We start from the raw sequence: 143,425 nt of genomic DNA, 5'->3' as shown, positions 1-143,425 counted from the left end.
ACGTCCCAGCTATTGTCTTCATGGTATACTGAGGCTTAGGGGTTATTAAAATTCACCCTTTGGTTAAATGCGCTTTTTATTTAACATTTGTTATTTTTCTATAAAGTGCCAAGGTATTGTTTTGAATAATTCACTGCTCATCTACCTTGTAGTTTGCATGCTTTGTGCTCCTTCATAACACTCTGACAGAGAGTGAGAGAGAGATTAGTAAACATGACCCCAGAAGACCTCTGTAAGTGCCTGTCTAGCATAACTTATTGGCTTCACTTTCTCTGCTCTGAGGATCGTTAGCTGCTCTGGATGCTTTACACCCAAGTTTTGCTATTGCTTATCTTCACAAAGTTTACATCTCCCCACTTTTTATTCACGAATAAGAAACTCGGGCTCTGTCATTTAGAGCATGCTCCCAGAAACTCGCCCTATCCCCTGTAGAGGAAGAAAACAATGACCTCAGAGATTATATAACTTGAATTTACCTCGAAAAGCCCCATTATCATAATGTTGTTTCTGTAATTCCTCATAAGCATAAAAAACACTTCCAGTAAGAAACTGAATGTTGGACTGGTGTTCTAATCAGCAGTAATATTCTGCTCCTGCAGAAGAAGCAAGAAAACACACACGGAATGTTTTGTTCACTTGGAGGATTTCTTGTTGATCTCCACTGTATATTTGTACAAAAGATCTCAGGGGATTTCTCGTGTTACTTCCCTGAATACACAGTAACAGCATTGCACAGGGAAAGTGCTGGTAATAACAGTGTGCTCTTAAACAGCATATTCTTCTAGTACTCTGACTAGTGCAAAAATTGAAGGCGGCTCTGAAAGACAGGTGTTTTTTTCCCCTCTTTGCAATGGTTTTACAAATGAAATCACAATACTCCCTGAAATTACTAGTGCACTTGACTCCACAATCAATTTACTCCATTTTCAATATAGACTTTGACAAGAATGATTTGTTTATGCTGTCACATGAATCAGTCTCAGTAAATTAGACCTGTCAAAGTTACTTTTTCTGCACGATACAGTTTGCTTTATTTTTGACACCTGTGCAGTTGGGAGAGCTATTGTAAATAGTGTGAAAACTTGAGACTTGTAAGGTAAGCTATCCGCCTTTTGATCCCATTCCCCGTGTCAAGAACACATCTCAGCAGTCCACAGGAGTATTTTATTTTTTGCTTCTTTTGGAGTTGATAGCTAATAATAATAAAAATGTTATTTGACATTTGGATTTTGAATATAAATGCTTGTGGGCACCAACACAAATGCAGAAGTTGAACAAAGGCATCTGTGGGTGTATGCGTGTACCTGCGTGTTGCACTGCAGAACAGTAGAGATGTCATGTCACCACCAAAGTGTCTGTGTAGCATGCCAGTGTAGCAGCATTAGGTCCTTTTTTAACCACTTTGCTCCTTTTTATCTTTGCCTCTTAGCTAAAATCAAGGTCTAGATTGTATCCTGGGCTTCAGCTGGACCTCATACACAGCCTGGGCATCAGGGAGCCTCAGTAAAATCCTCTGTGAGGAGCGTCCCCTCCCTGGTTTGAGGTCTTGTTGCCTCACCTGTGTTCGCAGATTCCTCATGCAGCCTTACGAGGTGGATGGAGCTAGCAGCTCGGTCCTCAGCCTGATTCAGGGGTAATCCAGATCAAAATCTGAACCTTGACACTGGGCTGCACAGCATGCTTCAGGGTACTGAAGGAGAGTAATTGTAATGATAATTTCTTACGATAACAAAACACTATTTAAGCTGTTTATGGAAATTAGAGTTAGCTTGTGTTGTTCCAGTTACCATTAAGTAAAAAAGAAAAAGGTATAAAGAGTGGGTTGGCTGTTTTACGCTGAAGGGACAACAAAAGGACCTCACTATTTATCTGCATGACAAAATTGCATCAGCTTAACTTGCAGGTTTTGGTGCAAGATTCTGTCTGCGTGTCTTTTCCAGTGCCAGGAAAACTTTCAGTTTCATTAGACTGATGAAGGTAGTCACCTTGAGTTAAACCACAACGAACTCACTTTAAACCACTTTAAACCATAATAGAAATATTGCCACTCGCAGTCATGTAGCTCTATTGTTTTACATAACAGGCTTTGCTTAATCTGGAGCAGCCCTTTTATGTAGACAGGCCCTTAGTGCTCATTAAAGCAGTGGAGTCACATCTGCTTATGCCTGAATTTTGTCCTTAAAGAAATCTTCCAGATTGAGGGGAAAAACATAGAAATATTGAAGTAAACTGAAAAAATAAATTAACTGAGGTAAACTGAAATGAATAACTGCTACAGAAAAAAGAAAGCACAGTAGTGATGGTCAGGGTGATCTGCTGCTAATTGGTGACTTCAGCTCACTGTTTCCTAGCTCTGATTCTTCTTTTCAATCCACCTATTTTCAATTTGAATGTTCTGCTAGAAAGTAAAACACTCAGTGCTTAACAGACCTTCATGATGGAGTTCATTTGATCGAGGCAAGCCCAATTTATAGCTACTTCTCCCCAGAGCCTATTTACTTTGCTTGGATTATGATTTGCTGTTGTAATATTGGGATGTCAACAAAAGAAGCCAAAGACAAATGTTGTTGATTGATGGTACCCTATGTTTCTCCAAGAGGAGTGCTTTATCAACATCATAAAGGACCTTATCCTATCCAAAAACAGGGTGGTTTTTGTGGCCGTGACAAACAGGAAGTTTTTTTTTTTTTTTATCATTAACATTGTAAGCAGTTTTGTAATCAGACATATTTCTGTGTCTGATTCTGTGTCTGAGCAACTCCTGGTGCTTAATTTAATTGTATCTTTTTATTTCAAATCATGCCCTAAAAACAGAAAGTGAAGGGGGGATGTAAGATTTTAAAAGGAAAGTAATTTTTAGATCAACGGCAATGGGGGATGGGGCATTGGTCTTGCAGTTTTCCCTTTCCCTCCTGAGTCTGCAGTTTTGGTTAGTGAGTTGATTTTTTTCTTTTTAACTATTATTATTTTGAGAATAAAAATTTGAATTTTGTAGTCTTGTTCATTTCATAGGATTTAGCTGCAGAAATCTGTCTCCATAATTGGTAAACTGTCTTGCAAACCATAGCTTATGTAAGTAGTTTTTACTTATATGAATAATCTCATTTACCTCCTTGGGGCAGGAATACTTAAGTAGTCTTAAAGAATATTTAAAAGATGAGGCTTTTACTGCCAGTAGTTTTTAACTCATACCGTTCTGCCTCCTTTTCTGGCATTTAATTAAAAACTGCATGGGTCTGACCTCAGCACCAAGAGAGGTCGGAGCTCACCGGCTCGTACCGGCGGAAGCAGCGCTCACCGGTGCCGTCCGGCGGTTTGGAATAAGGGTCACCTGCGTCAGTTTAAGCTTTGCTGGATTAAGCCCTTCTTTCAGCGGGAGGACACAGCGTGCTGTTGGCGTTGCTGCCTGAGTAAATGACACGTGTCCCTGGGGAGGTCTGGCAGGCAGGGGACGGCACCCACAACAGCCAGGGACACCCCGTGCAGTCACCGGGCCTGCCTGGCCTGGGAGCCCCCCAGCAGCTCCCACCCGGCTGAGTTGTGCTGTAGGCACCAGCCCTGTTCCCAAATTGTCCTTTGGGTTTTCTCTGCAGCCCTCAGCCCTGGCAGTAACCTCCTGTTCGCCTGGGGCTGTTGCCCTGCTCTGCTCACCAGGCTCAAGCACCCCGCTCATGCTGGCATGCTGGCAGTGAGATCACTCAGGAAAACCATCAAGGTTTGTGTCTCACACCTTGAGGGAAATCCAAAGAAGAGGAATGTGTTAACAGCTTTTGTAGCAGCCGGTAACTTCCAAAAGGCTGCTTTGCCTAATAAGAGATTACTGTTCTCTTACCCCCAGAAAATGTAGCACTGGTTCTTCCCCTTATCTGGCTGTTGGCGCTCATGCTCCCTGTTTACAATTTAAAAAAAAAAAAAAAAATCCAAAAAACTGTTTGCACAGATTCTTGCTGCACGTCTCAGCTTGAGATCATGGCTCGGGCAGGGATCCCACTGTGCCTGACATTTCCCAGCACACCTGGCCTTGAAGAGCGGACAGGCCAGCGAGGGCTCCTGGCTGCGATCCGTGCCAGGATCGCCTCTCCTCCTCAGGCCACGCAGGGCCCTTCCTCCCCACTTGCTAATCCCACCCCACAGAAAGTGTTCCTCCTGCCTGGGACCCCCCGTTTCTTCCTGGGACTCCAGCCCCTGAGTGGCAGTGAGGGCTGAGGGAAGGTGTTTCCTGGCCTGTAACCCAGACCATGCACGCTTGTTACCTGTCAGCCACAGGCAACCCAAATAAATGGTCCCGTTGTCCGCCTTCAGCCCCGGGCAACGTGATGAGTGGGTCTAGCCTAATATATGTGCGCTCTAGGTCTGATCTTTCTGTTAGTTTATGACCACCTGCTTTCCTGCACTTGTGTCTGATTTATAAGGCACAATAATAGTGGGTGGAGGTACACTGCTCAGTAGGCCTCATGGAGCTGGCTTTGAGGAGCTGTAGCTGTGAAGTGATCGGCATTGTGCATGACGCTGATGGGATCCTTCCATAGGCACATCCACTGGGAGCAGATTCTGCTGTTGGTTGCCACCAGGCCCCAGTTTAGGGACTCACCGTGTGTCTAACAGGTGGCGGAGAGCAGGTTTGGGGCTGGGGTCTCAGCTGATACCAGTGCTTACACCCCACTGAAGCCACAGAGTCAAGAGTTGGGAGTCTGGCCCTTTGGGTTTCGTGTGGTGATCGAGCGTGAAAGCACTGATCACCTGCAGTGTGTACAGCTACTGCATTGTATGAGTGTCTGACTTTGCTCTCTTTTTTGATTCCTGCTGGTCATTTGCTGAGGGAATTCACCAATAGATCCGAGTCTTTTCCTAACCCTATTAGAAAATACACGTGTATTAGGAAAGATCACTATCCAGTCTTGTTGGCTGTGCTGTCAGGGTGTTGATGCCAAGAGAGGGAGAAATGTTCCTTCGTCACCGGTTCAGTGAAGTGCTAAGCCCTTCTTGTGAGGCTTTAGTGTCCTCCTGAAGGCCATGACAGCTGGGTATCTGGCAGGGTTAAGCCCAGAGTTATCCTTGGAGTATGAGTTTTGGAAGCCACAAGTTTGTGAGCGGCTGTAGCTGCCGTCGGGTGGCCCACGGAGAGAAGGGAAGAGTTTGGTAGGATCAGGGTAGTACAGAGAGGAATGAACACTCATGCTGGGATGGGATTTAAAGCTTCAAACCAATTAGATTTTTAATTGTTTTTTTTTTTTTTTTTCCTGTTTGTTAGCAGTTGTGATTAAGTACCCTAGGCCAATAGATAGCTAAGGCACCTCCCCACGTAGGGACACCGCATCCCTCCTGGTTTGGGAAATTTGTTATGAAAATGAGACCTGAAACATCTCTGAAATATCTACAGTGCACAAAGTCTGCACAAACCTGGAAAAAGAAGTGAGTTTGTTTACTGCTACAAATTTGGGGGCAATTTGAGAATGTTTATTTTCTAAACACATTTCCCTGTAATTTTGGAATGGTGACTTTTTTCCTTTACGAACAGCAGTCTCAATATCCCCTGCTTCACAAGTGTTTGATCTCACCACAGTTGATGTTTAGCCATGGTAACACTTAGGATCTTTTTTTTCATGCCTGTTGCTTTTCCGCCCCCTGAGACTGATTGATTTGGAAACTCTCCAAGTTCTCCCAGGAGCGGTATCACGTTCGCTCTGTCGACTCCACACCTGACCTGTTCTGGCGTCCTTTGATTGCTAAAACTAGCAAGGGCCCAGCCGTGATAAAGAAAGTAAGAAAATCTCGTAGCATGTTATCATGTGCAGTAAAGGCAGCGAACGGGGAGCAGTGTTTAAGTGGATCTATGACAGGCCGTGTTAAAAGCGAAGCTGCCAGTCAGGTTTCATTTTATATCAGATCATATTTAAGAAAGAGGAAAAAAAAAATGCAAGTAGGAATTTCTAGATCAGCTGTACCTACCTGTACACCGCTCTGTGGTTGCATCCGTCCACTTATACCCCTTTACCCATGCAGTGATAAAACCAACCCCTTTCCGTATTCACACTTTAAAACACACACTGCAGTTCAATCTGATATTTCATGTAATAATCAAAGCAATCCCCCTGCTAATAGCTACACACATTTGTGCGTCAGCTCTTTAAATACCTGACCTCTGGGAAATAGGCCCTGGGCTGGAGCAGGAGGTACTCAGGCTGAGCATACAATGAGTTTAAATGGAATAAGCTAATTTGTCACTGTTTTGTTATGATTGAATATATGTGTTTAGAATGAAATTTAATTTAAATCCAATTTGTAACATCTCTGTGGGTGGGACAAAGGAAAAAAAAAAAAAAACCCAAAGGATGTATTAACTGGATACTGTACTGTGAATGTAATGGGACTTCTGAGTTTAATGTTCAATTAAAAAGCCCTGCATGTTCTTATTACTGTTTACAGGGGTGGGTTTGGAGGAGATTTATGTTACCAAAAAAAAACTGTACAGCCCTTTTTTGTCACTGACTTGTGCACAGTCTTTACCTGGAGCAATTAAGCCATCTGTTACTCTTGAAGGTGAATTCAGTCTCCGAGGTTTCAGGAGATAAAAAGAACATTTTTATCTAGACATTTGCCTGAGCTGCCATGTGCTTTTTTTTTTTTACTTCAGAAAATGAAGATGAATTAGTACAACTGGCTGCTGCGGTTTGATAGGAACCAGAAGAAGCTAACTGGAATGAGCAAGCGGGAGCTTGCGGCGGCGGGGCCAGGCTGCCGGGCAGCCCTGCGGTCACACGCCCCTCTGCAGAGCCTGCCGTGGTCGGCTCCATCTCTTCTCCCCCAGCTCCTTGTACTGACTTAAAGTTAGCCAGGGAACGTGATGAGTGGTAGGAGGGAAAGCAGCTTTCTTCCTGCTGGGTGTTGCCTTTATTACTGGGCGCTTGGCTGGTGGGGTCCCAATTTCTAGTTAGGGTCCCAGCTGGTAAAAGTCAGGATTGCGCTGTGAGCTGCCATGAAATGACACTACTTTACACCAGACTTATTTTTTCAGAACTTGTTTTCCTCCTTTCTTTATTTGGGAAAAGTTTTCTAATGCTCAAGCAGGGTGTTTCAGAAGGCTTGGAGCACGACATGGGCTGACGCAGCTGGCAGGGAGGGAGGGACAGGCAGTCACCATTCTTTGTATTCAGATAAATATAGTATAAATAGTATGAATCAAATATTGAGTGTACTGGCAATAGTTAGTGCATATCATCCTTTCACTGTTTATTTAACGTTGAACGTCTGTACTGAATCTCTCTTCTATATAATTCCTGTTCTTAGAGAGATAAATATATACCTATAGCAGATCCTGCAAAGACAGATGTATTTATTACAGACCTTTCAAATACATACAAATAATCAAATATTGTGTTGCTTATACAATATGTTCTTTCATTTGCATGTTATTTACCTAATATTAAGTAAGGACTTATTACAAGCTCTCAAAACAGATACGTCCCTTACTGGGTAATTGATACTAATCTTGCAAACACATTAACAACACAGAGACAGTAACAGCTATCTTAGGAGCTGTTACAGTCCATCTTGTAAATCCTTGCTTAGTGTGTGGATTAGTTCACACTCCTTTGGAGATATCTGCAGTGTCGATCCTGATGCCAGGCACAGGGGCTGTCTGCAGGGATCCCTTCACCTCCAGATTTTGGAGTTTTTGAACGTGGCTCTGACACTACATTAGAAGAGCATATGCATGTGGATGAGAGATAGAGACATAAAATCCTTATCTGCAACTTCCAACTACTACACTGTTTTACATAGCATTTAGTTGGCATTAGCAAACCAAGCCTCTTTATTTCGTTTTCAGAAGTTTACTAAAAAAAAATCAGAACCCCCTTTTTAAAACTGTATTTACTAAAGAAAATGAGAAATCATTCAAGATGGTTTGTTTCTTGGAAAAAAAATAAGTTTCAAAATTCTGCAAGCATAATGCTTTCACTGAGATGTAAATATACTTTCAGGTTGTTACCTCCAGAAATTACTTCCATATAGGGAGTGCTAACCAAAACAATTTTAAACATGATTTTACTGTAATAAGATGCAGGACTGAGATGGTGCTGGAAGAGTGGTCATTTTGTATACATTTACTTGTGGCTTTTAGAATTACTTTTATGCATATATATTATGCTGGGACCAACCTTCTTTATCTTCCATCTGTGTATTTATGTTTGGCCATCCCCAAGAACTGTATTATCCTGCCTCTGAGTGGGAAGCGAGCAGCTTCTCCTACCAGCAGTGCCTACACTGGCTGTGCTACATCTCACTGAGCAAGTGGTGTTACCCGCTGTACGTGCCCGCATTAAACTTCCAAGGAAATTAGGAACAATTGTGTAGGTGCAGAGAGGAGTGTTTTGGGTACAGACCATGCCTACAGTTCTAATCCCAATTAACTAAGAAAACAATGTATTTTTTAAAAACAAAAGGTACCTGGGCAGAGTATTTTAATTATGAACTGAAATTAAATTGATTCTGTTCAGGTAATCAAATTATCTCAGAAGTAACCTAGGCCCACGTTGAAAGACATTTAGAAACCATAAGCACCTTCTGAAATACCGGGTTAGTTCAAACACTGCAATAAATATTTGTATTTATAGTCCTGCTTGGTTCGAAAGCTGGCTTATCACATACTTGCCGGGACAAGAAACAGACTCTTACTTTGATTGACTGCATCCAGCATCTTCTGGCATAGTGTCTCTTGAAATGAGCCTTCCTTCCATGTTCATACTCTTTATTTGCACTGTCAGATCAGTGTTTGTAGTAGAACAAAAGGAGATATGCTACAGATAGCCCAACTTTCATTATTCTGGCACCCAATGATGCAGGGGTGGATCAGTTCATCATGGGAGAGTTACTGTAATTGTCTCAGAGCTTCATTAGCTGTCAGTCCTCCCCTCTGTCTGGCATGTCAAAACCCAGAGACAAACTGCTAATTTCTTGTTGAAAGCAGGCAGTCTCTAGGGCTTGAAAAGATACATGAGCACCTTCCTTTCATGCTAACACACCTGACAAGTGCCGAGTGCTCTTACCTCTGGGAGAAATCTGAAATGAATTGGTGTTGTGGGTGCTCAGAGCTCTCAAGTGGCTCCATTAAGGACAGAGACCTCGGTGCTTCAGCTGGGCTGGGTTTTGGGGCAGTTGGGTATCTGTCTCTGGCTCTGCCACCTGCATCCTGCTTGACCCTGAGCAAGTCACTTACCCTGCCTGCTCTTCAGCTTCTTCAGCTCCAAATGGAGCCCACAGCTTTTTGTACCTAACAGGTCTGTGGTGATCAGTTCCTGAATACCGCTAATACGTTCAGGTTTTACAGTGATGGTTATTTTATAGAAAAATGTGATGGATAACGTTTGGACCTTTAAGCCATTTGTATTGAATTGCTCACTCCGTGTCTATCCGAACTCCACATCTGGATGAGATTTAGGTCCTACCCAGCCCACGGTCTTGCTTCCCTGAGACAGGAACTGTGTTGGAACACAGCCCTGATGTGCAGCGCGTGTGGGTGCAGCGTGGAGCACATCTGCCCTGCAGATGGAAGGTGAGGTCCGGTGCTGCACCTCCAAGGCATGCAGTTTGTCCTCTCCTGAAGGCTGGCTCTCTCAAGTAGGTTGGAGGCACCTTAGCAGCTTCGTCGTTTCAGGTTTTGGTGGGTCCGGAGCAGTCCTTGGGGTGATTCTCTGAAGGCTGCGGTGTTCTGCCTACACAGCTGGTGTCAGCAGCAACATGATAAGCAGCAGCTTGTGGCACCATCGCACCCGCCCACATGGGGATGACTAGAATGTGCAGTTGTCTTCCTTGTTTCCTAATCTGGTACAGGGTTTTGTAGCCCTTGGATCCTGCACAGTTCCCAGACAGGCATACGGATCTCACGCAGTGCTAGAAAGGAGAAAATCCTGAGAAATGCTACATCTAGAACCTGACCGGAGTTGCTAGTGAGCCTCAGCTCTCAGGATTCCATCGATGTATGATATATGCAGCCATTCTGCATTTAAAGTAGAGTTCTGATTGTTTGCTATGGAAGGCAATGGCCAAAAATGTTGTCTGAACATGGATATATTTATATGGTCTTTACAGTGATTGCCTTTTGCAGTTTTGGATCTGCTATTTTTAGCTCTCCCTCTCTCTGGCAGGACCTTTTGGCATCTTTGTGGAACAGGAGCAGGGTCCTGATTTAGCACAGCTCCATGACACTGACATTGTATAACTGACGGAAGGAAATAGCTCCCTTGGTATGTACTTTCACTGTGAGCAGCACAGGGATATTTGTTGCGATTCATTGAGGAGCAGAGGCTGTAAGAAGTTGCAAAGTACTGTAGCTTTCCGGGAGAGGACAAAGGTACAGAGGCTCCAAGGGAAACAGGCAACCTTTTTAATTCTCATAATGCTTGCTCTTCTTTGCTTCCAAGATGAGCAAAGCAGTAAATATCAGGCAAAGGATGTTGATTTGTATGCACAGCAATTGTTGGAATAAAAATCAGTTCAGACCCCAGTGACTCTTGCCAGCCCTTGTTACCGCCGTAGAGATGTGAATGCAGAGAAAGTAAATAATATTTGCAACACGACTTCAAATTCAAGCTACCCATCAGATTGTAAATCCAAGCAGACACTCTCCTTTCCAGAAGCCACTCTGGAGGGTGGAAAGTTTCCACGGGAGGGGCAAGGCAGCAGGGGAGCGGGACCTGTGGAACTGTGCTCGTGTGGGGAGCCGCATTATCAGCCCTGAGATGCTGCTGGCATCGTTTGTTCTGAAGTAACATGAAAACCTATTGCAGAGCAAAACAAAACGAGAACTGTGTACCGGAGTGTAGGTACCAGTCTGGGCATTAATAAAACAATAAATGAAATGAATAATTTATCGGTGGCTGTTTTTACTTTTTGGGGTTTTGTTTTTTTAAGCACTGGTAGAAGGATATTTCCATTCAGACTGAACTGGAGTGAAATTACTTCTACCACAGATAAAACAGTCAGACGAGTGGCATACTTTCCCCACAAAGCTAACTGCAATCCCAATTAACACTTCTCAAAACTGAATTTATTTTTTTCCCCCTACTTCCTAATGAGGTTTTTTCCTCCCTGCTGTCTTGATACAAAGCTTTATGCCGTATGAGTGTGTTCATATGGTGCTTGAGTGCGTTATCTGACCTTGATTGGTGTTTTGGGAGCCAGTTAAATAGATTACATAGAGGTTACCTTGACAACTGTCTTTGCTGATTTAGCAATGCAGTTCATTCTTGGGCACTAGACTCTCAGCAACTGTGGAATTCCACTGACTTCATATTAATCATTAACACAATGTTCTGGGGAGGCTCTGCCGAGCTAGCAATAAGGACTGTATTGAAATTATTTTTTTTACTGGGTAAATGTTATAGACCAAGATATGTTTACAGTATGAAATGTTGTTCGCAGTCATAAAATGAAAATATATGTTCCTGTTTATTTTTTCTCTCTCTTCTAGTTTCAACAATAATATTGGAATAATAAATCTCCTATCATGTCTGATGGGAAAAGATGGTCTTTTAAATGAAACTCTTTCCTTAACATTGATCTTACACCATACCTTCTTTCAGGTCGTGCTGTAACCTCGCAGGCATGACAGATAGTTAAATTCAGTGTGCAAAAGCTCAGGAGCCTGGAATGTGATCTCTATTAACTTCAGGGAGATTGCTTCTGATTTACATTACTGTTACGTATCGATCAGAATCTGGCCCTTCTCAAAAGATGTTTGAAGCAAAATCCACCCATTTCCTTTCTCAAGCTGCTGTTTACAATTTTTAACTTGTTTACAATGTACTTAAACATTAAAGACAGTATGTAGTCAGGACTTTGGGCTTTATCTTTAAGATTAGGCTTTTTACTTCTACCTACCAAGCTCGACCAGAATTGTACAGGAGGATGTCAGGATTCTGGGGCCGTATTTTGTAAAAGGCTGGAAACCTCGTGGAAATTAGAAGAAGTTTTTTATGAATTAAATATGAAAATGAATAATGTAGTCAGAGCAGGGGCCACCATATTACTTCTTCTGATATGAAATTCAGTATATCTCATAATGTCTTGTCCATCCTCCCAATTTTCCGTCTGCTGTGTTGTACTGCAAATCTAACCAGTTTTGGGGTTGTAAATGTGTCATACAACATGTCATGTCCTCAGTCAGTAAAGAACCTGGCTGTGCTTTATTTCACATGGGGAGGGTGACTATAAGGAATTTACGAGCAGGCACATTAACTAAATATTTTTTGTAGTGCTATTGCATAATTAAATACTTTTTTTATTATTTTGTTTTTAATTTAATTAGGTTTCAGGGTTAGTTCGTTACAAATAAGGCAGTCATTTGTACTTCCTGGAGTGGTTGTGTGATATTGCTTACAAACTCGGAAAGAAAGAATTAATTATGGTGTCTCCCACTCCTGTTCTTGAAGTTAGCATTTGCCCATTATGAGAAACATATCCTTTTAACTGAAGTCACACAGAAGAATAATTTCCCCCAGATTTCTTCCTTTTGCAGTTCTTTCAGTCCCCCCCAGCCTGGGGCAGATACAGGCCGCGTTTGCTGCCCAGGTGAGGCCTGTGCCCACACCACTGCGCCGGGCACAGCTCTGAGGTGATCACGGAGCCTGTGGCCACCACAGTGACCAAGGATTTTTCCTCAGATGTTTTCTGCAGAAAGCACAAGAAATAAGTTCTTTCAAGCAGTGGCTCGGAATGGGCCCAGCCTGGCCGTTCCCATGAGCCAGCTGTGGCCAGGAAGGCCTGTCACTTGCCCACACAAAGAGGCAGCTCTGTCTAAACAGATCACGGGTGTTTTGGAGGCAGGTATCTCCTATCATCCTGTGAGGGGCTCAGTGAGACATTATTACAGTTGCCTTTGTTGTATTGCTGCTGCTGCCTTGGCACACCGATAGCATCCGAGACACAACATGGGGTGTATCGGGGGAAGAGTCAGCAGGGACGGGGCTGAGTTACGGCACCTCAGGGCCAGTGCTCCCCAGTCCCCGCCAGCAGAGCTCTTCTGCATGCCAAACTTAGGACTTCTGAGCATAAAAATACACAGGTCTGCAGCTGGAGCCTAATTTTGGGTATGCCCCAAAGTATCTCTGATGCAGACTAGTTACATTTATTTTTGCTGGTACAAGTAAGATCAGGATGAGCCTGAAGTAGGCTGGTGTGGTTTGCTGGAAGGTTTTCAGAAGAATACCCAAATCCTTCACTGCAAGCCTGAGTGGAATTGCTTAAGGATTGCTCAACAAAAGGAGCAAAACTTTGTTACTAGAGATTTTAATCTGTCACTTTAAAAGACAGTGAATGTTTCCAATATATGCTCTAGGGTGTTTCACAATTGGCAGAGCTGATTTATTTTGGAGGTCTGTAACCCTGCAAGAATTCAAAAGTAACATGCTTGGGGCCTCTGATCTTAAGTTACAAGGGTACGTTTGATGGAGATTTCCTTGACACAGTTTCTCTTTTTCACTTTTAATATCTGGGTTTGAATATTGAGCACCCCGGTGCCCGGCTGCCAGCCACCTGATTCTGCAGAGTTGCAATCTCATTCCTTCTGGAGAAGGACATGGATTAGCCAAAGTGTAAACTGAGAGAGTTTTGTTGCTGGTGGTGTTTTTTTTTTTTTTTTTTTTTTTTTTTTTTTTTTTTTTTAATTGCAACTAGGGCAAAACATTTTTTTTTCTCCAAAGGAACCTACAAGTATGAAACACATCATTTCCATATATTCTAGGAGTCAAGTTTCCAACTATCTTTGACTGCTTTGAAAATCCAAGGCTCAAAAAAAGTCTTGTTTTAGAACAAGATGTATTGCAGACTAGTTTAGCCCTGTGTCATTTTTACACCCATGTGCTGATTCCTGCAGTCTGTGGCCTCTTGTTCAGGATCCAACCCATCATTCCCGTCTGTAGTTTATTTTTGTTCTACAGAAAAGTAACCCTCCACCACCCTGACACTGCAGGAAAAGCAGGGAGATAATTTTGTCTTTCATGAGGAGCTGTAAGTAGATATTTCCCTTACTTGCTTATGTGTGAATGTTGTGTGTGAATATGATAGCCCTATGTATTAATAATTACATTGCAGCATTTATAAGAAAAAAATGTTTTTTATAAATATCAAATTTCCACTGGTACCAATTTTAACAAAATAAACTTGATGCCAAGTATCTATGCCTATCAAAGCAGGTAGTCAAGATAAACATCCATGGTGACATCTGGGCTATATCTGTCCTTCGGCCATTCAACAACCAGAAGTTTCAAGTCAGTGCCCGTCTGGGCACAAGAACACTTTTCCAAGATAACTAGATACAGACCACTTCCAGAGATTAAGGAAGGTTATGGCTTTCCAATTTCTGCACAGTAACATTAAAAAAAAATCATAAATTTTCACAGATTTGGATATCATAAGAGCCATTGATAGAAATAAATTTTTACTAGCCCGTATAGGATTGTTGTTAGATTATGAAGAACCGAGCAGTGCAGTATGCTCTCACATTCTCACAGGTGGTCAAAATATCAGTGCTGAAGTTATGCAAAGAGTTAAATAAGGCATTTTGCATGCTGATGAAGCAAGTGGCTCCGGAACCTATTAATTCTTTTTCCAGACAATACTCCTGTGGTATAGGGGAAGGGGTTCCTGGTGGGCTTTGGATGGGAACAAAAGGCATGTTTAGATGTGGATGCTGAAGGCTGCTCTAACTTATGCTTGGAGACTGTCTAGCAATTAGGTTGGGATCAGGGGATTTCAAAAGTCACCTTTGCACCTCCCGTTTGGAGCTGCAGTGTGCATTTTTTCCCTTGTATCCCAGCTCACACTAGGGCAGGTGACTGCAGCAGTAATTCACTGTACTTTTTTTTTCCCACATACCCATGAATAAAAAACATTTTGTATTTTTTAGAGATTTATTCATTTGAGATAACTCCAGAAATTAGGATTTTTACAATATTTATCTGGGAGGAGACCCTTTGCAAGCCTTTGCTGTTATATATGTTTTTCTAAAGATCCTTAATGGAAGAAGGTAATTCCACCTGTGTGTCATCATTCAGCGTAAGGGTGAAGTTGTCAACAGATTGTGCGGGGAGATGAGCACTCAGCTTCCCTTCATATTAAAGTGAGATATATGTGTGTCTAATTCCTTACATGTCACCTGGAAGGTTTCCCCAGAGGATTCCCAAGTCATGCAATTAACGCTGCTGAATTCCCCAAGAGAGTCTACGCTTCTAATTTTCCAACCAGTCTAAGGTAGCCATTTCAGCTCCAGCTAGCGTCAGCATGAACAGCCAAGTAGAGGGAACCTGAGAACTTGTATATGAGTCTGTACAGCAAAGGCTTTGCTAAAGCAAGACAAAGCACTGGCTTAGAATAAAGAATGATAAGAATGATTCTGTCTTCTTTTTTTTCTTCTTCTTCTTTTTTTTTTTTTTTTCTTTTTTTCTTGGAGCTGAGGGGAAATAGGAAGAGTTGTCCTCTTAGGTCAAGGTTGGAGACTTTGTAATGCAAAACAACAAAGCTTGACTGTGATAATCTACAGAGCACCTGCCCTGAGGATAAACAAACAGCTCACTTTTTAGTGCTTTCAAGTATGCTATGTTGACTTTTATGAACAAAGTATTATTTTGAACCTCATAGAAAAGGAAAAATGGAAATCTTAAGAACAAACAGAATGATATTTTATTTCCTCTGACGGATTTTCTGTTTAACAGAAGCTGCAGCAGGCAAGTCAAATTGATCAGAATCAACCATGTCTTTAACCACATGGTTGGATCCAAGGCAGGAAGCTGCTCTCCCCTTTTTTTCTAGCTCATTCTTGTGCTTCATTTTGTCTTGGTGCCATCCTGGGCTGCTCTGCACCTTGCTGGTGGCAGAAGCTTGCGGCTCCCCACATGAAACAGGTCTGAGTTTACACCCTTACAGCCTTTGTGTCCCTCCTTTATAGATCCCAGGTTCTAGCCCATGAATTAGCTCTCTGCTGGCACTTTTTCTCAGTATATACCTGTTGTTGCTGAAAAAGCATTCACTGATCCTGTGGGCCCTGCCAACTTTTACAAACTGTAACTGTAATTTGGCCAAATACTTTATTTTTTCTGAGTTGACTAAAAGACTTGTGTGAGCAATCTGATTTTCTCATGCCTGGTTTCCCTGTAAGCAAGGTGATGCCCTAAAAGCTTAGCTAGTTGCTACTCTTTCATATCCTCTCCATGTACCCCAGAACCTCCCAGCATCTCCTATTCTTCACAGCCTAAATGATCCCATTTTTAGATTCTGTTCTTCTGAAGCCTTCTCCAAGCTAACAAAAGTTTCATAACAAGCACACCACACACATCTCACATGTTGCACGCTGATCATCCCACTGACATGCGTGCAGGGTGTTTTTCCCTCTTTTGGACTCGGTCTGCTGTTCAAATATGGTGTTGGTGAGACTCCCGGAGAAGTCCTCTACGATCTGTGCTCTGCGCATGATATATTCTCCAACCTCTGTGAAAATGTTTTTGGGGGTAGTCCTTCAAGGAAAGAGTTTCCCCTTTAAATCTGCAACTTTGGTCTCAGCACAAACACTGAGCAAATGTGCCTCTGATAACATGAGGTTTACTTCGGATGATGTTCTGGTACGTATCAAAATGCAGAGTAGCTGAGGGGGGAGAATGCATTGACAGGCTGAGCAGGGGACAATTAAGCAAGTACATATGTGGTTAAGCACAAATACTAGGCTGCATGTTGTTGAAACACAGGCAAAGTGAAAGGGAATGTAAATCTCAGAAGTTCCCATCAGCCTGAACAGCAACCAGAATCCAATGAGCGTGTCCTGTGAGTTCTTACCAGCTGCAGACAGGCCCTATCTTCATCGCCCTGGAAATCCCTTACAAAAGAGCTGTTTATTTCCATTGCCACACAGATTGGCCCATGTGATTATTTCAAGATTTATTTGATAATTCCAATAGGAACATCCATGTGCAAAGAGAACTTGTGTGTTTATGATTCTCCTCTGGATTCCATTTTCTCTAGATTCGAAGCCCCAGTTCCCACTTCATGAAGAATCCAAGTCTTCAGCTTCACTTCTGTTAGCACCAGGGAGAAATCTCAGACAAGACAGATGCCTAAAGCCACCAGAAGCCCTAAATTGAACACCTAAAATAGAAAGCTACAGAATTTATAAATATTTCTGCAAATCAACCTTTTACAACTACCCTCCGTCTGTAGCTTTGGTAGTTAGCATTGAAACCCAAGAATATTTCTGCAGAAGAGAAAGCTGACCAAGCAGCCCAAGAAATTCTGCAGAGCTCTGCAAATTGCAGGAGGCCTAGGGAAGGAAATCACTGCATGCCAAATTTTTTCCACTGATTTCTGTTGTTTCTCCTTATCATACGTTACACTAGCAATTTGTCGTGGAAGGCTGTATCTTCCCCATAGTTCTTACCTGCCTAATAGTCTGATTATGTTTTATGACTTCACATTCTCATTTCAACATAATTTACTCTTGACTTAGAAAATATGACTGTCTGCAGAGAAACATCCAGCCCTTTGTTCTCTTTCTTCACAAATTAGTTTAAAGAAGGATCGACCAGTACTGGCAAAAGCCTGTATTAGATCTGCTAAGATCTCTTCCTATTCAGATTTGATTTCTGTTGCTGGAGGCTACTCTTGATATTTATGTGGAATGAAATATTGTTCATCCCCTTCACACAGAGATGGTTGGTTCCATTCACTACTCCATGAGCCTCAGAGAGTGTTTACACAGTACGTATTCAAAGCGCGCCAGCTATTTCTTACCATCGTGTCACCTTCCTGGCTGTGGGCTGGGCCTCTCTTTTATCAGAGGGTGGCTGTTTACCTGGAGTTTCTATCTTTCTCTGTGCAATCATTTCCCAAATTGCCTAATTAAATATGATTATAAAGAGGAAGAAGTGGAGGAAAAAGAACTGCAGAATTCCCCTGCAATAAGTTCCTCCAGCTCTTCTTCCACAGACTCGCTCCTCTCTCCCTCATACCTGGTGTTTGGATACCAGCACATAACTCCTTACAAAACCCAGGGCTCCCCTCTCTGCTTTCCTGATGCCAGCATGTGGACATCACTGTGGAGCAAGTCCCTGTGGACGTTTTCCATGTATACATGATGTCAGAGTAAACCTCCAGTCATGGATTTCTCTCATCTTTTGTCTGTTCCCGAATCCCTTTCTTTCTGCTTTCACATCAATGATCTGGCAGGTAGTCAGGGGACATTTTTAAGCAGAAAGTTGCTGCCACCATAGTAATTTCTACTTCTGTGGGAGGTCTTTCCTGTTGAAACCTCTCTTAAGGTTGGTCTCTTCTACCAAGGCTCTGCCAAGAAAGTCAAGCTAGCAAAATCTAGACAAGCATGAAGTTCTGAGTCTAAAAAACTGCTCTGTTGCTGATGAGACTTCTCTAATTACCTAAGCCATCCCGCAAAAGATTTCCTTTGCTGCTAGAAGTTGTGCCAGCCCAGGTAATTTCCTTTCTAAGCTATTTTGGCAAAATGCTGCCCATGTAATGCTTTGCAGGCTAAATGGATCCCTACTGGGGGATTTTTTTTTGAACCAGGTGAATTCTCTCTATTGCCCCACTGTGAATTTCCACGGGAATCTAACTTGGGTCATAGCAAAGCCTTTGGTTTAGCCTGCAGCAGTGGGAAGATGAGAGGAGGAAGGCAAGAGGCATCTCTCCTGAACTTAAATCACAGTCAGGGCAGACAAAAATGGCCTAGCACATCTCAGGATGCCTAATCCAGCTAAGTAGCTCAGATATATATATCAGCCATCGCTCGAGTGTGTGAATGTTGACAGTAAGTAACCTTCCTCTGCTCTGCATTAAAGTCATCGTGGACAAGACGTATTGGGTATTTTCTTATGTTTTTGCAGCCCTTTGAAAATGTAGGGCCAGATGCACAGCTGCTTTAGATTAATGCCAATGCACCCATTTACACCAGCTGACAGCCCAGTCCGCAGCTCACTAAGTGCTATTTATTATTTTATTTTGTTTGCTAGAGTGACAATGGAAATGACATTGATACACAGGTCAATTCAATCCTGCTGACATAGCCTCGAGGGGGTTGGTTTGGTTTGGTGGTTGTTGTTTTGGTTTTTGTTGGTTTTGTTTTCCCTCCCCCAAGGGAATCTCCTTTACAGCTCTATTTTTTGTTAATGTTTATTTAATAAGATTGGCAGTCTCATAAGCTTGCTATTTTATATATCTCTCAATTTCCTTAGCTTTATTAATCATCACTGTACTTGAAGTTGCTAGCGTGAAAAATGCACTGTAAGAATAAATAATCATTATTATCAAAGTGCTTTCATAAAAATGATCTGTAGGATTAAATCCTTATTACAGCAGCATTATTAGTCATGATGATTATTATTATTACATATTAATTAGTAGTGCTGAGATATCACAACTTAACATGCACTTGCAGAGTTATCTTTACCAAAGTCAGTTAAATATGAAGGTTTAAAATTCTGATAGATTTAGTGGTTTAGGACAAGGGAATGGGATTACAGTTAACATCATTTATTCAGCTCAGTACTTGCAAAGAGCCGACGATGTGCTCAGTGCTGGGCACAGCAGAACTTGCTGTCTGAAATGCATACTTTAAGAAAGGGAAAGGAAATAGTTGTATTATGTCTTTTTCTCTTAATTCTCGAATCCAGGAGTTCCATGGTGTTTATTGCTCTGCCACTTCCCCTGTCTATTAAATTTTGTGTTTTGTGTTTTAATCTTTCTCTGCCTTGGTGAGTTGATGTGCATAAAGTACGTTACATTAATTAATCTGCATAAATCTTTTTGAACTACAGCTACTATGTAAGAATGAAGCGTTTTTACCACACCTGAGAAGAAGCTCTAGTTTACGTGGATTGCCACATTATATGGCTGTGTGTTTTTCATAGGTATGTTGGCTGTTTGGTTAACGTAACTGTGAAGTGACATGATGGGCAGACTGTACACAGCACGCTTCTCTTTTTTCTTTTATCTGAAGTGATACTATTACTCCTTCCCTTTGATGCAGTAACCTAGTCAAGCTTCAAGAGACTAAGGATGAGAAAAGACTGACAAATAAAATATTGTTATGGCAGGTGTCATGAGATGGTGCAGTTATATAAAATCTTCCAAGTTCTTCTTTTTTTAACCTTATTATGTGAGCAAACGTTCAGTCTTGGGAAGACATACTGTGCTTGTAAATTTTCTTTTGCAGGGTCCTGGATAGAGAAAGTCAAATCAACGACTCGTTTTGTTGTCTCAGCCTCTGGGTGGAGTCATTCTGGAGACAGGCACTCCCCCATGGACAGGCACTAGCACTTGGGTAAAATTCCTAAATGAAGCCATGGCCCTACTGCTGCCATCCCTCTTCCCGGACTAATTTTGCTTGTTACCTTCCCTGTTTATGTCATGTCTCAAATTTAGCATCTCAGGCTTTTAAGAGCAAAGAGTTAGATACAGAAATTGTAAAGACCTGAAGACCTAGGCACAAACTCTGCCTGCAAAGCCCACATCCGCTGGCATTCAGGCCCCTAAACCCTTGGCTCTGCAGGAGCCCGTGTCCTTGTGCTGGTCTAGCTTCCTGTCATTAGGGTGCCACGGGGAGCTGGATGTGCTAGGGACACAGTGGCTCTTCCTCTAAAAGCACCAGGCCCTTCCAGAGCTCAGTGGCACCGTGGGGTATGCAGGGAATGCAACAGCTCCTCGTCGGAGCAGGCTGAACTTCTTGCTTGGCTGCCCTACTTAAAATGGGTACTGGTGGAGCAACAGATTGGCATCTGATGTCAGCTAGAAAAAAGCTCCACACTTAAGTGATACGGTAGCAAAGCGATTTTTGTAAATCTCTGGAATTAATAACTACAGCTATTTGAGAAGAGAAACAGTATCATTCATACTGAAAAATATTCTCTTCCCTCCCACAGGGGAAGCCTGTGTAGGTGTGGAGCTGTAGTCTGGGAAATTAAAAAATGCAAATTAAAAAATGCAAATGTAAAAGAGAGGCATTGCTCGCTGCAGTGCTCTAAGGGTTTTCTTGAATAGCAGCAAATTAAAGAAATGCTATGTAATCAAAGTTTATATCAAGCCTATGAAAGAAAAGCACCATTATCTCTAAATATAGTGATAGTACTCTCTGCTCCTGATCTTTTACATTGTGTACACATTACCAGTAAATTACAAAGATACCGTACTATATTTTCAACAAGTCCTTGAAGAAAATGCACATTACCTTTTTATATGCCATTTTATTCTGTTGTACTAAAACATTATGATTAGGAAGGAAAGGGTAGTTGGCCTGCTTCTCTTTACAAGCCAGTTCTTCCGAATACCTTAGTTCTGTTTTCCTTCGCTGCTTGGTACGTATGTCTGAATATATTGGCAATTAGGAACAGAGATTGGCCTTCGTTACTGTTTTTGTCCCACTGTCTTCAGCTGACCTTCCAGATGACTACTTAAGGACTGGTATTGCTGTGTGCTGTAATGATTTCTCAAGTTCCACTAACTTCTGTCATTCTTGGTCATTCCTCTATGCCAGAAAACCCACTGGGGCCAGAGCTTTGTACGTGACTGTCTCTGGGGTCCTGTAGAGATCAGGTGGAAAACAAAATAGCAGCTGAAGTTTCATGGAGCCTTCTCTCCTCAAATGCTTCAGTGGGAGCTTGTGACCACAGCGAGCTGCAGAGCGTGGAGGCTGTGAAAAGCAGAGCAGAGAAAGAAAATGTAGATTTGTGTAAAAGCAAGACAGGCCTTGTGCAAATGCTTGTGATAACTGAATTCAGTTTCCTTTGGCTGAAGGTGTGTCTGCAGCCTGAGCATTATACAAAGTGCAGGTCTGTGGATTTGGCACACCGAGCAAATGAAGACTTCAGCAGAATCTCTAGGTACCTGAAAAAAGTAGGCCAAGCACGCCCAGGTAGATAACCAATGAATAAAATATTTTTTTAGACCCTGATTTTAATTAAAATAAAACATAACTACCCCGTCGTGACACCACTACAGTTTACAATTCTTTCTTCATTTATTTAAACAGCCAAAGCAGATAAATCAGCAGGTAGTGCTTGTGAAGTCTCCTAGACTTAGAGATGCAACTCAGGTAACCTTAACCGAACACATGGTTAATAAAACCAGAAGGAATAATTTTCCCCAAATACCTGTATGGATAAAAAATACTAAAGGGCTTTGAAAACAGCTCCTAACAATAGCTGTAAATAGTATGCGTTTTTAATTTAATCCTGTAATATAGGTTATGCCGCTTACCATTCTTGCTCACTGGAAAGTGGATTTTTGAATAAAATTGCAGCCTGGGTTGAGATGTCCTGCAGTGGAAGCACGGTGGTGTATCCAGCAGCTGTTATCACCACGATGCGGTGAGGTTGAGCAAAGATTCCTCTGCGGCATCATCCTGAGATGCCTTTTACATTTCAGCGACTGTCCCTTCCTCTTGGGCTGTCAGACTGGGGGGGGGGGGAACAAAAAACAGAACTGCATTTGGGGTGCAAAACACTCACTGTTAGGACAACAAAAATCACTTAAGATGTGACCTTTACTTCCTCTGAGTGACAGGGAGGTGAACTTCTCCAGTCCCAAATCGATTACTGTCATGGAGAGCCATCCTCACTGTTGTACTTTACTCACACGCTGCATCTTACCACCCTCTGCTAACTAGCCTAGCTCTGCTTCCTTAGGAGCAGAAAATAATTTAAAATAGATTTCCGTGATCAGTATTCCAAATTCTTCGTGGTACAACGCATGCAATGCAGGTCTACCTCTCCTTTGACATTTTAGTGCTAAATTGAGGTGGCCACTCAAATTTTACAGTCGTCAGTGTCTCTCTGTGGTGTGCATTTAGTAGCTTGAAACTCTTCCAAATTGTCTGCCTCTAGCTGCTTAGGAGAATCCATTACTCTTCAATGCAAATACCATCATAAAAGCTGCCATAGCACCAGGGGGCCTCAAAAGGTCTTTGTCCGATTCACCTAACATTATCAAAGTGCTTGTAACTGGACATCTGTGTTATATTCCGAACTTTAGTCTATTTTTAATGTAACTCACATCAGGAGAAGACGGGGTGAATTTTTCAAGGTCTTTAAAGAATCCGATACATCTTTTCTATTGGCTCTTCTCTTCTTTTCTCATAGGCTCCTGACTGCTAGAGTCAAGATTAGCTGCTTTGCACTCTTTAAAACCGCTAAAAAGTTACTGAAGTCATTTCCATCTCAATGGGGCAATCTAGGCAAAACTAGTCGAGGCGTCACACTAGTCATTTTCAAACCAACTAAATCCTACATTCCTGCCCCAACATCATTGCAATTAACCATCTCTTTCCTGTATTTTAGGGCCTTTTTGATTTGAGCAGTGCCTGGCTCACGTCTCTTCCTAAAAATGATGTGTTGAGGCACATCAGCAGGCACTGAAGCAAGCTTGGAGCTCCTATTTGGTGACAGGATTGAAGGACTTATGCCTCTAAAGCTATTAATCTTGTAACTTCCAAGCACAGAAATCAATAACGTTTTGGAAAGTCAAATTGCTTATAAAGGAACTGTGGGCAGTGTCAGTGCAGAGAAAAACATAATTACTGGAAAATACAGATAAATGTATTTATTTATTTGATAGGGGGTGGCATGTATCAGAAATGTGACAGACATCTCTAGCAAGAAATAAACAAGGAAATTCTTCATAAATAGCCAAGGAAGGGGGAAAACATATCTAAAACCAGAAGAAGCAGGGCTGTAAGAAATAATAAAATAATCAAATGCAAATAGTAAATAGAGCTGGACTACAGTGTGTAACCTTTTCCTTCAAATGTGGATTGAAATCTTTCCAAATATCAATTAATCCCTAATCTACCATGCATTTCTTAGTCGCTTCCTGTGCATTATTAATGGACTGGTCACCCTGAGATGAAGGTAGGAAGTAAAAGCAATTAAATTCCTCTCCCACCCCTGCAGATACAATTGACCTAGAGGATTCAGCTACAAGTAAAAATGAAAAAGCTCCGAGAAAGAATAAACATGCCCTTCTTGCCTGAGCCAGACTGTATCGTTTCAGAAGCAGCATGCAAGAGCAACAGCAAGCTCCCTTTATATAAAACATCAAATTCTGAGATCCAGGGCTGATCAAGGAAAAGAGCAGGTGCCCACTCTCTGCTGATTTTTCCTGGTGTTGTTCTGTAGCTGAATGAGTACTTTGAGCCAGGACTCCAGACACTGATTCTTTTTTCAGTGCAGCAAAGAAAACCCCATCTGTCTCCTGAGAGGTATTGATCCCGTTTGAATTCAAAGAAACAATTTTAACTTCGTGTTTTTGTGCAGGCTGATGGCCACAGAATTCAGCGAGGCTTCTGACTGTATAATGCGGTTACCTCCGGCCTGAGAGGGACACAGTCATCCTAGCCGGCAATTATCATACAGATCCGTCAGCGCGGGTAACAAGGGGAGCTCTGTGGCTGCTGTTTACACTCTAACAAGATGCATGTTTGTTTCCACAGTGCTGTAATGCCGAGGTGAAATTCGGTGCCTTTTGCCCTGCTCAGCATCGTTTGAGATAACATATGAAGATAAAAATAGGCATCTTCTCACATGGCCCCGCTTATCCTTCTGCTAAGGAGAAGTCTCTTTTCTACTTAGGAAAAGTAAAAGCTTAACAAAGATTAGGGTGCCAAACTCAGGGTGTACAAAGAACTGGCTGGTAAGGGAAGAAGGGAAGTGCTGACAGTGCCTAGATAATGGGGAAGAAAGGGGAAGGAGTGAGATGTGGTTTTACTGATGCAGAGGGGCAGTTCTGAGGTCTGTGAATGACCCATTCTCAGGTTGTACCCATCCTGTACATGACTGGAAGTGTTCTCTCAGTATTTGTTCTCTCACTGTTCCTTCCTTGGTCTCTGAAGACTGTAAAGCCTTCGGGAGGACACAAGCTCAGTGCAGTGGTAGGGAGAAGAGCAGGGTGGCATCAGGAGCAGTCTGGCAGAGACAGAACCGGTGGCACTGCAGAGAACCAGACCATAGGTTTTCTCAAACCATAATTTTTCCTGATGACGATAACAGCTTTAACAACGTCAGTATATGGTTCTCTGAACCTGTGCTGATCTCAGGTGAGTCCGTCACATGCAGTGCCTGCCCTTCTGGGTGATTCTTTGGTTTACCTTAGAAATGAGCAGCCAGCGGTTCTGCACCGTGGTGAATATTGCACAGGCGCAATTGCACCAGACCAGAGCCATCCTAGGGCTTCAGAGAGCTACTGGCTGTCCAGTCTGTCATATTATGCCTCTCATAACAGCTCATACCTACTAGAAAAAGCCATTTTGAGTGACCAACTTCATCATATCTTTTCCATTTTCTCATTTCATTTACATGTATGTTTTCCAAATACTTCAATCTGTGATGCAAAGGGCAAGTCTTTATGAACAAATTAGTTTCTGTGTAAAGACATCAATTACTTGGCCTCGTTTCATGGAACTTCATTAGGATTTTCAGAAAGCTCTTTTGGGACATCCAGCAGAGGTTGCGAATAAGGTACGCAGCTCGGGAACCAAACAGGGCTCTCCTTTACATGAAACCCAGGACGCAGGAGGAGAGCTCCAGGAACAGAAGCGAGAGCTGACTCACGCCCAGACGGTGAGCTGGGCTCACAGTGGAGCACAGTGCGGCACGGCTGGAATGGGAAACAGGAGGTGTTTGTTTCGCATTGTAATTAAGACTGGCATTGGAAACGTGGAGTACAGAAAGCCGGGCTAATAGCTCAGACTGAAGTGACCATAAAACCACAGGCAGGATGCAAATTGGTATTGTCGTAAAATACTCGAACAAAATGATATCAAGTACTAAAAACTATGCTTACATGGCAGCAAGACTAAAGTAAGACTGGAGAAAAGCCACAGAATATGAGCCTTGGTTGATTCTGTGCTTTTTAATGAGACCGTTGTGCCTGTTCTTTATAACAACATAAATTAAGGAGAGATCATCAACTTTAACTTTCCGTATGTTTGTCAGACTGAGTTTCTAAAGCAATTTTTTTGGTCTACTTATTTGAAAAGCACAAAAAAGATGGAGATTATATTCTAATCACTTGCCAAAATTCCTTTTTTTTTTTTTAAATCAAAGCTGTTTAATGTTCAAGAATCCTTTTTATGCATTAAAGCACTAAGCTTTACTCTTCTATAATTTAAAACTGATTTTATTAATATTAGCAAAAATGTCCTCACAGACAGACTGAACTCTTATGCTGTAACTCAAATCCCAGCTAATTATGGCTCAGCTGTAAAGTTATAAACCCTTGAAAAACAAGGTTTATAAGAGAAGTATTGACACAGTCTGAACTATAGCCATGTGAATGGAGCCACTGTAATATTGTTTGGAAATAGTGTTCTAAAAGGGAATCTTTTATGAAAAGAGATGCCAGCTGTTCACTTTGGAAACATTTATTTCATTGGCTCATGATAAAATTGGCTGTGGAAGATATTATTCTGAAACACAGCAACTTCTTAATTTCATTACAACCTGAAATCACTGAGAAAGACATGACTCCCAGGAGCTCTGAAAAAGGATTGTCATTGTTACTTATTTTGCTTTTGAAGTAATATACAAATTTTCTTAGAATAATTCAAGATGGATGTGTCCTCAGGAGGTCATCTGGTACCTCCTGCTCAAAGCAGGAGGAAAGACATGATATGCCATTTTTACTTCATTCTTGGGACAAAGAGTTTATTTTTATTACAGAAAAAAAAAAAAAAAAAAGAAAGAAAAAGAGAGAGGGGCTTCAGAAAGCTTGCATTTTAAATACAGTTTTGGCATTTAGCAGTCGTTTGCCAGGCAAGAGCCACTTGCTTTGGTCTGATGAGGCAGACTTCCAGAAGCATGGCAAGAACCACCTGCCAACCCCTGCCGTGCTACACAGTCCAGGATCCCACATGAATACGCGTTTCTAACCACAAGAAGCCAAAATCTTAAATTATAAGTTTAAGTTTAAAAAGAGGGAGAGAAACAGAGAGGAATAGGCCCTGTTGACTGGCTCGTGGTGATTCACTTTGTGGAGCCTCGCCTCTGAGTCAAAAGGTTGCTGGGTCTGGGAACGAGATCCGGAATCTGAGTGCTGGCAAGGGATGTGCCACAGCTGAAAATGCTGCTCTAGTGACATTGTCCCATGGAGTGCCCAGTGGGAAGCAGTTGTCTACCCTCAAAAGTAAGATCTGGGTTGAGTCTCATGTATGTCAAATGGAGCTTGTCCATCTCCCAGCATCCCCTTATACCATTATTAAAGAAGAGTGGAGTGTAACAACTCTGTATGCGTCCAGATATACCTGGTTGTGATAGCCTGAAGCTGTATCCTATATATCTTACCTTATCCTCTCTATATTTCATATCCTCTTATAGATTGTATTCTAATGGTGCAGTGTTCCAGGAGATGCAAGGAAGAAAGAACCTCTGTTTACCTGAGTTGTTCTCCTTTAACATACAGTGCAGAGCTAAGACACAGATCAGTGTGTGTCTGTCCCTTATTGCTGCCTCTTTTTGTCTTTGAGTAGTGCTGGATGAACTTCTGCTACTGGCCACTGCCTGCTGCTGTTATTGACTGCAATCTCGATCCCTTGCCATGTCATTGAACTTCCATCACCATTGGCTTCATTAGCAATTATTGTTTTGGTGGGGAAAAAAAATCCTACACCACATATTATGGGATGGCCTGAGGCCATTATGGAACTGAACGTTCCCATAAGGATAATCTAGGCACAATATATCAAAGTGCTGAGAAAATATCCTTTGTCTCAGGTCATGTAACCAATGTGGCTGTTAAATGTTTTAAAAGCAGTTATATAACTGGCATTTAAAATGTTTTATTGAAAACCCTTAATGCTACTGTAACTAAAATGACCTTTACCAGAGTAAAACACATTGCACCTTAAAATGGGATTTGATTAAAAATATCAAATGTTATAATGTGCTCATGGCTGTACATGCACCGTCCTGTCATTCCAACCACTGAAGCAGATGCACTAGCTTTGGCTTTTGAATGTTCCTTTCAGCTTAAAGATATAGCCAGGTTACTTTAGAGGGAACAATTGTTACCGACTTTTAAGCATCCCATGCAATATTTGACGTATGAGCACTTAATTATTGGTATATTTTTGAACAGGTGCTGTCTTTTAAGGCAGATGTTCACAGACAGAGAGCATCTGATCTAGGGAGAGTTGGCTGATCAGGGGATTGTCGCTGACTTCTCTTCTCTTTCCCTGCCATGATTCTCTCTTTCTAAGAAAGTAAAAATAGATAACCTGCTACTGTTAATCTCTACTATTGTAGAAGAAACCACAGAGTTGCAAGGAAGTAGGGAGGTGGTTTTACGTGCTAACACAAGGCAAGATGGCCATGAACCTTTTTTTTCTCTTAAGATATTTCCCTCAGTAGAAGCAATTCAGAAAGTCCCACAAAGCAAACTTTCATGTAAAAATGTATTAAATACCACACTACAAGTCACATACTGCTAGTTTGTGGAGTTCTTAAAAACAACAATACAGTGAAGTGGAAGCATCTTTGAACTCAGAATAACAAAGCTAGAAGTAGAATAGATATACAATTGTAATATACAAATATATATATATATATATATATATAAATAAATAAGATATTCCCTGAATGACAACTGAAGTGAGAGAGACTCTAACACAAAAAAAAGGGGGGGGGGGAATCAGTCTGTGCGATGATCTGGCCCACTGAGAAGGCACAATCCTTCTCTCACTTTCAATTTCTCTGCAGAGAGGTGTGTGGGAAAACTGCTCCAACCTGTGAGAGCAAATATCTGGATGTGAAAACTTCACCTCTTCTATTCATGCTTTCAAAATGCTTTCTGTACTCACCTCTACCCCTCACAAACTTACCAGATACAGCCACAAGCTTGTACATACCCTGCAGTTCTACCAGTTGAACATTGAAGGGATTAATTTAGCAACAGCTGCAGCAAATATGGAACAAGTGAGGGCCCTGCAGGGAGGGAGAGCTCTTGAGGCCGACTGGGTGCTGCTGCTTGGAGAGAGGCTGCAGGCCTGGAGTGGGGTGAGCATGGCTCAGCAAGAGTGGTCCTGAGCTTGGAGGAGCCTGAAAGATGAGAAATATGAGGTAAGAAACCCTGGTGAAACAAGCATTGTACTGCAAGCTGTTTGAGAAGGGCAGTGATGCTTCATAGTTATCTACGTGTGGGCTGGTTGGCTGGATGAGGCCTACCTGGTGTCGTTACCGAAGAGATGGGGATCTTTGGAGCTACTGGGGTGCCTTAGGGGAATGTTCCCAGGTTGCAGGAAGTTCGGGGTCCTATTAAAAGTGCTTAAACAAAAGCATGGTGCTACTGAGATCTGGGAAGGCTCTAGTGAGGGGTGCCAAGTGTGTGTGAGCTCTGGAAGCCATAACCTGCTGAGTGTTTAGAAGAGGAAAGTCTGGGGGAAGGCTGCAAAAATCAAATCCTTTGGCAGACAAGTCCTGGTTTGACTGAGCACAAATGCTGATCAGTTCTGACTGTTCAGTACGATCCTCACACTCAGAGTTGTCAGGTTTATTTTCAAAGTGCGAACAATGGCAATGGGACCACGCATGCAAAAAATGATTCTTTGTGGAGGGGAACGCTGCAGTCTGACCACAAGGAAAGGGTGGATGCAGGGAACGTGGACAGAGCTGATGCTTAAAACTGATGCCTGTGAGCAAGAAGAAATAAGAAGAACTGGAAACATGGAACAAATGGAAGCAATAATTATCCCTGAATAAACAGGTGCAGAGTTGCTGGATAAAATAGCAGGCGTGATGGTGGTGGCTTCTATGTGCTGTTGAGGCGCTGGGCCACAGCGGAGCTACTAGTTAGCTGGTAGTACTTTACTCGTTGCGGTGTCTTTCTGATCATAAATGAGTAGTAACAACAAAACAAGTCTAAGAAATGTCACGGTGGAGCTGGGGAACAAGTAGGCTTCCTGTGGACCTTCTTGTAAAAGGAAAGCATGAAATAACCCAGAGAACTGTAAATCCTGGTAAATGTTTGTACACTAAACTTGGCTCTCTGATGTGCAGTTCAATCCCCCTCCACTACAGGGCCCTAGGGTGGAGCTGGCAATTAATCTACAATTGCTTGGGAGGGAGCAGTTCACAGCTGAAGGGGCTCTGTGGATTATAAATTTAGCAAGCAAAATGGGAAGTCAGAGCACTGGTAATAAAGGAAGTGCCAATAGTTAGAGCTATAATCATCAGGACTCTAGGGCAGATAATCAACACCTATATGGCAATTTTCAATTCAATAAATAAAGCTAACCGAGTTGCCTAACAACGCCATTGAGCTGCGATTTCAACTGGCAGCATTATGTAACTGTGACAACCAGCCGAAGCGGAAAAGAAGTGGAAGAGAAACGCATGTATATATTCCCAGTCTTAGCAAAGGAGTCTGGGGGACAGAGCCCCATATCTGAAAGCTGCAGAGAGAGCATGCTACAATCCATTTCAGATACTCCTCATAAACACCCCGGGGATCTGCACACACACAAGAAAATGAGGATTAGACAAAGGCACTCCCTCTCCCTCCTATGAAAGTGGCACCAGAGCCATATTCCTTCCATTCTTGAGGTAATGCAGTCCAAGTACACTTAAAGAACCTGGAGGCATGGCTAGCCTAGGCTCTAGCCACCGGTGTGGAATTTTGCACTGCAATGTTCACATGCTCAAATTTACCATAGCAACCTCCACATCACATTTAATACACAGAGACATCCCTCCTCTTGCCTGTTTAAAGAGCCCTTGTTAAGTGGTTTTGCTGTATTTTAGATGCCAAGATGTCGGTAAGATTGATGGAAGGGTGCACAATCAAACTTGCAAGGAGAGCCTAGCATCTAGCTCATTATGTAAGAGAATTAGCAAGGCAGTTCTTTTGACATGACAGTCCATTATGGCGGCTGTCAATCATACCTTAGCATATGCTTTTTTGTCCTCTTCAGTGATTTTTTTTTTTTAAACAAAAAAAAAAAAAAGTTGTTCCATTCCTGTTCATCAATAAGGCAGAGAGTAATGCTTTGTGTGCATGCACAGTAGCTGTTACAGATCTAGATGGGCTGTGCTTTCTCCACGGTAATCACTGGGTGAACATATTATTATGCATGCATGTGTAATCCTGACTAGTGCGTCTCTTTGTCCCAATTATATGTGCATAGAGGCTTGAATCTGCTAGTCCTTCTCATCTGTCTAATACTTTGGGTCCTTTTGCACGAGGCAGTAGTGCTTAGATGTTCTGGTGCAGAAGGTCTAGGTTTGCTCCCTGAGGAAAACCCCTCCAGAAGGACAGTTATATTTATTCTTCCCTTTTCAGGAAAGGAAAGAAAAAGCTCATGCTGAGTTGTCTTACAATGGTAGTGATACCTATGATATCAGAATAATATTTGTGCTTCTCCTGCTCTTCATAAAAGTACTTTCACATATGGACCAGAGCTGAATGAACTAAGCCTGGCAGCTGGTTCTGTTCAGCTTTAGTACTGTGGCGTAAGTGGGGAAATAGAGGCACAGGGGAACTGGAAGGACAGATTGCCTCTGAAAAATAAAGAAGCTCATCTGCAAAGCCATGTCTTGACTGCTGTGCTCATCTGGGAGACAGTAACTGGCAGCATTGCGTCCTAGGGAGCCTGGGAAGCTAACATATCAAATAGCGGTGCAGTGAATGTGGCTTGGGGTAGGACTATCTTTTCATGGTACTATTAAGCAAAAAATAATAATCCTTTATCTTACCCAACAACACTTGTAAATTGTAGTTATATCTGCAAAAGTATATGAAACAGTGTAGCTGAGACTAGATGTGCAGTTTTCTAGGTTTTTGGTTCACTTACGGCAACATAGATAAGCTGGAAAAAGACTTCATTGCACATCCATCTTTCTGTCATATTTCTTTTTCTCCTCTCTCTTTCTCTTTCCTCCCCATGTAAAATGAGTGTCTTCTGGGGTAACTTTTTTAATTGCTTACTATAATGCAAATCTGTACCAATGGGAAAGAGGTAGCGCTTCTATCCCAGAGAAGATGAACCTCCAAGAGAAAGCTAGCTGCCTGGGAAAAACAAGTTTCACCTCGGTGCACTGTTTGATCTGAGTTATCACTTTTATTGCTGTAAGTTGAAACTGGGATGGTGCATCAAGAGTGAAGGTTTCAGAGAGAGAATCTTTTCTGTAAGTAAATGTTTTCTGTGAAGTCTTTTAAAATGTTCTCCAGTTTCCCTCTGCTTAGCTTATCTGAGAAGGGTTGACTATTTAAATAGTCCAGTCATTAGCCTTGAGGTAATTTATGTATTGCTTGTTTTTATGCTATTGCTTATAATCCCAGCTAGGACTGGAGCCTCCTCACATGAACACTATGTAAACAGGTAACTGACAGTGTCTGCCCCAAGGATCATGCAGCCTAAGGCTTCTGTCCTGGAAATTGCTGACTAAGGCAAATACTCTTGCTTATGTACATTGGCAGTGATTTTAAGGGGGTCCTCCAGAGCCAAGGCTCAAAAGACCTTCCAGAAGAACAGATTTTGGACAATAGGTATCATAAACTCTGTCCTTGGTCTTTCTGTGCATGTGGGTTGAGCATAGTTGATTTCATTAGTACCGCTCAGGTGTGCAGATGTTTGCTTCTGACCTTTCTAACCCTCTTTTCCATTAAGGATAAATAAATGATATCCTGAAATATCAAACATGAGTCTATTCACCTTATCCAAGCCAACTGTAGGTTAGATTTTTTTTCCTTCTGTGCTATCACTTAATAGTTCCTTAAATAAATAATTATTCTTTCTGGGGAAAAAAAGATATATACAACCTGTGAAACAACTTCAAGGACACTTCCTTCTACTGTTTTATCCTGAGCCAGCCATGTGGTGACTCTTCTCCTGATCTGGTCTGCAATGAAATCAACGGGAAGCATTCTATTAAATTCATCTGGCTTCAGATCAGATGCGGCCACTGAAAACCATAATGTAAGCAGCCTGGTTTTTGTGATATCTACCATAATGGCACAGTGTGGTCCCAATCCGGCAGCCTTACTCCGGGAAAGTCCCTGTTGATTTCAGCGAGAGCGCTCTTTAACTAAAGATTTCACAATCAGGTAATGAGAAGCAATGAGTGTACGCTGCCCTCCCTATTAGATCCTGTAGTCAGACTACTTCTGATAGGCTTCTATAAAGTGATTTTGTATGGCAATCTATGCTTGCAGCAGCACCTGCTCGGTTAGTCTCTCAATTCTTCACTTAACAAAACAGCTTGACACTGCAGGTGAAAGATTCTGAAACGTTTTAATTAACTAGCTTGAGCACCATTTGATTTCTATCTCCCTAGATGTTTCAGAATTGTTGAACTGCTTGGTTCTGTGACTGCCATCAAACAAAACTCAAATGTATGAAACAGGCTTCTATAAGAGGAAAAGAGTGAGTTTATATTGGAAAGTTTGTATCAGGCCACTGTAAACAGCTGGTTCATGCGGCTCGTTATCACTGGGAGATTTGACTGGCAATATTTCTCAGGCTGCAAGAATTGTTCTAGAATTTATGGGCCTGGTCTTACAGCTCTGATTTAGTCAACGCTCCTATTGATCCCAGTACTTTTAGTCTGGGTCTCGTTTTGAGTTCCAGGGAATGAAATAAAAGATCAATGATAGGAGGGGGAAAAAAAAAAAAAAAAAAAAAAGAGAGAGAGGGAAAAAAAACCACCTGTGGTTTAAAACTCTTATGTAACCTGAAAAATGAATATCAATGGGCAGGCGTTGTACAGAAGCCACCAGAGCTCTCTGTTGTACAATGAAATAATTTCTGAAGTGTTCTTTCTGCGTTGGCATAGCTCAGTTCAATAGGTTAATGCCATGCACCTATCACTACACAGATAGGGATCAAGGAGAGGCAGTAAGATGTGGGCAGCGATCTTCCCAAGGCAGTGCTATGGGCTGCTGCCCCTTCCCCAGCTGCTTGCTGGGGAATGAAAGGGCTGGAAGTACAGGGTTATTGGTTGACTGCTAAGGAATAGGTTCCTCTCAAAGGTCTCGGTGTGGACCTGTGTTTAGCAGGGGCATGATCTAGCAGGACTAGCTATTAGCTTGGAGAAGACTGTTTTATTTGCATGGATTAACCTCAGAGTTACCTGTGTACAGGGTTTGATGTGAGGTTTCTGAGAAACAGGAAAAGTAGGGATGTGCGATGAGAGAAAGCCATCGATGTCTTGTGGTCAGTGAGAGCTTTTATTTCCTCGTTCTTCGTACCCAGCCAAAATGGCAAAAATATAGCTTTAGTAAAAAGATAAAAGCTAAAATTTGCCTGTAATAACTTGTCTCCACAATATAAAGTATCATGACTCTTATTAAGGGATGAAAACACAATTTTACCAGTATAGCAGCAAAGCCACAGTGTACACTTGTGGAATCCAGGATTTGAACATGACTTAGTCTGTAAGGAATGAGTCTTAAATTTCTTACACGTGGTCAGAAATACTAGTTACTGACAAATCTTTAATAATCAGTAAAATGCTGTTGGGAGGGGGGAAGGTATAGCTATTTATTTTTTTTTTTTTTTTTTAATTTCCAGAGTGGGGCTACAAAACAGGTATCTTTGCAGAATTGTGTGTATTACTGTTCTAAAGTCTTAATCTGGGGATATTTTCCCTCACATTAAGCACAGTGAGCTAAATGAAGTGTTCTGTGCTCCATTATGTATTTTCATAGTTTCTGAACAGGAGCCAATTTAAATAGTTAAAATCCATTTACGGGTAACGTTCCTCACAAACACTGCACCACTGAGACTATTTGTCTTCCTGAACTTGTGCTAGTGCTCACTGCATTAGCAGTTTAATCAGATTTGTTAATGAATAATGTTTCACTTGCGAAGTAGAACTTATGTGCATTAAACTCTAGATTGTGGAGGTGCCACAAGCTGGGGGATGAAAGGCAGTGTGCCCTGAAGAACCTGGGGAACCTAGATCATAGCCAAGCTCCTTCTCCCCCTTGCTTCTGGATGGGATTCCCACCGGCCAGCTACCAGCCCCAGATGTGCCCATCCCACACTCACTGGGCTCCACAGGCAGCTCTGAGCAGGGCAGGCCCATTGCTTGCCTGCTTTCCCCTAGTCCTCTGTGGGGCTGAGGACAGCAGGTGAAAAGGTGATTTTCCTGCCTTTTTTTTTTTTTTTTTTTTTAAACAGGGCAGAGTACAAGCATGCTGACTCCTGAAAATAACAGCTTAACACTGTAGGTGTAGTTCTTATATTTCTGATTACCGGTATGTTTTCCCACTGGTGGCTTTCAAGGCTAACTTTCTTTAGCATAATATTATAAAAAATTAACCGAAAACTGGAAGACTGATGCAGGTCTTCAGTTAATGTATTCAGCCCTGAGCCGTTTCAGCCCTGATACTTCTTCATGCTTCACCCTGATTTTTATCTTGAAGGTTCGTTCATGCCTTTTCTCGAGCAACTTCCATTTATTAGTTAAATACACACAGAAGCCTACATCCCCTCCTCCAAACCGGGCAGTCTTTCTGCTGAAGTACAAGCTAGCTTTTACATTCTGACTAATGATAACTCACAGCACCGTGAATGAAAATAGTCATTTAATTGTAATGTAGAACAGCAGAACAGAAGTGGGAAGTAAGGTTTTGTTTCTGTTTGAAGCTAAAAACTCCATTTCTCACTTTCTTATCACATTTTTGGTTTCGTATGCCTTTGAAATAGAGTGATTATAGAAGACACTGATTTGAACTATGTCATAGAAAACTGTATACCATTTTTTTATTTTTATTTTTTGCTTTGAGGGCCTGGAAGTACTTATATGTACTTATATAAACAAAAACCATCTTACTTTATTCCTAGTTTCGTAGTGTTGTGTGTGTGTTTGGTGTTGTTTTGTTTTCTTTTCTTTTCTTTTTAAATACAAACCAGAGCACTGAATTAACCTAGTGTGTTTTAGATTGAACAAGTGTCCAACTTTGAATCAGGGAAATAATTAAATCTGCATTTAATCAGGTAACAGAAAATCAGATCCTGAATCCAGAGATTAGTGATAGATTCCTTCTTCACTTTGCTTGGTAAAGTACGTGTGTAGTTTTGTGAATATCCCTATTATCCTTCACGGGAGTTTCCCACCCAGAGAAGGCCAGTATGGTCTCAGCTCAGATTATCTGAAAGTGCCTTGTCTAAGCAATCTTATTTTAATACTGCAAATTGTAACTTCTCTCGAGTCTTTTTGAAAGCTGGCTCCAAAGCAGCAGGAGGCAGGGCCTCGCTGTGGTGACTTCACAGGCGGCGCCATGTTGTGCCTGGCCGCTGGGCTCTGCCTCAGCAAGGTGAGGCCCCGTGAGCTGTGCCCATGACCTGCCAAAAGCCCCCGTGGCCAGTAAGCTGGGTTCTGTATTCGCTGTCCTGCACTAATGCGACACCTTAAAGGGATGAGCCTTAGGCAGAGGTGAAGCACTAGGCACGTGGGTGAACACTTCAGAAAGCCATGGCAGGTCTCGGCTACTGGGACCTCCCTCAGCCCCTTCTCAGTGCTGCTGTCCCCCAGCAGGGGAGGCAGCAAGTAATAGCAGTGCTGCTGCCGCAGTGTGACCAGGAGCCCTCCGTGCTTCTCCTCCTCCTCCTCCAGCCAGCAGCAGCCTCAGGTAAAAGGTGGTGCTGACAGCTGGGCCTCTGGCAGCAGCACAAGGTGCTCATTCAGGCTGGCTCCACGCACAGCATTCCCCTCCTGCCCAGCTGGTGCTAACTCAGGAGCGAGGTGCTGCCATTCTCGCCTGGGCCTTTGAAACAATCCTGCTTTTTGTTTGTTTGCCTTTTTCCTCTTAAACATAATAAAAATGAATGTTTTGTGCTTTCCTGCAGCCCTCTGGCAGGTGTGGACCAGCCGGCATGGCTGCCCTACAGCAAGGCCGGAGCTTGGGCCTCCCTGCCCGGGGCTCCAGCAGCTCGGCGCCGTGTCCCTGCGGCAGAGGTGACAGCAGCACTTGCTTGTGCAATCAGGCTCTCACCACAGCGGGCGCCTGGGGCTGAGGCTTTAACAATGTGCACACTGAGGGAGTCAGGGCACGGGGCCAGCTCCACCAGGGTCAAACGCACGGTGCGGACGTCACTGTTACTTACTGCTCTTCTGCTAGCCTTCAGTTCCTTCCTGGTTTTATTTATTCCTTGTGGTGAACGCAAGCTGAATGCTCCGTTTTATCCCTAGCAGGACAGGGCACACCCAGTGAGGAGAAGCAGAAAGTTCATCGTGGCTCCAGCCAAGCCTGAGTCTCCACGGGGTTACTGTCAACAGTAGCTGGTGGGGCTCATTTCACCAGGGAAATATGACGAGCAAAACTTAGAGAAGGAGGCAGAGCCAAATCTGTCAGCTCTGTCCAGAGCACAGCTAGGTAAAGCTGCTGTTTGTTGGGTTACATCAGCTGCTGTGTCCCCTTTTTCCTTGTGTAAAGGCACAAAAAAAAAAAAAAAAAAAAAAAAAGATTGTGACTGCAAACCTGATCTTGTACGTTTGCCACTCTGGCACTGCATTTTAGCTGTCAGGTGCTGTCAGAAGGATAGAAATCATTGAAATTAATGTGGATGTGACTGATTACTTTCTTTGTGTGTACTTCTCTCTTACTTGCGCATGGGAGGAACATCCCAGTATCTCCCACTGATCCTGAAGCTCACCTCCTTCTTCTGCTTTGAGATTTCTGTGCAAGTTTATCTGGCTGCTCTTCCTAATTGCTGTAAGGTTTCTCTTCAGCACCCCTCACTGTGTCAGATCCTGTGTCTCCTCCCTTCCAAATGCACTGTATGCTTGAGAGGCTGCAGAGCATACCTCCTACTCCAAAAAATGCCATAGCTTGCCCTTTGGGTGATCCCTTTGGGTGATCCCTTTGGGTGATCCCTTTGGGTGATCCCTCGGTAGCCCTGTGGTAGAAACAAATATTTCAAATTGTTGCTGAACTGGCACTGCTTTTCTGCAAGCTCCCCTCATAAATCCAGCAGGCTTTGAGGAAGTAATTGCTCCATCTTTGGCTCAGGCTAATTTCTAGCACCGTGTAATGTTTTATAAATACTCAAGAGGCAAGTTTTCCAGGAGAGAAGACACTACCTATTATTAAGCGCACAAGCAGTCAGCTCTGTCTGAGTTTACCCAGGCACTTAGAAACTTCTGAAGCTGTACTTCAGCAGAACCAGGCTTTCACCTTTTCAATAGACACAGGACATTCTCAGCAGTTTGGTATAATTATTAGCACAGTGACATCCACACCAAAATTACATGATTTCATTTCTTAGTCATGTGCATGCAATGAGATATCTCATACTCCTTGGGTAGCTCTGGTATCCCTGTATGCACAGTCCTGTTTCCTTTCTGGATGTGGTACTGAAATACTACAAGGTGGAAAGCCACGATGCCAAGATATACAACACATACGAAGAGCAGAGCAGCTCATTAGCACAACAACTGCTACCATAGCCAAGGGTCTTTGCACAGATTATACTTTTGTGCAGACTGAATTATGCTATATACATGCGAGAGAGAAAAATAAGTCAGTGAGAATACTGTTACATAAATAAAGTTATTTATTTCTTTGGCTCAGGAACACATTATAACTAAAATATTGAAGGAGGTCAAAGAGGGAGGTCAAAACTAAATAAAACAGTAATAATTGGTGAGTCCAGCTTCCTTCTTATAAACTGGCCAAATGGGACAGAGCAAAACAAGTTCTTGAGTTCTTCAGTAATCACAATTGAAATAACTACATGTAGCTTCAGAGCACACAAGAGAGGAGGCTATTCTTAGCCATGCCCTAGCTAACGTAGACGCGTTGGCTGGAGAGGTAGCTACAGCTGAAGCTGCAGTGAGTGGGGCGAGCGGTGCTGTACTTGTTTGAAAGCGAAGCTTCCTCTTTTGTTGAAAAGACGTGGAAACAGCTGAGGAAAACCTGACTAATTTAGAATACTTTAGGAAATGGGTAAATTAGATCTGACAGAATAGTGATAGCTAAAATAATGAATGTAAGACAAAAGGTGCATCGGGGAATTCTCAGACACCTTTCATCATAACAAAACCAAAAGCCATGCAAGATATGGAAAGAGATATGGAAAGAGATTTTTCTTTCGTGATAAGGAAAGATCTTCTCATTCTGGCAAGTTATTCCCAGTCAGAGGAGCAGGAGGCTCTGCTGCATCTGCCTGCAGAGCTGGGTATTGCTTGCACAAGACTTCAGCACTGAGGGAAGTTGCTCAGAGTTCATGCTCGCAGACATAAAGTACTTTTTTTTTCCAGCTCATGTATAATGAGGGAAACAAAGTATTACTGAGACCTTACCAGTATTCAGGAAAGGACAATTAAATGCTCAGAAACAGGTCATGAGCTTATCTACGGTGATATTAACTAGGATAAAAATCTTAAGAGATTTAAATGCTTATGATTCACAGCATATGTAAGTACTGACTGATGAGACTTAAGGAAATATTTCCCTTTAGGGCAAGCTTTTCCATAATCAACCATTGCAGGCATATTTCCTCTGGTCCAGGATCCCAAACTACAGGGACAGGACAAGTCACCTTCTGGCACATCTTCCTGCAAGGTGATGCCTGTAGCCGACAAGCCCTGCTCTCAGGTGTGACTGCTGTTAATGTAAAGTCCATTTTTGGTTTTCATCATGCAATTATTTTTTATGTATTTCTTCCCCACTTACTTCCTTTTCCCCATGCTAAGCTTCTTCCCAATTAATCTGGTTGAAAACCTTTGAGATACTGTGAAGTATCTCAAGTTATCAAGATATATCAAGATACGTATCAAGACGTGTGATCTGATGCTACATGCAATTAGCCAGTAACTGGTATGAGGAAGGAGTGCTTGTGTACGTGTGTGGTGTTACAGCAGACCAAGTAGTGGCCTGTGCAGAATACTATTTCAAGAGGAGTTCCCAGTTAAACTGTGAAGTGTCTACTTCTGTTGTACTGGGAAATTCCTCGGTATGGTCTGGGGCCTGCTTTGGGCAGGGTCTTGGTTCTGTAGTAGCCACCTGCCCCGCTTCAAGCAGTTGGTGCGGGTGCCTGCACCTTGCACGTGGAGCCGCTTTGTGTGCTCTGGTGGAAGGAGACCAACATCCACAGCAGTAACATGATCTATAGCAAGTCTCCTGCATCACAAAGGCATTAAAAGTTAAGATCAACTCCCTTCTCTGTTGACAGATCTTTATGAGCCTCCCACTGGAAATACTGAAGTCTGCAGTTAAAATGAAAATGTTTAAGAAGTGTACTTTTGTCTGTATTTTCCTTGGCTAGAGGCTAAAGTGAGTACAGTGTGCAACTGTGATGCAATAAAGGAGGCTTCGGGAAAGAAAAGAGCATGAGATGTGTATGTTATAGATGTAAATATCACTGGCAGAGCTGTGCTGCAGAATAAATTGAAAGGTTTATAATGGGTTTCTGTCAAGAGGTTGCATAATGGTTAGAAAGGCGATACAGTTCAAATTCACAGTTCAAGTCTAGAAATGGCAGCAGATGGAAAAATATTGATTTATATTCATGACAGTAGAAAAATAAAGGAAATAATTGAGCTACTTCAGCTAGTTTCATGTTAAAAGAACAGTGTTCACATTACAGGTGCTCCTTGCTACTGGGTGCCAGGGTGACAACAGCAGAGATGCCTGTACTCCAACCGCTGGTTTGCATCTTTGAGCTTTGAGGGCCAGACAAGTTAATTTTAACAGCTATCAACACTGAATTTAGTGAATCTGTATCGTTCAGCTAGAGCAACTGAAAGTAGAATCTCCCCTCTGGGAACAAAAGCAGGAAAGGAAAACACAAACAAAAAAAAAATCTACTTTTATCAGATTTTTTCAGTGCTGAATGGAATCATGCTGCCGGGGAAAATGGGAAAGGTGTCAAAGATGCAGTTGTAACCTCCTATATGCCGATCAGTCTATACTGACTGACCCTGGATGACTTAAATGACCATGAGATCAGTCCAGTTTACATTGCTGGAATTCATTTTTTCATGAAGTGGAGAATTGCTGGAGCAGAGCATCCCAAATACCCCTTTGTTCCCAGTTACAATCCTTAACGAGATTGGAAAGGCACAGAAACCTCTTGCACTTGGCTTTATCCCCTTACGGAGGGAGTTTGCTTCTGGTCGCTTAGAGCAAAATACCTCTTCTTTGTGTCACTTGTGCAGGACCCGGCTTTTTAATTTGGGATTTGTAAGCCACCTGCATCAGCGCTGCACCTAGACTGAATGGTTTGGAAGAGTTCCCAGTGCTTCCCAGTCCTCCAGTCAGTTGCCTTCTGCCCAGGCAGCCAGGTTTCTCCCTGGGAAGCCAGGAGAGCTGATGGTGGCTTGGTGGCTCTGCCCTCGATGCGGGCTAGTGAGGCAGCTGGGGCAGGGATCTGAAAGGGGAACGTGCTCCTGCATCCAGGCTGGCACACGTGGGATAACATCCGAGCTGAGGAGCTGCATGCAAAGTGAACTCCTGCTGCTCCTAACCTCTCTAGCTGCATTTACACTACATCAGGGTAATCCTCTGGAAGAAGTAGCCACAAGTCCACATCAGCAGAGCTGGGTCTGAAGGCCCCTTGACTGTATTCCTTTGGGAAAATCCCGAGTGCCTGGTAGTGGGAGCACTGCTGACAGGCACACAGCTGATGCGACTCCTTCCACTCGTCCATCTGCCCCTGTAAGTGACAAAGCAAAGCAACAAAAATGACTGGGATTTCTGGGGAACCTCGGCTTCTTCCTGAAGGAGTACTAATGTTGGCTGCTGCAGGAGCAGATGGGATTTGTAGGACCCCCAAGCTCCATCTGTTCACAATAGACTTGATGAGCCCAGGATCCAGGGCACGGCTGAACGCAGTGGTTAGCCCAGCGCTGTCAGCTGGAGGTGGAGAACAAGTGGGTCAGAGCAGCAGGATTAGAAAGCAGAAGGTAAAAGCTTCTTTCTGGAAAATGACAGAAAACACTTTTTACTGCTGTTGAAATATACATGTGGAGCAGCCAAAGTCTAGCAAGACCTAAATCTGACTGGCTATCCTCTGAACAGCCTTTTGCCTTCTGGGTTACCTACAGCTGTGGCTATGCTGACCAAATCAGCTCGCTGACTGCAGCATGCAACCTTTTACTTAGTGGGTGGAGCTGGCACAGCAGCATTTGTAACCTCAGAAGCTTGAATAACCCAGTTTCTAAAATCATCGTACTCGCCAGGCTATGCAAAGAACATATAATTAGAGCAGCCTTGACTATTTCTATTGAAACAGCTTTTGCAGCTTCTTGTTAGTTCTGATAGCAGGAATGTTGCTGCTTCTGCACTAATTGCTCTAACAACCTTCTGAGGGCTCAGCCCTGCTGCTTGTACGTAGGGTTCCTGCTGAGCACGCTGCTCCTACAGCGCAGGGGCTGCTGGCAAGAACAGGGAGCAGTGCTGGCTGCTGCTCGGCAAGTTTTTCCTCCATAAAAACCAGAAGAGGCATTATCGCTTGTTACTGATGCGCTTTGTTGCTGTGATCTGCTCAGGTGAATGCCTCTGATTCCATGAGGAGCTCCGCGGCTCTGTCTGCCTCCGTGGGCTCAGCTGTGACTTTCAGGAGCCGTCTTTCTCTACTGGGAGAGGGAGGAGCACCCTTGGGTGAAAAATGATGAACGCAACTAAGATGTCATCCCTCTGCTGATTAACTCACAGTTTTATATGGGGGGAAGGTGCTAGAGCTTCCTTTGTACTCTCTTACCTTTGACATGTTTAAGATTCTCCAGGGTAGGAGAGCTTTTTTTGGCTGTGATTCTCAGCTGACACCTGGCATTTCCACGTGGGGAGCAGCAGGGCACAGCTCACCTCTCTGGGACATAAACTCCTAGAACTGCTCAGCCTCGGCTGAGGCCGTGCTTGCAAGTGAGCTTCTTCGCCCAGCTGTGTCGTTGTGTCCCTGCACTCTCAAACTCCAGCTGTGTCTGCACAGAAGACAAATCAGCCACGCATCCCAAAATGCCTAAGAAGACCATCAGAGATCAGAGCTTCCCACACCAAAGGCAAAGTTTCCCCTTTAGAGCCCCAGCTGATGGTGGTGGGGTCAGGGTTGTGCATTAGCAAGCCAGGATCTTACCACGTACCATAGGTTAAAGTGGTGCATTTGAAATACTTTAACAAAAACTTTATCAGTCCCTCTCACTGGGGAATTTGCCTGATATGTTGCAATCATCTGGATATTTTAACAGTTTCAATAGACTTGCATCAAAATCATTTTGCCATCATCTTGACATAGTAATGTAGTCTCCAGTGACTGCAGTGACATTATTTTGCCATCATCTTGATATCATCTATTACAGCGTTGTGGTCCCCATGCTCTGGCATTGCTGAGTGCTTTGCCTCATTATATTATTTTCATAAGCTTGCTCTGAAATTAGTGCAAAAGAGCTGTGGTTTTCATAGCCAGTTACATGCATAGGGGGAGTTCCCTGAAATCAGAAAAGATATTTCAAGTACGCTGATCAGCTATTTTAAGAACACTCCAGATTTTTAACATTTTTCCTTTAAATGACCAAAATGTTTAATTCATACAAAACTGCCAGAAAAATGTTCACTTAGGAGGTAAATGATGTTTTACTCAGAATTTGGCAAGAGTACTGAGAACTGGTTCCAAATTATGCTTTTGTTCAATTCTCCATCATTAAAAGCAACATAAACTTGCTTAATCTTTTCGGGATGTGCACTGGAAGAAACATTGTTTATTGCAGCCTGAAATATTCTTACATTTGTGACCCAACTTACTCAGAATCAGCCCAGTCCTCAGCTGTACCATTTTAAGTTTTGAGCACAAACTTTCCCAAGCATATCACAAATACCTTCACAGGCACAGATAATTTCAGAGGTGAAATTACCTCTGTTGAATTGAATTTGAATCTCTTGTTGAAGTGACTTTGATAGGGGAAAAACTTGAGTTTGGGCTTAGCCTGAACAGATTTGGCTAAATCCACGTTGAACTCTGCCATTCTTTGAGGCTACGACAAACTCAGCTTCTTCAATGGGGTCGTTAATGTGAGTGTGAAGTGTGCACATAAGTACTTGGAGGATCCAAGAGTGCAAGAGCCAGATGTAAAGATTCCCACTGACTTTAATGGCTTTAAAATGGCTTCAGCAGATTTAGATCAGGCCCTTAGAGAGCTTCTACTTGTTAATATTTGTAGAAACAGGAGGAAATTTTAAGCTTGGTACATCAGTCAGTGCACAACGGTAAGCCTCTGGCAATCCTGTAAGTACTGGAGTTTGGAACTTAAATACGGAAAGCGCTGTCTGCGGTGGTTCAGCTCTGCAAAGGCCAGGAACAAGCTACACCACTGACAGAACTGGAGAGAGCTGACACGGGACCTGATGCTAAGCAGCAGTTCATATTTTGTAACCTTTCTGTAAATTGCCCGAGGGTCCCTGCTTCTCAAAACCTTGTTGTTTTCGTGTCTCTGCTCCACTGGTCTCTCTTTCACCTTTTTAGTTAATCGCATTTTCTCAAGAAAACAGCAATTAAAAACAGGTATCTAATGAAGGCATTAATCTTCTTTTCATGCCTTCGTAGGAGGCCATCAGATTATAAACATGAAGTTGGGAAATAAAATTAGTTTGGTTATTTCTTAATCAGGGGGAAAATGATTGTTTTATTTTTATTTATTTATTTTTTGCCATTGATGTTACCCTTTTCAAAAGCACACACGTAGCAGGAGTTTTAAAATTTTGGCTTTTAAAGGATGTTGTCTCACATTCCAGTACTGATCCTTGCAGTATTGTCTCTTGGTTGGCTGCCCTTTCATTTCTCTTCAATTACAGCTCTCTCAAAAGCTGTATAGAGAAAGATGCAAAAGAATAACACAGGCCATTATTCCAGGCTTTCAGTGGTGGTAGACTCCACTCCAGCAGCCGTTCAAATAATGACTGAGCTATCGCTTCCCTCGGAAGCTGTGCTGACAAAATGCCACCAACAAAATTCACGGACTTGGTTAATGTTTAGTTGTGACAAGTTATAGGATGATATGGAATCTCTTTCCGTTCAAAACCAGAATTATCTCGTAGCTCTGCAAGCTATATTAAATCTCCATTAGCTCAAAAATGAGACTGAAATCAGGCCATTCATCCACAGACATCTGCTGAGCTTGCAGATGAATAAAACTTTGTGTTTCTCCCCTATATTCAGGGGGTTGGCAAACAAATAATTATTTTCTGTTTCTATTTTGTTCATACAAAGCCACCAGATCTGGGTGCAAATACATGCAATAGTAAATCTCCCATTGTCTCTACCCAGAGCTGTGTCTGGGTCCATCTATTTGCGAGTTGCTCAGTCTCTTGTGGGGAAAAAAAGCTGCCCAGTAGCCCTGTTAGCATGCCAACAATCATAAATGTGGGGTGTTTTATGGGGCATGCTGGGGAACTGCTTGTGCTAGGGAATGGTCCCGACAGAAGCAGCCGCTCTCAGCGGGCTGAGGACCCGTACCCATCGGTTAGCAGCTCCTTGGGCAGAAGAAGAAGCAGGCATGGGCTTATCTTCACAGCACGTCCCTTGCCAGGGCAAGTTGGAGCTGCTACCAGGAGGACAGGCGAGCAGCTACTGATGTAGGACAAGTGGGAAAAGGAGAATGGGGAGCAGGTTGCTGGGGCTTTTCTCTTCTAAAGAGATTTGGATAGAATGAAAATAGGGTTGGTGGGCAAATGCAAGTGTTTAATTAAGAGGCAAGGGAGTGAACAAGGGTAGGAAAAGGGAGAGATGGAAAATCACAGGGCAGAATTGGGGAGAAAGTAACGGAGTTGGAAAGCTCAAGGGTCCTCTTCTAATTCTGCGGCTTTTTGACATTACTTCTGGAGGAGGCTCCATACAGCACTGCTGCAGGAGGGAAGTCTCGGGGAGATTTTTTGGCCCTGGTGGAAGGGACATGGCTTTGGGAGGGGAGGAGAGGCTCTGCACAAGGAGCACTTCTTACATGTTAGGACAGGTGACTGAAGGTTAATTCTCAGTTCAGGCAGAGCCCCTTTTCCCCAGAGGCAGGGAATGGCATTTGGAGCCCATGTGCTGAAGCCGGTGAGATGAGGTGGGTAGGCACAGCTCAGCAAGGAGGGAAAAGGGCTTTTGCTCGGGGGCCTGGGGCTGAGGCAGAGTGCAGAATCTTTCAAATGCTTCTGCCAGGCTCTGCGTGCATCTTTTATTTTAAAACAATGAATATAGTTGCTCTTAATTTATTGTAGGATTCTCAGAGCTGGCAGATCACCAGCGTTGTTTCTTCTCTCCTTGGATTAACCCAGCCAGCGCGCTCTGTATTTCCCTGAGCTGCTTCTGCCAGTGTTGTTGTTTTGAATCCTGCAGCACCAGCTAAGTCAATCAATCACCACAATCAGTGCTGGCATTGAGGCACAAAATAACATGGAAGGGAAAAAAAAAAAAAAAAAAAAAAAAAAAAGGCAAACCACCACGCTGCAACACAGCGAAGGGCTGGGTGGCACTGAAATCAAGAGCAGACACATCCTGCCAGTGGCTGCATCAGCTGGCGGCTCCCTGCTGCGGGGCTGTGTGTGCATGCACATGTGTTGTGGCTTTCTCTTTTCTGCTACAAGTTGGAGAAACTTGGCCTGCTGCACTAGAAAAAGAATCGAGTGAAACAACAAAATATGTAATGCATCCATCGCTCTGTAACTCCAGTCCAGGCTGCAGCAGAATGGGGAAAGGATTTCTGATTAAGCAGATGAGTTTGATGTGCTTGTAATACATGCTTTATTAACGTGTAACTGTTACTGATGAAATACATTGTGCAACAACAACAAAGAAACACACACACAACAACCCCACCTCCTTTCTGACAGCCACCCTAAGAACTCTGTACCTGGGCTTATATAGGAGGGAAACGCAAAAAGCCCTTCCAGGCTGAGCGTGCGGCCACGGGGCCGGCGGTAGGTGCTAAAATCCAGACAGTTGTGCTGCAACCTAGCCGGAGAAAAGGCTGCCAACACAGTCCCCAGCTCACTAAAGCATTAAAACGTCTGCTCCAGTACGTAAATACACGCAGGAGGGGTTGCCTGTAGGCTTGAGGTGAAGCACCTGCTTAAACACCCTGCTGAGATTGTGACACAGAGGGCAGGGGTGGCCGGAGTGCTGCGCTGTGCTGTGCTGTGCTGTGCTGGTGGCCAGGCAGACTCCCACCTCACCACAGTGACTTCTTTCAGATGGGGCAGGGGAGGCTCTAGCGAAGTGAGTTGGGTTTTGAAAAGCCATCCAAGTCCACCTGCAACTTTAAAAGCGTGGTTTCTGATCGGTGTACCTCTTGAAAGCTTCCACGGAGGTAGGCTCTGCAACCTCCCCAGGCGATCTCTTCCAGTGCTTAACTAGCCATATTATTACCGAGACTTTCCTAATGTTTAACCTAAATTTCCTGTGCTGCTGTTTAACCCAATGCTACTTATCCTATCCACAGCGAATAAAGAAAACTATTCCTTTCCTCTTGATGTATTACACATGTCGTTGTTCCCAGCCTTTTCTACTGCAGGCTGGCTGGGAATGTTCTTCCAGGTTCACCCACTGCTCACCTTTCCTAGAGCTCTGGCTCTCTGCTAGACCTTTTCTGTTGGATACACATCTTTTTCCTTTTTTTTTTTAAAGCTGAAATATTGAAATGTGTTTTCCCCAAACTGGATACGTGGCTCCGGATGCTATGGCATTGTGTTCTGAGCAAACATCCTCAGAACAGCCTGCTGCCGTCCGTGCAGCCCTCCTCAGCCTTGCTGTATGCAGAAAGTAAGTCACTCTGTTCTGACACACAGGACTGCAGTGGAAGTGCTTTAACAAAAGCAAATCCAGGGCAGATGCCTGCAGAAATGTACTTTACAACATCCTTCCAGTTTGACTGAGAATTTTGTAGGTTGGGGTAGACTGTATTTTTCCCAGCTTGCTTATGACCATGTTCATGAGAAGGCCAATACTGGAAAGCTTTAATAAAGCTGAGATTTATCTATTGCTCCCCCCCCTCCCCCCCCATTCCCACTGAAGGAAATTAAATTGGTTTAACAAATCAGTGTTTTTGACAAAGCCATGCTAGCTGTTACTCATCTCCTTGTTATTTCCTGAGTGGTTACAAATAATTTGATTGTTTCCGTATTTTTCCAAAAACTGACCTTCACTCACTGCACTTTAATTCCCCGTTACAATTTTTTCCCTCGCTGTGAGGGTAGGCACTGTAAGCCAGTTTTTTGTCTTCTGGATATTCACCCGTCTTCCACGAGCTCTCAGAGACAACCACTAATGGCTCCGAGATTGCTTCAAACAGTCCAGTAGGATACCTGTGGATGAATTGTATCTGACCCAGGCAATTTGAAAGATCTAATTTATCTAAGCACTATTTAATCTGTTCTTTCCCTGTTTTCACTTGTGTTTCTACCCCTTTGCCACTTGTGCTGTTTCCTGCCTGATCTCATTTGACCTTTTTAGTAAAGATTGCAGAAAAAAAAAAAAAAACGAAAAAAAAAAACATTAAGCACTCAGCCTTTTCAGCGTTGCCTGTCAATAACTTTCCCTGTCTGTTGAATAGCAGGTTTTTTCCTCATCTTCCTCATATTATGAAGTATGTTTGCAGAATGTTTTCTCATTATCCTTTCAGCACCTTGCTGGATGTGTTCCCTGTTCTCGCTTGACCTCTCTGGTTTGGGCCCTGCATCCTCTCTCTGCTTTCATCCTCACCTAGGTTCAGCTTTCTGCATGCTTTTGGTGCTCGAGGTCAGTAAGAAGTTCATGATTTAGCCAAGGTGGTTTCTTACAACACTTCTAATGGTTTTGCTGCTTTGGGATAATTTGCACTTGTGCCCTTAACAGAACTATTTTAAGGAACTGTCAGCCACTCTGAGCTTGGTCCTCATGAGATATTACTTCCCAGTTCTCTGAGTTTATTTAAGCTGGCTTTCTTCAAGACTCTTCTTTTTGCCTTCCAGGAGCTGTGAGTTTTCTCATTCCATGATAACTATCACCCAAATTACTTTCTATGTTCATATTTCTAAACCTGTTTCTCTTGTCTATTAAAATTGAGAGTAAGGAGCTTTCCCTTCAGATGCTTCTCCAGCCTGCTTCTCTGTCATCAGCGTGGAGTTTGTGCCCTGTGATACCCCGTGTGCCTGCAGACAGCTCCGATCCCTCCCAGCCCCGTCCCTCCATCATCTTCAAGCCTTGTGCTGTATGTGCGATTCATCTCGTTGCCCTCCACAAGAAGTAGCTCTGTCCATCTGTTCTTTGTGGCCTTACCCCAGGCACCCCCCAGCCCCATCATTGTTATTAGTGAGGGGTTTTCGACCAGTGCATTTCTTTCCACATTTTATGCTGTGGAGTGAACGTGTCTATTGGCAGCATTTTATCCCTTGTCTCCCTGAACAAGCTATGCTATCTATATTAGTATTCCAGTCACATGAATTATCCCAACAAGTCTCTCATGCCAATTAATTCATAATTTTGATCACGTATTAAAACTTCCAAGTCCTCCTGTTTATTCCCTATATTTCTTGCATGAGCTCTTGTGATTACTTTTTGCGACTGCACCCAGTGTACATCAGGAGTAACTGAAGTCGGTGGGTTGTGTTTTGCTGTCGTTTACATGAGTGTCAATCCAACGTGATTCCACTGATTGGCACAAGGTTATTGCAGATTTACTTGCATGAGAGTGAAGGAAGAATTTGGCCCATCTAAATGAATTCTGTGTGAAAGAGGTCTCGGCCAGGAGGATTAAGCATGTTTGTCTAATTGCTAGATGTGTTATATTGTATGTAATCAGTGTAATGGCAATAAAATGGTTGCCGCACCCAGAATATTTCATCACCGAGCTTTTTGGATCCTATAATTGTCTTTCCCTTGTTACTGTGCTCACATTAATAAGGTGCAAAGTTTTACATAATTTAAAAATTTAGGGAAAGAAAAAAAAAAAGAAAGGAGGAGAGAAATGTAGCTGAGGTGTGCATGAAAACCAAATGTACCAAGTAGTTTCTGCTACAGCAAAGCAGCAGAATGTGAGGTAGAAAAAGTCAGCTTTTGAGGTTTTATTACTTTTTGCTTTGTGATGACTGGCTTTGAGCCCACACATTTCTTGAATACACAATAGGGAGTTGGGCAAGACTGCAGAAATAAATTTTATTAACACACAATCACTGCAGCACCAGACAGAATAATCTCCTTTAGTCTCCTCTAGCTGGCAGAGTCCTCTTTGTACCAGGTCAAGTCAATTAGCAGTATAATGTATGACAGGTTTTATTTAAAAAGGGTTTAATTAAAGTTTTGTTACAAAGCTCATACAAACTAACAATCTGTCTTTTAGGGATATGTATTATCTAGAAATTGATTTTAACTTAAACACTAATTTATAGACTGTCCCCTTTAATAAGTGTAATTCCTTGAAGATATTAAGGTCTTCCTGCCCCAAATAAATTCAGGTCCTGATTCAGCAAAACACGTAATTACTAAGGACTTCAATGAGGCCACTCATGCACTAAAAGCTAAAGGTGTGCTTGAGCACTTTGCTGAACTGGGGCCTTGCTGTATAGCGACTGCCCTGATTGTGCACATTGTGCAGTTTGGTCATGTCTGCACTCAGAAGGCTGTTTTAAAGACACCACTAATTCTTCTAAACACCTCATACAGGCCATGAAAGTGGGAACATTTCCTTCTGCAAGATACAGGTGGTTTTTCACTAGTTCTGGCGTCTTCTTGGTTCCTGCATCTAAATACGATTTGTGTTACCTGTGTACACATTTCCCCCCAGAATATTGACACCGCTGATTCCTTTCCTTCACTAGAGAGCAGGGGCTGTCTCCCCAGCAGATTTAGCTAGGCACGTCTGTGTTAACTTAAATGGAGCAATATCAGTTTATGCCAGCTGAGGATTGCATCCCAAAACTTTATTTTCTTAATGAAAACTAGCTTTTATTCTATTGATTGCTAAGTATGAACCTTTGTCTTATTCTAATCCCTATTGAATAATAATGCCCCCAAAAGCTCAAGAATATATCCCATTTCAGGATAACTTGTAATTCATCATTATATATGTGTTTTGTTGGCTTTTTGTTTGTTTTTTCTTGTTGTTTTAAATTCCCAAGCTAGAAAGAGAAATGGCTGGATAGAAAGGATTTGTGTGCAGAAAAGATGCCAGGTGTTTCTCTAGCTCTTGCCCGAGCAGTGTGGTTATACTACATCAAAACCTTTGGAAAACTAATTTGCTTGATGGCCAGGAAGGCAGGCAAACTGGGCTCTGTAATCCGCCTGGGAGACACCCCAGAGCTTCCTACACGTTCGCAGTCGGTGCAGGAGCCGGGACAGCTGGGCCCTGCCCAGGCAGCCAACACAGTTGGGTGCGATGCTGTCCCCAAGCCCCACTGCTCCAGGGAAGGACCCGGCAGCACCCGAGTTGTTAGCTCGGGGCTGCCAGTTCACAGCGATGGCTGGAGACACCACGAAGCTTCAAAAGGCATCTGTCTGTTCACAGCACATTTGGAAAGTTAGGCCTTTTTGTGTTGTAATGTTTATTACCGAAATGAAGCCCCCTCATTTTTTATTTTTACTGTTAAGTCTTTGAGGCACATGGAACAGAGGCCAGAATTTGCTTTGATTAATCTTCAGTCTGTTTCTGCTGTGTTCTTCCCCATGGTATAAATCTAGACTGCAGCTGGTAGGGGGTTGTATGCCTAAAAAAAGTCTCAGCACCAAAACATTAAAAGTAGCAAGTTTGTGTTGCCTACTTCTATGTCTGGATAGTTGGAAAACCAAAATATAATTCAAATATTTATTTTTTTTCTGCCTTATGCTGAGAAGAGGCAGAGAAGAAAGGCTTGCATTTGAAATATGCATAGTAAAAGAAGGGACAGGCAGAGGGAGGGAGAAACAAGTGAATTCAGAGAAGCCGAAGAGAGGAATCAAGAAATTTTTGAATAGAGAAATTCTGTGGGATAAGACCTACACTCCCAGACTTCAGTGAGCCCTCCGACACTGGAAGCGGCTCGGGCTATTTCATCGAGATGGCCTTACTTGTTTCAGCATAGCTGTTGGGTGGGGATGCCTGCCCTAAGACAGATCATAGGCTGCCTCTTAGCTAGAAGAACAGGCTTGCTCATTTAAAATTGAATCAGGCTTTGAGCTTATGCTTGCTCAGAGAAGCATATCAAATGGAATAGTTTGCAGAAGTCTCAAGTAGTCTGATCTTCACCAACCAAATTCTTCAAAACTTGTCCAGGATCCGTGCCTGGTCATCTTGCAAGCTGAATGCGTGCTGGCCATACCATATTTTATGAAAGAAGGAAGCGCCTCTGGTTAGTTGTGTAAGCCCTAGCTCACGCCAGGGTGTGGGGCTCTGCTGGAATTACCACCCGGCTCCCAAGTGCTGGAGGCACAAGCACAGCCTGTGCTCCTAGCTGAGGTTACCGGGCTAAGGGACGGCTGAGCCATGTGGCTAAACACAGAGATTTTCACTGACTGGATTTCTCGTTGGCCAGTCAGGAGGCCTGCGGGGTTGGTTGTTGTTGCTGTTTGGTTTATTTGTTGTCTTTTGACTTTGCCATTTGTCAAGTGTGTGTGACCACGTTGTTCACAGTGTGTGGGATTAATGGAGAGTTAAGTGTTCAAGGACTCGTGACCCATGTTCCCGGCTCCCTGCACACACGGGTGTGCAGGCTGGGTGCGCAGAGCCACGCGAGCACTGAGGAGCCGCCAAGGCCGAGGCCTCATGGCGGCGGCGCCATGTTGGGGCTCGGCTGCTGCCTCAGCTCCTGCCGGCTGCTGTGAGGGGCTGAGCGTGCCTCATGCAGCTTTCGTGTAAGGCCTCGTGGTCTTCACGAAGATGGAGTCTTAATATTAACTGTGTTCTGAAAAGTGCCATTGGGTTTGGGGACAAACTGATCAGCATTTTAAGAGCTGTAGCCGTGTGAGGCAGGATAAGCCCAGGTCTTCACTCACGTGAGCCTGATGCGCTAGCCCTCTCTTTCATCCACCCTTTCCTTCCCTCCCCTCCAGAAGCGGTCTCACCCAATTTTACTGTACGGTAATGGAAAATAGGAACCAGTGCATGCTTGGGCCTCCTGTAACAGTCAAAATGGGTCCCATAGAGCTTCTCACCAAGCCATTTTCCTTCTCTTGGTCAAGCTACCCACGCAGGATAAAATACAAACGGTATTAATGCTAAAAGAAAAAGTACAGCTGAAGAAATAGCTGCAACGAGAATTAAAATATCTGCAAATCAGTTCTGCTAGCATCCACCATCCTTTTAACATTTGGAGTGATCTTCCTCTGGAAAAAATAAATTAAGGTCAACACACAAACTTCCTCTGCTTCCTGGAATTCTTACATATTTTCACTATGATAACATGATCTGTGTGTGTGTAAACGCGAGGGGAGAGGCGGCCGAAAGCTGGCGGAGAGCCCCCTCCCCCTCCGGTCCTGGGAGAATGCCTGAAGCATGAGCTCAGCTGTTCAGGCTCCATGCATGGTGTCATACACTTCCACAAGCAAATTCACAGTGACATTAAGAAAAGAAGATCTGGGGCCCTGGTCTCCAAAGTGTTCGGTGTCCACAAGACAGCCCCTAAATAAAGGGCTGTTTATTTGTTGAATTATCAAGTTGTTACCCACGGAGGGGGTTGAAAATAGCTGAGCAGTCCTGGGGTTTTCTTTGGTGCGTGCACAAAAATGTGTTTTCTTCTGTTTGTTTTCTCTGACAGAAACCCAGGTCTCTGTGTTTCTGTTTCTCTTCCCTCCTCCCTCATATATAAATACCCTTGAAAAAAAGGTGGCCAACAATTAGCCATTAACTAAGTCCCTGAAAGGTTTAAAATAAAGAGTTGATGAAAGCATCGGAAGAGGATCTCAGCACAAAGCATGTCTGTACGCCATGGTGTGCTTCTGAGAAACAGAATTTAAATGATTTGCATATGGCCACCTAAATATTTAATGGTTTTGCAGTTTAGGAAGGCAGGCTGAAAACTATGCAGTGCAGGCAGTCTCTGATCTTATCCGGCTCCACTGGCTGTGTTGGGTCAAGCATGTTGTTTCTCAGGTCTGATCCTGGCGTTCCAGAAGCTGTGGGAGCGCTCAGCACCATCTGAAACTAAGGCTCTGCTGTGCTGCGAGCAGCTGAGGCCAGTGCACGTGCACGCCTCTAAAGCTGCCGGAGCGTTCGAGCCTCTCTAAGCCCAAACCTGACAATGTTGTTCCCCTCACAAAGGAGGTTCACACCACGCCGTATCGGCTCTCAGGCTGCCTTACAGCCCCGTCTTTCTTTCCCCTTTCCCCACCCCCAGCCATGGCCTGCTACGTACATGCTCCCAAACTCGGCTAAGCATTTCGTGAGCGTGCAGGGCTGAATGCACATTCACAGGAAACAAAACCGTGAGATACTTTCAAAAATGCAGACACACAAAACACTTCTCGACAGCTCCAGGCAGGTGCAGGGCTTACACTTCAGATGACTGTCCAGTTTTAAAGCACGGGACGGAGGCATTCTGATGCGGCTGCTCTTGAAGACCACAGTAAAATATTAACCGAAGGGAGAAGTTAAATAAAAAGAAGCAGCTCTTCCCAGCGGAATTGTAGCGTTCTCTCCTCTTCACATTCTTTTGAGCTCATTCATTCCTTTGAGCTGTGGTAACAAGTCAGCTATTTGTATATGGTGAGGCTGGTAATGGAGAAGAGAAGGAAATTCCCTCAGAAGCAAAGTCCTGTCTTGCTGCGCTTTTTGCAGCGATCATTGTGCTCCTTCCCCAGCCCCAGACAGCATTCGTCCCAGTTCCCTGTCCAGGTGGCCGAGCTCTTTAGCCCAGCCCCTGGTCGCTGTGGTTTAGAGAGCAAGTCTCCCATCATGAATGTGCATCTAAATAACTAGCATTTGCAGAGTTCCCACTTCAAGTACTCCGTCAGCCTGAAAGCTGCCTCCAAGGCCAGGGCTGAGGAGGCTGATAGCCCTGGGAGCTCTGGGTACCCAGCAGAGTCAGGTTTTACTGGTCCGATGCTGGTTACCCAAAATTCCTGTTGACACCAGTGGGAGCTGCAGGTGCTTGAAAACCTCTCAGATACAGGGATGGCTTCATTCATCATTCAGCTGCAGCCCTGTCTGGACAGGAAGACAGTAACCTTTAAAGAGCAACACTTCACAACCATTAAGCAACTAATATTTCATGCATTTGTATCACAGTTGGCTCCAAAGCCAACCTTGGCAAGTGTCTGGGGGTTTCTCTGGAGAGTCATTTTGTCTGTTTAGACTGCTGTTCTATTTAAGGTGTTTAAGGGCTGTTTCCCTGATCCTTCTTCATTAGAGGTAATTGAATAGTTTAGAAGCCTGATCATTGTTTGGCTGAGTCTTCCCACTAACAGTCCACTGATTGAATAATTGCCAAAGGATACGGAGGTAAAGAAAGATACGTTTATCGTGATTTTCTAGCACTCGGAACATCTTCAAAATGGTTTGCAGGTTACTAATTACATTTTAATAAAAAGTTGTGGGTTCAGATCTTACCAAAATGCAGGAGGATTCCTGCAGCCCATAATGTCCTTCTTTGCCACAACTTCACAGATGACTTGGGCAACAATGTCCTTCGCACAGGCTCCTCGCTTGGGGAAAAAAACTCCCTCCGGTCACTTCCCAGGTTGGTTCTGCACATCCTCGGGTAACACCCCCTTCCTGCAGGCCTCCCAGGAGCTCCACAGTCTTTCTACACCAAGAAATTTCCTTTCACCACCCCCAGCAAGACAGAGCTTACCCTCTGCCTGAGGCAGACCTGCAGCTCAGCCATGCCAATTATAAAAGATGCCTCCCAAACGTGTATTCCTGGTTTCCAGAGTGACTCTGGGGTGCTACCACACCTATCTTTAGACTGGCTAAAAGCTACCGAGAGGCAGTGTGGTCACAGGGTGTCACATACCATCATGATGAGCGTAGCACGAATTGCTAACTAGACGCTCAGGGACGCCTGAATTCTCATCCCGGAATCCTGAACTGAAAAAGGCAAATCTCTCTTTTTTTTCTTTCTCTATACTAAAAATACGTAGGTGAATTGTCACTCGGCTCTCTTTGCACTGCTGGGACAGAGCACACCTCATATGCGTCGTGCCCAAAGTTACACGTACCTGTTTCCCCTCTCTGCAGGCTGCCTGGGCAGGCCCAGGTTAGGGTGGAGGTGGCCGGAGGATCAGCTGGCCGAGCTGTCTGGGCAGAATCGAGAGAGCTGTCAGCCAGGGATCAATTATTTTAACGCGGAAGATGCACTGAAGATTTTACAGAAAGAAATGTGATAATTGGAAATTGTACCCACCGTGTTTGTATCGCAGCAGAGCTGGCATCATCTCTGTATCACAGATGAGCCCCAACTGAGAAAACCGCTCTTACCTCCATGCTGCTAGGTTTCATCAGCATTGATTTCAATTCAGCTGTCTTGAAAATACTTTCCCATAGCCCCTGTAGAAACTGTGATAAATGTTCATACTAGCATCTTACAAAAAGCCTTCAAAATAATGTGAATTTCTGGTGAATTTTGAATGTGTGATTGCTTTCATCCCAGGACTGTCTGTCTCTCCAAAAGCCTCAGACTCATTGCTCCAAAATTGCCTTAGGATCTGTGATAAGCACCCAGAGGGTGATGCAGCTGTAAGAGCGGCGTGACTACTGCACACAGGAAAGGGAACACCATAATTTGGCCAGCAGGCTAGGGTTAGGGTCACCTGTGCTATAGGTATTTCAAATCCGTCCAATTAAACAGTGTTAATTACTGGTGGTTCTTTTTTTCTGGAATAGCCATAGCTGTTCTTCCCTGTCTAATAATGGAAGAATGCTGCCAGTTCCAAAAGTGATTTCTAAGGACTGATTAAGGAATATTTGTTCAACTTAGAGAAGAATGAAGGCCTACATATATGTTAATACATCCCCACTAACACAGAATGGCTTTTTGTTGTTCTCCTCTGTCTGGAACGTGAGCAATTTGTAGTCTGCTGCTGCATCTAATTAGTGGATCTGATCCTCGCATTGAAGCAGTAGAGGCTTGTGATTTAAAGACCAAGATTTCCAGGCTCTATCATTGAAAAAAGGCTTCTCCAAAGACTCAAGATATGGAGAATTACATTTAAATGCCAAAGTTGGATACAGAAAGAAAATAAAGGAGTGATCTTAAGCAGTTGCATGACTGTCTGTTGGTTCAGATTCACAACACAGAGCGAAGGTAAACTGCCTTCAACACGGATCTGTGGGAAGAACTTGGCCTCATCTAGCTCCCTCTTTGGTACTAGCCAAGATAAAAATACATCAGGATTACCAGCATCTAGGAAACTAGCATATGGTGCTACCACAGAATGTAATACTAATAGATTTGAGAAGATCATTATTTTTCTCTTTCTGTGCGGTTCCTCATTAAACAAGATGCCGTTCATTCTCTGCCTGGACTTCTCCCGCATTTTTCCCGTGAAAAGAGAGGATAAGCTTGAATTAATTTAATTGCCAAATGTTTTGTTCAAATAGCCGTGGCAGAAGTAACTTTTAGTAGCCGGGTTAAATAGCCCCCTTCAGTGCAGCAGTTAACATTTATCGTTGCTGTCGGCCCCTCTGCACTGCACCAGGATCTGACAGCGTTCGGGTGCCTTGGGAAGTCACGGTGCTTCTTTTTCTCTCCCCCTCTCTCCTTTCTTTTTCCTGCAAGAGCAAGATCTCGTTGTGATCTGGGAATAAATTGTTTTCAAATTCCTTAGGAAGAGCTGGAATGCTCAAAAGGCATTTAGAGGTTCGTTTCCAAGCCAGCTGAAAATTGTCTTTGGGTGAGCAGGTGCTCACCTCGCTCTGCAGCCCGGCACAGGGGATGTGCCTCCCGCACCTCACCTGCGTAGGTTCCCCTCTGGCTGGCCCTGGGAGGGCACAGGGAGGAGGGGAGAGAGGTTCCTTGTACGCTCTCCCATGTGCTGTTCCCTTTTCCACTGTTCCCAAAGTTAATCTACTCTGCACTGTGCAAAACCAAGGGAGGGTGAAGTGACAAGACAAAAGAAAAGCAGTCCTGTGGATTCTGTCATTTCTGCCGCTGCTGTCAGCCCTGAAGGTTTTGCATTTTGGTAAACAGAGAACTGATTATGACATGCGAGTGACTTGAGAAAAGTGATGGTAAAACAGAGATTTCTGTTTTGGAGGAAAACGTAAAAACAAAAACATGCTGGGAACACTGAGATGGGTAAGCACCAAAGAGCAGAATTGTCAGCACCTTTCACCAAATCCCACAGACGCCACTGAACTCCCATAAGCAGATAATGACAAGCACGAAGGTACAAAACAAGGACTCTCTTGCTGGTCTCTGAAGTCCCTTGTGAGCAGGCTGGCAGCAGGGGCAGTGGCTTTCAGAGAGCAGCAGGGCAGAGACGGGGCCACCTCCAAGCAGGAGGGCTGGACTTGGAGAAGGGAAGGAGCAGAGAGGGCAGCTGGGATTAGAGGTGCGGGCACACAGAAGGAGAAGGAAAAGGCTAAGGAGTAGCAGTGACAAATGAAAAATGAGGGAAAATGCTGGGCAGGTGGGGCCAGGACCAGATGAGCAGGAGAACAGCAGGACCTAGGGGGACAGACTGAGAGGACACACGTGCCCAAACTCCCAGGGCAGGAGGAAAGCAGACGACAAATCTTTCCAAGTGCTGGCAATTCAACCATTGCTCTTGGCCCTGATGAACAGCGAGTTGCTCTCCCTGCCCACCTTTTGTACTCTCACGTTGTGTAACTTGCTCGTTGCGAATCTGTACCTCAGCATAGCTAAGGTCCATCTTGCCTGTCGGGATGCAGGAGAAGTCTCAGAAGTCTGAGGCTGTAACTAGCTCATAGCTTAAAGATGCTCTGTGAAATCCTGTGAGCCTTTTCCTTTACAGGGAGATGCAATATCTTAGGGCAGTGCTTTCTTATTCATTTTAAAAACAAAGTGTAAACTTCTGGATGAGTGCTGTGGCTGTTTAAGTCGTGCTGATATTGTATTGGGCATAGAAGCAGAAATTAAAAGCTGGTACATGTTCCTGCATTGAAGGGGAGTAGAGCTTTATTTTTTTGGCTCAAGAAACCTGACACCAGTTGAGACAACACACTTCTTACACAAGGCTGCAGCCGCTAGCAAATGGATGCATATTCATATGACAGGATATGCTCGGTAGCCCTGGGAAACCAAGATTTGAAATCAATAATTTCTAGTAAATCACAAACTGACATTGGCAACATCCTAGCCTGGCTGAGTATCTGTGTCATTACAGACACTCTTCTTTAATAAACAGAACATACGATGCTTCGTGCTTTGGTTTTGCATTTTCTTGGCAACAGCATAAAAGTATAATTTCTTTGCTTGATCCAAGGGATCTCTGACAAAGGGAAAAGGGTGACATTTGTTTCTGTGGGTTTTATGGTTTTAAATCTCAGGGCCAATTCTGCCATCAGGTAGTTTATGAATATTCATGTAGATTGTTTTGAATTGAAGAATATATAACTCTGCCATGTAGCTGGCATGGGAAGAATAGTTGACAGTCAGGAAATAGAGAATACTTCAAAAAGTAGCATCAGCTCTGTTAAGAGAGGACCTTTCTGGGAGTAAAAGGGAAAATTAAGGAAGAAAGGTGCATGTTTCCTTAGGGAAGCAAAATTGTGATCCTGTCTCCTAAAACCAATACAGAACAATTTTTGCAGACAATATTTAAAGCAACCTGGAGTCTGTTGCATCAGGTAAGGGCCAGAACCTGCCTTTCTGTTGTTTAGGAGCTGAGTCAGGTCTGTATGTCCCTGATCACTGCACATGTGTATGACCTGGGTGATCTAGCAGTGAGAAAGAAGGGAAGCTGGAATTAGTACGAAGCCTTGTATTTTACATTATTGCATCTTTTCAGTGATGCCTTACTTGCAGTCGGGTACAAGAGTCAAATAAAAGTGCCTGATTGTACAGACCTCTCGCTAACTTGGAAACTTGGCAAATGACACCTGCCTCTGTTTGCTGCTGATTTGATACCCCATGCCCGGGCTGGAAGCTGCGTCCTTGCCCCTTTGGCTGCTGTAGCTCTGCAGCAGCTGACAAACGTGAGAATGCTCCCAAATGTACCGCTTGGAGAAGAGGCATCTCCCGGGTAGCGACAGGCATCGCAAAGGCAGGCTCCTTTAACTGATGCCTGTGCATTTGCTGTACGTTTGCACTGAGCGTAGCACGGCTCCTATTCCCAGTTGCATGGGAGGCTCTGGGTGACAGGAGCAGTCTGTCCCGGCCGCCCCACGCCGCTACAGCCGCCTGCTCTTTGTAGCTCTGCATGGTCTGACTGCAAGCAGAGAGGTAAAACACTGCAGAGCTAAATCTGCAGGCCAGATCTCACTCGAGTTAGAATGAAATGTCTGGGTGAGTTCAACAGGCTTTTGTCCAGAAGATTTTGCGTAGTGGTCTTGAGTTTGGGATGTCAGTGGGGCTCTGGGATTTTGCCTCCTGAAAGCAAGACTCGATCGCACCACATTACTCTGGGTACTTACCTAAGCACTCGAGTAATCCCTTTTACATTTCCAGGAGAGTCATACAAAATGTTAAGCATGTGCCTAAGTGTATTTCTGAGCTATGCAAATAACTGGTTTCTATATTTAAAATATAAGTTCAAAGTAGATCGATTTGGAACAAGCATCTGGCAAGCGAGCAGGCATTAACAACCTGATTTTAACCTATACTTCAGTGGAAGCTCCATACTTTGTGCTATGTGACTTTTTACGAAAGCATGGAGGAATTACTAACAGCGGTGTCATCTCCTAGCTGCTCAGCACAGAGACTCTGGCTAGACCGTGTGTATTTTTCCAAGCAGGAGACAAGATCAGCATTCACTTCGATTTATATAATTTCCTGAACTAGTTCAGGCACCCACTGAAATGTCAGTGTGTCAGTGCCTCCTCCGATGCTTTCACCGATCCGCTCTTCCACGGACACTCATGTAAGTAATGACCCAGTGAAGGAAAAGTTGGCCTGATCAACTGTGCTCTTCTTTCATGTCCAAACCAATGAAAGGCATGTTGAAACTGTGGAGTTAACTGCTCTTAGATGAAAGCTCGTTCTGTGATGCTTCCTATTTTTCTATAAGTAATGTTTCTTTAAAAAAAAATAATAATAAAATTAGAATCAATATATTAACAAATGTACGTACTTTTCTACATGACTTATAACATTACTTAATGTAAGAAGCATTACTGAGGTAATTAAAATTGTTTATTGATGCAGTTTACCTATATTCAGGTATTTCTCATACACTTTTACTAGAAGACGAGGGTGGAGGGGAGAACATCCAATTAAACACATTCATAAATGACCCGAGATGCCGTTTTACTCAAAATAAACACTTATTGCTTCTAAGAGCATAATAGGTTTCAGAAAGGAATTGAAATTTTGCATGCATTAGAAGTTTCCCCCCAATATATTACAGCATGTGATGGATGAAGGGGTCTGAGCCTGCCGTGTTGTGAGCATCAGCCAGCTGCAGATTGTCTATGCTTAGGAAGAAACTTCGTAAGAAACTTGCACCACAGTAGGGAATTTTTCCTGCAGTTGTTCAGTAAAGGTTTCTTTTTGATTTTCTGAAGCATCAGCTATTGCCTGTGGCCAGAGACAAGCTAGCAAACGAGACAGCTCTGTGATCTGATCTCGCATAAGAAATGCAATTCTGACCAGTCAGACCCAAGGCTCACCTTGGCCAATATCTGTGCTGCTGCTACCAGACCCTTCAGAGAGAACAAGCTTTGTCCCCAAGGTGTGGACAAGCAGAGTCCTTCCTCCCCTGGTGCTGCCTGCTGGTGTCCAGCACCCAGAGGTTTGTTCTGTGATGTGACCAGGGGTCGCCCCCAGACCTCTGTGCTAAATAGCTGCTGATGAATTTGCTCTCCATGAGTGCTCCCAATCCCTTTCGATCCCCTTTATTCAGAAACATCCATCTGTGGCAATGATCTGCACAGTTCCATTAAGTGCTTGTTGAAGACAGACATCACTGATATCCAGAAGAAAAATACTGGCTAGGGGCACCTTGATCTGATGCAGAATGGGAGTTCTTATGGACCCGTGTGTTTTTTCTCTAATTTTCTATCAGAGGAATAATTTCATCTTTTTTTTTTTTTTTTTTTTTTTTTTTTTTTTTAATATATATATAGTCTTCCTTATCACCCTGCTTATGTCCAGCCTAATAGTTGTCTTTGCTCTGGGAGGGAGCAGTCCACATCCAGTTCATAGACCTCTCCCTTGAATTTTGTCTCTCATTCTCACATGCCGCGGCTTTGTGTTTTGGGCACAATTAGGACAAGCTCTTGTTTTAGCTTCTGAAGGCTTGTGTATTTATGTTGCAGTTCATGTGTTTTCACTCCCCAGGAGCTTTGCTTGGAGTTTTAGCTCCCAGTAAACATACACTCAAAGTGTATTTCAGCTAAATCCATTGATTTTACCCGTTTCCAGGTCAAAAACATGCAAGTAGCAAGCATCACATGATTTCCATCCATCTCCTTATGGGTCACTGAGAAATTTGTGAATCCTTCAGTGAATCTGTGATGAGTCCTTGCGCTGCTCACTTGCTGCTCCCTGCCAGTGTACAGGATGTGCTGCAGAGCAGCCCCTGGCTTCTCAGATTTCCTTGTCCATGTGGATTTTGGGAGCACCCAGAGGCCAGCTCAGTTGGGCACAGATCTCCTGGGAGAACAGAGTCCTAGCAGCACGGTTACCTGCACCCAGCCAACTAACACTTCTCCTTAGGCAGGTTACAACATACTGCTTGTCCAAAAACTGTGCGGACAAGGATTAGTCCTGTTTGTGTTTTTCAGAAACGATACAGCTCAGTGCACTCTGTGCATCAGTTGGTTGTTTTTTAGCTACAGCTCCAACTTCTCAGCTCTCAGGCTCTAGGCTTTGAGTAAGACATCTCAGCTGGGGAAGCAATGGCCCTAGTTGTGTGAAATGAGCAAAGAAAATGATATTTTTCTATGAATATTAAAGCTGCTAAATTAAATGTGACAAACTACTGTACAACTGATAAAGAACAGGATTCATCCCAGGCAGCCAGCCAGGGTTTGGGTTTTGTACCGTTCGAGGTACCACGATACATTTCAGCCAGCCTATGGCTGTAACAGCAGTCTTGATGCTCTTAAAATTGCCTCTTTTCTGCAGAATCCCACAGCTCACCTTTTCAAAACAAGGCAGAACCCCAGTAATAGGAGTTGGCAATTCGCTTAGGCTAGGCCTGATCTGGGAAGATAAAACACTGCCCTGGAGAAGCCACCGAAAGTTCTGTCATTGACAGCAGCCAGGGATTCCCCCAGGTCAGCTCTAGCAAACTTGCCTAAAGAAAGGGCTCATAATTCAATCACCAAAGGCCCAAATTGCAGCCCTGACATCCCCTGCCTTGCCACCACCTCTTGTTGGCAGTGAGAGATCTCTGTAAGGCTGTTCCTTTTCTACTAAGGGCTCACACTGCCTGGAGTCGGGCTTCCTTGTGTGCCCAAACCCATCCCTGCTGTGACACTGCTCGCATCGTCCTCATTCTGGGGAAGTCCTTTGGTCCAGTTTTGTGAAGTGACCAAAGCAAATGAGAATCCTTATGGTTTTCAACACTTGTCAGGAATATCAGATGTCTGGCAAGAGTCACGAATGACAAGGATTTCCAAAACATCTGGACAAATGACTAGCGTGCACTGCAGGTAGGGAATGTGATGCAGACCTGCCATGCATACATGTGAATCCCTGTGTCCTACGCATTCCATACATGTGTGTTTTCAGTCTAAAAACCTCCAGACAGAAAGATGGGAGCCCTAATGGAAGGGTTCCAGACGTTGCATGCTGGGCAGGCAGTGGCACCTCTGTGCAGGTGGAGCCTGATCGATGCATGATGAACACTTATCTCTACAGAGCTGCCTCAGCTGGTGACCCTTGTGCAGCACGTTGGCTCTGTAGGATCCCGTGCTGATGCCCTAATGCTGGGTTTGATCCCTGGCACCTCATCTAGGGTTGTGGATTTGCGTTGGGCAGCCCATCAAACCCAAACATCCGCTGTCGGTACGCCACCCCTTGGGCACCAAGATCCCTTCTGAGCTCTGGCCCCTGGAGTCTGTAGAGTTCAGGGTGCTCACACCCACAGAGTTTTTACTTTTGTGCTTGCTTTTTTTTTTTTCCTTCTCAATATAAAAATACATTCAAGTCATTTTGAATGATATAGAAGGCAGAATCAGCAGAAAAGCAAACTAAGAAACTGCCAAGGAATCCAAACTGACGTGACACTAATGCTGCCCTGGGAAGAGGGCCCGTTGCTGCAGCAGCCTGGAAAGCTGGGCTCTGAGCAGAGGTAAAACCAAATGTTCTCTGTTGCTGAGCTGATGCTGCTGATATTGTTACCTCGGGCTTGCTATGAAATGTGCGAAGATGGGCTTGGGCTATAAGTTTAATGCAAGTCGAGGATCATAGCTGAATGGAAATCATTCGGGAAAGTGAAGCCAGATTCTGACTTTATGAGTATGTATTTGGGCATAATAACTGGGTTTTTCTAAATAACTTTTTAATTTTATAGAGCATAATTTACCAACATCACCGTTTCATGCCTGATGAGAAACCAGATGCTTCATGAGCAGTGGTGCTGTGTCTCCCACCTCTCGTCCACTGAGGCAGAGCACCGGGACAGGGCGTCCAGCATCTCCGGACAGCAGGACCAGGGTGGCAGTTAATGAAAGGAAATCCTACCAGCAATTCTTTGGGGACTCAGTGTGCTCTCCTAACTGCCTGCAGCTTGCCTGTCCTGGTCCTTTACGTGCAGCCCAAGGTTCTTGGTTTTTGGGGATGGTCTGAGGGAGACTTGAAACAAGCGCGTTTAGGCTGTATGGGAAGTGTGTGGATTTATGGAGGCTCTCAGCTTGGGTTTGTGTCTGTCTTTGGAGAGAGATGTGCCTAGCACAAAGGAGGAAAACGAAACAGCTCTGCTGCTTCCTTCTCGCTAACCTGGGTTCACCTGTGCGAGGTGAGTTTAACCCTTTTATGAGCGCTAAGAGCGTTGGCCATGGTGTAGTCAGGAGGTGGGAAATGCCCCTTTTTAGGAAGAACTCAAACCGTTGTTCTTCGTGCCCAGGGCTGTCTTTTCCGTGGTTTGTACCCTTTGATTTGGGAAGAGAACAAAATCCAGGAGTGTTTTCGTGAGGCTCCTGCGCTGAGCGAAGCCGAAGCTGTGGAGCCAGGCTCCCAGCGCACTGCACAGCGCCCCGTGCTCACCGCCCGGCCGCGGGCCAGCCGGGCTGCGCCTCCGTGCGTGGAAGGAAAAAATAACAAAAAATCAAAAATCCTTGGACCTCTGAGGTCGGCAGTTTCTGAGAAGAAAGCGCTGCTTCCCCTTTAAGCCCGGAGCGGCTGGTGTGTGTGAGAGTGTGTGCGGGAGCGTGTGTGTCTCCTCCTCTTTGAGTGACACAGCACTTAGATATGCCTATCAGTAACTTAAACCCCACAAACTCCACCTTCTAAGTGAGGAAGCTGTGGGTTGATGGAAATGTAGTGAGCAGATTGAGACAGACAGTGAATCATTAGCAAACTGCAACGCCAGGATGAACTTGTCTGGAACCTAAAAGGAGCAAACAGCCTCCGAGTCCTCCGCGGCGCTGGGTTTTGCTCCCTACAGCCAAAGTGGATCTAAAAGCCGGCTGAGCCCCACTCCAAGATGCTGCTGGTTTCCCAGCGGGTAGAAGCACCACGCATGGAGCCCCACATGCCGGTGAGCAGCAGCGCAGAGCGGCGCGGCACGAGTTGCTTGCGGGGACTTGGCCCGGGGAAGTTTTCGGGGGGCGCCTTCCTCGGAGAAGCCCCCCCCGAGACCCCCCCAAACTCGCCCTAAGGATTGCTGCCGGCTTCCTGCCGGGGCCGGCGGGGCACCGTGTCCCTGGAGAGGGGGACCGTGCACCGGGGCCAGGGGAGGGAAGGGAGAGGAAAGGAAGGGAAAGGGAGGGAAGGGGGCGCCGTGGGGCCGGGCAGCGGCGGGGTGCGCAGCGCTGCCAGCTCCCGGTGCCCCCCCGGCTGATGCCCCGCCGCCGGGCATCGCCTGCAAACTTGGCTGCGAGCGCCGGGAAGGTGCCATGGGAGGGCGAGGGGGCCGCTGCCGCCCCGCGTTGGGGTTTTTTGTGTTCCAGAAGTCCCGGTGCCGCTGTTGGCAGCGAGGTGCCTGGGGATTTGGGGAGCCGGCAGCGCACGTTCCCTGGGCAGGGTGTTGAACAAAAGGCGCCGGGAGGAGCCGCCGCTGGGTCCGGGGAAGAGTGCGGGGCGGCAGCGCTGCCTCCGCGCCCGGGGACGGGGATAGGGACGGGAACAGGGACGGGGACGGCCCCGAAGTGCGGGAGCTGCCGCGACCACCTCTCCCCCCAGCCGGTGCGCGGTTCCCACCAGCCCCGGTGCTGACTCACTGTTTGGGGCTCTGCCCCCCGCGATTAACGCCGGGCTTCGGAGCAATTGCCGGCCACAACCGCGGCGCTCGGCTCCTCCTGGCACCGCACGGCCCCGGCCGTCCCTGTCCCTGTCCCCCCCCCCCCCGGCCCCGTCTCCGCCGGGGACCCCCAGGCGCTCCCCCCGGGGTGCCCGGCGGCTTTGTTCGGGCACGGCGGGGGGGCTGTCAGCGGGGCCAGCGGCCGCTTGGGGGAAGAACAGGGGGGGCTTTGCATCCCTTCGGGACCCCCCCCTTTCCCTCCCGCGGGCCACATCTAAATTAAAGGGCCGCTTTTGTTCCCCGCAGCCCCGGCGCTGCGGAGCGGCCGCGGGGGCGCCGCAGCCCCGTGAGCGCCGCGCCTCGCCCCGTCGGAAGCGAGCGGGCGGCCCGTCCTCCCCCTTCCCTTCCCTTCCCTTCCCTTCCCTTCCCTTCCCTTCCCTTCCCTTCCCTTCCCTTCCCCTCCCCTCTGTGCCCGAGGGGGGCGGCACGGCGGGGAGGGGGCGGCGCCGGGCTCCCCCCCTCGAGTCCCTGCGGCTCGGGGGGGCGGCGAAGCGAGCTCTGTGTGTGTGTCTCCCCCCCCGTTATATAACGCCGGTGCTCCCCCGCTCAGCCCCCTAATCCCTGCGTGTTTCCCCCCCCCCCCCCCCCCGGTGTGTTCCCCCCCCCGGTGATGGGGAAATCAAGCTGCCGGTGTGCGAGCAGCAGCATATGGTGCCTCCGGGAGGGAGGCAGGCAGGGAGCCGCGAACGGCCTTGAACCTGCCGGCCCCAGCAGCTGCTGGCTGCCCCCCCCCTCCCCGCAGCTCCGCTCGGCACCCCCCCCCCGGCCGGCGGGACCCGGCCGCCCCCTTGCAGCGCTGCCGGTGGCCGTGCGGGGAGGCAGGGGGCGGCCCCGGGGCTGGGGGGGTCGGGGCTGGGGTCGGGGGGGCGGCCCCGGGGTCGGGGTGGTCGTGGGGGGGTCGCGGAGAGCCGGGGGGGGGGCTGCGTGAGCGCGGCCGCGCAGCGACGGCTGCAGGCGCAGCTCGGGGAAGTTCCACGCGAGCACCCAAAAAAGCAGCCAGGCGCTGCCGGCACTGCCCATTTGCAGCTCGCTCTCGCTGCCATATGGTTGGAAGGGGGGAAAGAGAGTGAAAAAAAAAAAAAAAAAAAGGCAATTTGGGAAAGATGCTCTCAGCCGAAGGGAGGAGTGGGCTGCGGGAGCGAGATAGGAGGAAATTCCATGTTAGGAAAGCATTAGCAAGGGGTGACTTCTAATGTTTTCCTGCCACTGACGTTGACAGTGACACACATGTGTGGGCTGAAATTGGAACGTCACTGAGTTTTTAAACTGAACCAGGAAATAGTCTGTTGCTCAGGGATAAAAAACAAATAGTGTGCATTGTAAGGCAGGTACATGCAGCTAGCAGCTCCTCTCCAGTGAGTGAGGGGCTGCTCAACGGGCAGCAGTGAGCAGCTCGAATTTAATTTAGGATTTTATTTTCAGAGTGTTTTTTTTTTTTTTTTTTAACTCGAGGTTTTTTGTCTCTATTTTTAATCCTTTCAACTAACGCTTCAGAATCAGAAAAGCAAATATTGACAGGGCTTCACTTGTAGTCCCTTGTAACTATGTAGGTTGAACCTGCAAAGTCTCCTGGATTTTTTTTAAAGCTAACACAGTTGTTAAAGGATCGGGGGGAGATTAGTGGTTACAGAGGCAGTTATATATGTTCTTTGGTCTTTTGTATGGCTCCCTGTTACCCAGGTAGAAGTGTTTTATAAATTATAGTGTGCCGTTTTTTATTTTTATATTTTTTTTTACTGATCTTGTTACTCATAATGTGGTAGCACTTGGAGTTTTTATGTGGGAGTAGGGAGCTACTGTGCTAGATGCTTTCTGATGGTACGGGAAGATGTACTGAAAGAGTTCAGGATGCCAGGCATCGGGATGGCCCACCGACCTGCCCTGAAATGCCCAGCGACCTGCCCCATGCAGCTGCAGGACAGGCATCAGCCCGAGCTGCCTTCCTCAGCAGAACAAAAGTTAGGGAGGCAGAAGGTAACACAAGGACAAGAGTAAGTAAAGTCCCAGAGCCGTCCCGTAGGTTAAGTACAGTGCAACTCACTGGTTCCCAGTCATTTAATCAATAAATGTTCTATCTTACTTGCTACTCTGATGAAAGTTGCCTTAAAATAACTTTTATGAGTGCGTAGCCGTGGGAAGGCAAAGTAAATCTTGCAGAAGCTGTGACAAATGGACTTAGCCAAACCGGGGGGTGGAATACTCGAAGGTTGGCTGAGCTTTTTAAGTAGGAGGAAAGGCAGGATCCCCAGGTTTTCATTGTTCCCTTGTGCTGGCTGTTTCTGAGTTGTCAGCGTTTTTCCACATTTAGGAGAAGGTGACTATAAGTTACGATTCATTAGTAATCGGTATGGTCTCCAAATAAAGATAGCTAAATCAGTTTAAGCGATGCTGGCGCCTCTCCAAGGAGCCCTCTTTACATCTGACACGTTTGCCACTCACTTCTTTGAGGAACAATTAACACTGTACACTGCTATTTTTCCCTCTGTGGGAAGAGCAGTGGTGTAAGTTGGTACAAAGGCTTTCTACCTGACGTTCCAGTTTGACTTGCTATTTTAAAAAAGGGGAAAAAAGTATTTCAAACTGGAGGAAGAAGACACACCAAGGCTTTGCGTTGGACTGTTTTATATCAATATTGATTTTTTAAGGGGGTTTGTGTTATAAAGAGGGAGCTTTTATCCCCCTGAGCTCTCTGGCAATTATCTTCCTGCCATAAATGTTGATACGCACATAATGGATGTAACTAAAAAATCTCCTTATCCCAGCAGAAAAGGCTGACTGTTTGTTGGAGCAGAGAGAATGCTGAGAGTGTGAATAGACAAACCCATATGTCGCTGGTGAGAGAGATAAATGATGGACGAACAGGAGTTGGTTACTATGGATCAGCACAATAAACCAATTCCCATCATACACCTCTCTTAATAATATACCAGTTTCAATGCCATTGACGGGTAACCTAGGTAGCACCAGTCAACTGTAAGTTTTTCAACTGTTCTTTTATACATCTCAGAGAACAGTTGGGACTGCTCTCATTTTTTTCAGATGGTGGGTGCTAAAATTGTGCAGGACTTCCTTCCTTGCCAGTAAATTTGAAGGGGAACTTCAGAGCGCTGCTATAAAATGCCAAATGTGTGCGATGCTCTTGTGCACGCGTAGTAAGTTTTGTTTTGCTTCACCCGTAAAAGGGGTTCACTCCTACAGGCAATTGCTTAAAAATATGTCGAGAAACCATTTAGGCGCTTAGTACTGCCCTCATTAGTGTTGTTTCTGGTTGTATGGGATATTGGAAGATCTTGGAACATTGTTTTTTATCTAAGTGAAAATAGCAAAAGCACAATATTGTTTTATTAAAAAAAAACAACCCAGCAGAACAGGCAGTGATCAATAATACAGTTCTGACTTTCTGTAACCCATTTCAGGGCTGCCAGAAGCTCAAGGGAAACTTTGCAAAACAGTCTGTGCTCGTATCATGGTCTCCTTCCCCTGATCGTTACTGTTATTGCTAGCATTTTGCACAGAAAACAGACGTCTTTGTCAGTTAAAGGTTTCACTTTATGCCCTTCTCTTTTGCTGGCTGTTTTTCCCTGCAGTTTGCTGTGGCCCGGACTGTTAGTGCTGTTCGAAGGCCAGGAATATCGCCGGGTGGTGGGTGAGCAGGGCTCTGGGGTTGCAGCTCTTTCCGAGTCACCAGGTGCACTACGAGGCAGTGATGCCATCAGAGAGGGGAGAGCTAGCACATGCAAACAAGCTACAAAGAGTCTGAATTCCTCTTGGGAAGCCTCCTCATGGATAACACTTCCCTTTTGCCTTTCCTGTGCACGTGTGGAGTCACGGAAGCTGCCCAGGAGACGCTTTGGTGAGCATCTGGGCTGCGCCAGGATGTGCCAGGCCCTGTGGTGGGATAGTGACCGTGGTGCTCCTCACTCCTCTGAGGGCAGCAAGGCACGCATTTGATCCTAGCATTGAGGGCTCAAGGATCAGGCCCTTGAATAGGGCCGGGGATTGTTCCGTGCCCCTGACCCCGTTTGGAGAAGTGAAATAGAAAGGGAGCGGGGTGAAGGACGGTGTTGTGGCAGGCTGCATTTTGGCTGCTCCTTTGTTCCTGTGGGGGAATGGCTGTGCCCAAGGGGTGAAGGGGAAGAAATCTGCCCGTGCCTTCCTCCCTGCATTGCCAGACAGACTGAGTGATAGGGAACAGGAGCTGTGCCCAGCAGCACACCCACAGGCCTCTGCTGGGGCTCAGGCCAGGGAGAGGCAGGGGGATGCGGGGTTTGGGATGGCTCCCTGCCGCCGACACTGCCACCTCAGTACAATAAGGCACCAGCAGGCACTGAGGGGATCCAAGGGCCCCTGCTCCAGGAGGCCGCAGGGGCGCCAGGCCGACCAAAATTGCTCTTTGGGGACTGGTGGCCGTGCTGTGAGGGGGAAATGAGGAGCAGCAACGGGCCCTGGCTGAGGGCAGGCGTCACGTTATGATTTGTTGAAATCCACTTCGCTTTCCCCTGCAAGGGACTTGGCAGCTTTATTGATAAAGAAGTGTTACATAAGCACCCCATCAGGCATGTCCTAATTTGTTAATAATTGATGATCTGGGTAGTACAGAAATACCAGCGCTGCTCATGCACTCCCACACCGATCTGCAGCCTCTGCCAGCCCCACACGTTTGGCTTTTACTTCGGTTGTATTACAGGCTGTTTTCTTTATTCTTTTTTTCTCCCACTGAGTTTCCCTGTGCCTGTGACCGCGGTGCCTGCCCCATTTTCCAGCCCAGGTGGGGGCCACTGGGGGCTCTGGAGCTCACCAGGGCCAGGGCCAGGGCTCCTCAGTGCTCCCTGTCGGACCACAGGCCGCACTTGCATGGGCAAAGAGCCTGGGCAAAGAGCCTCTTTAGTTTAGTTTTGTTTTGTTTTTCTTTTTTAATTCTGTGGAATGCACTTTTTCTCTAGAATTAAGCACCTGAGAAGTCCTGGCAGGTTTGGGAGTAACAATTACCCAGGATGTGCCTGGTTAGTGTCTTGAGAACACCACGGCGCATGTGCTGTGTTGTGGGCAGTGAAATCCATTGCCTGCATTAAAATCACAGGCAGCAAGGTAACTTTCTAGTTATGTTGTGAAATATAATGCCATTGTTCACTTTTATTAACATCCAGAGGTGGATTACCTGGCGGTTAGAAGCCTGTTCTGCTGTGCAGAAAGCCTGCCTTTAATTTCAAGTGGCCGATCCTGATCAGGCAGTTGGAGTGTCTGAAGCAGCGACTGCTTCGAGCCCTGCACCTCACTCAGCGCACCATTTGCGTGGCGGCGTTGGCTGCTCGAAGACTTGCTCTGACTTCCAGCACTCCCCTTTGCTGCCCCAGGGTGCGCTTCCCAATCCCCTGTGCGCTTTGTGCAGCGCTGGGGAGGACTGGCAAGCTTTCTGCTCTGTTTGCTGAAGAGGGCCCAGCTTTCCTAAGCTGCCTGTCTGTCAGGGATTAATTTAACCTCTAATTACTACGTTTTCTTCACAGTTTGCTGCACATGAGCGTGTTATAACAAAAGCACAAAGAAGTATGTCATTTTATTTAGCCACTACTCTGAAATTAATTTAGGGGGTATAGAGTCAGATCTGACACACTTGGTGTTAAAATAATTGTGCTGGCATTAGAATTAAAGTACATAATCTTGTTGTTTCTAATGATACAACAGTACTGGTGTAAATAGTGCTGTTAACTTGTTAGTCTTAGCCACAGGAATAGAAGTGATACCTAGTTACAGAGAAATGTTCAAATGATCATGTCAACAAAAGTCTCCCCCAAATCGTGGCTTGGTTCCCAGCCACCATTTTGGGTTAGGATTAGGTGTCCAAGAGTAGTTTGTTGTATTTTCTAAAAAGGTCTTCCAAACTGCAATAAACAAACATTTAAGATGGCCTGGGTTTCTTCCAGCCTGGATAATGACTTTTTTTTTTTTCTTTCTTAACATGCGGCATCTTGGGAACAGTACAAAAGGCCATATGTCCTCTTCTGTCTGCTCACGCTGACATCAGAAATACAGTATTGCACATTGCACCGAGAGGAGTGTATAGTCTGGAAGGAAGGGAAGGAGTCTGGATATGTTATGAAACATATAATAAATTTAATCTTTTCAAGTTCTGTGTTCTGTAATATTTACAATAAAGTAGGTTGCTGTTTTGTTTTGTTTTGCTTTTAGTTATTATTTTTTCATTTGAATCAGGAAGGTTTGGGTTGGGAAATGCAGCTTATATTCAGTGTAGGTCAATTTTGTTAGAAGAGCTGTTGTTGTTACATGGGCTGGATCCAGCAGCTGCCTCTTCATTCTGCCTCAGGTCCATCGCCTCTGAGCAGACTTGTAGAAATGGCTTTAAAAACGTTAGTTCTTACATAGGGTTGGGTGTGCAGAATTGCTGGTTGTGTGCTGGTGATTTATATTTAGTGGAAACAGAAGACGGGTTGTATATTTTTGTGTCATGCATTCAAGTTATAGAGCATGAGCTCAGCTTGGTAATTCTCCTTCAGTAAAAGCTGTAACTGCGTTTGATGGGAAACTTTCCCCAAAGATTCCCCAAGGTCGGGTAGGACATGGTTACAGAGTCAAATCTTGTAGTCCCTTTCTCAAAAGGAGAATTAATGTGGCGTCATTATCCAGGCTTGTGACAACAGTGACACGAGGTTGCCAAAAAGACTAATGGAACGCGATGGATGATTGATTCTCTCTACCGTAGTAGATCAGGTTATTCCTCCAAATTCCTTCTTCAATTCTCTGAATTCCCAAACTGTAACCAATTACTGTAATTATTTACTCTAATAACTTCTAATCAACAAGGAAATTGAACAGAAATTGAGATCAACTGATGTAAGGGCCTGGATGGTTCGGTGAAGTGACAGCAAGATATGGAGACTCTTCTGCTGATCAGCAGCTCCATGGAGTGGCTGTTGGATAGCGGTGTGGAGCCAGTTGTAGGTCCCTGTTCTAACTTTTAGGGGATGTGAATTTTCAAATATAATTTTGGAGATTTTCTAAAGTAAAAGCCAAGCCCAAATAATGCCTTCTCTCATTTCAAAACTGTCAGACTTTTTATCAGAGGGTCTGAATGCCTACAGCCCCACAGGTCTCTGGAGGTGGAGGCAATTTTTTCAGTAAAGAGTTCTCAGGTTCTTACTTGTCCATTGTACAGTGGGGATCATGGCGCTTTACCTTAAGGATGCTTACTGAGAAGGTGAGGGAAATATCAGTAAAATGAGTGAAATATTTAGTTAAGCATAAGTGCCTGTAACTAGCTAAGGTCTTTCTTTAGGGACTTTTCACATAGTTGGAAAGTATCTTGAAAATAAAGTATATCTTACTCTGACACCCCCACCCCACCCTCCAGTATGAATGATAGTTTTATTCTTGATTTTGGCTATAATGCCAAAACAAGTGTTTGTTTTGTTTTGTTTTCTGGCTTTGTGGCATAGTATCTTCCTTTTTGCTGAAACTTCAGAATTTCACCTAAGAAGAAAGAGGGAAAAAAAAAACAAAAATGACATATTGTATTGGGTAACATTAGACAAGGACATTGGAGTTTGTCTAAATCCAAAAATTTCTGTTTGTCTTCCACATCAAGGGTCATGTGCTAAACATTTTCTAATATTTCAATGCATAAAGCTGGAAATAAAAATAGTACTGAAGAGTCAGAGACAACATCCAAGTAGTTATTTTAATGTTTCATTTTCAGTCCCAGCCCTTCATAGGTTAAGTTTTGGGCAGAGTTAAACAAATGCATATTTTATGAAGACTTCAGTCATACACAGTTCCACTCTGGCTCTAGAAGCTTTTTCCCCATACAGTTGCATTAGTTTAAGTACAATTACACAACGTGTTTGATGTGGTTATCAGAATGGATACTGAGTATAATTTCATTTTGCTTTGACAAGTTGCTTTAAATTTTACTAGGATCTTCACAATTCTAAGTTTATATGTGGAAATAATTTGTGAATTCATCTGGTATTTCGGCAACCCAGTAGATCGTGCTGATTGTCATACACTTTGACGGACTTCACTTTTCCTGTTCTTTTAACTTACTTATTTTCTTAATTAACTCTGTTGATTTAAATAAAGTCACACAGACTGAGAAAACCCCAAGTATATACAATGCTGCAGTCAGAAATACAGGCAAAAGGTTTTGATCTCTGACTGCCAAATGGTGACTCATTAAAAAGGAATTTTTGTTCCTCCCTTTTCAAAGGGTTACTCACTACCAAGTAGTAAATATCTAGTTTTGATGCTACTACACTGAAATGCCTGACATTGTTGCTGTTTTAAGTCCTGTAAGCTTATTTGATCACAGGCTCCGTGAAGCTTGTTTTCCTGTTGTTTCTCTGATAAAGAAATTCCCCAAATAGATTTTTTTTTAAGCTTTATCCTGTCAGTTTGAGCGTAGTCTAAAATGAAATATGTTTGGTTTATAATAACAGAGGACCCTTCCCATACTTTAAGCAGTGGCTCATTCAAATTATTTTTAAACACACAGCACTATGCAAGCACTAATTTCTTTCTAATTTTGCATTGGGTAACATTAGACAAGGACATTGGAGTTTGTCTAAGTCCAAAATTTTCTTTTGTCTTCCACATCAAGGGTTGTGTGCTAAATATTTGCTAGTATTTCAGTGTGTAAAGCTGGAAATAAATCATACTGAAGAGTCAAGAGTTGAAATCCAACCAAAAGAGTGCCCCTTTTCTCAATTTTCATATTAATCTTGACTCTTTGAGTCATCTCCATTGTCTTCCTGTACTTACCTATTCTACACATTAAATGGAAGGGCACAAAGTCATGTTTGAATCCTCCATCTCCATCTCCTCATCTTATTTATGGATTGGTTAGTTTGAACTCTACGTAGCGTCAGAAGGATGTTTTTGTGGTTGCAGCAACACTTGTGTTTGACTTGAAGCAGAAAGAGAGCGCGTTCGGGCTCTTCAGTCTTTATGAGAAGTGAATCTTGGTCCCTGATCCCAGAAGGTAGATCAGCCTTAATTTCAAGTGAAAGTTGTGCATCTTCAAATAACTTCTCGTGTCAGTTAAAGTTCAATATTCTTGAATTCCAGAGATGTAGATGGGTAGAATCTGAAGTTCAGGGCAAGTGTGAAGGATGTAAGAAAAAATGTAGATGCTTCTCCTGATGCCTTTCTCCCCTCTCCTTCAGGGCTCCCAGAGTCTGTCAGCTTAATGCAGTGATTTGATTACGTTGTAGTGTTAAGCTAAAAGAATAAATCTGAGTGCCTTGGGAATGGGGAACCGATCCAACAATTGAAACCAAACAAGTTAATAAACATGAAGCGTTTCTACACGGTGCTGCTGCAGAAATGCTACTTCCAGAAATGCTTGGGGCTGGCCATGGCATTGGACCAGTCAGTGGGTGTGAGGATGTTCCCCGTGCACTCCACCAGTAACTGGGTGCTGTGGGGTGTGCTCTGTGTTTTGAGAGAAGTATGTGTCTTCTGTTGGTTATAGATCTTGAATATCTTGGATGTAGCAGGCTGAACTATTCATTGCTTCCCTGTGCTTCCCAGTTATTCCAGTACATCTGGAAAAGTTTGACTTGGGCAGTTGTGGTTGTCCTTTCTTTAAAATCCTTTTGGCTCTACACATCTTCCACAAATGCTATTTTTCCTCTTGACAGCTCTTCTCGCCTTTCACCCTACCCCCGAAAATCCACCCAGATAAGAGAGCATTTGAGTGACTGTCCGCAGACAGAGTCTGAACTCCAAGTTAGCCGCTCTGAATGGTTGCTGATGCTCGCATGCCTGGCCACATACAATCTGGAGTCTTTTGTAAGACAGCATGCAAAGAAATGTTGTGAGCTACAGCAGCAGTGTCAAGTGGTGCTGTGTAAGAAACTCTCAGCTAGCCGCATGCGTGGAACTGATTTTGGATGTTGTTACTTGTGAAGATAAGGCATGAGCTAATTATTGAAAGTCTTATGCAAGCCGATGGCTTTAGTTTTATCCTAAGAGTAGCAGCAATGGTGAGCAACCAGTAAATGACCGATTGTGGCCGCCTGCCAGTCCTTCTTTTGGAGGATCTGTATTGGTAAGTGCATGTCAGCTAGTTCATGATTTAAAATGGTCACCCACTTTGCAACCACAGAAGCCATCCTTTCGCTGGCTGTTGTGCCCAGAGTGGTGGCAGGTTGGGGTCTTCATGCCAGGGCTGCAGGAACAGCAGCATCATGTGCTTTGCCCTCTGCTCCCCGAAATGCAGGGAGGCAAACTGTTACACTTCGCGTGGAGCGCATGGCTTGATTAACTCCAATTACCCTCCTGTTGGGCGTGTTTGCAATGCCAAGGGGATTAGGTGGCATGCATTTTCAAGAAATGCACGTTCATTATTAAGAAAGGTTGTGCAATAACATCCAGTGGTCATTTCCTTTCGGAGCCTAGCTCCGTGTCTGCAGCATAGCTGCTTGTTTATGCATACCGCCGGCTCCCCACGCGGAGGTGGACCAGCTCTGCAGCGCAGGCTGGCCCGGCTGCACGGGCTGGGGCTGCCAGAGCCACCGATGGAGAGGCAGGGACCTCCCGGCCTAGTGGAGAGCTCCAGGATACGAGGAGGCCATGGTAGGGGCACGGTGGCCTGGGTCGGGCTGGGACCAAAGGAAGGATGAAGCCATGGGCTGGGGAAGCTGGGCAGGTATCAGGGGCAGAGCGATGTGGGGAGAAAGGATGGAGGTGGAGGGAGACGGTTCCTCATGGGCATGTCTGCCAGATCGGCATCTCCTGTGGCTTCCACTTAAGCAGAAAATGTTTTGTCTGCCAGCTCACTCAGTGCTTCCTCAGCACTGACTTTACGGGTGCCGGTTTTCTTTAATCTCTTGTATTCTTGTTCTTTCAAGTTGGTGACTCTTTTTTTTCTTGCACTTCTGCTTTTGTACCTTTGTTCACATCGCTCTGCTAGAGAGATCGGCCTCAGCAGCAGCACAGAGGTGTGGGGGGAAGCCAGTGATCGTGGCTCTGTGTCACCTCAGCTGATTTGGTCCAAAGGACTTTTCTTTGGGCCTGCTGAGTGCCCGGGCAGCCCAGCTGGCCTGGCCGAAGCACTGCCTGCCTTTCGGTGAGCCGGGGCCAGCACTGGGCCACACATTGAGGTGTGCCTGCACTGCTGCCCTTGCAGTGCAAATTCAACGGTTGGTGCTTTCTTACAGCCCACCTGGTTGCTGCCATAGGACAGCCACGGGTGCTGGGCTAAGTCTGAGCTGCAGAACTTGCTTCAGACGTTGAGTAAACAGCCTGGCGCTCGGCCCACATGGAGCAGCCACAGTGCCCGGAGCAGTGTGGTGAGCTGTCCCCAGGCCAGCTCGCGGGGACGTCTGCGCGACCGCAGCATGAGTGCAGGATCATCGTGCCTCGCCGCGTCCGGGTGCTGGAGGTGGAGCCTGCTGCTGGCAAGCCAACTTCCCAAACATCCTTTTTTGACAGAAATTTCGGGTCTTAACCTGGCTCTGGGTTCTGCCAACCTGGAGAGAGTCATGTTCTCTTTTATAGCTTCTCCAAAGGAAAGAGATGCAGTTCAGTGTTTATAAAGGCAGACAGGAAAGTAAAAGATTCTTTGGTTCTCTTCTCACACGTAGGAAAAATGAGTCACTCTGCATTTCATTACCAAATAGGAGCTGATTTACCAGGGTGCGTGCTTGGAGATGAATGCCTGGGGATGAGCTCCTATAGCTTCCTCCATGGCCGTGCTGCAAATGGGCTTCAGCCAGCTTGATGTAACTCGTTCTGTGGCCCTGTGCTGTCTTTTGAAATGGGAGCAGCACCCTTCTTCTGATCTCCCAAAGACTAGAAGGCTGATTAATATGGGAATTCTTGATTAGCTTTAATTTAGCTAAACTTCTCCAGGAACATACACTTCCTGAATTGCACAAAGAAAGACTCTTTAAACACAAATCCCAATCTGCGTACTGGAGATCCTCTTGGTAGGTGTGGTGACTAAGATTAATGTATGCCTGATGCCTTTCATCTCCCGAGTACTTCACACAGAACAAGCATTTCATCTCCACAAAAGATGTATGCGCTGGGTGAAGTAAGTTTTACTGTCTGTCTTTTACTTTAGTAGGCAGGGAAACTGAGGCAGGGAGATTAAAGTTGCTTGCTCATGGTTACAAAGAAGGCGAGTGCGGAAACTGTAATTTCTGGTTTCTATCTGTGTCTCCAGACTCCTGTCTCTTCTTTCTGAGAAGAAGCAGTAGGACAGACCTTGGAGTAAGACAATCATAAGAATGTGGTGAGGCAACTCAGCAGCTGCTGCAGCTGCACCTGTGGCGCTCAGCTGGTGCCTGGCGAGTGATGTGCCGCTCTCCTCCCCTGGAAATGCCGTGTGTCATCCGCCCAGGTGTCACCACGGAGTGATGGTTGGGTCACCAAGCATCCGTAGATCGTCCTCAGGCTGATCTAATGGCTCGGTTTAACCACTGGTCCAGCCGGGCTGTTGGAGGCCTAAGTATGTGGTGAGATTTCTGGATGGCTTCTGGAGATGTTCCTTTGGAGATGGAGTAGAATGTGATTGAATAATAGTACTGAATTTTAAGCATGTGTGAAGTGATTAATATGGAAAAATGATCTTTTTTTGCTTTTGACTTGAGTAGGGCCCCTCACAGAGCTCCGTGCTGGGCCAGGGCCTGGGTCAGCAGCAGCGCTGCGCCAGCCCAGACTGCAGCCGGGCAGAGCACTGGGTGAAGGCCCACACATAGATCTTGGTTTCAAGAGCTTCCTATCAAGATGACTCAGTGGACAAAGCTCAACATCTGAGAAAGTTCTTATCTGAGCGTGCATCTGACCTTTTGAAAGAGAAACGGGGCGGCCTGCAGCCCTGCCAGCAGGCTGGCTGTGCTGGACGGCCAGGCCTGGGGAAGCACGCGGCAGGGCGGCCGCCCCTCGTCCCTCTGGCTCCTCATGAAAGAAGAGGGAGATTGTCCTCGTCCAAAACTAGAGCCTGCTTTGAGGTGGCTGCTGCAGAAGCTGCTTTGTTTGGTCTAGCTTTGGCCATAAATCCCATCCCCATTCCACGTGGAGTAACGATTTTTAGGCGGCGGTGAGGGAAGGGAAGCGGGCGAGCAGAGCGGTGCCGCCCCGCTCTCCTTGCGAGGCCACGGTTCAAAATGTTTAATTAGTTGTTTCGAAACGGCGCCTCTCCTCCTCTGAGGGAGGAATGATGTATCAGCAAAAGCTGACCAAATTGATGTAGCAAATCAATTCTATGGTAATCCGTTTATTTAAACTTTGGTACTTAATTTTATAAGCTCTTCTCAAGTGTTCCCGTGCTCCCGTTCATTAGCTGGTATTCTTTTATGCGATTGCTTGGAGGTTTGTGCTGCAGATAGCAAAATGGCCAGACCATGCCACTCTAAACTGCCTCCAAATGTAATTCGAGCAGGTCTGCAATAATAGTGCTAAAAGAAGAGCTATTTAGTGGCATTATTAATGGGCAAAGAGTTCAGGCAGGATTATGAAAAAGTAAATTTTTATTAAGAGTGGAGGAGCTAGAAGAATGGACTGATTGCCCTGAGTCCTCTGGGCCCTCGAGCAATCAATTTCCCTTTCTAGTATTCAGTTACTTGCTAATTGTATTGATTTTTATCAAATATGTGTACAAATCAATTTTATATTTTAGTGCTGTTAAAAGCTTCCTTCCTTCCTTGCAGGCAGTGGGGCTCTGATCATTCTCGTTGTCTTCTTCCTTGATTTTAGTGCTTTTATCTTAATGTGTATTTTCTTTAGGATGTGCATATTTTCCTTTAGGACTTTTCTCCAGACGTTTGACCGAGTGGGGATCTTACATACATGCTTAGGGTTGGAGCAAACAGACGTCACTCAGACAAGAGCTCAGTGGACGCGGTGGAACTGTCTGCTTAGGTCAAAATTGCAGGAAAGGGATGTGTTGTGTCAGAAAATGGGTGGGTACAAATGACCGGAGAGAGTGACCCCCTGAAGAGCAGGAAGCGCTGCTAGCACAGGAGCTGAATTGTGCTGCAGAAAGGTTGCGACTGGAAACAAAGAGTGGGAGAAACGCTGAACATGACGCACTCTGATCGAATAAACATGAAAACGAATGGGACCAAAATGCGACTCTGAAAATAATGCAGGCTGCCTTGTCAGCGTGGAGTCCAGCATTTCGGAGAAGTAACTCACGCACTTTACTTTAAGTGGTTGCTGGAGACTTCTCCAAGCAAAGGGAATGCATCAAGCTCTGAACAGAATAAAACAACATTCTCCGTTTGTGTTTGTTTATGCCCATGGCGGTTTAAATTGTTCCTGTCAAGCTTACCTATTTCCTAGGATAGCACACACTCGCTCTTTTTTAATTCAAGTTACACAGTTTGGAGTTGGGCAGAGTATCTCTGGCTTTTGTGTAAGCCTGGGAACTTGGCTCTCGTAATTGAAATGTTTGGGTATGTGCAGGCTGTCAGATCCCGCCCGAGAGACTTTGAACTTTCCGTGGTGTGAGCAGTAGGCATGAGAACAAGAAAAGTGGGAGAGCAGAGCTCGAGCCTGCCTCTGAACATCACACTGCAGAGTTTATGGCGCTGTGCTTTCTGCTGTTATTGCCAAGGCACTTTAAAATAAAAAACTCATTCCTTTCTTCAGAAGGGAATTGTTGCACTAGCAAGTGTCCAGGTATATTCACATATCCAGTAAAATACACTTCTCATTAAAAAAAAAAAAACAAAAACTAATATAGTGGAAGAAACATGAAGTGCTTTATATTTTACACTGATCGCTTCTGTCTTTTTCATTTTTGCTCTGCTCCCTGCTTCTGCTGCTGTCCCTTCCTTGTGCAGCAGCCCCAGCTGGGATCCCCAGTACGAACCATAGGCTTTGCAGCCGCTCCTGTCTCCTTGGCAGGGCTGTGGCACGAGGACACACATCTGCAGCTGTACGTGCACCGTGCCTCGATGGTTTGGATGGCACCGGAGCAGCTGGGGCTGCTGTGGGGAGCTGCCAGCAGCAGCTGACCGTGGCCCCACCGCAGAGAGCAGCAGCATCCTTCGCGCCCCGCCGCAGTTGGGCTGTGCTGCCTCGCTGCTGAGGCAGCTTTTCTCACTACCGTCTTTTTGGTATTTCCAGCTCCACTGTAGGCACCTCAACCGTAATCACCAGGATAATATTTTAGAAGCTGGGTAGGAGAAGCCAGTCTCGTTGTCCTTTGATCTCTGTGCACAGGAGGATTCCTCGCTGCTTTCCCAGCTAGCACAAGGCTGGCCGTATTCTGCTGGTGTCGGTGCTGCCTGCTCTGGAGGCTGGCAGGCGGCGTAACCTGCGGGTAGGGGCTCTGTGGGAAGGGAGCCGGTGCTCGCGTTGCCTCTGGCTTTGCATAATCTAGCAAACTGTGAGTGCGTTTTTGTCATTAGGTTTCTACAGCACCTCTTGTATGAGAAATCACAAACTGGATAAGCTGTACGAGGGGTCATTACAGCAGAGAGAAGATAAACGTACCGGTTCTGCTGGAGGCTGTCCTCAGGCTGTTTGTTATGTGTCTCTAACACTGTCACTACATCACACACTTCCTCGATCTCCGTATTACCCTACAAGCCTGTCTAATGGGATCCTCTGTTGCTGATTCCGGCTTACCCTGACCTACTTCTTTCTTGTGTCCCAGCAAGCTGTCAGGAGCTATCAGAGCACTGGGAGCTGAAATAAACACTCACTGAGGGGAAAAGCAAGACTGTCTCTAGTGAATTTAATTAGCTTTCTTTAACTGGCTTGTTTGCTTTGTAAATCACATCATTTTTAGTCAAATTTAAGGGATAAAAAAAAAATCTGTAATTAAAATCAAATGATGCACAACCTTATCAAAAGTCAAGGGTTTTAGAAGTTCTGTACAAAAAGTCACTTAGTTTGTAAACATTTATGGTGCTCTGAATATTTTAGGGGGAAGAAGGGTGAGTTTGAGATGCGTTTTGGTTTGGGCATCTTTCTTCAGATAGGCAGAAGATCATTTTTATTAGTTGATATCTCTACCTTTCTGTGAATTTGAAAAAGAAATGTGTTTTTGGATTTAAGACTTGAGTCCTTTCATCAGTAGTGCCAGCTTACTGGATACAGTTTTTAAATCCAAATAAAGATTCATAATGTTTCCTTCTGTCCTGTAGCCAACGTTTTAGTTTACTATCCGTAGTCTGAATGCATGCTGTTGCACGAGGCTGTGGTTTAAGGCACAGCATCCCTTTGCAGTTCTGTTGCGCTCCTGAGTATTAGCACCAAAATCCTTGTACTTTTGGCTCTGGCAAACCAATGAAGCACTGCCTCGGCCAGCCATCACTGGGCTGAATTTGAAAGTGCTTGTAGTGTTTTTATCAGGCAGTATGTTATGTCTTTCAGGTGCTTTACTGTGTTTCGGTGTGGCACATATTTCTCTTAACAATTGATGTTCTTGCTCTTGTCAGCATAGAGTCTAATCCTCTTGCTGTTGAAAATGATAAAAGCCCTATGAATTCCTAATATGTCTTATCAGAATCTGGCCAAACTATAAAACGTCTGACCTCAACTTCTGATTCTTCTTCAGCAGAAATATGTTTCTTCCTTGCGTCATGCATACATATTGAGAGAGCCTCCTGAGTACTCGGCTTATAGAAATACACCCATCCTTGTGCTGAGCTGCAACATGAACAGAAAAGGATTAAAGGATCACTGAGAAAGAGATGGGTATGGATGAATTTGCAGCGTGCAAAAAGGTGAAATACAGGATAAAATGACTAGCCAAGAGTATGAAAGGCATTCAGAATCGCTTTCACAAAGCCACAGTACTTCTTCCAGTCCTTTGAAAAGGCTGTAAGATTGGCCAGCCCGTAGGACCCCCCAGAGAATTACTTTTGGTAATAATTGCATTCAGGACTATAATGAGCAGCCTGATGGCTTGATGACTTCTGAGTAACTCTCCAGCTTTCTGCTCACTGCAAGATTTCCAAGAAGGAAAGGAGAAATGTTCTTTCTTCAGAAGCAGTTTTGGAAGTCCCTTGGCACAATCTGCACGGGACAGGACACTGGTGGTGGTAGGGGTGGAGTTTGTATGGAATTGTTGGCAGTTGGAATATGCTGGCAGATTTCAGTGGTTTTACAGAATTCAATCAAGACAAGCATAGCCAGGTGAGTGGGGTAAACCAGCAGCAGTCTGACGAAGTCACGTGAACTAGGTTTGCTGACCTACAGCAGGTAGAAATAAAGCAGGGAAAGCTGAAACATCCCACTTGAAGAATCCGCATATCTTAAATGCCTCCTCTGAACAGAGACCAGAAAAATTATAAGTATTGTAACTTCAGAAAGTTTGCTTACATTCTGTTGCTTTACTTGATCCCGACTCTCCCTGGTGGATTGAGGCCTTAAGTATTTTTGGCATCTGAGCTGTGCAGAGTGGGAGGAATACACATACTTCTCTTGGGTCATCACTCCAGGGAAAGTGGGTGAGGTGGCTGCTGCGGAGCTTTTATCGTGGGCATGGGGGCAGGCCTGTTAGCTAAAGGGCTGTCCCTGGAGCGGGACAGATCTGTATAACCTGATCCAGTGTGAAAGGCAAGAAGAACACTGCGATCTCCCTGCCCAGGCAGCAGGGTGAGCAGTGGAGCAGTGGGGTGCCAGAGGAGGTAAGGCTATGTGCATGGCTGGACCCACTGAGCAGGGCTGGCTGCAGCTGGGAGCTGGGCAGGAGGAAAAGGATTCTCCTGCACTGTGGGAAAGCAGGAATTTAGTGTGTTTAGCAGCAGCCACGTGATTAATCGCTGCGTGCCTGTCATCTCTGCGATAGCACCGCAGTCCCTCCATTCATCTCCCTGGCCTCTGCTCGGCAGGGAGAGCAGCTCCGTTCTCTCAGGGCACGTTTGCTCATGGCAGAACTCGGGAGCAATTCTGCCAAGGAAGGGATCAGTCCCGACGTGTCTGGGGCACCGCTGTAATCTGAATAATAAACACTTAATTCCGAGCTCCTCATATTTGGCTGAGGTTGTTTTGTTAAATGATGCTTTGCTTAGAGGACACAGAAAGGGGCAAATGTTCAGTAAGACTTGAGTCGTTTAACTTAAATCAACCTCCTCCTACCCACTATTGACATATCAAGAGAACCAATGAGGCATGTTTAATTACACATGCACCGAGTTTACAATTAGTCTGCAGACGGTGATTTTTTTTTTTTCTTCTGATGCAGCAAGGAAACATTTGATCCGGCAAAAGGCCTGAGTAGCTGTAATATGAGCAGGTTTGGGGTTGCTTGGTTTGTTTGTTGGTGTTTTTTTTTTTAATTCATTTTAAATGTGAGTGGAATGTTTTTTATCTTCTAGGTCAAATGATTTAATCTGATGCTTTAATGTGACATGGTTTAGCAATCCTTCTGCTCCCCTTCTGCTTGTAATAAGTGACAAAAGTGTGGCTCCTTGCTTGATAAATGGGTTAACAGTATTCACAAGGCGGGTAATAGAAATCCATATTAATAGGTGGAAATTGGCTCTTGATGCCAGGCAGGAGAGTCTAATGAAAGTATTATTGTTTTAGCTTCCAGCTCCTTTGGAAGCTGAAAGCTAAATGCCTGTATTACATTCTTATTACCTATTTATCACACCATATAGCTGAGTGGATGTTTATTAAATTACATTCATGTTTAATGCCTGTTTGTATACTTTTCACTGAACGTGTTCTCAAAGGAAATTTTCTGGAAGCGTTTCAGAAATGCACAACTATTTTCCCATTCTCCTTTTATAAAGTAAAACCATTGTTGCCAACTGTCAATATACAATTGGCTTGGAAATTAAATTGTTTCCTGCTAAGCTGTAAGAACCAGCTAAACCTCCTCTATTTAATTTTGGAAATAAATATTTAAAAAGCTGAAAACACACGGTGTTCTTGGGTAGGGCTGACTCTATTCTAGTCTTTAAAAATACCCGAGATCCCAGGAGTTGGGCTTACCTAGTTTCTGCTTTAATTTAGCATTAAATTGCTTCATCAGGGATTTTACAGATGACCTTCTGTGTGTTTGTGATTCTTTTGAGAATATTTAAAATAGTACTGAATACCATCAAAGATAAGAAGTTAGGAGCCTTTTTTTTTATTAATCTACCTACTTACGGCGCTTCTCCGGCGCCGCGTTCTTGTTTTCTTCTTGAAGCATCACTTTCAGTTCGTTCCACCTAGGTTTAACAAACCAAAAACCACAAAGCCAACCCAGTACAGCTTGGGTATTCCCACACAGCTCTGACCTGGAGAGCATCAGGGTCTCAAGGGCTTCCTGCGAGGGAAGAGATCAAGGGAGGGGGTAGGCTTTGTGCTTTCTTCCACCCGCGGTGCAGCCCCGTGCCCACGCAGCCCGGAGGCTGACGCAGCCTTGGGCAGGGTGTGAGGTTGGTGAGAACAAGGGCTGACAGCCAAGGGCTCCTGCTTGCATCTCTGCCTGCCGTCCTGAGCAGCACCTGCCTCTCCAAGCCCATGTCCCGTGCTCTGAAACCAGCAGAGAGGGGTGCCTGGCATTTCCACAGGCCCTGTGTGCTGGGCCTCAGCTGCACAGGCCCATGGCTGGAAACCTGTGGTGGTTTCCTCCCAGACAGGAGGTTCGACTCCTACTCTTACACCAATGGGTACAGATCCCAGGTGTGCATTCTCTCACTTCACCAAGTTACTCGGCAGCAGCGGGCCTGGCACTGCCGGCTGCAGCGGCCTCAGCCCAAGGAGTGCGGCTGGCAGCCTCAGCTGCGGGGCCGGGGCACCCAGCAGCAGCGCCAAGTTCCTTCCTCAAAGGCTTTGATAGCTCTTGGCTGCTCGTAGGTGAAGTTTGGCATGGGATTGTGTTAATCCATCGGTGCAGCCTGTGGAGGAATGGGATGTGAACCACGCTTACTTGCTTATATTTTAAGAAGTCGGAGCTGCTCTACGTGTTTCAGCTCTCTGCTGTGCAGTCATACAAACACTCACTGCTGTCATGAGCAGGTTAATCACTTTATCACTTTTACGAAAATTTTGCTGCTCTTTAAAGAGCTAATCTTTGTCACTAGTGGGTCCTACAGATACGCAGAAAGTGCACATGCCTTCAAGTTAGAGTGACTGAAAAATACTCCGTATAAATGAGTGTCACATCCTGCTCCTCTCGATCTTGATCTGCATTAGAAAGTTTGCAAAGCAATCCAAAACACTGTCACAATCATACTGCCTTTTTTTTTCTTTTTTAAATGGGGGGGGAGAAACAATAAATCAATCTCCTAGACTATGTGAAACATATGAGAAGTAGCATTTTGAACAAATTTCAGCAGGTTTATTGGGTGTTCAAATTTCAGGTGTCTCGCATTAGCAAGACATTAACATTTTAAGAGCCACTGCAAGTGTTCCTTAGATTTTATATTTATTTAAGAACATATATACAATTTCAATTAGTATATATGTTTATAGAGAGAAAGAGAAACTCTATCTCTGTTAAGCATTTTAGACGTCAGAGGAATAGGCTCAGAGGAACAGGAATTTACAATGTTTCTTTCAGTTTTAATTCCCTGAATTTCCTTTTCACTACTTGAACCTCTGCCTTACCTTTGAGTTCACTCAGTTTGATAAAGACTGTATGGACTAATTAGTTTTGTTTCTGATTGTGGCCGGTCTCTAATAGTTTTCATTCTTTTGGCTTCTCATATCTAGATCAATGCTTCAGTGTGTTTGCTGCAAGCAGTGCAGGGAATGATTTTTCTCTTTTCTGTACCCCATTAAAACACATTGCAGCACTTTGCTGGTCCCATGTATTGTAACACGTGTAAATTATAGATCCATTTGAGTCCAAATATCTCTTCAAAATAGGGCATGCAGTTCTTTTTTGAATCATATTTATATAAGCATTGCATTGGATACATTTTTATTGTTAGGTGTAGTGTAACAATACAGCAGGATTTATAGTGTTGGAAGGCAGTTGAAACATTTCCATAATACCGCTATCATTTTCTGACACATCTTCATCTCTTATCTTCTTCCAGGCATTTGTGATTGACTGTATTCATTTTTTTGGTTAATGACGTCCTTTAAGATGAGACTTTGCAAACCAGTGTTTGGGCGAGTCTTTAATAAGCTTCTGTACTTTCTGATGTCATTTATCTTACTCTCCAGCAGTGTGTGCAGAGTTTGGTGAATTTGGACCACCAGTCAAGGCGCAATCCCTAACACAAGGCAGAGATCTTGTCGATCCTGTGTACAACATGACAGCAGTGCGTGGGACTGCAAGCAAGAGCAAACCCACTGCAGGTTTCAGAGGTTTGGTCAGGGAATTCCCACGAAGGTTTTGTGAACCCCATCTTGCCTGGGGCCCTAGGAAAAGTTCAGCGACAGCCCTGCCTGAAGTCATGGGGAGAAGGAGAAGCTCGCACGTGGAGCATTTCTCTTGCGAGAGTTTGTCGGCGGCGTATTGATTGCGCAGGTCAGTGGTGAAAGGTCAGCAGCTCTGCTGCATCGGCAGATAGAGACAGGGGAATGGCATGTTGAGGTCACATTGGGAAGGAATTCAGTCACGCCAAAGAAAGAACGTTTTAAAGCTTTATATACTCAAAAAGGGTCGTGAGGTATTGAGCTTGCACATTTACAAGCCTTCGGTGTAAGATTAGGAAGCCTTATACTCGGCTTTCACTGGGATTTTTCCCCTTCACTTTACAATCTGTTTTTAGAGTTGAACAATTTTTAGCTTATCACTGTAATGCCTTTGCATGCTTTTGTTTCTTGCAAAGCATTACAAAGATATTTCTTTGTGCGAAGAAAGACTGGTAATTTTTTATGAAGTACCAGATTTCGGAGAGATTATGCTCTGATTCATTTACATTCTTTTTTTTTTTCTTCGTTCAAAGTGCCTGCAGAGAGCTGAGTGCTGTTCATGCAGTTTGTTTCTATTGTGTTTTTCCTTTACACTATTTGAAGGTAACTATTCCGTGGCAGAGCTGCGATTTAACACATCTGAAAGGGAAGCTATGTTAAGGGCAGAATTTAAATCCTGCCGAAACCAGGACTCAGGTCTGAACGAGGTAATTACACTGATTATCAACCGGTGTATGCTGTGGTTTAGACAGGCTGTGTAAAAACATTCCTTTTCATTTTATTTATGCCATTAGGAATCAATTTAAATGAAAGCTAAGAGGCCATTCTGGTACTTTGAAAATGTTCCTATACAAGCAGCTGAAGTTCACATTTTTAATGAACCCGACACAGATTTTATTTGTGCAGATAGGGTGTGAAGTAGATGGCTAGCTGTTCGCATGAGCTGGGAGCTGCAACACCTTCCAATAAGCATGGCATTTCCTCAAATGCAAAGTCCTCTTCCAAACCCTCTCTGCCCCCAAATTCTGGTTAAATCAGGGAAGTTTTTGAACCTTTTCAGCACAGGGAGCCCACCTCGGGACAAGGACAGAGGGTGGAGAGGCACCTCCGCAGCCCCTTGAGGATGAGGGTGACAAAGAACATGCTTGTTTGCTGTCTCGGGTTTGGCATAAAGGTAATGAGAGAATAAGATTTGCGTTTATAGAAGATGTGAGAAAATGTTTGTGTGCTGGAGACAGGGTTGCTTTGACTGATGATTTTAATATTGCCACTTATTCTGGGCTTCTAAACTCCAAAATTACATTTAAAAAAAAAAAAATAATCCATGTCTCTTTCTCCAGTGATTCAAAGCCCCTGAGTTTATGATCAGGGTAGGTTTTTTAATATTTTAATATTAAAACTAATAAATCCTGCCTGTTAGGTCTTCCAAGACTGCTCAGGTAGGCTGCTTCCCCCGCCATCCTTCCTGCAAAGCACTTTGTGAAGACCAACACGTGTCTTTTAATGCAGCTCAGTGCAGACTCTGACATCTGCCCTAGCAGAGGTGTCCAGGAGCACATCCAGGCACCAGGAGCTGGGGATGGTGCCCACAGCCCCCGGTGCTTTAGGACCATGGGTGTGGATGGAGGATGACGGTGTGCCCGCCAGTGGGGCCTGCATTTTGGGTGAATTTTTCAGCATACAGGGAAAAAAGCTGTTCAGAGACTGCGACCAACGTGATGCCAAGTGCAGGGATGTGTTCTGGATGCGTGGTGCTGCTGAGGTTCCCTGCATGTCTCCGTGCTGGAGGAGGGGGTAAGGGGCATGCATTGCATAGATCAGTAGCAACTGTAGGAAAAGAAAGACCAAAGTGAAAAACAACTGAGTTTTAGTTCAGTTTATTAAGGAGGAGTCTAGAGGCCGCAAGGGATGGAGTGTTACGTGCCTCTAGTTGCAGATTCACACCCCGCTCAGTCCAGAAGTAACAGCTACGTGCTGGCGTCTGAGTGCTGCTCAGTCACCTGTGAGGTATGAACTGGGGAACTACTACACTACTGCTAACACTGGAAAAGTACCTCCACCTCACAGGAAAAAGCCTCATTTTAAAAAATAAGAACCCACACCACCAAGAAGCCAGCCCAGCAGTCTCGTGTGGGGCAGCCCCAGGAGGGAGCTGCTGGAGAAGGCGCAGAGTTTGTGCATACCCAGCTGGCAGCCCCGGCCCCAGCACGGCCAGGAAAGCTGAGGAGCTGCAGCTCCCTCCTTGCTCATCGGGGCAGGGTCCCAAAACCTGAAGCGAAGCCTGGGGAGCAAACTCCTCCAGGCCACAGCGCAGCGACTTGGCCAGCACCGTGCCCAGAGCACCGTGACCGTGTTTGCTGGTGTGCCTGCGGAGAATCGGGGCTTTGTCTGCACAACTCCTTTCGCCTTTTCTTTTCTTTCTGAAGTTTTCAATCGCAGCCCGGGAAGGCGGGGGGCAGGGGGGCAGGCTGTAAAGATGAAGCAGCTTGTGAAAAGAAAGCTGCTGAATGGGCAGATTGTTTTATCTGGGTGGGTTTTGTGTTCCCGGCTCCGTGCTGCAAGGGAAGGTACAGCAGGAGCAGCGTCGGGGCTGCTGCCTTTCCGTGCCAGCCAGCAGCTCTCTGCTCCTCCTGCTGCTGCTGGGGCTCCAAGGCCGTGAGCGTGTGCCATCTTCCTCCTCCTGCCCCGAGCTTCCAGCCTCGTGTCCCTAATGGTCTGGAAAGAAATCTGGAAAGTTGGGGACAAATCATAAACATGAGCATTTGAAGGAGGCCTGAAAACCCAGGCTGGGAGCAGGGGGCCCAGCTTGGTCTGGCAGCGCCCAAGTCTTCCCCAGCTGCTTGCTGTTCCTTCGGGGAGCTCCAGGCCCTGCCATGCTCCCGACGTGAAGGGCTTTGTGCTGTGCAGGAACAGCAAAAAGGGGTGTGGGGCTTCTTTTCAAAACAAAATAAAATAAAAGTGATGGGGAATTGAGTGCCGCCGCTTCAAAGCTGCGGGGAGGGAGGGACAGGAAGGTGAGGGGGGTGTGTGTCCAGAGGAAAAAATCCTGATTAAATAAGTGCTGTTGATTTGTGGCCCTGGAAAAGAGAATTCCTCGTCTGATGCGACTGTTTGTTTTCTGGCACTGAGCTGTGGCTGTGAGACACCGAAATCCTCCTCAGGGGTGGGGGGGAGGCAGGGGGGTGCTGGTTTCGTTTGCGCTGAAATAATGATTTAAAAGGAAGGGGGGGCTTTAGCGCAGCCTGAAGTTTTCTGGCTTTCCGTCTGAGCACCAAGTGCTGCAGCATCCCCCCACCCCAAGGTAGCAACCCAGTTAGCAGGAGTCTCGGCAAACACAATGGCTCTATCTTGCTCTATTATGCCACAAAGGAGTGGCTTGCTTAATCTCCGAAATTAATAGAGCAGAGAGGAAACGGCTCTTAAAGAGATGTGTGTCTGCTTCCTTCCTGTTCATAGAACTGGGAGCCTGGGGCTCTGAGGTAATGTCATTTCACATAACTAGAGGGCTCTTCTTATAAAGGACAATTACAGTAAGTGTAGCGAGCCTGGAATTTTTGACTTTTCGATGTATTTTTTTTTCCTGCTCTGGCGGCGGGGATTTCTCTCTCAAACCTGACATATTATTTTGGTGAAAGATGATGCTGTGACAGAGCTTACCTCACGTTTGACTTTCAGGAGGTTTCTGTATTTTTTTTGGCTGCCTCTCGTAGTGGTGGCATCAGAGGGCAACCAGGCTGCTGCTCCCTTCCCTGCCATGCTTGAGGCAATAGCCAAAATTCATTTTGAGCTCCTGTCCTAGGAGCACGTCAGTTCAGCCAGACGAACGGAGTGTAGCCTCGTGCAACAGCTCCTTTTTCACACCGCGTTGGCCCTTCCTAGCAGTGTGTTAATCTTGGTGTGAAGCCAAATCAACTGATAAGTAACAAACTGGGCTTCCTTGCATGTGACCAAGGCTGCTCACATCCATCCAAATGTTTTAGCTTTAGGAAAAAGACTTTGCGTGTATACCAGTAAACCCCACCTAGCCGTTAGTGCTCCAGCATGAGAGAGGGAGAGAGAAATGTGGCTTGCTAAGAAGCCTTCAGGACTTTAATTGCTTGAGGGAGAAGGACAGGGAGGTGAAGGACAGGTACGGTGGGGACCAGGGCTCCTGGGTACCGCGCTGCCTCCATCCCCTTTGCCCTGGGAGCTGGGGGATGATGCTCAGCACGGTTCAGGAGCCGCCTTTCCTTGGACAGATGAAGCTTTGCTCTGCTTCCCCTCCGTAACTTTTGTTAATAATTTATGTGTGATATTACACAGCAGAAATATCTAACACTGCATTTTAAACTGCTGTCTGGAGCGGCATAATGCAGCCATGTTGTGTATCTTGTGAATTTATTAAAAAAAGCAGGGATGCAAGAAATGTTTGTTCTGAGTCGCAATCGGAGGGAATCTGCCATCTAATGACTATCTGTAAAACGCAGGCCGGTCTGTTCCCTGCTAGCAGCACCACGTACTTTACATACGAACAATGGTGGGTTGCTTTGCAGAAAATGTGTTTGTGATATAAAGATTATCAGTGCTGCCACCCTTCTTCCCTTCGTTTGTTACTGGACTCGCTGCAGCAAAATTGCACAGCTCCAAATGCTTTTTCAGCTTTCATTTGGCTGCATGGATTGTGATGGCTGTTGCGAGCCGGGGAAAGGAGGGAGTTTCAATTTGGGGCAGTTGTACATCTATCCACAGCTAATGAGGCCGCTAATTTCTCTGCAAATTCAATCCAGCTTTACCACAGTCTGGGCTGGAGCTTCAAGTACGCTGTTCTGCTTTTCGAGTTGTTTCTGTACCTTGGCTGTCACCTGCACGTGTTCAGCTCTGTTATTTCAGACTTTCTTTATCTGGAAGGTGAGATAAAGACCCGGCTTTGTGCCGATGCTGCTCACAGTGCTGCATGCCCCTAATGCCTTACGCATGCCCTCCGCCCTGGGCTCCCGCGTGCCATCCAGACAGGGCCCCCAGCAGCCTCCTGCCTTCTAAGGCAGTAAGAAAACCTCCGAACCACCACGTTAACAGCCTGCCCTCAGTCTCCCTGGGTTGATAAAGCTCGGCTTGAGAGTTAGTGCAAGCTTTTTGGGGGCAGGAACGTGAATATTACCCAGTTTGGGGCAGGTACCTCGCACTGTGTCTGTCTCAGGAGTTACTGGGATGCGTGCAGCACTGAACGAGCGCGGATGGCAGCACGGCACAAGGTGGGATCACTACAGTTTAAAATAGAAGATGGCATAATGAAGTTCTCAGGCTAAACGCCAACGTAAAATTAGCATTTAACCTCCCCCTTAGTATTCGCCTGTTAATTGGGTGTCACCATCTACACTGCATCGTTTTTAGAGACTGTTGCAGCAATTATAACATGATTGAAACACGTCGCCTGAAATTATAATATCCATCAATGTTTTCTCCTGGTGGGGGCTTAGATCTTCCAGCCCACAGCTGGGAATGGTGTTATTTTGCTTATTATAGACCTCCAGACGCATACGCAGCCCTCAGACATAGAAGAATGTGTCTGCAAAGTGAAATAATAAGCATATACTAGACGTGGGATTATAAGCCTATTTAAATGACAAGAAAAACTTGGGGGGGGATAGGAGAGAAAGGAGGGAGCGAGGTGACTTGTACTGACACCCCCCTCCACCCTCAGCTAGGACTTCTCTTGCCAGGCCAGGGTTTTTCTTCTTGGAGCCTGGTCCAAGCATCCCGCAGCGGCTTGGAAAGCCAGGACTTCCTTCACCTCTTTTCTTTGGACTTCTTTTCAACTAAATCTCACTGTGGTGCCTTTGGTGAATTTTTATGTCTAGTTTGACCAACTCGTCAAAAGTTTCCCTTTCTGGCTGCTCACCCAAAGAAGACCTGGCCCTGCGCAGCTCCCCACTGTCACCGTGTCCTTCTGGGGGTCCCCATGACATGGGGGCCCATCTGGCTGCGTGTGGGAGCCCTGCCCTCCCCTTACCCCCAGCTCCATCTCTCTCCCCCCTCGTCACCAGCGCAGGGCTCAGAGGCGGCTGCGGCTCGCTGCGGGCTCTGGGGTCCCGTGCCGTGCGCCACGGCAGTACCAGAAGGCAGGCAATTTGCATTTTAATAACTCCCTCATTATGTATTTGTCTGATCTTGTCAATATTTTGCATCTTTTAAATTTCGCTGACTGCAGACGTTGTGGACTATCAGGTCGATAATTAGATCGCCTGATTTTAAACACCTCGCTTGTAAACCAGAGCAGCCCGCTGCCACGGCCCGGCGCTTTGGGCGCAAAGCAGCTGTCCTGTACGTGGAAGGGAAGAGCTTTGGGGAAATCACTGCCTGCAGGTTTCCTGTTGTTAGGAATTCCTTGATGAGCATACTTGAAGTGGGGGGTGCTGATTCTTTTTTCAAAGCCAAAATTGCAGAAGTTAAATCTTCAGCACGGGAGGTGGCATCGCATTGCCCGTCAAGTGAGCGAGCACCGAGTTAGGATTGCCAGACTTTACCTTCAGTTTATTCTGCCTAATGAGTTTTTTTTGTTGTTATTTCACCTAAAGCTTGAGCTAACGGCAAAAACATTAAATGCAAATTGCAGCTTTAGGGCCCCCTCTGAATCTCCCCGCACAGCTTGTGCCGCAGTTGCTGCTAGGTTTGTCTTGATTGTTGTCTCAGGCTTTGGATACAAACGGTGGTGTTAGACACAGCTTTGTGTGCTCTGCAGTCGGTGGTGCTGCACGGGGGTTTTAAATGGGTCAAATACTGTGAATACAGAAGCAGCAAACTCTGTGTACGCAGGTATGGAGCTTATAAAAGATGCAGTGATCGTTCTTTCTCGGAGGAGCCCCAGAAGATGGGCAGAGGAACACCTGCTGAAATCAGCAGAAAAGTTTCCAGCCATTTCTGCAGTCCAGGTCGAGGTGTAAAACAGAGCAGCGATTGCTCTGGGTAGGGAATACTGCAAAAACAGTAGCAAAGAGATTTTCAGAGAGAAAAAAATGGGTCCTGCTTTTATTTAAAAGATATCACTGATGAGCACTGAGGTACCCTGAGAGAAATGTGTTTGATCCAAGAGGCAGTGGAGAGCCTGGACCCGAGACCTGCAATTGGCATCATCAGGTGGCAAAGTGGGCTCCAGGGTACATCTGTGCAACGGGGCACCGGGAGAAGTGCACGCAGAAGGGAAGTTTTGCTCCTTTAAATCCATAGCAGGAACCAGGGGAGAGTTGTATGCAGGTGCTTTGGAGAGGGAGGCAGGGCAGCGTGAGAGGTTGCATTATTTCTCTGACTGTAAATAGCTTTTTGTTCAGCATGGAAAGACAGCAGCTCTTCCTGGGATTGTTTGCCGTCCTCACGTGACGGCTTGATGGTTCAGCTCGGTAATGGAGCAGGTTTCCATTAAACGTGTTCAGCTGCTTGGCACTGGTGTGCTTCGGAAACCAGGACTGCATTATGTGCTGGTGAGGGCTGCTGTCGCTTTCTCACGTGGAGAAAAGCATAAACACGTTTTTAAGAAGCAACAAAAATTCCTTCTTGTTCTTGGGCTGCCCTTATTGTTGAGTACAAACCATCAGCAAGTTTAGGGCATGCAAGAAGTTCGCTCTTCTTCCCTCCCTCCTGCTGAAGTCAAGAGCTCGTGGGGATTTTAGAAACAAAAGCTGGATCTCTTATTTTCAGAAACCCCGAACTAAAAGAGCACCACAAGGGAGCCACGTCCTCACACCTGCTGCAAGTCCTGCAGGGCCTCATGCTTTGCCATCGGTACTTGCAGCTCTTGCCCCACAGTTCGGGCTCCCATTCCTCGTTAGAAATGCTGTATCATAAACGAGCAGCGTTTGTTTTCAGGGAGTTGCTCATATTGACACTTCTGAGTTGGTGTCTGTCTCACTACAGAACAGATTTATCTCACGAAAATAAGGAAACGCCACGCAGAGCAACACGCCGTGTGCTGCTGGGAAAAGAAACTTCCTTAAATGCAAAGTCCACCCTCGTGTAACCTTGCTTCTCCCATGTGTTTGTTATTCTTGGTGTCTGGTTAAGCAGTAGCGCAGGTCTTTAAAGTGGGCTCAGTGTTGAGAGTTACTTCTGACGGCCGTGACAAGAGGCAGCACGGGCTGGATTCCTCAGAAGTGATCGGCAGCGTAAATGGCGTGGTGAAGATGCTGGATGGTCCTTTATGAGCTGTAAATTCACTAATGATATAATGATATAATCAATATAATGATATATTGGCTGTTTGCTTGGCAATCAATAGAAAACACAAAAAGGTGAGATAATGGTTGTACAAAGACAGGAGTAATCCAGGAAGAAGGAGATTATTTTTTTCCTTTGAGGACTGATAAGTTGTGGTGTGCTTTTCCTTCAAAGATACACTTGACATTTATCTTTCCTTGTTCTTACGTAATTAATGGGGAGGCAAAACAGGAAAACTGCATTTCAATTCAAGGTGTTGAAGAAGACAAGAGGGGCAGTTCTGTCAGAGAAGCATGCTGTGTCTCATTGCACCTCCTCACTCCTTATGCTGTGATCTGCACCTGTGATTATAAAATGCTGCCAGGTTAGTAAAGTGCTTTTTTACATCCGTTGTCCAAATGATTGTGCAAAGAAGCAAGGTGAAGGACTCTGTCTTCATTGTTTTTTCTGCCTTGGATTTTTTAATGGAAGCAAATTTAAGATGAACATGAAAGGGAGAAATTTAATATTTGCAGCCTAACTCCTGGGTTTAATCATAGTATGCTTTTTTGGGGCATCGGCACCTCTTGTGTCTGTACAGAGCTCCAGAAATATCGGTTCTTAGCACAGGTACCAGAAGGAGTGCAAAATAGGTTGAGGTTTTTAATTTTTTTTGTGGTTCTTAAAAAAAAAGGTTGGAAATGTTCAATTTGTGTCAGCGTTGAATACAAATAGGTATGAAACAGGGTCTCAAGCCTTCTTTATAAAAAATAAAATAAATTAGGCAAGGTATTCAGGTTTTTATTTGTACTTGGCCCTATGTCAGCTTCAAAAGTGTGTAAGCAAGGCTGTCCAAGTGCAAGGCCAGGTGCCGGTGCTGCTCAGACGCGGCACGGAGCAGAGGGGGAGAAGTGCCGTGATACGTGAGGCTGACGTTTCCTGCCCGTTTCCTACACCACATCAGGCGAATCTGGGGGCTGAAGCAGAGGAAACCAGGTACAGTTTCTCTGCAGTGCCCGCAAGCAACCTCAGTGGGAAGTAGGTTTGTTTTGAAGAACTGGAGCTCTGTGCCCCAGGGCAGCCGCACGGCTGGCGGAGGGGCTGCCCGTGCCACCAGCTGGTGGTGGTGGTGGTGACACCAGGGCTGGCTCTGCTGGAGCTGGTGCTGGGTCAGACGTTCAGTGTTGCAACTGAGAAGTCGGCTCCATTGGGATCTTGGGAACGGGAGGCTTACGAAACGCGTATGGAGGCTCAATGATGCATGCTGCAAATATTGTCGGGGCCCAGGCTGAGCTGGCAGGAGCTTCGCGTAGCGATGGGGATGGAGGTGAGGGGTTACAGCCACGGCAGGCGCTTGGAAGTAATCGAGTTAGTCCTTTTGGAGAAGCTTCCCTGAGCTGCATTCCCTGCTGCAGAGCAGTAGGTGACAGCCCCTGGGCCACCGAAATGCGAGGCTGCCGTCCGCCACTGCCAGCTCCAGGCAGAAGGGCTGCAGTCACCTCAGGCAGCTCTCTGGAAACGAAGGGGCCCTCTGCTCCCTGGGCTGGGGTTAAACTGGCGCTCCTGCAGTTCCCTTAACACCCTTTGGCTCAAAGGTGGACTCAGTGCTGTTTATTATGGCTTTTTTGACTAATCGGAGCAATTCCAGTAAATCCAAGCGTTTGCTCCCAGTTTTGGAGGCCCGTGCAGCTCTCCAGCAGCGTTCAGCACGGCCATCTGACGTGACCGGCGTTTCCTGATCGTTGCAGCAGTTATGTCCCCACCAGGCCACCTAACTGTAACTGAAAGAGGAAGTTTCTTCCCTTCTTTCAGAAAAAAAATGAAAGTTACTGGCCCTTTAGCTCTGTTTTCCTTCAGGTTTGCAGAGTTTGCTGGAAGTGCCCACGTGCAGCTCTCCCGGGCTGCTTCCCAGGCAAGTCGGGTTCCTCCTGCCCCTTCCCAAGGGGGCACCGAGGGCATCCCCACGCACACGTCTGTGGGCAGCTCAAGCCCACGGGGGAGGAATAGTTTTATTCTTGACAAATCAGTGGATTTGGTGACAGCTGAGCTAAGCTGACACAGAAAAAGAGCGTTAGCATTTTTACCTTCATCACTTTCCAACACTGGGACAAAAAATATGTTCATGGGCTTGAAGACTTTAAGGGGAAGTAGTGTAATTCTTGTGGGTAAACTGAAATGTCATAACTAAAAGACAACAACAGTTTTTTTATCCCAAACTAGGTTCATGTAGTTCAAATGCTCTGACCTTTAAAGAATGTGTTTGCTCATCTCTAGAAGCATGTCTGTATTAGAAAATGGAAGGGTAATTTACTGTTGATGACCAGAATTATGCAGCGAGTTTTCCTCTGGTATCACTGCTGCTTAGGAAGGCCAAACCTTGCAAACTACGGTCCCAAGTTGAGGAGCCCTCAGCAGGATGGAGGGGATGGGATGTCAGCCTCACATCTGGGCGTGGGGAAGCCTCCACTTGTTTAAAAAATAAGTCTTGTAACGAAGGGCTCAGAAAAAAACAAACTACCTGTGTTTTTTTCTTTTCTCCTTAACCCAACGCTGCTGTTACATAATGTAAGCACCTCAAATGAATAGCTCTGATATTCTTGATAGAAGACGTGCTGTATGGAAAAGAGGACAGGAGAGGAGATCTGCAGACGTGTGCTGCAGACCCAACACCCAGTAAGTGCTGCAGCCCGGCCGCTGCTGCCTGCGCGTCTCAGCCTTGCTCTGCTGCCACCCTCCTGGCCCTGGGGCTGCTTCCCCTGGTCACACACCTCCCAGGAGCACGGCCATACCCGCGGCAGGGCAGAGGGAACTGCTGAACACAAGTCTATTTGGAAAGCCCCCGTATCATCTGAAGAACTTTAATAACAGCATTTGAAAGGCTGTAGTAATGGGAGAGAAGGGAAGTGTAGATGGGGAGATGGAGAGCCTGTTTGTGAAGCACTCACAAGGTCTAAAGTTTTCTAAGGGGTTTCATGTTGTCCCCTTAAAATTAAATTGGAGACAACAAGCTCAGCTAGGCTCATCTGCAAACCTCAGCTAAGGCATTTTATGAAAAAATAGTTCATTTTTGTAGTTCCTTTCCCTTCACCTTAACAGAATACCTGGGACTCCCTAAGTGCTCCCTCTGTATGTCAAGATACTAGAGGCTGTTGTCTCTGCATGCAGCTCCAGCTCTGTGGAAACCATTTCAGATTCGAAGTTTCAGAGATCAATCATCTGATTAGTACAGCCATTCCCATGACGAGTTCTTTCTCTCTTTGTGGTAAACCTGCAGTTTTGAAACACCTCATCCAGATGACTCTAAAATGCTTCCTCCACACTCAGACTTGACCCAGCTGCTATGGTTGCATCTTGGAACTGGTGATGTTGTAGACATTTTCAAAAATACCTCCAGAGAATGAAGGAACAGGTTTGGGGGCAACCCAGACCTTCCTGGAGGCTCCCATGGGACAGTCTGGCTGCAGTCAGGTTTAAGCTCTTCCTCCCCACCACCCCTGCAATACATCTCCTTCATAGCTCTACACAGAGACCAGGACCACGTAAAGTATTCCCAAACCGAGCAACGTGCTTCATTCTGTGTATTGAAAACTACCTCTTCTGTTATGACAGATAACTGCAGTCTGGCTACAAAATCTGTAACAGGGATTGGTAACCCTCCAGGATGATACTTGGCACTCAAGAGCTAACACATGTTTTTGTTTCATGAGCATGAGCCTAATAAAATGGCTCACTGGTTTAAGATGCCTCTTTGTAAAAACAAGACGCAGTTGGATTTAGAAATTGTGATGATTTGGCAAGTTCAATTATTAACTTCTCGTGCAGGGTTAAAGTTTGACCAGAAATTTGCCATGAACCCATGGGCACATCCTGCTAGGAAACAACATGCAGAAATCCTTCACTGTCCTCCTTGATTTATCTGCACAGGGCACAGCCAGGGTGTGTAGAGCTGTATTTTCCCCCCGAGGAAGTCACAGCAACCTCCGTCCCCTCCGCAGGGCAGAATGCTCTCGTGTTTGCATGTTTTAATCCTTCGATGCAGTTCTGCTCTGCTCCGGACAGTAGGAAACCTTGTCTGGCCATGGCTTGGCCTCTCATATAGTCTGCTTTCACCATGTTTCAGGAGAAAAATTGAACGTGATGAAGATCCTGAGCTATGTTAGCTATGCAGTGTCCTCTGGGATTGTTTTTTGAACACAGCAGCTAAAGATAGAAGTGCACCACAGAGATGCTAAAAATACTGCCCAACTCTACGGTTGTTGTTTAGCATTTGGAGTGCTATAGTTGGCCGTATGCAGACAAAGGGAAGATGCAGTTCTGCAATTTGAATATGCAAATGAAATCCTGAGCTTGCAAATGTGCAATCATATGCTTGAATCTGAAAAGCCTGCTTGTATTCCTGAAGTTAAGCCCTGGCGAGATTAAGAGTTTAATCAGTCAAATACAGTGTCACCAGAAGTTTGTGTGATTGCAGGGCGCTGTGGAGGCTTTACTTGAAAACACACACCAAAAAAATCACCGTGCGTGATTAAGATCAGATTTGTACATTCCACAAGTTGATACTCGGAACAATGCTCTCTCATAAATCATCTCTTATTAACAGCAGGTTGCAAACTGTTTCTTCTTTACGTTTATGTGCATGATATAGTAAACATTGTTTTAATATCAGTGGGAACACACGCTATGCTTCATAGCCTTCAACTGTGTGACCTTTAAAGGCAGAACAAAGGCTTAGGAATTAGAGTTTACATAAAACCGAGAAGTGTGGAGAGCTTGAAAGGCTGGGTAATTCACTTCTGCAAGAACACCATTTTCTCTAACATTGTTTGCACAAGTCAGCATTTATGTTGTCAATTTGCAGTGATGAATGTGTGATTAACACTGCATCTAGGACAGAGGGGAGCTGGTATCTGTAACAAGTTGAGAGGATCTGTGGTTAAAATCTGAGTAACCGAAGCACTGCATGTTCTGCTGGAGAGAATTCCTCCAAATCCTGCATATTTTCGATTCACTCCTTTAGTTAATAAAAGAGCAAAGAGTGGCATCGCATCCCTGCAGAAGCCAGTGTCCTAAAATAAACATTTAAGTGAGGCCAGGATTTCTGCAGCTTTATACAGGACGAGGGCTTCAGGGCTGGGGTGATGGTGCCTTTGGTTGTGTTTTTTTAGCACCAGTGTTTTGCAGCAGCCCTTTAAAGATCCCCGGGTAAGTAAGAGATAGCGCTGGAGGAGTGTGTGCTGTAGGAGGCTGGTCCGGTCAGCTCACCGGTGCAGGAAGGAAGGCTGCAAATAACAGGCTGCCAACGAGCCGTGTGCCTGTTCCAGAGCGGGTACACTGAGCATGGCAGAGCTGCTGGGCAGGGAAAGATGGAGGCTTCAAAAGGAAGCTGTCAGAGACAAATATTCACTGCCAGACTCTTCTGCTTTACCAGACATCCCTGCTCCTGGCTGTGTCAGGCTCTCTACACCCAGGTTCAGCGGGAGATTCACTGGGTTCATGAGCTTTTTGCTCTAACTGAGGTTTGTTTTTATGGTTCTGTATTAATCGATATCCTGCTTATTGTTTAATTTATTGAAGCACAGAGGAACAAAAGCATGGGGTGAATGTGTTGGGGAGGAGCCATTCAGAGCATTGCCTTCACTTACCCATTTGTTCCATCTTCCCTAAGAGTTGTGCTCCTGTTTCTGATGCCACTTAGGAAAAAACTGAAACTGCTCTTCTGGATGCTTTGTCCCCTAAGCCTAGTGGAGAGCTCTGGGTGCAGTAATGCATTGCTTCCCAGTACAGAAGGCAAGCAGGCCACTTAGCGGTCTGATATAAGGCCACACGGCATTAGCATTCAAGTACAGCCTCGCAGGTAAGGTTGGAGCTATTATTCTTTGGGGGAGTAAGTGTAAGTACTTCAGCTGTTGAAACAGAGCTGCCTTTTTTCAGACTGAAATCCCATTGTTTCTTATTGCTCCGAGAACCTGAGAGCTTTCTGGCCCCAGGTTTGACCTAATTGAAGGCTTTGCCTGCAGGCTGTTAATTCCCCAACGATACCTTTTGACAAAATGGAACCTGTAGCTTGAGAGAAATGCAGGAGGTAAATCTTCTGGGGTTTGAACAAATAATGCAATACCTAGCAGAAAAAAAAAAGAAAGAAAAAGAAAAAAAAAAAAAAAAGACAAACTGGATTTTATCTGATTATCTAGTAAATGGTAAACCTACCTCACGATTTATGAACGTATACAGTCTCCTATAGTTAGCTCCTGTTAACCTATGGTCATTGCATAACCGTGCCAGTGTCAGGGGCTAGAAAAGAAGGAAAAATATCTTTCAAATCCCAAAAGACCCAAGTAGCAAAACCATCACTTTTTGCTCAGTGGAGACGATCTGCAATTCTCCAGCCTAGCTATTGCCGTGAGAAATTAATGTAGTCTACAAAATTACTGCAAAGTGTTCCATAGGAGTTTGAAATTAATGGACTATAAAAAAAGATATAAAACAATACTGCTGGTATTAAAACAGAGGTAAGATGAGGTAATACTGATGGAAAGGCGTTGAGCCTCAGATTGATCTTGATTTACGGCCAGATAGGAAAGAAACGCTCTTGTACTACAGCTTAAAACCCGAAAGGCAGAGAACTTCTTCTGTCTTCAGCTGTCTCATTAATAGCACTTGTCATTACATGGAATGTGGAAACTGCAGCCAGACAATATGTATGGCGTGATTGCTGCAAGTCTTCGGATGACTAATTAAGAGGCATCTGCACAGAGATCTCCTGCTAGCAGTACAACACAGGAGCAGGCAGTAGTCCTGTTCCTCCAGATCCATTTGTCAACAGCAATTTTTCCCCTGGAAAAATTTCCATTTTTAACAACGCCATTAATACTGAAAGCAGATGAATTGCTAAGGAAAGACAAGATAGGAAGATGCTGAATGTTTGTTTTGGTAGGGCAGCTATCCCTTAGTGCTTTTTAAATGAGATTGGTAGTTCTGTCTGCCCTGAAAAGTAGCAAAACTAACTGCTGGATCTTCTTTAAAATGTATATATTTTTTTATTATTATTTTTTCTCTACAATGAATGCTACTTTGTCTCTTCTATGTGGCCAGTTTTTCTGGGATGGAGAAATAGGTACATTTTTTGCCCATGCACTTTTTCTCTCCTTGGAACCGATCCTACCTCGATATCTTTACTTTGACATTAGGGATGTTGCCCATCATTTTAGACGAGGGTCATCAGAAAAACCTTGTTCACAAACTTGCCGCTGTGTAGCCCATGAGATCTTCCAACTGAGAGCAGGATGTGGATCAGCTGTATTTCTGTCAATATGAGCCTAACTGCATTCACACAAATCAGTACGAGAAAATCATATTTGTAGTATTTCCTTCCCTTTAATGTTTGGTTAAGATTTATAGAAAAGGTAATACGTAACAGCCTTGGTAATCCAGGTTGAATTTCCTGTTAGTTTCTGCGGTTTAAGCTTATTGTAAGATCACATCTTTCTGGTTTTGTATTGTCATGATGTTTTGGATTTTTGTACTTACCAGCCAAAGCATGCAGTTCTAGGTATTGGCAGCCAGGATTACTTCCTACACTGCATGGTTACGTGGAAAAGGAGGCAAAAGATGAAAGAAAGTGACAGATCAGCAGTCACCGCTTAAAAGTGCACATACGTTAAGTAGCAGCAGTTTTCTTCTTTCTCTTTCAACATAGACTGGGGTTCCTTCGAAGATACGCACTGATGTCTTGAGGGAATAACGTGAGAAGATCACAATGAGTGGTGGCGGTCACGGGGAAAGGGTCACAGCAAGCTTGTGTCAAGCGAACTGGTGTTCGCTGTGCTGACGGGAGATGTAGTTACACACACGGAGCAGCAGTGTTTGGGAGTCGTTCTGCATCTGTACAGCCTAAGCAACAATTTCCAATCTATGTTAATATGCCTCTTTTAAAGATGGCAGATTTCATATCAGCACTGTAAATTACACACTGGGGAGAAGCCCTAGTTCCAGGTAAAAATTATCCACATAATACATGCAAGCTAGCCAATAACCCATGTGCTTTCATGGTTAAATAACTGCTTACATCCCCGGTTCCTCTTCCTACATCCTCCCCTCCAATTGCCTATTTCCATGAGCGTGATGAATAGAAGGAAATCCAACCCTGTGCATTTTCCCTGTTCATAATCTTTTCTCCGCTACCACACCTCATTGTGAATGGATCTGCCACCTTTCCAGCCTGCAAATACCCAACAGACCCCAAAGCAGACTTTTCTTTTGTACTTATTATTATTTTTAAGCCCAGCAAAACACATCTCTGGTAGCTTGGAATCACATTCTGATCTCTTTCCTGGCAATGTGAAATGACAGCTTTAAGTCCACCCATGCTGAAATCCCTTGAAATCAGGAGGGTCAACCAGCCTGAAGCAGTAGGAAAAATTAGGTTTTAGTTTATGCTTAATCTTAGCATGAAGACAGCAAATGGTGGTTTCAGTTGCTTAAGCCCCCTTGAGTTCTCCTTGTAGCCTGAGATATGGAAGCATACTTCTTGGTGGTAGTCATGGACTGCTTTGGCTACTCGCTGTATGCCTCAGCAGGAAGCATTTCTTCTTGGATTCTGATATATAATGCAAGTTTCTGTTACCAAACGGCAACCAGCATGCACAAATGCAAATCTGCAGATGTGCTAAATGCACTTAATGCAGTGCCAGGTTCTGCTGTTGTTAAATGGGATCTCTGCCCATGAGCATTTGGGTTTTGTTGCTCATGTGCAAGCCAGCCTGCTACTGAAAGCAGCACGTCTGATAGTTCAAGGAGGGCTACAAGTAACTGCTGCCATTTAAAAGGTAATGGTATATCAAATCCACTTGCCAGCCTCCAAACACGCAGTAGAATTCTCACCTTTTTCACAATCTGTCCGCAAAGATTAGCAGGTCATTAAAATTAGATTTTGGAGAAATTAGCAATATAGAGCACAGACCTTTCAACTTGTATATTTAAGGCACAGGAGAAAAATTGTGAAGTTTTCTTGTTTTATATGGAAAATTGCCAGTTTCATTTTCTCATTACATGACTGTTTTTGTCAGAACAGATAGAAACATTTCGGGCTGATGGGCAGATAGCTCTCGCTGAAGCTTGTTGAAGCCACAGAGACTGAAGTCTTGATGGCTGAATGCTGCAAACAGTTTGCCTCTGGCAAATACATGCTTCCAGTTTTGGCAGTGTCTAGTGTTTGAAAGAGACAGAGAGTGAAAGGTTCTCTGGTCAGTTCAGTTGAGCAAATCTCAGATTTTATACTTTGCAGAGGGGAAAAAACAGTCTGCAATGTATCTTGAAAAATAGGAGAGTTGGAGACCCAGTCTGCTGTGGGGTCTCAAGGGGATGCTGGAGAAGCCAACATGTGGGTTTTCCCAAGAGTTACAAGGGTCCTAGGACTCCTAGTGAAAAAAAAGTTATCTGACTCCCATTTTGGGTATCCCAGATCAATATATTTAATGCTAAGTCAAGAGGGTCTCCAACAGTGACGGGCTGTGCTGGGGATGGAGGGAGCTGGAATAGACATCGAAGGAGAACGCCGTGAGGGCTCTACAGAAGTGGTTTCAAAATGGCAGTGTCTCACTGGGCTCGGTTCTTGTGCGAAGAGGCTGCGTAGGTGTGGGAATCGCTGCTGTAGGTTGGATGGCTCAGTGGCAGTGAGTGGGGTGGGGTGGTTGCAGATCAATAATCAGCACCCTGCGGTTGCTCTAAATCAAGGTTTGAATCTCTGACAGAGGCTGCAGAAACCAGGAAGAGGCACAGAAATACCTCACCTAACAGTTTTCCTTTCTCATTTCTGCTTTGCGCTGTCCTAAATAGGAATCTCTTGTTAGATTCAGCTTTTTTTTTTTTTTTTTTTCTCTGATGGAAGGGGGATGAAAGGTACAACAAGGCTCTCCCCAGCTCTTGGCCGCGGTGGCCCTTTCCTCCCAGCCACCCTGCAGGCACAAAGGGACAAGAGAGTTAGCACGGGCTGGCAGCAGGGCCATGGGGCAACCTGGGTCACACAGAGCCGGCAGGGTAACTGAGGACAGTTTTGGGATTAAAGTAAGAAAGGAAACGCAGTGTTGGCGAGGCTCTGAGCCAACCGGGAGAAGCTCATGCGGCATGTTACTAAAATCCGACAGCACCACCACGGTGTGTATCTATGGACAATTCGATCTCTCTGCTTCATTTGTTGCCACTTCCAGCCTTTGCTGAGAAGCAGCAAGGCGCTGGGGGCTGGCACCATTGCCTGTGTTTGGGAAGAAGCGGGCAGAGGATGCTGTGGGGGCACGGCGAAGCAAGGCCGGGGCAGCCAGGCCCAGCGTGCCGGCACTCGGCCTGCGGGCGCTCTGCCCACGCGCAGGGCTTCGCTGCTGTGAGCAGAGGTAATGTGTGACAAATCAGGGGTTTGTAACCGTGCTGTAGAGCTGCCCGAGAAGGAGCAGTGTAAACAGTTATTATTTATTGTTATACTACCAGTTGGAGCTAGCAGCGCGACGCATTTGTAGCTTGGGCCTGTTGGTTTTGAGAGGGCAGCAGTGCCGGGGTCGTGGCATGCTCACTTCCGAAGCAAACCTGAGAGCATGAGCACCTCAAAATCGGATGTTGCTCAAAGTGGAGAGCCTGCCTTCATTTCCCAACTATTCCCCAGGAGAATTTAGCGTGTTCATGCTAATTTAGTGCAGTGAATTTTGACAAGGTCACAAGAGCCCACTGGTTCCTTGGCTGTGTAGCCCTTGTTTGCACGTATGGGGCTTTCCCACATACAGCCATATACAGCTCCCAGACACCCTAAGTGTGTGTGTATGTTACATGTTTATGAAATATTTATATTCACCTCCCAGTATTCAGTTTGGAACGAAGCTGCCCAGTACACTACTCCGCAGAGAAAGGGAAAGATCATATTTTAGGGGCTCTCCTCATTTCTCCTGAGTTTGTCAAATAGCATAAACCCTCTCAAAAGAAGGGGAGAAAGTTGAAATAAATTAGCTCTCTTCTAGGAAAATCGAGGGCAAAACGAGGGAAATGTGCAATAAAAATGGCTTTTGTAAGGGAAGAGTCTAGAAAAGGATGGAGGTGCTTTACAGAGATGATGTTCTTGAGATGTCTGAGCGTGCTAGAGGAATGATCTGCAACTAGTTGCTGCTTGAATGAGTTTGGTCAGGAGCTCCTGGTCCTAAAAGTCATCGTGCCTCAGTGGTGATGGTGTGGTTGAGTGCGCCCATGTCCCTGAGACACGAAACTGTGTTTCTTTCCCCTGTACTTGTCCATGTTGCTGCAGGGGTACACGAATGGAGAGCATCCACAGGGGAGCTAGGGAGATGTGCTGGCTCCTAGCAGAGACCGCAGCAGCACAGCGTGCGGTATGGGAGGAGCAGTCATGTGCATTCAAGTGGGGAGTATTTAAGCAACGCTTTCAGCTATTCCACGGCGAAATACTGTCGTCTATTTTCTTCGTTTGCGATGTGCTTGATGATACCCAGATCTCCCTTCTGACCAAAGTTACTCATCGATGTCTTTAGTTCACTTTAAGGATAGTATCTTTCTCAAATTTGGGGCTGTAGTCAAGCATATCTTAAGCCAATGCAATACTACAAAATGTTGTGGAGCTGTACCTGCCTGCACTGGGAGAAGTTGGTCTTCTGGTTTTTATGGTCTCCTTGCAAATACTCAGATGGGAAACAGGAGCCTTGCTTTTCAAGAGAACATAACATCTAGCTAACATTGTTGCATCTCTTCCAGCCAGGCTTCTCATGGGAGCTAAGGAACAGCATCCTATTTAAAAACCTTGTCCCAGTTTTGGTATGCCCATACCTTCTGAACGCCATGGCCTTATTTTACCTGTTTACATGTAGCAATAGTCTTGGAGAAATGGGCTTTTGTTTTCCCATCACATTTACTCCCCCGTGCAACAGTTAAAGAATATCTTTGAAGTGTTTAGAAAGCCCGATTTTTCCCCCAGTAACTCAGAGGATAGGAATGTCCTATGGCAAAAAGCAGCACTGGCAAGGATGTGCATGCCAGCGTGTCAGCTGGCCAAGTGTGGGAGATCCCCCAGCAGCGCCTGCCTCGAGGTTCCCAGGGTGCAACTTGGGAACGCACTGTGTTTGTTTTGGATGTGCGAAGCCCCTGTAAAGATTCTCTGTACGTGTCTGGGTTTACATACGTGGAGTTATGCTCTACCAACAAGTTTCAGCCTACACGGGGCAACATCTGTTGAAACATGCAACCCTGGCTTAGTTTTATCAAAGAAAATGAGGGAAAACAATTTGATCCATCATTAGACCAACACTTGGGAGAAGATTTAGGCCTTGTTCCATTTCCTAAAGCTAGGCAAATTCTGGCCTCCCCGATCCAGAGGAAGAATCCAGTCCCCGATGCTTCAGCTTCCTCTGGCAGTGACTTAGGGGCTCTTGTGCTTCATATTTAGTGTAAAATTTAGAAGTTACTCATACCCACTGCATCCCTAGAGTGGAGGTGGTTATGCTGGCACTTCTCTTGTATGGTACATGGTGGTATTAGATGTGATTTTTTTTCCGGGTACTAGGTGGCTAGCAGCGCTTTAAGTGTCGGTCAGGGCGGGGAGAGGTTTTACTGTGAGCTGGTTTAGAGGAACAGTGACTTTCTATGGTTTCCCCATTGCTGACAAGATACTTTTCTAAACGCCACCTCCCTCTACTGTTATACAAGAACAGGAGGCTTATTTCCCTTAACTTGAAGCAGCAATGTTAATGTTTGATTAATCCTATGACATACAGGTCAAGGTTGTTAAAAATGAAAGCCGCAGATGATTATATTTGGAAGAGATTGCCATATCTCACTGAATTAGTGCTAGAGACATTGTTTTCGGTTTCATTTTCTTTATAAGGAAGTTTTGCTTTTTTTCCTCAGGATTTGCGGATTTACAACTCTACCATTTCGTGAGGATCAAGATATTTCTATCAGTGTATTTTGAAAATATTTCAGTTTTTACAAATGAGTTGCAATCCTTCAAAATAACAAATCCCATGCTGCCACAGACGTAGAAAAACAAACAAAAATTAAGAGTTTAGCAGTTATTTACTGGCTTGTAAAATCTAAAACATCTGTGATTAGGGAGCTTGAGAGTTGAAAGTCTGTTTAGATAGATAGTTGAGATTTTTTGTTTGTTTGTTTTGGTTTGTTTAGAAAGTATGCCAGTTATTTCAGATGCTCTGCCTATAAAGAATGTAAAACAATTTAGTTGTCTCAGGTCTGAATTTAATCGGAGTCACTGGCAGAAGGTCGCAAAATTCAGTCCAGGGTTTCATTCAGATCTGCCATTGTTTCGACCTAAAAAATGTTACCATAAAAATGCTGGCATGTTTGTTATGCAGGGAGTATAATGTCTTAATTGAAATGGTACCAGAAACTATTTAAAAAACTTCTATTACAGTTCACATGACAGACAGTATTTTATAGTTTTAACATCTGTTTTAAGGCCAGCATGTGAGATTCAGCCTTTGTCTGACTATAACTCTTCTGATTTCAGTGAAGTTGCACCCACTTAAATCCTGATTGAATTTGTCTCACATGATTGGTTTTTTAATTGCCTGATTTAATTTTCAGTATCTCCAACCCAATGTTACAGCGTGGAGCTTCAGAGGGTGTTCGAGTAAGGTCAATAACAGATCCTTTCTTTTTCTTTTTTTTTTTTTTTTTTTTATTTTCCCAGTTACAGGGATCCATTAAAAGAAAACTGGAAGATGATAGCTCTCCTGCCTCCAGTGGTGTGCCTGATGTCATTTTCCCAAATGACAGCAAAAGACTTTGTCTCGATGACGTAACCCTCTCCATGGGCCAAGGTACCAATCCCAATGTGGCGTGTCCAGAAATGCAAAGTTCTCCCTTCTCCACCAGTCACAGCACCTCTTCCATGGGAGTCACGGGTCATTCAGTGCTCCTCGAAAACAATCACATGAACGGCAGTGGCATTGGCTCCCCGTTTTCTGTGCCGCCCAACACGGAAATAAATCAGAAGGGGTCGATAGGAGGGCAGGCCAACAACATTGTCCACTATGATGAGAAAGGAAACAGCTTGCAGTCTGTGGACCAAGAGTTGCAAGACCTGTTGGAAGAGCTGACAAAGATGCCCGATCCTTCTCCCAATGACCTGGATCTGGAGAAGATTCTGGGCAGCAAGGCCGAAGAGCCACTTGGGCTGAGTCATTCTCAACCAAGCATAAGTACCACTCCAAAGTCCTCCCCGCAGACTTCCCACTTGGAGAACCATGTTGCTAACAAAGACTTTTCTCCAGGCTGCAACCCAACCAGTGGAGGATCTCCTCAGATGCGACCGTCATCCGCAGGAGCTAACTTCCAAGTTCCTCCCTCAAACAAACCCGCTGCATCGCCCATCTCGACGGCAGCTCAGAGCAAGAACCAGCCTCCACCCATGCTTCCAGTACCCTTACCCAACATGCCTGGCTCCAACTGGCACGCTCAGCAGCTGAAGCAGCTGGCAGCCAGCAAGCAGGTGTCTACGACTAAGCAACAAGTACAGGCTCCCAGCTGGCCAACTATGTCTCCTCCTGGTCTCTCTCCTCCTTACAGGGCAGGATCATCCCCACACCATCAGCCTTTCAGTCCTCAAAATGTTATGGTGTCTGGTATGCCTGCTAATAACTTACCAGGAAACAACATCCAGAGTCCTCAGAACACTCTGCTTTCGAGCATGACTTCCAGCAGCACCCCCTCCAATGGCCCCTCTCCTCCTTACGGGTCTGAGAAACTTTCCAGTCCGGCGCTGAACCAGCAGCCCTTCAGCCCGCAGAGCTCCATGCTGCCTGCCCTGACAGCAGCCAGCTTGCCAGCCAGCAATATTAAAAGTCCACAGAACAACTTGGTGGCCAGCATGGCTTCCACGAATACTGGACCTTCTCCACCGTACAGGCCAGAGAAGCTGTCGAGCCCAGCTCTGCATCAGCAGCCGTTCAGTCCTCAAGGTACATTAATCTCTAATATCACTCCCACCAACAACCCCACAAGTATGCAGAACTCGCTTTTTAAATCAATGACTACAAACCAGTCCAAAAATATGAACATAATTATGCAACAGCCATCCAGTAGCTTACAGCCAGGTCTAGTGAATGAGAGCCCTGTTAGCCAAGACCAGTTTTCTTTCAATAACACCAAGCCACTGTCTCACTTTGCCTCAGAGTCAGCCACTCAAAAGATGTCACCTCTGACAGCAGGACAAGGGCAGCAGTCGCTCATTCACTATCTCCAGCAGCAGCAGCAGCAGTCTCCAGCCGCCCAGCAGTCCCAGCAGGCTAACAACAGCCAGTTTCTCCAGCAGCAGTTTCGACAGCTGATGCAGCAGCCACATCGGATGCAGAGGCACATGCAGCCTGCCACGCTGCCATCTCAAAACAGACAGGTAAGAGCACTTCTGCTGTTTTCTAGTCTTACGTGCAGATGTTGAGTCATGCATTTTCTTATTTTTGCTTTCCTTTGTGTTTCAAACATGATGTCACTAAACTCCTGGGGTGTGCACAGTGTGTGCATCAGCACGGCAGTAACAACACCATGGAGTTACAAGAAGTAACTTATTTTCTTTGTTCAGTTGAGATGTACTGTAATTCCACCATCCACTGCCACTTCGAGCCCAGCAGAGAACTTTGTCCTGCTAGGGAAAACACATTTCATGCCACTGAAATAAGTTATTGTCTAAATGTATAGGTTGTGTTCTTACTTAGCTTATATTATTAACTGTAGAGGTGCTCCCACAGTTTGTTTCCTGTCTTCTTTTTTTGTGGGAGTCCTTTTTTTTTCCCTAATGCCTTTGACCAAATTCATCTCTGTGTTATGTTTCTGAGGCTAGACAAGATAAGGTGGGGTGAGAAGCGAAGTTAAAATATGACTGCTTCATGGACTGCAGGTCAAACAGTACAGCTCCTGAATAGCAAAGAGGCAGACTTGAAATACCTGTTACCAGCATTCGCCAGAAGCAATGCCCTGCTTTGGATGAGGGCCATTCCCCACCCTTTGTTGATCTTCGATACCAACTGGGCTGGTAAACACAAAAATGCAGCTGGCAGGAGTGAGAGCAGCCTCGGTTTCCCTCCAGCAACTTTCTTCCTGAGACCCAAAGAGAGGTGTGAAGCACTTTCTGCTGCTACACCAGATAGGAGAGATGTACTGTCAAAGTTTCAGAGCAAGGAAGGGCTTGGGGACTCTGAGAGCTCGGGTAGGAGCAATAAATATCTGTCTTTTTGTTATGAAGAATAGTAGGAGAGAAGCTGAACCTGACCACTGAAGCCAGCCACCTTGTCAGGCTGAGCCAGCACTTTGGCAGCAGAACCCTTAAAGCTGCCCAGCCGTGCGCACAGGCTCACATTGGCTCCTTGTGACACATCAAAATGCTTCTCCCCCAGCAAAACAGAGGTTTATCTCCAAAACCCTGCAAAGATCTGTTCCAGAGAGCTGTGCTTAGCTGGGGAATGCACTCCAGGCCCTGGATTTCTTTGCTCTTCTACCTGCCAAGTGTCCAGTTCTTATAGAGGTGGACTTCAGTGTGGGTGGCTTGGTGGAACCTTTTCCTATGATAGCAATGAGAAACAAGGGGATGGTTGCTCAATGTCAGCCTCTTAGTGGTAAATTAATGAGGTGTGTTTCCACTGTGCTGTTAGATCGACCCAAAGTTGTGCAGACTCGGTGCTCCCCTGCTTTGAGGCAGCAGCCAAAAACAGGTGGGAGAAGCTGGTGGCTTGCTGAATTTGCTTTTCCACATACGTAGCATGTAATGATACAGAATACGTCGTTCCCTGTAAGGAGTTATCAGTGCGAGGCCCCTGATTCAACAAAAGCCTGAAGCCGGTATGCTGCTTGAGGCGTGCGAGGACCCAAATTGCACACAACACAGAGGGACTTTCGGGCTTAGGACCCCAGAGCGTGGACATACAACTGAAAGTGAGAGAGCTGCTGTAGCTCCGTGAGCTATTGCCGATCAGATGGTTTACTCTGGAGGCAGTGTGGGTGAAGAATACATTCACGGTGTTTTACTGCACCTCAGATGATGGCTGCTAAGTTGTTAAATTGCAGTAACATGATCGCTTTTGATCGTATGTCCATAACCTTTGAGCATATTTTTTTTTTCTGGCTCCCCGCTGGGTGTGTGGAATTGCCACGTCCCTGCTGGATTCCTGAGGTTTCCTGTGCCCTAGATTTCCCTGCTTTGCATTTTTGTCTTGCACCTCTGAACCCCTACATCACTGATTAACCAGGGGAAAAAAGGGAGAAAAATTCCTGCAGTGAATCTCTTTAATTGGCCCAAATCGCCCCTCTTCAACAACTTTCCTACTGCTCTGCTTGGGCTGCCTTTTCAGCTGGTTCTTAGTGTCAGAAAGAGAGTTACTATAATTTGGCAACTATCGGTAGTGATCAAGGACAGTTAAGGCAATGATTACAGGTGATGAGCATCTTACATTTTCAGACGAGTTAGGTAAGCTCATGGTGCCTCCCTCATTTTACAAGTAAGACTTATTACATTAATTACAGGCCAGATGACGGTGCTTCAGTTTTACAGTCTGCTGAGCTGCCTCAGAAGGATGGTGGATGTTCAGGAGCAGAACATTTTGCTGGGTTTTGATAATTTACTGTGAATCTCATAGGAGAAAATGGAACTTGAGTGCTGAATTAAAAGCAAATGACAAAAAATGTGGGTTTTTTTGAGTGAAAGAATGACAGAAAATGGAAAAAATATTTGAGGTATGAAACCTTAACATTCTGGGACACTTGCTGTTTGTTTGAACGTAGCGTGTAGATCTGTTATTTGTCTGCAGTGGATCTCTTACCTCCGTTGAAACGTAGTGGAGTTTGGGACCCAGCCTGCTGTGTTTTAGTGCACTCTCACCAAGTAGCTTCAGTGGCTGCGGGTGTGATTTCCAGCAGCGTGGCTGAGCAGAATTTGAGCTTTTCAGAGTCGCAGTGCCAACCCTCTCCTAAGGCTGGTGATGAATAGGACTCCTCAAACATAGAGCAATTGTTTCATTAAAAGGCAAGAAGCTAAAGACTCAGAAGACGGGAGAGAACTTCTCCGTCTTCAAAAATCAGTAACTGCCTGGTGGAAAATTGCCTTTTTTAGCCTCATTCACAGAAATATGCTGAAAGAAAAATAGCAGCGTTCCCTGGAATGTTGTTTAGTGTTTAAGAGTCATCTCCTTACTCGGGGTGTGTGTGTGTGTGTGTTTGTAAATGTGACTAAAATTTATAAAACGAAGGCATAGTGCTCCCTTCTTTTGAGCGAGAGGTGCAGCTTTGTGCAGAGGAAGAATGTGGATGGTGGCCAGTTGGAGGGAGAACAATAAACCATGAAATTTGATCCTTGTAGCAGGCAGAGCAACATGGGGAAGAGAGCAGCGGCTGTGACATAGACCCAGAGAGCTTTTTGCTGTTGTTTGAACGCGTACTAAAGCAAAGGCTCCACGTTGCCCGAGCTGGGTTCCTCCCGGTGCCTCCCAGCTGCAAGCTTTTTGTGCTTAATGTTACATCTCTTCGGTGCAATCAGTCCGCATCCCCCAGCCCGTCTTGCCTGGACAACTGGTAAATCTGATAACGTCTAATCTCTTCACATCTGAAGCACTACGTCTTTATTGTTGAGCATTGACAGATATTGATTTCGGCACTGACAGCTCGCATTGTGTGATATTGCAAAGCCTGGTGGTGCTCACAGTGCTCCCGTGGATACGTGCAGGTTTTCATTTTACTCGTGTAGTACTGATGCTTGCTGAGTGAAATTACACTCAGAGGTCTGGACTCATAAATCCCCAATATAAAGACGGCATTAAATGCCAGAGAGCCAAGGAGTCTCCTGAACTATCTCACACTGCTTTCTGGGCTTCAGCTCCGCCACTTGGCTTTCTGTGGGCTGCTTTGGGGTGAGTGGAAGGCTGCATCTGCCCAGGCAGGTTGAGTAGTTGGGCATCTCCCCGATTTTCATGTCTAAATGCAGTTGGTACTTGCAGGTCATCCCTTTTGGCATGTCAGAAATAGTGGGCCCAATTCTACCTTCAGCTGTGCCGATACCACATCACTGCTTTCAGGAGAGCTTCTTTATTTCTGCCAGTGCAAGAACAGAAACAGGTCCCTGAGAATGGAAGGGAGGGTTCTCCTGATGCTGGGAAGGGGAGCTGCTGGTGTTTGCATTTCACTCGGGCTGGAATAAAAAAACGTTTCGGGGATACCATTGGTTTTCCAAGCCCGAGTCTGCCCAAGTTAAAGTTTCAGGGCCTTGGGGAGGAGGGCAGCATTGCCCACAGCTCCGTAACGTGCTTAAAAGCAAACACAATTTAAAAGCTTGTTTTGTTGAGGGGCCATGGATAATAAATAGCCATTGTTTGGGTGTGACACGCTGTGCATTTCTGAGCTGCACTTGCTCTGTAGGAACCAAATGTGCTATTCTTAGAGCTCGCCGCATTCCTGCTGACATCCAGATAGCTGTATACTGGGCTGTCAGCGAAGGGTACGCTTCTTTCAGCTCCATTGCCAAAAATGATGGAAGAGGAAAAATTATAGCAGAAGAAACAGAGAGAAATAATATCATTTGCAATAAAAATGGCTATATTTTACTGTACGTGGACTGCATGAGATAGTGAAGAACACGCTGCAGATCAAAAAGCTCTGAAAAGGACCAGATAGTGTTTCTTTAACTGTGGTAAAAGCAGCCATACAGTATCTGGGCCGGCAGAGTAAATTATAGGTTGAGGAGATACACCAAAACCCCTGAGCTGGATTAAACATACTAGGAGCAATGAAAAATAAATAAACAAAAAGTCTTGTTTCTGAGCATGAGCGCTCTAAATATAGAAACAAAACTGCAGAAGTGCACTGTTACAAAGAGCAAACTGACCCAGAGCTTCGATGTTAAAGGTTAAATAAATATAATGGAATACAAAATACAGCTTTTATTAATATAATATTAATAGAAATGTTAATACTATGGAGCGATTCCTGGCTGTTCCCTGCTGTGTAGTTATTTCTGCCCACGAAAAGTCACCACACCGTGCATGGTAGGTGGGACTGGTCTGATTCAGCAGCATTTTACGTTCATCAGCTCAGATTGGTTAAGTGTTTGGAAAAGCAGAGATCTCAGCCCCCAGCCTCTGAGTACATGTAATCGTGTTGTAAATACAAGGAAAAATATCACATTTATTTGGGATTTCCAAGACGTCGCAAGGAGTCTTCCTAACACATAAAACAAATTGCAGTATCGTGTATTATTAAGGCTAGAAGTAACAGATTTTATCAGCTTTATCTGTTTTTTCTTCTACCCACCTCCCCAACCCTTCCCTTTTTTCTTTAAGTGTCAAACCTTTCTTTAAAGCCACTTTGAATGAAGTTCTGCGTGGTCTTTCCTGCTCATCATCTCTTTTTTTCTCCGCTTTTTCCTTTTCTTTTTAGTGAAAAAAGTTTTTAAAATATTACTTTTTTTTTTTTTTCCTTTTACTAATGCTGTGGAAAAGAAAAACAGATTTGATTTCAAAGGGCCATGGTAGCACAATACCAGAGCAAAGCCTTTGAGGGAGTGGAGAGCTTTTGAAGGCACAGCAACAAGCCCTTCAGCTAATTAAGTGCCTTTGACTAGGCGAATAAAGGAAGCTGGTGATGAATCTGGATTACAGAGAGCAATAAGGCTGAGCCTGGAGTTTGACCTCTCTGCAGATGTAAAAACATCTTCTTGAATGGTCATTTCTGAATTTATATTTAGCTGTGCAGTTGCAACGGTGTTGGAATTTTCTTTCAAACCTCCCTCCCTTCTCTCAAGAGAGCCCCAAAGGAGCTTGGCTGAAACGATTGCCCTGCCACCTTCCCCTTCCCTGCCCTCCCCTGCAAGTAAGTAACGTTGGGTGAGTTTGGGAAGGAAAGGAGTAAACTTGTGGAAAGAAGCAGGGCGTTGGGCCTGAGCACGCCAACAGTAATCTGGTGTTCTCAGACCTGCGGGAGTCGAGATAAAAAAAAAAGAATAAAACAGTTCAGATCTGATCTTCTTACCCTGTTGCTCTTTCATGTTGTTTTTTAAATTGCATGTGTCCTCTTACATTAGACTGCAGGTATTTCAAAGCATTTCTCTGGTGCAGTTAAATCTTTGTAGCCACGTCTCAACCTTCGCCGTCTTTGGCGAGTGTTTTAAGACATTTACAGGCATTGTTATTTCCAGCAGCTCTGCCTAATGCACTCATCATTCCTTCCAGTTTAGCTATCTGTCGTGCTGAAAGCAGTTTGGACTTCACGTAGCACATCAGCCTAGGGGGAGTAATCAGCAGAGAAGTTGCTAAATAGCCCCAATCCCGAGCACGGTGCCAGGAGCCCCCCGCCCCTCGTGGTTCCGAAATGTGCTGGGGCCGTACAGCGCAGCAAAGCTGCAGCGCCCTACACGGTCCAGTCTTTCCCTCGTTAGCTGGTAAGTTTTAATAAAATGGAGGAAGTTCTGCCCAGTGTTTGGTGCTTAGGATGCAGACACCCCCGTGGGGGTGCTGGGGGCTTTTCTCATCGCTCCCATCAGGAGCAGAGCGCGGTGTGTGTACCGCCTGACCTGGCAGCGTCCGTTTTTTCGGTGGCGAAAGAAAAGAGGAAGTAGTGGTGCTTATGTGCTGTGAACACGTAGATGGAAACGTGACTTATCCCGGAGAAATTTAGGACAAGTCACCAAATTTCAGCCGGACAGGCTGCTTTTAAAGAGCTTTTCTGGTTGCTGTACCCCGTGCGCCCCGTCCTCACGGTGCTGTGCAGCAGTGGGATGAGCAGAGCAGTGTGCCATCAGGCACAGCTTCTGCATCAGCTCTTAAAAAAAAAAAATGCTTCTGTGGTTTTGAGCTTTAAGCAACAGACAGTTGTTTCCTTTTGCTCTGCAGTGGGGGTAGGAGAGAAGCTCTTCTCTTGCATGTATAGGGAAAGTGGTGCTACCATGCTGAAGTGTCTGATTCATCTGATGTGAAACCGTGTTGTGACACCCGCTTGTACCAAAACCACCCTGATCCTGCCAGCCGCAGTGGACAGCTTCTCCCTGGTTTTCTAGTTCACTTGGTAGCAGCATCCCTGGTTGCTTCTGGGCTAAACATTGGCTGAATCAGGCCCCAGCTACAGATTTTCTTGCTTTCTTTTTTTTCAAGTAACCCATTTTTCTTTTTTTCATCACCGCAAAGAAAAAAAAGAAAAAAAAAAAGAAGAAAGAAAGATCCCTATGCAGAAATCTTTAATTTATAAGCAGTTGAGAAAAGAGTTTGAACATGTATTTTTTCTCAACTGTGCCCTTAGGTGCAGTGAAGTTACAAACATCCTAGAAATCGCAGTGTGAAAGGGGAAGACTCAGGGACCTTCTCGCTGTGACCGACGGCTTCATAACGAGTGCACCTCCTTTCTGTGTCCCAGTCTTAAAAATACCCAGCCCTCAGCACTGTTTGTGTTGCTGAGACCCTCTGCTTGCATCCTCACTTACAGGTCAGGGCACCCCTAATTCTGGCACTGACCAGGTGTGTCCCCCAACCCATGCTCTACTGACTCTCTCAAATTCGATGCCCAAATCAAGTTATTTTTAATAATTTCTGCCAGGATACGGAGATTGCATGGGTTGTGCTCTTGTTTTGGGGGGTTGTTTCCACCCAGTATGGCCGTGCAGCAGCCCAAAATTGCATCTGCCCTTCTCAAGGCAGAGCTACTTAGAGAAGCAAAGGCTACTCCAACGATTAGAATAAAAAGCAGGCAGAGAAATGAAAGAGTCCTTCAGCTGGCGATAAATCGTGTGCGGCTGTTCGGCAGGGTGGGGTGACACGGGCTGCCCACTTTGTCCTTCGGGTCTGTCCCTCTGTCATTTCTGCCTCCCTGCAGTCGAGGCTGCACACGAATAAAAGTACAAACATGTTTTGTTTCAGATGCAATACCTAGAAATAACTTTCCTGGTAAAGTGAACTCAGTCTCTTTTTCTTTTTCTCTGGGCATTTTGGAGAAATTTCAGTGTGTGGGTGGGGGAAAACAAAGCAGTGGCTGTAAACAGGAACTGATATTGTCTCCGCGTCTGAATGGGGAGAGAAACTGAACTGGCTTCGTTGGTTCCCTCGTACATCTGCGAGTCTGGAAACACTGGGATGATTCACAGTTTGCTGATTAATATAGGAGCGAGCAAAATGGTGTGAATTAACGGCCATTACAGATCTGCTCTGTATGGCAAATATCCCCCTGGAACAAATGATGTCTCACGAAGATTGCTTAGAGGAAGAGGTAATGGGTCTTAAATACAAATTAGAAGCAGTCCCATCAAAGCTGTTAACATTAAGGTTTGAAAGCCAAACACTATTACGAGCTGTCTTCAAAAACTCTGGCCATTTAGGAAGCATATCAGTCTGCCGTGTTGGCTTTGCAATATTTCTGTCTTGAGCACTTTGGGCTATTTCAAGCAGCCTGCACTAATAATTGATAGAAATTCACAATCAGAACGAAGCAGCTCTTCTTAGGGCTTTGAAGGCTAATCACTCTATTACATGTACATTTTTAGGTTAAATTTTTTATAGCATATCTAAAGGCAAAAATTATCATATCAGTATGTAATTCTTAGAAGCTCTGCTGACTGCTAACAAAAAGTAATCCTGTATTACAATTTAACCCTTTGCATATGGAGACGTTAGAAGCCCGAGATAGGGAATGCGATGCTGTAACGTGAGTAGTGCTCTCTGTCTGACCGGCACAGTGCTTTAACAGTTGTCACTGCAATAATGAAAATGAGATACCTTAAATCAGAGTCAGGCAGATGCAGATTTGAATGCAGGTTATGGACAAGCTGTGCCGAGCTATTTCTCCCCCTTACAGAATTGTTCAGGGACCCACACGAGGAGGGGAGCCCTGTAACGGAGGCAGAGCAGTGCGTGTGATATCCCAGCCTGCCACCTTACTTCAGAGGCTTGGTCTTGTAAAGATTCAAGCGCACACACCTAAATTTGCACAGCGGGAGGTCAGCCCAGGACGGCTGCAGGATTATTTCTGAGAGCAGAGTGAATCATGTATGCACGTCTTTGTATGCTCAAGACCAGAGGTGGAGAAAAAGGATGCGGCAAAGGGCAAACGTAATCATTGGCAAAGGCAGATTAGTTCTGCCACAAAAAAAAAAAAAAAAAAAAAGAGTTGGTGTTCCTACCTTAGTTCACGTTTATGTTTGAATGATTTTTGGCTTTCTGTGTTGTTTGTTTTTTTTCTGGGGCTAGTACCAGCATTTTGTAAATGTCCCAAACTTTGAAGAAGTTCACATTTTAATCAGTCCCCCGATTGCTTGCAGTCCTCTGGGCTTTGCTTCTTTAGTCACGAGAAGCAGAAGCAGAGCTTCCCCCTTGCAGGAGGACGAGTGCCCCCCTGTCAGGCACAGCCTAACAAAAGCGAGCAAGGAAAAAAAAAAAAATCTCACCAAAGACTTTTTTTCCCCTCTTTTTCTTTGGTGATTGCAGGCTGCTGTGTGAATGTGTTTCTTCCCTTTGCAGACAGATGAGGACATGCTATCCTGGGATACCAGTAGTGCACATCCCTGCCATAAACAAATCAATTTCTCCCAGTCCTTAAAGACTCAGGGCTTTTGGAAGCTTCTCCTTGCCTAATGAATGTGTTTAATATTTCCTGTGCTCTCTGGCATTATTAAGTATAAACTGTTACTCTGCTGGATTGAAGTGCAGTTTACAAGGCACTTGTATTTGGATAGTCTGTTTTCTTTTACCCGTGCTTCAAAAGGCATGTTTAAGCAATTAATGAATTACGGGTTTTATTATTATCATTTATTTCAGACAGCCCCCTTTTTCTCCTTCCTTTCGGCTCACTTTCTGCAGTGGTACTTCAGCTTTCTGTGCAGAGGAGATGCAGAGCAGGGATGAGCTACTTTTTTCTCTTTTCCCTCTCCTCCCGAGAGGCATCCTGTGACTTCCTCTATTAGTCCATTAATCGCTGCAGCTCCAAATTCAGGCTGATCAAAGGAGCAGAACGAGGTTGAAAAGTGCAGATTCTGGCAATTGACTTGACTGTTTAGATTCCCCGCTGAGCTCATTTAGAGCTGGAATTAAGCTATTCCTGCTGTATTTTTTCGTCCTTGGCTGGGCGAGAGCGCTGCGCCGAGCGCCGCACCGGGGGAGCGCTGCGGGCAGAGCGGCAGCACGGGGGCATCTTCCAGCATCCACCCAGCCGCGGCTCCCCGCGCCAGGGGAAGGCTGGGCGACCTCCTGGTAGCTCGCTAAGAAAGTCTCTGCTCAGATTTCGGCTGCTGTTCGACTGCAGAAAAAGCGGAGAGCCTGTTAAGTGAAGGTGCCCGGAGTAAATGTCGATGACTGTGTGGGTTTTTTTGATGGAAGCGTCAGGTTTCTGTCTCGTACGGCTCTCCTTCCAGGGTTAGTACGTGTGGTGTGAGTGGGAAGGAATGAATTAAAAGATATGTAGGGGGGAATTTTGTAAACAACGAGAAGTTTCTTGTAAAAGTTCTCTTTACGATGCAGTGACTCACTTAAGGAATACGCTTGTTTTTAAAGCCAATTTCTACGTGCAGCTAGAAACCGGGGCTGTTTGCTGTCGTTAATAGTCTTGTTGGTTCTTGTTTGCTTAAAGCAAAAATGCAGACTGCCCATGCCCGTGTTGTTCTCTGCAGATTAACATCTGCTTGTGCAACCCGTCCGCATCTCAAATTCCTCTGGATGTAGGTGGGAGTTACGGGTTCTCCAGGAACACGCTTCGGGACTCTCGAGGTTGCTCGCTGCAATCCCGCGGTTCCCCAAAATGGGCTAATATTTCTCAAACAGAGCTGGGCTCATTTGGTGTGTAGGTTCCTAGCTCATTAAAGTGAGTTATTGGGACTGAAATGTGAATGGCATTCTATTATCAGAAAATATTATGCATTTAATGGTTTAAGAGTACTTAAGGTCAGCAAGAACAGAGAAATGCTGATAACATCACCATAGCCTGTGTGATGGTCCTGAAATGTAAGTAAATCTTTCTTCAGCTGAAAAAAAAAAAAAAAAAAAGAGATTGCTCGATGTATTGGTGTTTTCCCAAAGTTCCAGACTTTGTCTAAAATCCCCAACATTTATTTATGTTCAATTTTTCATTTGTTAAAAGAAAACCTGACAATTTAATCAGATCTTTTTATGACTAAGGAAAAAATATTGGCAATGAGGGTGAAATGGACAACCTGAGAATCCAAAAGCTCAGACTCTGAGCTTTTTCCTGTCCATCTATATAATTTTTGAATTAAAAAGATCTGTAACCTGTATCAGAGACCCCGTGTGGGAAAGGGACTCCTGGCTTGGCTGTGCTCTTCCATTTGAGGTTGAAGCCATAGGTAGCACCGCTGTGCTTGAGCTTACAGAGGGGCTGTTTGAGGTTCCTCAGATCTCACACTCTATGAAGAATTTTTGAGTACGGTGAGCTAAAATCTTGCTCTCTGTGATTTTTTTTTTCTTCTGCTTATGGTAATGAACAATATTGAGGCTTTTCATAAGATGAAATGCTGCCTAAGTGCATTTAAAATACACATTTTTGCCTATTTCCATCTTGATTAAACTAGAGGGAGGGTACCTCCTAACTGCTGTCTAGATTACTGCCAACCTTAACCACAAGTACACTGAATTGTGCTCTGCTCTCTTAACAGAGCCCATTTTCTCCTTCTGACTGGGCACTGAAAGGCTTTTAGTGCTACACTAACCCCTTCCAGACAGAACAGTTTTGCCAATTTCTGAAGAAATACCCGGGCAAGTACCACCTTAGACACGCTGGAAGGAATCCTGCACTGTAGATTGTAAACCAAAACAGTTGGCCAGAATAAGGAATTAAAGTAATCCCTTAGATTAGGAGCTTGAAAACGAGATGACCTTCTGCATACACCCCGTGTGAGTGTCTAACCCAGCTGTGCTCTCTGCCCCCCATTATCACCAGCCCCGCGTACCTGCCGAGCGCAGCCCAGGCGCCCATCTGGGCAGCTGGAGCACACGCCTGCAAACATCCCGAGCTGTAAATGCGATGTATTTTTAACAGTAGTTCGTGATTGGAATGACAGGAAGGAAACGAGCAGAAAACATCCTATTCTATCTGTGTATGAAATCTTGCTGGTGCAAGATAGAGTTACCGCAATAATGATCGGCCGCTAATTGATTCATTGTGCTGAGACAACTGCCGAGCGGAGGAGCCGGCGGGGTCATTCCCGTGCTCAAACTCCACTCGTGTTGTTTGCTGAGGAAGGGCAGGAGAGGGTTATAAAGCTGCCGCCACTACATTCAGCGCCTGTTTTCTCAGAAGAGAAGAGACACCGCCAGCCAAGATCTCTTTCCTTGGAAATTGTGGCTGGGAAGGGCCCCTTTGGCTTGTGAGACAAAGTGGGCAGTCAGACAGCCCCTTTCCTGAATCCCAGGCAGGCACCAGACGGCTGAAGGAAGAGAGGCACCAGGCTGAATTAGATTGACGGGCTGCGTTGGACAGGACGGCAGAGTCAGCCGTAATTGGTTTGCAGCTGTTCATTTTTTCCCCTTCTCCCTCCCCTGTCCTCCCTCCTCCTATCTGACCCCTGCGGCAACCGCAGCTCCGGCCCTGAGGGAACCTCGCCAAGCTGGGAGAAGTATCAGAGCTCGCTGGGCCCGTCTGCGGCAGCCTTTCTGCCCTTCCCTGCACGCCCACAGCAAACGGGGAGAGAAAGGAAAGTATTAAGGAAAAAGGGCTCTGCAGCTTAACCCAGACATGTGCTGCTTGCGTCTGGCTCCGTTCCGACCTGCGTTGCTGAACGCCGCCTTCCCCTGCTGCAGCTGGTGGCTGGTGGCTGGGGTGTTCCAGTTTTAGGGCAGCTGGCGGGGAGGGGAAGGAAAGAAATCAGGGGAGAGGCTTCGGCCAAGGCAGAGCAGTGACCTCCCCACAGCCCTGCCCGGGCAGTCAGAAGCCAAAGGCTGGCAGTGAATAAATGTGGCCTTCAAGTTGCGCCTCGGGCCGCGTGCAGCGAAGCTGGGAGGAGTTCCCAGCTCCCCAGCGCTGTTTCATTTCTGCTCTGTCCTGACCTTCGAGGTGTCAGGGGGATGAGGCTGTGATTTCTGGGGCCCCTCAGAGGGGCAGCCGGCCCCTCTCCTGGCCCTGATTCACCCCGGGCCGTGGCACCTCGCAGGCTCCTTCACGCGTTGGCAGAGCGGACGAAGCCGGCGAGGCGCTGAGCGAGTGCCCCGGCTGTGCAGGGCTCCGGGCAGCAGGATTTACGAGACATCTGAGATTTCCTCTTCAGAGCTGTGATATCCGCTTGCGTCCATCTCCCGGGCCGGTGGCTGGCAGCGGGTTTGGTTTGGCGGTGTCCTCACCTGTAAAAGATCCGGCACCGAAGTGTGGCAAGGATTTGCTGCACCTCGGGGGGCTTGCGGGGTCTCAGGCGCTCAGACGTGTGTGCGCTCAGACCGCTCTTGCAGATTTGCATCCACCTCCTAATCCCAAACTGTCTGAAACTCGTGTTTGTGCAGGAAGCAGAGTTTTTCCTTAATTGCTTTCACTCCCAGATTTAAAACATCAAAAACGCGTCCCCGTGCCTCGGCAGGGAGACGCCCGGCAGCTTCCAGCTCCCCTGCTCTGCGGAGCAGGGCTCTGCTTGCCTGCTGCTCAGCCTTCCTGGGTCTGGTCACCTCCAGCAGCAATGTCAAGCTAACCCAATTCTGCAGCTGGTACCAAGCGCCAGAGGCGAGCTGTGTCGATGTCTCTTTAATTCCTGCACTTGTAGGATTCAGTGTGTATTTTTCCTCCAGTTCCACTGACTCACAGAGTCCTTGGGGGCGGAGGCAGGGGGAGAACACGAAGGCTATAACCCGGCTCTAATTTACTCATCTGGTGCAGCCAGTTGTCAGTGAGCCTTTCCCCTCTCTGTCCACACAGATACTCCCTCTCAGGACTCTGTTTGGCCTCGCAGTTACAATTACAGCACACGGGCAGCTTTGCTGCTGCCTGTCCTGGCCGGCCGGCTGCCTCTCCTCTGCTGGGCTCCCCGCGCCGTTCAGGAGCATGGCCCCTCGTGGCACGCTCAGCTCTTTACACGAGACACATTTGCTGCTTGTTTTTGCGTAGCCTTAATGGTGTAAACCAGCAGTTGAGGTGGGGAATGGGGCAGGGTTTGGGCACGTTTCTTTTATGGCACAAAACCCCAATGGGCATCGCCGCCCAGAGCCGCGGACGGGATGGAGGGCGCCGTTCCGGACAGGGGGAGCAGCTACCAGATGCTTCGGTGCTCAGGGGGATTTGTGGCTGTACGAAATGGATTTAGAAATAAGGTGCAGTAGCATGTAAGTGAGTTTTTTTTTTTTTTTTAATCTGTTCAACATGCAGCCTCCAATAGCTCTGCCAGCTAGATTTGAATTAGAACCGGCTCCACAGCCTACAAAGGCTCCTGAGCCTCGTCCTGGGACCGGAAACCCATTGTGGCGTCCTGATTAGCGCTGGTGAAATCGGAAACCTCTCTCCGTGCCGATAAGGATCTCGCGAATGAAAATATAACCTGTTAATCCTGAATTTTAACAAGGATGCTTGTGCAACTCCCGGCCAGATCCAGGATGTGCCCCGTCCGTGTGCCCCTTTGTGAGAGAGGAGTTGCTGATGGGGAAAGAAAGGTGGGATCGCGCCCCTGAGACACCTCCTGCAGAAGCACAGCTTCGTGCCAGGTCTCTGGGGCTGGAGGAAGAGGGCTGCAGGGCTGTGCTGAGAGCAGCCCCACGCTCACATGCTGGGCCCGACCCCTTCGGAGCTGTTGGCTGTTTTACCTTGAGATGGGGTAAAACTGCTGGCTCCCGTCCCTCCCTGCACCAGTCGCCGCTGCCAAATGAGGGGAGGTCTGGCTGGGGCCATCCGTGCTGTTGCAGCCCCATAATAGCCCCTTTAATTAGGGGTAGCAGTAGGTTCTGCTTTGTCCTATGTTAATAACAAGTTCCAGGGTATAAATAACTCTGCAATTAAAACCAAACGCCTGACGATTTACCATTTGACACCTATGCAGTCTGCCGGAGCCTTGGCTGATGAGGAGTTTTGCTCCTGCCCTGAATATTTTATAATTGTTTTACAAAGAGCACGCGGGTGCTCCGTCATTAAGAAATGCCAGGGGGGGTACACGGTGGCACCGGGGAGCAGAGAACAAATAGCAAAGCCTGGGCTGAGGCCACAGAGAGCTCTCATTTCAGAAGCACGGCTGTGGTTTGTTTGACTACCTCTGTAAATTGACCTTTGTTGTTTAAAAAAAAACAAAACACCACCAGCAGACAAAACCAAGCAGTCAGGATTGCTTTATTGCAGGACCCGGTAACTCCTTCAGAGACGCTGCGGCGGCTGCTGATAAGGGCAGTGCACGCGGGGCCGCGTGCTCCTCCTGGGAGAAACAGCTCCTGCTGCAGGCAGAGCTGCCTGTCCCTGGCTGCGTGGACTTGGAAGAGCCTGTCCCTAGGTGAAAATAAGCAGAATTGGGCCCGGGAGCTCTGATCATTTTGGCCGAGGGGAAAGGAGCAGAGGGGAGTTGAGCTCTGCTTTCAGCAGGGGGTTGAGGAGCGCCTTCCCTCGCTGCCCAGACCGGCTGTGCGGCGCCCGATGTGGAGCCCGCCGGTGGAGTTGCATGGATATGCAAGCGTGGATCTGCCTGAAAATGTAAAAACAAAAGCAGAGCTATTTTAAGCCTCTGGAACCGGGGGTTATAAATAGCCTGGCTGGTGTTACTCCTGGCTGGGTGTGTCGTTCCTAAAACACCACCGCAACTGTCGCTTCCCTGGGAGGCAGCGTGTCGGCTGCCTCTGCGGTGCCGGAGCCTCCTCTGCGTGTCCACGTCCTGTTGATAAGTGCAGGATGATGATAAGGTGCTCGCTGGGAGGCCGTGCCCATCCTCCCGGCCCTCGCTCTGCCATCCAGGGCCTGTGAGCGTGCACGGGTGGAAAGATGGGGGCAGAGCGGTGGGGAGCACCACAGGGCAGAGGGGAGCTCTTGGTGCCAAGCACAGGCTGCTGAGCTCCAGCCAGAAGGGAAAAGTGAGGTTCTGCACGGGCTTGGGACTTGGGAGCCGTGGGTTTAGCCCTGCCCATCATCAGCCATCCTTCTTCCCACTCCTCCCAATGGAGAAAAGGTTCCTGAGGGGGTATCTTCACCCGAACGCGCACCTGGAGATGTGGAGCTGCTCCGTCTGCAGCCGGGTGGGCCTTCACTCCCCATCGCTGGAAGCAGCAGTGGTGGCACTGCAGGGCACACAGGTCCATGAAGTTAAAAGCTATACAGGTACCTGGAACAGCCGAGTTCTGCCTCGGACAACATGCTCATCCCTGTGCTGGTTTTCCAGCGCAGAGGCAGTGAAGCAGGATCTTTGGCGGTGCTCCTCTGCCTCCCCAGCAAGAGCAGCGGGGGGCTGGGGACGGGCTCTCCTCTGGCAGCTCCTCCAAGCGAATTCTGGCTGACTCCTGCAGCGAGCGATGATGTGTTTATTTGCAATATGTGGAGCCAGGAGATGTCTCTAGGTGGCAGGGATCTGGAGACTGGTGAACAAAAGGAGGCGAGGTTGGAACTCAAACTGTAAGAAGGATTGTTTGGGGCTAACGAAAACAGCTGTAAAACCAAGTAATGCCAGCATTCAGAAAGGTCTGCTGTGGTGCAGCTCAGACCGAAACCTGAGTTATCCTTACAGGGCGCTCGAAGCATCTTGTACCCAGGAGGTGAGGAATAAGGAGCTTGTTGGCTGCTCTTTCTTTTCAGAATAGGTAGAGGTGGGCCAGGAATCTCTCCTGCCGCAGCTCAATCTTTCCTGAAAAAGGGGAATTTATTGCACGTTCGCTCAGTGGAGGGAAGCTTGCAAATGGGCTGTGTCTAGCATCTCGAAAAGAAGCAAAGCACGCTGCTGTCTGGAGGTTTCCAGGAGTTCGTGCTAAATTCTTCCCCTGTAGCCTGCTTGTAACGCAGAGGAGCAGCGTCCTGACGCGACGTTCTCCTGGCGCAGAGCAAGCCGCTTGTATCTGTGGCGATGGAGAAGATTATTTCCAGCAAGAAACGAATGAGGATGACAGCAGTGACAAATACGGATCTTACACGTTCAAAAGTGGTAGGCTGACAGCTCCGTTTTCAAACCTGGATAACTCAGACCTCGAACCAGCATTTTGACAGTCTGCTGACTCTGGCGGGACACCTGCTGCCAGTCTGAGCACTTCTGCTTGGGGACCTAAATGTGGATGTGAAAAGCTGCCGTCGGTACCGGGTCAGAAAGGAAAGCCTTTGTCTGAAAGTGAAGCTGCTCCTTGGCTCTGCCAGTGGGGACTTCCATCCCTCGCAGTGGTCGCAGTTGCTCCCGGAGGGCAGCGGGAGGACTGATTCGATGCCATGTGTCTTCTCTCCTTTATGCTGAACTCCTCCTAATGCCAGCATTTCACTGCGGATTAGCAGCAAGTGCGGTGCAGGGCTGGAGCGCCCTGGGGTGCAGCGGGCGCCCGGATCCCCTCCTGGCCGGCCCTGCCCTGCGCTGCCGGGAGGGCTCCGTGCGTGGCACGAGGGCACGCACACGCGCTGGCGCGGCACGAAGACGCTGGGTTCGCTTTTTATTCCTTTTCTTACCCCCCCACCCCCCTTCTCCTTCCCTCTAATCATTACAAAACAGGAACAAACGAGTGTGTCACTTTAAACCATGAAACCACTTAGTCCGTAAAGACAGATTTGGCGTCTTTGTGCTGGCAGCGAGGGGCCGGCGCGGCGCTCCATAGTGATCCCACTGTTCTTCCCGGCCCCGCACCCCGCCGCTCCCCACCCCCTCTCGGGATTCGCTTCGTGTTTGCCTGCCTCTGTTTTTGTGGTTGGGAACCAGCAGAAGAATGGAATGGATTTAATGATTTGTTGGCTGCAGCGCCGGCATGATTAAGTCAATAAAGCTGCAAGCTGAAAACAGACAGTGTAGTTACAGTATATGACTTTAACCTTGTTAGTGCATGTTTATGTCCTCCTGCCCACTCCGTAGCCGTACGTTGCATAAAGAAGACCTGACCAATCTTTAACCCACTAAATAATTCATAAAGTGAGAGCAGACATCAGCTACTTGCAGAGCGGATCAGTAACCATGGGGTCAGCAATAACTTTGACTCCCTGGACCATATCCAGCATGTTTAAACTCTGGTGATGTCACCAGGCAGGCTTCTAACCTTAATCACTCGGATGGGAACAAAGGGAAGTTAACTGTTGACATGCGGTGTCTCCGCAGAAGAAATGGGAGCTCGGGCCAGCTCCAGCCAGCCTGCTTCTTCCGTGGGCTTTCCCGTCACCTCCCAGAAGTGTGGTGGGCCAGCCGGTCAAAGTGTGCTTCTAGAGGCCCAGTCTCTTAAGGGACAGAGGCACCAAGTCCCAGAAAATGTCAGGGAAGCGTTGGCTGACTTGCAAAGAGGGTATTTGGAGGCGCTTGAATGTTTTTTTTCATCATGGATAAATTTTTAATTGAGGTATCTCCTCCCTTGTAAATGACAGAGTAGGATATGTAACAGGGGTGGGAGCAGGCAGACGCCAGAGGTGCAGGAGAGGACACGGAGCGAAGCAGGACTGTCCTCACTGTGGTGAAAGCTCTCCCAGTAAAATATCAAGCAGGACTTCCAGTAAAACTCCTCACCCATGGCTACCTCAGCCAGCCTCTTCTGCTTTTTCCTACCCGCCAGCACATGGGGCTGCCCTCTCGCAGCACGCAGCCCTCCACCAGCTCCCAGCTGGGCACCGAGGGATTCTCCGTGCCCGTGGCTGCTGCAGCTGCTCCTGCGGCACGCAAGGGGTGAGGCAGGGCCGGCGGGCGTGCGGCCGGGACACACCGCGCTCCACTGAGCCGCGCAGCCAGGTCGGAGGCCCTGGGGGACCATTGCAGGTCGGTGTCGCTCAGTGCCGCTCGGCGATGCAACCAGCTGTGGCCGGACCCAGAGGACAGATGTAGAGAGGAGGACACGGCAAAACCTCGGCTGCGCGGTGAGCCAGAACAAGCCCCTTCTGCCTCTCGGTGGAGGCACCGTCCCAGGAGGCTGAAGAGCTCTTCCAGGAACTGGTCCTCGATCTCCTGTAACCGGGGAGGAGTTTTTAGTCCTTTCTGGGGAAGCTGAGACAGAAATGAAGCGACCTGTCCGTAGTCACGTGAAGAAACTATGTATGGTGGAACTGAAAGCCGACCCCGGTGATGTGACTCCTGGTCCCTCGGGCCGGCTTTTATCCTGTGACTAAGTCGTGAAACAAACTCACCTTTCCAGATCATCTCCTTTAGGGGTGGCTTGGGAGTTCACCCTTAATGATCGCATTTTCTGCATCCCCTTCTGACAAATTGCACGCTCACAGTCTCACGAGCCAAACCCGCTGCTGTCTGTCCGAAGGGATGTCTGCTTGTGCAGGTAAAGTCACCGGAGGTTTGTGTGCCCCCCGCACATCGTACATGTGGGGGCGTCTGCAGAGAGACCCCCATGATGTGCACAGCTTAACGTGTGGGGCTGCTGGGGCTAATAAAGGCGCGCAGGTAACAAACTCTCACGCCTTACTTGCGAGCCAGATGGCTGCGTACAGCAGAGCCTGTGTCCATATCCACGCCGTGAGCCCCGCAGTGAATTCCCAGGTGCCCAAAGGTACACGCCTTGGGCTGGCATCGGGGCTGGACCTTCTGCTGCTGCCAGCACCTGCAGCCAGTGACCAGGGGGAAGACAGACCCCCTGCACCACTGCTGGCTCTTCCCAGTTGCTCAGTTATTCCCTGTTGCTTCATTCTACTAATGAAGACTCTCAAATTAATTTACCTTGGTTGTGGTTTTTGTTTTTTGATATTTTTTTTTGGGTGGTGGTGGTGGTTTGGCTTTGCAGTGATCTTGAGCAGCAGCCTTTGCTTTGCAGAAGGTTTCTCCAGAATTTCTGCTGTCAAACCTGATTTGGGCAAAACCTCCTTGTTCTGGTTGTGTTTGGTTTTAGCTTGCAACGTTGTGCGATGCGTCTGAAAACCATTCCTTATCACTCTGTTATTTCGATGGATGAACCCATGCACACCTAGCGATGTTTCATTCTCAGCCCCCCACCATAGCAGCCGGTAATTTTTGTGCACCGACTGCAGGTTCCTCCTGCTTGCTGCAAACTAGAGTCGCTCCAACCGTATGCTAATCCTGAGTGGGGGGGTCCCAACTTGTGACCCATCGCTAATATCCTACAAGTCACATGAAGCATCGAGGATTCTTGAGCTGGAGTTTGAAATGCCCGTGTTATCAGCAAATAAACACCATTAATTGCCTCTAATATGTCATGCAGTGGTTAAATGACAAGATCCTTATTAATATGCGTGTATATCAGCCTTTTTAGTGTGTGTGAGGGGGAGTATGAAGTGGTAAAATTATTTAAAATTAGTGGGGAATATTTACAGGAAGGCATAAAGAACTGTCAGTTGAGGAAAGCAGCATTTTATGTTCTTGTCCCGGATGACCTTGCTCCAAGGACAAATCAGAGCTTGATGAAATGAAGCTGCAGATGGCTAGTGATCTCAACTCTGTAATAATGAAATGACACAAGAAAAAAATGAGACATCTACAGTTTGTAAATACAATCTGAAATGAAGGGGAGAAAAGGAATTTTTAAGGGGAGATTGAGCTGACTTGGTTTCAGCAGTTCAGCGTTGGGTGCTTTAATAATAATTTTAATTAAAAAAAATAATAATGGGATAGCTCCTTGTTCCCCACACTCAAGGTCACCTTGATGTAATATTCTTTTTTTCACATGCCAATATCTTTGTTTTTAAAATTTGATGGTGAGGACTACCTAGTCACAGCTCGCTTTCTGCCCATTGTGTCAGCTCATTGCTGTCACTGGATTTTGTTCCGCAAGTTGGGGGGGAGGATTTTGGCACCCAATGGGGCAGATGATCTGATATAACCATTTTCGGTGCTTGAATGGTTTCGTCTGTCAGGAAAGAGCAAGCTTGGGAGAGGTTTAATAGTGAAAAAGTGATGTGATACTTTGTGCCAGAGCTTGCTGTGCTTGTGGGCTTGCCTGAGAAACCAGGAGCGTGTGCTGATGTTTTTTGCATGTGGGCAGGTTTTCATGCAAAGGGCTTCTCAGAAGCGGTCGGGCAGCCAACTGCTATTGCAAGGGACGAGACTCGGGCATCTGCCTCTGCAAATTGAACTTTTATGTGAGAGGGAAGAAGAAATTCGTGGAAACATTAGCTTAGAAAAATGAAGTGTTTGCTAAGTTCTGCGCTCCAGAGCACCGCCCTGCAGCTGGCAGAGCTGTTGAGAAACGGGCAGGCAGAGAGCTGGTTTATCTCACTAGGAATCAGGAAAGATCCCGAGATTTCCCGGCTTTCACTCCGTTAGAGTGAAATCTTCTTTATTTTATGATTGGATCTTTCCTGTTCTCTCTCAAATTCGCCACTCGGCTGTTGCATTTCCCTGTGGCAGCCCCCGCCGGGTGCTGAGCTCAGCCGACTTCTGAATCTCATCGACACCACTGCTAGAGAGCGTGCCTTGACATAACACAAGGATTACTTGAGTCAAACCACTTTATAGATACGAGACGTTGTAGTTTGTCATCGCAGCTACTGCAACCTTGTAGAGACAGGCAGAAGGACTACCAGCCGAAATTGGGTGAGATAAATACAGTTTTAGATTATCTCATTAAATTTATTGGCGAGCTGCCCTCCATGGGAACGAGAGCAGGGTGTCAAGGGTTGGAGAATCATGAGGGCTGTACAAGCAAATATAAATATTTTGTTCTTTGCAGAGAATTCAATTCTGGATCGTGGCTATCTGTTATATAGACACTTACAAAACACCCATCTCTGCGCCTTCAGGTCCATACACGTAAACACAACAGGTGCAGTTAATGTTAAGGCACGGTGACAAAAAGACTGGTATAAAGATATAAAAGGAGGAAGGGTCCAAACAGCACGCAGGGTAAGAGCTATAGGGAAATGAGCATTTCAGCTGCTTCACTTGGAGAGAGGAGTTCCCGATATAATTGCTAGCCAGGTGTGGTGATCTCGTCGCTGCTCCCACCGAAGGAGGAGGGCTACCTTTGAAGGAAGATGTGTGTGCCATATGAAAAGAAAGAAAAACTTAAAAGGCCTTTTTTAAAAACAAAGCCATATTCTCGTGGATCACTTACAGCCTTCAAACAAAGCCTTTTCCTGACTGACAGCCTGCAAGATAAGCTTAGAAACCTGAGGCTGGTAGTATTTCACATGCTTGTGTATCAAGTAAATGGGTGAAAGACAGGTAAAAAAAAAGATCCGCTGAGCTGCACAGTTTGTTTTATCAATGTTCGTACATTGTGTTAAAACACACAAGCAAACAAAAAGCTGTGGAGCATTTCTGAACTGAAAGGCTCAGCTTTATCTTAAAGAGCATCTCTGAACTGTGAGCAGAATAGAGGAGAGAAAAAGAAAGAAAACTTCCAAAGAGCAAAGGGAGAGTTCTGTTAAAGGCACGAAGCAGAGGCCAGAGGCATACATAACCCGTGACTTCGGGGTGAAGCAAATGGTCGTGGCACCTTACAGAGGTTGTGCTGTTGAATGGAGTGACACGGTCATCCTGCTAAACCATGAGCATGAATTTTGTTTGCCCTGGCCAAACAGATTCACAGCTTGGATTAGCAAACTGTGTTAACAGCTGTGGAGGCAGTGATCCTCCTTAGTGAGGGTGGCAGCATGGTTTGCTCTGGAGCCACCCGGGGTTATTAGGCACCAGAAGCCTCCACGTGGCTTCTCTGCGAATCAAGACACAAAACTCTTACAGCCATGCAATTCTGTGGGTGAGCCAACTCCAATTGTGTGAGTGTTTTATTTGGTTAGTCTGTAGGATTTGTGGAGTGGTTGTACTAGGAGCTGTAGTCATGGACTTCAGAGAGAAGGGTGACCCTGCCATGAAAGCCCCGCCAGAGCATCGCAACGTGGGGTGGGCAGGCGGAAGCACGGGGAAGCAGCAAGGCAGGAGTTTGAAACCAGTATTTGCATTTCCTCAGCAGAGTACAGAACTCCCCATACGTAACGCAACAGATGTGCTTAAAATATAGAACAAAGCTCAGCTCATGAAACTTCACCCCACCCCTAGAGAGTATCTGGCCCTGCAGTGAGCGCGGATCCACCGAAAGTCCCCGGCTGTGCAGCCACGGCCTCTGAGGGGCTCAGCAGCACGAGCTACCCCGAAGTCTTGTAGACATGGTTTCCCCTCCCTTTTTTTTTTTTTTAATTTAACTTAATTTTATTTCACTATTTATTTTATTATTTTTCTGTGTGATGTCCCAGTAGATATTTAAGTTAAGTTATCTCCAATTGCAAAAAAATCCAGCGGCAAGGAGCAGTTTGTCCCTTCCTGTTATTTACAGCATCTCCCCTGACCTGCCCACGGCTCGTCTTCTTTTATTCTGCGGTGCTGCGGCTCGTTTCAATGATCCTTCTGTTTTCAGATGTATAATTACTGGAGTCAGCTGGGTTCCCCACTTAAAGCGGAGGGAATATTTCTCAGATCAGGAGCGCTTTCTGAAATGGCAGAAACTTTTTGCATGCGGCCACGTTATGCATTTCTAATGCGATGCATTTCCGTTCTTCCACTGCTGCTAAGGCTTTCATTTAGGAAGTACAGTTCTTCACCTGCTCTGCAAATATCCACTGAAATTTGCAAAGCTGAATGTCTCTCTCTCAGTAACCTTGCTGTGACCTGGTTATCTGTTAGAACCACAAAGAATTCAGTCTCTAATTAGTCCATCTGTTAACTATTGAAATTCATGGCTTAGTTTTATTGTCTGGGTCTGTAACATAATGCTGAATGGTCTCACCTGGCAGCTTATTTCTTATAAAGCAAATGTGCTTTTCCAAGAGCCATTTTGGTGCAGATAACTGTCTTTTCAACACTGGACAAATGACTCTGTCTAGCAGCCTGCAGTCCCCTTCATGCCCTCGCTGAAATAAATTGTACATCTCCAATAGCTCTGGGCTTAAGTCAATACAATTTAACATGTACATTTCTTTGTTATATTCTTTAGAGTCGCACTGTAAGAGCAGATGGGAAAGTTTGATAATGATAAATGAGTTTACTGTTTTCACGCAGTCCTAAAAAACAATGAATGCTCTTTATTAAAGATTAGAGGGATTGTTACATGTTTGCCAAAGAGAGATTAAAGCTCTAGCTCAGATCCTCAGAAAGTCTTGCTTTTAAATCCTTTTTGGACTGTTTGTTAATGAGGATTCAGAGGAATTAGGGGCCATAAATTTCTTCATTCTCACTTAAGTGAAGCCACAGAAGTGATTACTGGATGTATAACTAAGTGGTGAGGACTGGAGTTTATCAGCTGTGTTCACGCAGAGCAATTCATCTCCGCGCTTATTTACTGCAGTTGTGCGTCTCGTGTGGGATGCGATGAGGCTGGGCAGGTCGGGCTCAGCAGCGAAGGATTTTAGAAGGGTGTAGGTGCAGAAATACACACGGTAGGTCCCAGTGGGACTGTTTGCACACTTTGCATTAAGTGTGTGCCTGAATGTCTTTTTTGGCCCGGCCCCATACTGGCTGCAGTTGTGCACAGCCATTTGCAGCAGTCCCAGCAGTGTGCCATGTGCGCCCCGGGGCTGTCGGGCTGGACGGGTCTCACCGCTGTGTGCTTTGCGACACAGACAGCGTATGCTCCTGCAAACCTGCACCTAGTGCTTTTCTCCTTGCTCTGTGCTTGGGGTGGTAGCCCTGGTGCCTTCCCGAATGGAGCTGCCCATCTGGGAAGCCCCCAGATAAGGCAGGGGCTCCGAAGCGCTGCCACCAGTTCAGCCAGCAACACCAGCATGTGCTCCCAAATGCACGGCCCCAAACCCCCTGCCGGGTAGCCTGCTGCTGGGCTGGGCTTCTGCTGATTTCTGGTTTTGTTAGGAGGTTTTTGAGGGGAAAATGACCCCCCCAAAAAAAAGCCAACATGCACACGCATTTATTTTAGATTCTGAAGACTAAGAATCCCCTGCAGACACCTGCAAGTCCCCATCCCAGCGCTGCCACCAGAACCCTCCTCTCTCCGCTCTCTTTGGGGTTTGAAACGGGAAAGTCCAAACTATAGACAAGTTAAGACTCTGGCATGTTTGGCTTGGCCTCGCTATGGGAAAAGTGACTTTTCTAGGGGAGTGATGAAAAGGAAAAATGCTTAAAGTTCATTAACCTTTGGTACAGATAGCAGCGTCCTTTAGACTACACCAGAGCTATTCTTAGCCGTGACGTTGACACGGGTGGTTCTCGTTGTAAGGGAATACAGCAGTTCCCACTAGCGGTGAAAGGAGGAAAAGAGAACTTTTTTTTTTTTTTTTTTTTTTTTTTTTTTGGATTAACCTACATGTGAACTGTAGATAGAAAGATTTTGAATTCATTCCTTGTCTTCCCATCTAGGCTATTTTGTCCTAATTTCCCCCAAGGCAAAATTTGTATCTATAGATTGTTTCGTTACCGGCTAATGAAGTGTTATACAACTTTGCTCTGAAAAACTCAGGAGCCCATTCTCTGTATTGGCAAATAAACTTCGCTGATTGTCATTATTTGCTATAGGATGCCTGCAGAAAATCCCATACAATTAAGCTGTTGTATTGCCACAGCACAAGAGCCACAATTAGTAGTGTGATTTACACTTCTTTAGCATTAATAATATGGAAAAATCAACATTAGTTTCTTGATGATGTTTAGGAAGAATTGGAACGAGGTGGACATGATTAGGAAAAGAGCCTTTAATGTTACGACTCGGTAATGCAATAGCCCTGAGCTAGACATCAGAATGATCGCCCTTGCACTAAACTCATTTGCTTCAGTAAGCACAGACCCTCTGCACGCAACAAGACAAGTTGGGAGGAAATTGGATAGATGGCAGGGATTTTGGTGGTATGAACATTTCAGTGTCTTTCATGTGCAGAGTACACAAACTGAATCCCTGCACTTTCAAATATTCCCCTAGAGGCAATCTGCATTATTCAGAGCTTAACCGTGGCTGCAGAGCACTGTCTGACATGAAAGCAGAACGCTAGCTTTACATGAACTTTCATATTTACATCTGTAGTAAATCATATTTACTTTTTTCCTCCCCTCTTTTTTTTTTTTTTTTCTCTTTTTCTTTTGGAGAGAGGGAATAAAATGGGTAGGAGGGGAGAAGGAGGAGGAGAGGTGTCCGGCAGAATTGTAAGCAAAGCACCACTAATAAAGCCTGGTCTTATGAGACTGCCCATGAATGGGAATGATAATGAGCGGTGATGAGCTGCAGGTTTGTGTCTTTTAGTAAATTATCTAGCGGGCATTTACATTTCATCAATTGGGCTTTTGCATAATAGGCCAAAGTGCTACAACAAAAGGAGGCACCATAAAAATGAGTAATTTCGGTGACCTTCTTGGTAATGGCTTGCACCAGGAGGATCTGGGCAGGTGGAGGGTCCTGCCTCGCGGCGAGCTGCTGGGGAAAGGCGCCCCAGGCGCGGGCACCAAACACCTCCCAGCGCCTTCTGAAGCACGGCTCGTATCCTGTTTTCTCCATCTGAGCATGCTTCTAATTGTCAGATGTCAAAAGGCAACAACCATTTTCTTCGTGCTTATCTCCCGATAACATTGATTCTCAAACAAAGGATGTGGGCTTCCATTCTGAAAACAAAGGAAGCACGGCCTAGCTAAGATTGCTGGATATAACACACATACTTCTCCCTGCCAATAATAACAAAACATCATAAATAATGTAGAGGCTGGATGTGAAAATGGAGAAAGGGGAATGTGCTGGTACTGCTGTGCCTGAGCATGGCACCTGGGGGACTGCTTGCCTTCTTGTCCTCCTCCAGGCCTGGACTTCTTCCCTTGTTTTTTCTCTCGGATTTCCTTGACTGCCTGCCAGCTCCTCACATGTTTTGACTTCAGTACTTTTTCTAATTCTTTTTCTCTTTTGGGTTGTGTCTTCCTGGTGGTTTTGTGATTTATTTTTTTCTTCTTCTCCCCACAATGCTCTTTCTGTGGAGGCAAGTCCTCCACTGGTGACGGGTCTCTCTTTGGGTCCTTACAGCAAGGCCAGTTTCCACCAGCCGTGAATCAAGCCGGTTGCATTTCTGATTTGTGCCTGGCCATGATCTGATCCTGTGTTATTCCCTCAACTTTCACAGCTAGCTCTTTTTCATTTTCCCATCGGGAAACCCTTGAGAAGCATTTCAATCCAGGCCCACATCTTCCCCATCTTTCTGGGTCCCTGGCCTGATTCCTCCTTTTCTCTCCTTTTGCCTTTGCTCCGCTGCTTCCTTTTACTGTGGCTTCTCCATCATATCCAGTTGCCAAGTCCTACCCTGATGCAACTTTTCTTTCCTTATGTCTTGCAGTGTAACAGTTGGGGAACTGGTGGGAAATGTGATGCTTTACTCACAGCCCTCCTGCCAGCCAGGCAGCCATGTGACACCAGTAATCTTAGTGAATCAGTCCCGTAGCCTTGGGCTAGTCACAAAGGATTTTGGATTAACCTTTTGCTTCTCTCATTTCTTCTTGTGCTGACCCTCAGAAATCGGAGCAGTCCCCTTGCCCCTCACCGTCCCCACCGTGGCATGTGGGTCCGTGTGGATCCACAAGGTGTTTTTGGCACAGGACAGCCAAAGACTGGAGAGAGGGCATCGGCAGAGAGGATGAAGGCTTCTGTTGTTATCTCCCTGATGAGATTAATTTTCTTTTTTTCATCTTTCTTGGCAGGATCAAAATCCTGGAATTGTTGCCAGACTTCAGGAGCCGGGCTCCATCCCAAGCGGAGGCTCGGTGCCGGCACCAGCCACGGTGAATGGGTACACGATGAGGAACCATTTACTGAAGCAGCAAATTATGAAACGACAGCTGATGCAGGTACGATGCCGAGAGCCTCTGTGGGCTCCTGTGCCGTCCACCTCACCGGGAGGGACAGGACTGACTGGAATGGGGAAACGAACAGTCAGCAAACACTAAGGAGTGACCCAGGAGCTGCTGGGTTGAGTCAGAGCAGGGCTGTCCTGCCTGAGAGGCCACGGCCAAGTGCTGCTCAGCAGGTCCGAGTGCAGCTCTGCCCACTCATGTGCAAGGGAAGAATTCAGTCACCTCCGTATCATTGCCGTCATCCGTGGTCAGCCTCAGAGCTGGGAGGGAAGACGCTGAGAAGGGAGGCTTGAAGAGTGAGTCAGTCCCAGGAGAGAGATTCTCCATGCTTGCCTTTCTCCCTGGTTCCCCAGGGATATCCCACAGCAGATGATAAACTCCAGTTTGTCCTGGACGTGGCAGTTCTCTCGAGGGACAGAAGTCCCTGTGTGAGGCTTGAAACGTGCTGTGTGAAGGAGCAGGGGTGGGGGAATCCCACAGGCAAGCTGGGTGAGGCATCACCGAGCCTGCACCTCGTGCTGTCTGAGCAGGCTGCTGGGTTTGTGGCAAGCAGGCTCGATTCCTTGGATGGGAAATGGTGTGAGAAGGAGTTCAGTAAAACCCTTAACCAAATATTATCCCGTTCGTTGATCAAATTCCCTTCCAAAAACAATTGTGCCTCTTTGTCATCTGTTAGCCTTAAGCTTATCTGTGCTGCTCTAGCACAGCAGGAATTCAGCCAGGCCTCAGCTTGCACCACGCGTGGAAGGTTCCCCGGCTCACAGCTGCTGTCTGCGGCAGGGATGCAAGTGCGGTGGCAGGTTCCGGGGTCAAATGGCTGCAGACATGAATCGGGGCACTTGGAGGAAGCCGGCAGGATGTGGGGTCCAGGGCTGCCTGTGGTTCGTTGCTGTGTTCTGCTGAGAAGTGGCAACTGGCACCGTAGGTGATGCACCTGAGCAGAGCCGGGCAGGGTGATGGCCACCAGCAGTCCCCTGCTTGTCAGCGTGTCCCTGAAATGCTGCCACAGATTCTGCTCACTCACGGACTCTCGGGCACCTTTTGTCCCGGGATCTGGTCCTTCAGAGAACGTCCAAAGGGTCAGCACAAGAGGCACTGGGGAGACGCCAGGATTCCTGCAGCCTCTGGCTGCCCTGCGCTTCACTCGTACGCTGCTGAACGCGAGGGGCTGCGTGTTCATCCAGCTCCCCCTCAGGCTGCCTGCACAGCGTCTGCTGAGGGCGGCGCTTCCCAATGCGGGGCTGTTGTAAGGACACCTCTGCAGGAAAGGGCATGTGAGCAATTAAGATCTGCTCTGAAGTGAACCGTCTGGGCTGAATCTCATCAGGGGTGTGTGTGTGTGTGTGTGTGCATGTGCATGGGAGAGGTTGTTAGTGATGACAGTGGCTACAATTCAAGTGTCTGCTGCTCGTCTTGTTTGTCAGGACGCTGCAACTTGACTATTATTCCCCTTGTCTTCCAGGAAAAGCAGAGACAAAACATGCTGGGAGTAACGTCTGAGCAGAGGAGTTTGTTTGCGGCTCAGCAGATGAATCAGTTTCAAGGTAAGGAGGGAAGTGGCGTGCTATTAAAAGCCTCGAGGAGCCAGGGCCTGGGGTCTGATTAAATACGGGGCGCTTAATGATTCTCTGCCCTGAAATAAAAGCATTTCCCATTTGATTACGTACCATGAGGTTCACCCGTTTCCTTATTGCTCTGGTAACAGTGCTGTTACACAGCCTGCAGAGCAGGGCCCCATGTAGAGAAAGATAAGCGCAGCGAGGCAGCCCGGTACGGATCTGCCGTGCTGGCAGGGTGAAGGTGCTCCCGGCTAACTTGTCTCTCTGTGTGCAGCCGTGCAGCAGCCCCTTCCCACCGAGTGCAGCCAGCCGATGCCGGCCCCTCCGCCCAACCACCGCATGCTGCCGTCTAACCCAGCCATGCTCCAGAGCACCTTGGGCGCCGCGGGCATCGCCCCAGCCACCGCCAGCCAGAACAGCGGGACCATGGTGATGATGCCGCACAACCCCAGCAAGCAGCAGGGGGTTTTTCCGCCTAATTCTGACTTTAACATCCCCCTGCGGCCGAGCCAGAACTCGCTGGGCATGAACTCCGGGTGCCAAACCGTGCACAGCCACGCGGCCGTGCGGCCGGGAATGCCGATGGGCGGCTTTAGCTCCGGCTCCTTGGCGAATCACTCCGCCACTCAGCAGCACTTGAGACAGCCGAGCGTGCCAAGAATCCCCAACGTCTATCCCAACTCATCTGCCCAGATGTGGACGCCGACCGCTGTGCCAAGAATGCCAAATCAAAGCCAAATGGATACCAGCATGCAGCAGTTCTCCAGTAACACTCTTTTCTCCAAACAGAACGCGAGGCCCAACGCGTCGGGTCAGCAGTTCTCCCAGCAGGCCGTCGTGCCGCCAAATCAGATCGCTCCCGGAGTGCAGGTCAGACAGATGCAAAAACTAAGCATGGGACAGGCTGGCCAGGGCTTGAGCTCGATGAGTACTCAGAACTTGAGACACAATTTAACCAGGGGACCGTTGCCAGCTATGAATGTTATGAAATCAATGCCGCAGGGAGTGTCTGGTTTTAACCAGCTCAGTCCCGCCTCAGGGCTCGGCCCGCCGAGCTACCCGGCCCCCGGCCAGCCGCCCGACGCCTTCAGCAGGATGAGCGCGGCTTCCGAGCTGCCGCAGTACGACTTCGTGGCCCAGCACAGCGGCTCCATCCTGCCCGCGAACTGCAGCGACGCTGACTTCCTTGACTCGCTCATGAAGAGCAGCAGCAGCAGCAACGACGAAGAGTGGTTGAACAATCTGACGATGATAGATGACATTTTGGGACAGCACGCTCAAAGCTCCGGCCACGTTTAGCTCGGAGAGAAGCGGTCGCGTTGTAAATGCCATGCGTGTGACTTTTAAATCCAACAGGTGGCCCGTGAAAACCGCCACCTCTTTCCGTAAAGAAAGTCTAGACTCAGCCAATTCTTTGTCTGCATCAAAGTTTAATATTGGCAGTTTTTCAGATGACTGTATATATTTGAATATTTTGTAAATTATGTTTTCCTAAACCTTAAATGTAGAAGTATTTATACTTCTTTGCTGGACTGTTTGTAAATAAATCTATAGCATAACTTTTGGTTTTATTATAGGGATTTCATTATACCTTGTTATAAATATGCAAATAATATTGTTAGTTTCAGTAATACTGTGTATTACAGCATAAAATACTTATGTTTTTGACATAACTTAACACATGAACTAGGGGTGTCACTGCAGCCAGACTAGGCAGAAATCTATTCTCCCATATCAAGAGGAAAGGTTGAAAAGTCACGTTAAAAAAAAAAAAAAAATCCATAAAAGGAACTGCTGGGTGGCTCACAGCTCAATCCTGCAGCCCGATGGTGGCGTGCAGGTCCCCCCCGGGCTCCCAGCGCAGTCAGGGACCTGCCGGCAGGGATCCGTTTGCAGGATCAGGGGGGAGTTCTCGACCTGATACACTCCAGTACGCTGAGGCGATGCTGGCAGCGCGTCGCCCGGTGCCCTGCAGTGAGGCTGTGCCGTGCCCCTGCGGTGTGTGTGTGTCCGTGCGTCACAGCCAGCTGAGGAGCCCCGCGGTGTGTCGCGAGTTCGGCTGAAGAAGAGGCACTGGCCTGACATCGCGAAGGCTTCCTGGCCACTGCATCCCGCAGCCAAAAGGTGGTTCTGGTTTGCACACCCCTGCCATGTATATTTGTAGTGTACAGGTGATTTGTTCCTGGTTTTAAGGCTTTTCATAATTTCTGTTTTAATGTGAGACTTTTTTTCAGGGGAAAAGTCTATAAACATTAATAGTTAATTTTTGATGTTTTTCTGTCAGCTACTATTGTCCTATGTATATTTAAGAGTCTGTTTATAAAAGATTCACTGTACTGTAAACTTCTTAAAATGTTCATACTTTGTGTAATCATATTTTAATAGTCACATCATACTTCGCAATACATTTGTAATATAACGTCAGCTTCAAGCACAGAATGTTTTTTTCTTCATACCATAATAAACTGCCAGGGGAAAATTGCATATATTTTATGTGCTCGTTTCTTAGCTCCAACATTTTGTACCTGCAGATATTTGAATTAATTTGATTTGTCCAGGATGCTACAACGTCAATCTAATAACGTGTACAAATGTGTATGTGCTGTTAATAGACAAAATGAGCTAGACAAAGAATTGAAGTGGGCCTGAATTTTGTTTTGAGATGGGCTTTCCTAGGCCCGCTCTCCGTTTCCAGTACAGTTGTGGGCAAATATGAACAAATTATTCTCTTCTTTTTTACATAGCTCCATTTGTTTAGGTTTCAGTGCTTATTATTCAGAAACAATTGACTCTAGATTTTGGGGCTCTTGCTGTACTGCTCCTTCAGCAATGCCTCTGGTGGCATTTCACTGCTTGAACACAGGTCTCAGGGGAGAGCCCGTCCCTGCTCTGGGGCAGTGAGCTGGGTGTGAGGAAGAGCAGGATGAAAGAGGGCGTTTTTCACCTTAAATAAATGCACAAATAGTCTGTAGGTAGAACTGCCTTGTTTAAACACAAGCAGACACCACCCCAGCTTTCTAGGGCTGGCGGAGATGTTGTGCTGCCCTTCATCCCAGAGACGCCGTGGGCATGACGAGCTTGAGGAAATCTCCTGGGGAGGATTTTCCTCAAATTGGTCCATGCTGGAGGGAGGGGCTGGGTGCGGTCGTCCCCACCCTGGTGTGAGCCCTTCCTCTCCAGAACTTT

At 45.9% G+C, this 143,425-nt stretch overlaps 1 protein-coding gene across 1 annotated transcript; it reads left to right on the top strand.

The window, feature by feature from the left end:
* The first annotated feature begins 65,494 nt into the window (after positions 1–65,494).
* Positions 65,495–142,680, top strand: MAMLD1 (mastermind like domain containing 1). Its single transcript, XM_084293904.1, has 5 exons — positions 65,495–65,668; positions 109,572–111,275; positions 138,528–138,674; positions 140,143–140,224; positions 140,514–142,680. Exons 1-5 carry the CDS (start codon positions 65,615–65,617, stop codon positions 141,536–141,538), a joined length of 3,012 nt encoding a protein of 1,003 aa, XP_084150030.1. The 5' UTR covers positions 65,495–65,614; the 3' UTR covers positions 141,539–142,680.
* The last annotated feature ends 745 nt before the right edge of the window (positions 142,681–143,425 follow it).

This window comes from Netta rufina (genome assembly GCF_964035555.1).
Source record: "Netta rufina genome assembly, chromosome: 12".
In the NCBI taxonomy this organism is placed as follows: domain Eukaryota; kingdom Metazoa; phylum Chordata; class Aves; order Anseriformes; family Anatidae; genus Netta; species Netta rufina.
Note: the sequence above shows the minus strand (reverse complement) of the source record. Positions and strands in the feature narration are given on the sequence as shown.

What these genes read in the sequence shown, in the direction of transcription:
- MAMLD1 (XM_084293904.1), top strand. Translation starts at nt 65,615, where the DNA reads ATGCTGCTGGTTTCCCAGCGGGTAGAAGCACCACGCATGGAGCCCCAC. An exon ending in GCATGGAGCCCCACATGCCG is followed by an intron (nt 65,669 to 109,571) that starts GTGAGCAGCAGC and finishes TTATTTTCCCAG; the next exon opens with TTACAGGGATCCATTAAAAG. An exon ending in GCAGATGAATCAGTTTCAAG is followed by an intron (nt 140,225 to 140,513) that starts GTAAGGAGGGAA and finishes CTCTGTGTGCAG; the next exon opens with CCGTGCAGCAGCCCCTTCCC.